General features: G+C 40.5%; 1 protein-coding gene and 1 long non-coding RNA gene across 5 annotated transcripts; both read left to right on the forward strand.

The window, feature by feature from the left end:
• Nucleotides 1–5,482: 5,482 nt before the first annotated feature.
• On the forward strand, nucleotides 5,483–7,670 carry LOC132993450 (uncharacterized). 3 transcript variants are annotated; one of them, XR_009676472.1, is made up of 4 exons: nucleotides 5,483–5,902; nucleotides 5,996–6,067; nucleotides 6,158–6,457; nucleotides 7,572–7,670. It is a non-coding gene; the product is annotated as an uncharacterized LOC132993450 (long non-coding RNA). The 3 variants fall into 3 exon arrangements; XR_009676471.1 differs by lacking the exon at nucleotides 7,572–7,670 and having other exon boundaries at nucleotides 5,492–5,902; nucleotides 6,158–7,565; XR_009676473.1 differs by lacking the exon at nucleotides 7,572–7,670 and having other exon boundaries at nucleotides 5,495–5,902; nucleotides 6,329–7,565.
• A 354-nt stretch (nucleotides 7,671–8,024) lies between these two features.
• Nucleotides 8,025–68,797, forward strand: LOC132992834 (protein jagged-2-like). Of its 2 annotated transcripts, XM_061062355.1 has the most exons (26): nucleotides 8,025–8,385; nucleotides 9,313–9,636; nucleotides 28,721–28,778; nucleotides 38,253–38,507; nucleotides 39,292–39,352; nucleotides 45,761–45,891; nucleotides 46,477–46,596; nucleotides 46,754–46,867; nucleotides 47,220–47,333; nucleotides 48,948–49,061; nucleotides 50,094–50,140; nucleotides 50,627–50,800; nucleotides 50,898–51,048; nucleotides 51,177–51,341; nucleotides 51,731–51,844; nucleotides 52,738–52,851; nucleotides 53,248–53,361; nucleotides 53,548–53,664; nucleotides 55,101–55,128; nucleotides 57,627–57,712; nucleotides 58,949–59,062; nucleotides 59,505–59,620; nucleotides 59,773–60,036; nucleotides 61,213–61,344; nucleotides 64,790–64,949; nucleotides 65,678–68,797. In XM_061062355.1, exons 1-26 carry the CDS (start codon nucleotides 8,317–8,319, stop codon nucleotides 66,190–66,192), a joined length of 3,771 nt encoding a protein of 1,256 aa, XP_060918338.1. In that variant the 5' UTR covers nucleotides 8,025–8,316; the 3' UTR covers nucleotides 66,193–68,797. The 2 variants fall into 2 exon arrangements, with proteins under 2 accessions (XP_060918338.1, XP_060918339.1); XM_061062356.1 differs by lacking the exon at nucleotides 48,948–49,061 and having other exon boundaries at nucleotides 8,026–8,385.
• The last annotated feature ends 75,382 nt before the right edge of the window (nucleotides 68,798–144,179 follow it).

Genomic DNA, 144,179 nt, shown 5'->3' on the forward strand with positions numbered 1-144,179 from the left:
TCCATGGTGGCAGAATAGTGCAGCTTGCTTTGTAGACCACTTTTCTGGTGCATCAAAGAAACAATTTCTCATCAAAAGAGTTGCTTTTATTTGGTGCTCATTCTAATAAAAAAATGGGACTGTTGCACTGTGTGGCAAAACCCTCCATGCCCTGCGATTTTTGTGAGTATGAAAAGCATTATCGTGAGAAACAAATAGTGAATTCATTGCCTACTTTTACTGCCTACAGTCCAGATTTGAAGAGATCAGAGGTGCTGGACATGTTTCTAGCAACATCACTGTTATCAGAACGGCTGTCTTCTCGGGTGGAGGGGAAAACATGTCATGTCATCCTCTGTAGTCAATAGTCTGAATCTGGCTTGACGTGAAACTGGAGCCTGTGGATTGGCCCACAGTCGTCAATAAAATGACAGTAATCCAGGTTTATTGCGTAAAAAGGAATGTTTCTTCACAATGAAGATGAAGAGGGAAAATATGTGCGCGTGGGGTGTGTGGTTCAAACACACAGGGGGCAGGAGTGACGAATAATGCTTCATTTGGAATGCTTGTTCCAACACTTCACTCGTAAAGTTGAGATAAGTCTGTGTGTGTGTGTGTGTGTGTGTGTGTGTGTGTGTGTGTGTGTGTGTGTGTGTGTGTGTGTGTGTGTGTGTGTGTGTGTGTGTGTGTGTGTGTGTGTGTGTGTGTGTGTGTGTGTGTGTGTGTGTGTGTGTGTGTGTGTGTGTGTCCTGCTCGGTATGTGCAGAGGTGGAGAGTGGGCCCCCAGCCTGTCAGCGAGCTGTCAGGTGATCAAACAGGGTTTCCTGTGAAGGTGTGAGCCTGTTAAGCTGAGGTGAGAGGAGCCGCAGACTGAGGTCAAACAGGGTTTCTGCTTTCTTGACCTCATCTACCTTCAGGAGGTCAAACCACTCAGAAAGCAGAGAGTCAAAAGGTGTGTAGCGGGGGCTTAGTCATGGCATCATCAGCTTTCTAAAACTTGCATTAAAAGAACCCAATTCAGCCCATTTTTGTGGTGATCTAAAGTCCAGAGAACGCAGCCTATTTCAGTATGTGTGGAGACAGTTCTCAGTCTAAACTCCGTAGCTATGTAACTTTTTGCATTGTGCACAAAGTAGAGTCATCCCTCATGAATCAATATCCCGACACAAAATCATTATTTTTGTCTCACAATTAGATTTTTTTGAGCTGTTTGTTGTAACTCTCTTGCTATCTGGATGCTTCTGTAAAGCACTTCACATTACCTTGCAGCTTAAAGGTGCTATATCATTAAACCTGCCTGGCTTTCTTTTCCCCTCCCTTTATCTGGAGTTCTGCTCTGTGGGAAACTTCCATGCATTAACGAGCTGCTGATAAATTAAGCGGACTGTTTGCTGCCCTCTTTATTACTCCTGAGAATTTCCGATTGTTTCGTTCCTAGCAGTTTCTTTGAGACTGAAGTTTTACAGAGGTGTAGACTAGCACATGAATGCACCACGGGACGAAAACACATGGAAGCAGAGCACATCATGTTTTTGTTTTCATTTTCCTTCACAAAATTCTCACAGTATACTTGAACCTTGCCTCCAGGAGCTGATCCAACATCTGGGAGTGTGACGTGACCGAGCAGCTCGCGGCTCCTGTTTGACCCAGACATTGACCCCACCCCCTTTTGATGAGCAACAGTGATCAGTCAGAGGGGGTGGTCGCTGCTTTGGGAATTGAAAATCACAGGTTTGAATCCTCGTCTGGGAACTCGAGTGTGAATCAGTTGTCTCCACTCCCTAAACAGCATCGTCACCAATTTGTCTCTATTGCTGGCTCTGACTGTGTGAATTCATGTAATCCTCTTCTTCTTTTTTTTTCACATGCTGTTCCTGTAAACGAGAATGCATTCTCACTCCAGTCGCTGGGGTTTACAAGGATTGAAAAACGAAGACAATCATCCATTCTGTGAAAATGATGCACATGAAAGACCACACAGGCAAGCCACAACAAGACTGTCTAAAGTTTACTCCTTTGTCAGATAAGAGCTCGATCCAGTTCTGTTTGCATTCTTCAGGACGGGACCTGTAAACGTTTCCATGGCAGCTCTCTCAGCCCTCAGCCTGTTTGTGTGCAGAAGCTGTGGGTGAAGGTGAAAGCGATTGTGTTTTTAGCCCTATCCCTCTCGGAAAACACATCGGTGTTTGATTTCAACAAGATCCCTGGAAAACAGAAGCCCATGAGTCATTAAGGAGGAAGAGAAGGAGATGAAGAAAATGAAATGAGGGGGTGTCACTTTGACACAAATGTAAAGTTTAAATATCTGTAAAGCTAGAAAATTTAGATTTTTTTAATGGATACCACAGCTTTAAGCAAAATTCTGCCCACAATATCTTTTCTAAGACAAATCTAAACGTTGCAACAAGTATGCCCTTCCAGCAGGTGGTGGAATGAAGTCCAGGTCAGTGAAAGATCTAACATTTTGTCATGTATCAGCTCTGTCTCTTTTCAGAGGTTGTATCCTTTGGAAGGCAGACTGTTCCATTTTGAGGGCTCATTCAAATGCAGCTGACGAATGCGTCCTCTTCCCAGCTAATGAAGGATCCATCCAGTGTATCCTCTGTGGCCCAGCATATCAGAAGATGCATTGCACAACAACAAAAAGCGGCAAAGCAATACAAAGGGACAAATAAATTGACATTTGTTAGATACGCTAGTTCTGGTGCTAACAGATGTACCTTTTGGTAGATTCAACGCAGAAGTATTAATCAGGCTTAACGGCTGCTATTACATTATAGATGTGATCAGGTGATGAGAACAACTGGGCACATCCACACAGCAGTCAGAGGTTTTAACCATTATCTGTCTCTTTAGCAAAATATGTTTGCTGGTATTTGTGAAGCTGATGTTTTTTGCGAACTCAGCTTTTTTAAACATTCATTCGCTTTTGGAAATATGTCCTTATGAATGTGTGTTCTCACATCCCAACAAACAATGCAGTGAGAAGAAAATACATCAACAAATAGTAGAATACAAAGTATATTTTGACTTTTTAAAAAGGCTGCCAAGGAGAACTTGAGAGGGCTCCAAACAGTACAGCATTAAATAAAACGTAAAGTTCAGAGATTTCAGAGTTAAGAAATGAAAGTCTCTGGGCGTAGAGGGTGTAAATCCAGAAAAAAAAAAAAGTATCCAGAGTCACAGCAGAGTGAGTGCTGCTCTTTAAATTATAAGCCATCAGATTAACATAACGGGTCAATCAAAAGTGAAAGGGAGTTAAAAATCACCGCCCCGTCCTGTGCAGGTAGGCACATGCTGAGCAGAACTCACCTGCAGGGCTGACTCCAGATTTCTTACAATGACCGAGGGAGAAGTCTGAATAGTTCACGTCCACTCACAGAGTAAAGTACAGTAATCAGAGAGACAATTACTTTAATCACCAGGTGTGATTAATGTGCAGGAATTTGTACCATCGCAGAGACAGACCCGAGCTTGTTAAGAAGAGGTCATACACGCAATGGACGTGTTGACAGTATACATTCATATTCTTTCATTCATACTTGATTTATTTGCTCATTTCAGTGTTTGATTCCAACACAATGACACGACACGCAAAATGAATTATTTTCTCATAATACTGTCCACGAACAAACAGGGGCAGGATGAAGAAAACGTATAATAACCGGCCCTTTCTTTATTACATAAGTCAACACACAGCAAAAAAAAAATCATGCGTAGCTTTATATAGACTAAATGCTTTGTTGGTGTTATCAAATCTTCAGAAACCCAACATTTTTCAGGTCTAAACGAGATCTCTTCTGCGTCAAATTTAACGCTCCTGTGAGCAACTTTCAGTTTTGCGTTGATCTTGGCGCCCCCTGTGGACTACGCGGTAGCTCCTACGTCTTCCCTGATCTTGTACCGTACATGTGAAAGTCTTCTTCCGCTTTCTACAAAGTCAAATGTATCACTGTGAATATTTACTGTGAAAAATGTAAACGAAGACCGTTTCTTCAATGTGCAGACATCTACACTGCGGCTAAAAATAACAATCTTTCTTCTTCTGAATGGTCTTGTTTGCTTTTTGTAGATCATATAGAGACATCAATGCAAATTTCAGTTTGATCCACAACCAGTTAGAATCTCCTCAGAGGAGCTTTAAAGTCTTGAATCTACCATATAAATGAGAATGAGTCTTCATATTATAAGTGCTGTGGATGGTGTCTGTAGTTATTTTTGACTTTGTGCTGGTAAACAGCATGCAGCTTCATATCTGCCCTGAACTGCATATCAGATCAGTGTGGGCAGTCTTCAGCTGGCCTCATGTTTAGTCTTTGTTCCGCATTAGAGGCCCCAGCAATGTGAGGTGGGACTTTATCTCCTGCTGAATTTCTTAATCCTTCAAACATTCAGCTGCAGAATATGAAAACAAGTTTTTTTTTTGGTTTTACTCTTCCACCTCAGTACTGATAGGACTGTGGGCCTTCTTTTTGTAGCCATGTTTATCTTTTAGATGTTGTAAACTCAGACAGAGCCTTTGAGTTTATCTGTTTCTTTTGTGTTTTTGTTCATTTATGTAAAATGTCTTCATTATTCTTTAGTTATTGTAGATATGATACATGATGTGGAATGTTTGCATAGTGTGAAAACAATATATATCATTTGAATGTGTAAAATGTATTGTCACAGTGCAAACTGCGGACCCCAGGAAGAATAGCTTCTCGCTTGATGAAGCTAATGGGGATCCAAATAAACAAAAAAACAAACATCTCCAAACCAAACGACAACAGCGGGCCGACACTGACAGCGTACTTTACACAGTGTGATAGTTGTTTCTCAGTGAAGCAATTTCACTTTGGCTACTTAAAGATTACAGAATGATTTTTAGGGTATCTGGCTGTTTGTTCACTTAAAATGTAGGTTTAATAATAATGCCATAATGGTCAAATCAATTGGAAACACAAGAAGACTACAGGGCTCTAAAGACACTAATGAAATATCTGATAGTTTTTTTTTTTTAGAGTATTTCAAAAACTTTTACTAAAGCAACCGAGCAGGTGAACATTTTCTGTAAAGTACGTCACCATCTTATGGATGTCTTGTACTATCAATATGAAACGTTTTCCAGGGGTCCCTTAAGGAGGTTGAAACTGCAGTTTTGGTGGAAATATGTAAGAAACTAATAAATGGATTGCCACAAACTTTGGTTCACGTATCAATGTTCTGCTCATTCATTTATTCTTGAAGTTTTCGTAATACTCAATTTTTTTAGATGCGTCCAACATATAAAATGTTTCTGTTACCAGACCTCCGTGTTAGCAGAGAGATGGCACCGTGTAGAAGAAGGAGGAGGCTTGCAAAGACTTAATCTTCCAACACAAAGGTGCTATGACCATTTTTGATTGTAACAGTTTTCAAAGCATTTAGCTTGATAGCAACTCCTACATGCTAAAGGATCATTTTAACCTGTCATGTACTGTAGGGCTGTTTTTCTGTTCTCTCTCTCTCTCTCTCTCTCTCTCTCTCTCTCATGTGTGCTCTCCCGATGCTGCTTCTCAGCATCCCTGCAGCCATCCACTCCTGTAGCAACATAGCAATCAGGGTCTGGAGTATCAAGGCTGGAGAGAGGTGGCAGCCTGTTGTCAGTGGGCCATTCGGCTGTGTGTGTTCAGAGGTCTTGAAGTTGTGTGACTTAAGTGCACTCCTCTTAAATAAATATATTTTTGAATGTGCTTGTACTTAGTCCCTCCTACTTTCCCCTGTGTTTTATTTTATTGTTACTCCCCTAATCTCCTAGCCGTCTTGGAGAATGTAACCAATCATCAACACACGAGAACATTTACAAGCAAGCTCTCAAGCCATGGAAGTCGACCATCGTGATGAACACAGTTCACCTTCCGGATGAGAGACGACCGATTCTACCTCTGGGCCATGAGTTTCTGTAAGTGACAAATAAGTACAAACACACAAAGTGTTCATATGAAACTTTGGTTAATTACGAAATGTTTTAATTTGAAATGTTTTGTAAAACTAGGAGTCTTTGAATAGAGAAGTCACATCTGAAAATGAAACTTAAGAAAAGGACTGCCACAGACCTTTTTTACAGGTTTGTCGTACTGATCTATAACATTGTGTTGTGACCACTGACACTCCAGTACGTTTTTTTTGTAGCTAATTAACCCCATTACTTCCCCAGTTTGTCTGTGTAGCGGTGTTTCCCATACTTCCTTATCACTGCTGATAAGCCCGGTCATAAAGGGATGAACACAAGACGTTTGTGTCTGTGTGCAGGCATGTGAATAACTCGTATGTACACAAGTATGTGCAAATGACAAAATGTGTGTGTCTGCACCTGCTTCCCTGGAAGGAAACATCTGCTGCAGGGTGTCAGAGGCCACCTGTCCACCTCCGTCCTGCAGGGAAACAGCAGCCGCTGAACGACCACTACAGAACTGATCCACTGTCTGAACCAGCGAAATCTGCAGCAGGAAGATCTGTAAGGGGAGAAACAGCTGTCTTATTAGATCCTCCCATGGCCCGCTATCTGAGACAGTGTGAGCTTGCATCATCCACCCAAATATGTGTTGAATAGCATAGCAATAGGAAATAATCCCTGCACACTGGAAGTAACACATTTGCAGGGTTTGCCTGCATGCTGGGACGCTTGAAATTGTAATCGAAATGGTTTAGAAACGTGTAAACTTGCCAAAAATACAAAAAATTTAAAAATACACACAACTTCCTTGATTAAACAAATTCTGACAATGTGCCAATATGATTTAAAAAAATTAAACGTCTTTAGTCTTGACTTAACTATTTTGACATCCAGAGGTCACATTAGCCCTCAATTATTTTACGTACATGCATGTTGGCCAGTGGATGAATCCTGCAGACTCCTCTAATGGCCTGGCTCTTTGCTCTGGTGCTACCGTGAGATAAACATTTGAGGTTTTGTTGAAATGCTTCGACAGAAATGGGATGAATCAGAATATATTCACTCATCCTTCAAGAATTTCTTCGGTGATCCGACATTTCGTCTTGCTCAAAAGTCAAAGTCACTCAGAGGCTGTTTGAACCTGTTTTTACCGATATTTCCCGTTAGATCCGATCAAAAGCTTCCTGTAAAAACCACTATTAAGAGGATCTCACTTTTTACACTCTGAAACGTCTTCTGTCTTCACACTTGTCTCTTCCCAGTGAGCAATAATTGTGATGTTCATGAAGAAAGTTGGTTAAAAATATGTTGCAATTGGGTAAGTCCGAGTCACTTTTCACACAGAAGAAACAATATAGACTATTGATCTTTTCAACTCAAAATCAAAATGTTCCATTAAAAGCAAATCTCTAATATCCAAAGTATAATCAAACTCAAAATATAAAGGTTAAGCTCTGGCTTCAGTCGAAAAAAAGGGGGACATTTGTGGGATATAAAATTGTGAAGAAGTTCAAAGTTTCTCCTCTGACCTGGATTGAAAATGTGTTTTAAAGTGCCAAATATGTTGAAAACTACTTATTTGATGAATGTGCACTCCTTCCACCACTTCATTGTAAGTGGGTGTTTTTGAGTGGCCAGTAGAGGGCGCTAACTGCCATGTTTCCTCTGTCTGCAGGTCAGTAAAGAGCAGCTCAGGTGTCCTTCTCAGAAAACATCATGTACTTAATGTTTTTGTAATGATTGTAGGTTTAATAATTAAAGTTTTATATATGTGCTTTATAGCCTAAATTCTGTTTTTTTGTATCATTGTGTAAATATTAAGCATTTTAAATATAAAAATACAAGAAACTTGAAAAAACACATGTTGATTTTTAATCATGGAAAACTCTGGAGACCACTTAAGTGTGACACATTCTCAGTCAAATTTTACACAAATACAAGCTCCTGTGTGAGTAAACTTCTACTAGAAATCCATCATCGACCCTTGTCCTGCCCCCTCTTCCTGATTTGCTCTCTGCTGACAAACGTCCCACCCAGGTGAGCCTGTGATTGGCTCACGCAGCTGTCCGTCACCGGGGGGCGGGGGGGGGAGCGCCCGGCTCTAGCTCTGTCAAACAGAGACGCACCGCTGCTCTCCTTCTCTGCTGTTTAGTGCGTCGAGCGGCGGAGGAAAGTGGAGTTCGCGCGTCTTGTTGTGCGTCCGTGGACCAAACAGCAGCAGCAGCGGTGCGCTTTTTTTTTTTCCTCCTCCAGATCCGCAGGCATCCCGGAGAGCAGCCACACCGTGCATTCAGCGGACACCAGGAGGAGGAGGGGGTGGATAACCGAGTTCTACTTCTTGTTCATGATCATTTTGACTCATTGAGACATTCATATTTTTGCATTTCCCTCATGGTAACCAACACTGTGCAGCCGGAGACATGTGGAATATTCCGGGGAAACTGCACCGCTTCTTACTAGTGTGTCTCCTTCTGACGCTGTGGGCTCAGGTGAGAACTCATTTTTATTCATATTGTAGACGTGAGTTTAACTTATACATCGACAGGAGTTATTTTGGAAAGGGTTAAATTCCTGCCTTAATTGAATTGCGTGTTCAAAAGTCGAATCATGTGATATAGGAATTTCTAAATTTGTGCTTCCTCCGGGGGATAAATTAAGTTTGAAGTTTACATGCAAATAATTGACAGTTGATGCTTTTTTTTTTGTTAAAAGACAAGTAGTAACAGTTTAAATAAGGCAAAGATGTGCATTCCTCCTTAAAGTTTCAACACCAAAGGTTTAATACCAATATCGAGTGCGTTAATGAGCCTGTATGCGGACTCTTAGCACCTTAATTACGCAAAACAGTTTCTTGGCTTAACATGTTTGCAGTGCAGCTTCACCTGTGTGGGGGAAACGTCGTGTTACTGTCTTTAACAGGTCTTGTAAGTTCAATTGCAAAAAAATTACGAGTTGCTTGTCTTCGCGTCTGTCAGATAGTTTCACTTCTCCGGAGTCTTTTCATCAAATTCATTCTGCAGTGTTTTGTTAAGGTGGGCTTTTCTGCAGTGCTCGGCTGCAGCCTGATATGCAGAGTGAGCTGAATTGGAGTGCTAGTATGTCGCGTTATTCAGCCCTGAAGTGCAACTGTGCCAAAATGTACAGTAGTGTGGGCTGCAGGGTGACTGAACACTGCAAAAAAAAAAAAAAAAAAAAAGTAACTTATTGTGGAATTGTCCTCTTAAATACGATTATAAAGTGTTATAATTTGACTTAAAATGTAAGTGGCATTGCTTTTACCATTACACCTGACCCTGAAATAGAAAATACAACACAAATGCGAATAGTTAACCAACAAATAGCATTAAACCACCTTTAAAATAAAATTTTAAAAAATTCCCTTTCAGTTTTTTTAAACCCTCTTCCGTCCTCCTCAGGTGTCACAGTCCACCGGTTACTTCGAGCTGCAGTTGATTTCAGTGGAAAACCCCAAAGGTCAGCTACTCAACGGCGACTGCTGCGACGTGGAAAAGAGCGCCGCGGAGGGCCAATGTGGCGTGGACGAGTGCGACACCTACTTCAGAGTGTGTTTAAAGGAATACCAAACGGAGGTCACGACCAATGGCCCGTGCACATACGGCTCGGAAACTACTAAGGTTATCGGTGGGAATACTTTTCAGTTCAAAGGCGGCCAGAAAACCGGACAGAACCGGAACAACGACGCCGGGAAGATCATCATCCCCTTCCAGTTCGCGTGGCCGGTAAGTGGCTCATTGACTCTCCAGTTCTGCTTTGAAAAGAAGTCCAAAAATGTCGGTGGTTATTGTTGTGGAAAGTTGCTCGGAAGTTTCAAAAGTTTCGCTTGATGCATCATCAGCAACCATTGTGGTGATCCTAGTTTATCGTTTCACCACAAAATAATCATCATTTCATGCTTTTAATAATCGATGTTGAGTCCAATAAAAGAGATAAATCATATGAGGAAGTTTTTATGTGTTGTTGGTGAATCATAGCACAGCCTAAAGTCGCTCAACCCCTCTCGTGCAAAGAGAAATTTGGCAGATTTTGGCACAGTTTTCTGTCTCTCCTTGCTGTCTTAAGTGTCTGCCTGCTATTCATTCTCCACTTCGCGTGCCCATTTAACAATTGGTGGCCTCTTTGTGTCACCAACCATCTCGCCAGGGACATCACATTCCTATGTTTGAGCTTTTGAGTGTATATTTTTGTGTTTCCAACCAAGCGACAGGCCTGTGCGCGCATTACGCACGACTTTTACGCACAGCGGCGGTACAGTGCGGTTTGATAGGTTACCAAACAAGCTACTGTTTATGTGGCTTCAGTTACAGAGTGTGAGAGGAGGGAGGAGGAGGGGGAGGACGGGGTGTAGTATGAGTGTTTGAAGGGTAAAAAAAAGCAGTTGTGTTGATAAAGAAGTGGCAGGTAACTTATTATCTAATCCAAACAGAGCAGCAGCCAATCAAAACCTGCCCAGGCTCCTTATTTGGAGAAACAGCGTGGGAAACAGGAACCGTGTTTTATGAAAGCTAAGGTTTAAGGAGCTGCTGTTCCAGTCAGAGATCTGTATCAGGGAGGTTTTCTGGTTAGGGTGACGTCCTGTGGAGGGAACGTCACAGGTTTGATTCCCACAACAGCTGAGTGAGCTGTCAAAAGAAGAGTCCTCAGTCATTCTGAGTCATTCAAACATATAATGAAACAACTTGTCAATCATGAGATGATAACTTTTTAACTTTTAAGATGATCAATTAGTTTCAAATATGCTACACCAACAGAAGTAATGTCTTACTAAACTTTTTTTTTGCCTATAAGCAGTTGTAAAGTCCTATTTTCTCTAAAACTATAAGCTTGCTGTCTTCAATTTTGTGTCATTGTCTTGACCATAGTGCTGTTTGCTTTGCAGTCTTTGTTTCTAGATACTGACCTAACACTGAAAATCTTAAATGTTATTTGTTTTTATGGAGAAAGGTTGACTGATCTCCTCAGAGTGGCGGCTTTTTCACGTGCTTTTCTGAAAACAAGATTGTTAGCTTAGACAGCCTCGTCGTACTTTTAGAGTGCAGTAAGAAAATGAAGCCTTTTCTGTCTTGCTGTCCTTGTTTGGCTTCTTACATTTATTGCATTTTTTCCTTATTGCTTACTTTTGATGTTGAAGATTTTTTTTTTATGGGTGTCAAGGTGAAATAAGTAGTGGGAAGTCTTGGATTTGGCTTTGGACCAAGATTGGACTTTTTCTAAAACTAAGAAGTTAATTGATGAATCAAAAAAAAAACCAGAAATATATGAAAGAATCATTAGCTGGCAGCCTCATTTTTTATTTATTTTGAAACCCCAGAGTTGATAATCAGTGATATGATGGATATGAAACTCTCCAAGCATCCTAAAATAATGGAAGATAATCCATCTTGAAAACTCATTCCAGACATAGTGGCAGTAAAAAGCAGAAACCCGCCTGTGTGTTCATGTCTGATACATACATATCGGACATATCGGGTGCTTTGTGTGCTCGACCAGCTATGTGACCTCTCCATTCATCACTCCCCATGGTCAGCTGTCAGCGGAGGGGAAGATGGAAGTAGTAAGTTGGGGCCCTGCGGGTGGATACGGTTACCACTAAGTTGTGTGTGACACAGGCCGAGGGTATCAGTGTCACCAACTACTCAAACAAGTGAAGATCCCCGCTCAATCTGGGCCGGGGGATGCCTTTACATCGCCGCCTCTCAGGTTCACGCTCTCTCCGTTATTGGGTCATTGTCTCACTCGCCGTGTGTGTGTGGGGTCAGTATTTTCCACTATCCATCCGGAAGGGGGTGGAAGAGTGTGTGTGTGTGTGTGTGAGTGTGTGTGTGTGTGTGTGTGTGTGTGTGTGTGTGTGTGTGTGTGTGTGTGTGTGTGTGTGTGTGTGTGTGTGTGTGTGTGTGTGTGTGTTAGGGGGCACAAAAGAAGGAGGGTATCAGTGTTCAGCAGCTTCTTCTGATGAGTCTGTCAAGGTTGAAGCAGTTAAAATGTCATTACAGCCAACACACTTCTTCAAATCAGTTTGACATCTCATGTAGTTTTCTTATTTGAAATCGGCAGTGCATATGACATCAACACATCTGCATGGAAGAAGATAATGTTTTGGTCAATTCATTTGTCCTTAAAATAGCCAAAAATAGTATGTCACTAGTTAAAAATTTTTTTTTTTTTAAATCCCGAATTGCAGGGCGAACGATCACAAACCCAAAGATGTTCAGGTTAGAAAGTTGAAAACCACTGAAGAGCAACACAATTTGAAAATTAAATAGCTGGAAAAATTTACTTTTTAGGCATTCAATTTAATCAGCGAGTTACCTCTGTTGTGTAGACTGTGTATAGATAAAAAAAAATGTTGTTGGTGCGATGTGTAAAGATCCTTATTTAGAACTTGGACAGAATGTTTGGCAATATGGAGGCATGTGCTCTTGTTTCCCTTTGATCAAAGGACCAGGGTGTATCAGTTCTGGCCCATCCTGTAGCAGCAGACGACCGTCCACCTACAGCCCCTTCACAAATTGCAAATCCCCAACAGCGCCTTAAGAAAGCTCCGCTGTCATTACGCCTGTGTTCTTACACATTGCATCCACAGTGGCGTAATATTGGCATCCCAGTGTGTGATTTCACGTTTCATTACAGTGCCGCAGCAGCACAAGAGCCACGGTGCGTAAACACACACTCATAGACACTCATCACTGTTGCGAAATCGTCTGTTTTGGGCTGATTTTCCAGGTTTATGTAAGGAGAGTCGCGAGTTTCTTTTTATCGGAAAGTGTGGTGATTCCTTCATTTCTTCATCAACTTCCATAAGCTGCTGTTGGATCAAATACATTTTCCATCCTCAGATTGAAAGTGAGAGAACATGTCTAGTGGGCGACTATTGAATCCGATTAATGTAGATGCCCTCTTTTTCACCATTTTTGAAGCCTCAAGTTTGAGTTCTCAGGCCGTAAAACGACAGATGTCTCACTCTGCTCATTCTTTACAAAGACCTTCTCAGACTGTAGTTTGCACTCTGGCACGCTGACAGACAGCTCTGACAGTCACTTACAGAGTGTGTGTGTGTGTGTGTGTGTGTGAGTGTGTGTGTTTGTGTGTGAGAGGCCGTGGCCTGTAGCCTCTGGTGCTGCTATAGTGGACTCCTTCAGTGGGTCTAACAGTATCTGGGCCACTGGTCCTGACATGAATTAACTGCTGAGGAACATAAAAAAGAAGGACATTGTTCTGCCGCCTCCTTCACTGATCATTTCCTCTTCATGCTAACCCCTCCGGCTGTTTGGGTCTTTAGTGACATCTTTTTCATGAAAGAGGCTGAGGGGGGGGGGGGGGGAGGAGAAGGGGAGGTGATGGGGAAGAGAGAGGAAGATGGAGGAGGCAGCCCCCCCCCCCATTCAAGTATTTGTATATTAAAAAAAAAAATCTACACAGCTTTCTTGTGAGGTTTCAGTCACGAGGGAGGTGTATTTTTAGGATGCTGAAACTTAAGATGTTGCCCTTTTTTTACAGTAGTGAGCAGAGCAAAAACAAGCATTTTCTTCTTCTACCCTTCCTCCTCTGCACCCCCCCCCCCTCCAACAAAAAAAAAAACCCAAATCTCCTCCTGTCTCCTTTTCTCTCTCTCTCTCTCCTTATGGGGTATTTTTAGAGCTGCTGTCCTCCCCTCACCCCTCTGTGAGTAAATCAAGGATCAAGGGTGCGTACTCCTTCAGTTTCATGGCCCGTTTCCCCCCCCCCCCCCCCCCCCCCCCCGCCTCTGCCCCCCTCTTTTGCCAGAACACCCCCCTACCCCGCCGTCTCCTCCCCCTCAGCCTGGCAGATCTGAGAGGACAGAGGTGGAACAGCTGTTGTTTCGAGACTCACTCCTCCTCCTCCTCCCAGAATAAATGTTTTAGTGAAATAGCATTAGGAAAAGCGGCTTTGATTACAGATCAGCTCCTCGGAGGAGTATCAGTGAGCAATCACAAAGTGCAATGTTGGATGACGGCGAGTCGTCGCCCTTCTTCTTCGGTTTGTTCGGCTCATTTTGCCGAGTGCGGCCCTGGCACCACAGCCCGCTTTTCCATCAGGATCCCAGCTCAGTTTGGTGATGCCTTTACGCTTGATTAGTTTTGTTACAGGAGGACAAGGGTGTGATAGTGAGTGGAGGTGTAGGGTTGACGGAGCAGGTTCCGTGTAAGAGAGGGGTGATGTTGGTTAATTCTAGCAAGAGGCCCACATGTGCTTAACAGTTGTGCAACAAAAACAAAAGATGGGACACACTTGCAAGACTTTAATTGTTGAGGTCCGTGTCGAATGCCAAGTCTAAAAGTAAGCATAAAACGTAGCTTATAAACTGAGGAAAGTGACGCAGTCATCTCAACATGCGGATGCTGTGAGCGTGTCCGTTGAATGCGCCGAAACGATGCCCGGTTACGGTAAAAACACACTTTGTAAAACTGGGATTCAATTTCTTTTTTGTATTATTGTAGCACGAGGGTGGCAGGATTATGCACACGACACCCTGGTGAGTCATTGAGCCCCCCAATTTGGCCCCTTCCTTAAAAAAAACCCCTTCCTTAAAGTGTTGAAAGGCTTTCCAATGGTTTAAATCAACAATTCAATCAAACAAAGCTTATTCCCCCCCCCCCCCCCCCCAACATATCTAATGTGTTAAGAAATCGATTTCTGATTTTGCTTTGCACAGACTTTTAAGTGCTAACAGAGAGCATTGACTAACACAATTTTGGCCCTAATTGCGTCACTTACTATAACAATTTTGGAGATTCCAAACAAAAAGCTCGACAGCGGAGGCATTGATGTGCAGAGATCCGCTCATGTCAGGAGTGAATATACCCGGGAGACATTTAGCAGGTTAAATATAAGAACCTCTTTCGATGTCCAGAACCCAAAGGTTGAAATGAGTTTTGATCCGGCAGCAGCAGCCGATTATAGCCACTGAGATGGCAGGATGAAGGCTGAGGTAATCATCAGGAGGACGAGCCATGACAACTGTGGCGTCGAGATGACCTTGTTCAACATAGACGAACTGTTGCACGTTGTTTTGCATTGAAGTGTTTCCTCCTCTTCTTGGTAGGAAACCTTTAAACTGCTAATCATTTTTGATAGAATCCTCACCATTCTGCATGTTATTGCTGAGAAATGTTTGAATTGACATGTGATTTAATCCCTAAATTGATTGTGAGATGCAGTGCATAGTTTTCTTTTTTTTTTACCATTGAGTCAGACTTTGGAAACATCAAAACTCTCAAAGTGACACATGCTTCTCTGAGAAGAACAACAAACTGAGGCCACACTCGGCTCCCTCTGCGTGCCCTCTCTGTCCTGTGTCTTTAATAAGCCTGAAAGCCCGCAGGACGCCCTCAGCATGGGCTCCGTTACGTGTTGTGTGTCGGCCAGGCGAGGCGGTTGAACGCTCTCTGCTCGGTTAACTGCGGTCAGGACGAGGCTGCTCGTCTTTCCCACGGTGCCGCTGGCTGGGTCCAAGTCAGCTGACCTGGACCCGAGGCGTAGAAATGTGTGATTAGCTGCTCAGTCTGTCCCGCCGATCGATTGTTGATGCTGCTGGTGGATTGTGTCCGAGGTGTGACCGGTGTGTGTATATAGTGGCAGCTTTGTGTATTTGTATTTGTCACGCTGTGGGGAAGCAAATCAGTTCTCACAGTTGCAAAATGGGGGAAAACCGGAGTTCTCCACACATGTAAGCTAGTTTGAGTGTTAAAACTTGGTTTGAATTGAAGTTTAAAGTCTAGGAGATGAATGGAAGTTTGGATTATCATGCGAGAAAGAGATCTCAAGTTATGTAAAAATGGAAATCTGACTCTTAATCTGTATCAGCGTTACACTTAGCAACTATTTCACTATTAGTCTTAAGGACTATACACACTGAGTCTGTTTTTTTTTTTCTTACAAAATCGCCGCATGTTTAAATAGAAATATGATCTAATGTTGTGTCAATCATGTTCGACACTTTCGGCTGTCATTATTTTATTTGAAACATGTTTTCGATTTTGTGCGGGGTTTTTTTGCATCCGTCCAAATGTGTGTGTCCCTGCCTCCCCCCGTCTTTATCAGAAAAAGTAGGGTTTTCCTTCACACACTATTTTCTTCTATGATGTGTAACCTGAGTCTCATTTATCACACAAATATCACAACCTCTATACTCATTATGTAGTGTGAAACATTTGCATTGTTGCTATAGTTACCTTTAGTTTATTCTACACTGAGCTGTGGTTAACTTACACTGTGTTTGTCATGTGCTGAGATCTTGTTTCAATGGACACCTGCCAGCCAATCAGAAAGAAGACATAGACATGATATGATATTGAACTACATACAAGCCCTATACATTTGTGTGTGTGTGTGTGTGTGTGTGCAGTATGTACAGGACAGTATGTACAGGACAGTTTTATATCTTTGCACATGGAGGCATCTTTTTAGGACCTCATTTACTTTTATAATAACAAACATTTTAAGACCTTAAGTTTCAATTTCAGTCCAAATTATTATTATTTTTTTTTAATTTCAACCTGTAAATCAGGCAGGTTTGGCCGTAAAGAAGTGAAGGTGCTGTTCTTAAAGACGGCCGACCTCTCCCAATGTCTTTCCCCACCTGCTGAGACCTGATCGCGACTCGGTCCACCTCCGGATATGATTTCGCTGATCCCATATAGCATTCCTACCGCAATGCATTCATCATGCATTTACGCCTGGTATTAACACGTTTCCTCTATCTCGATAAAATATCTCCTTACAGACAACATGCCTCTGCCAGGCGTCATAGTTGTCGATGTGTGTGTAGACATAGTATATGTACTTTGTATGTATTTTTAGGTGAGGTAATGAAATGCATGTGTTGTGAGCAGTGAAAGGAGCAGCGTCGATTAAAGCATCACACACACACATACAGCTTGATTTCCCACTTGATTCCCTGTACTGTAGATGAGAAGCAGGGAAGGATGGGAAATTTGGAACGAGAGAGGTTGAGGTTCAAATTGACCAAACCCTTCATTGTTGCTTTATTTGTTTATCCCCCAAAAATCTCTCCCATATCCTTTGTTTATCTTGTCCATCTCTCCCAGTCTCTGGTGAACTAAGAGAAAACCCCGTAGCTACATATTTTGTCCGTTAGAAACCATTTGGCTCCTGTGCTTCACTTTTGTTAGCTTGCTTTGAGGGTGTGATCACACCTAAAGTTTGCTTTCTTTGGTCTGAGACAGAGTGGGAAAAGACGCTTGTGTTGTCTTTTTTGTATTTTGCTCGTTCGGGCTCACATTGTGAAGCAGCTCATGGACCAAAGTTTCATGGAGTCGGAAGGTTTTGATTCCCATCATGCATGAGGGTCTGTAAGAAATGGCCTGATTTTTTTTTTATGGTAGTTTGAATCATGTCTGTTTTCCAACTTGCACAACTTTTTTTGAAGTGTGCTTTCAGCATCTCATGACAGATTTCTTAGTAATTTTGCCTCACTTCTTCCGGAGTAAAAAGCAACAGAAGTAGAAGCTGCTGGCAAACATCTCCCTAACTTTTCTGCCTCATTTTATGGGCCATTAAACTGAATTAAAGCACTTAAACCTCAATCATTCAAGTAAACTGCTTGGTATGAACACACCCTGACACATCCCTTGACTGTGTGTAAGAGTAAGTTAATCAAACTGGGCGAATCATTCCCTGGCCAGTTTTCTACAATCCTCGTTTCTCTGCACGTTTCCGAACATGGACGTGGTGCAGCCTGTTGTAAGCGTTCTCTCCAGAGGGATTGGGTGAAGGTTCAGCAGGGTTTCTCAACACATCTGGGGCCAAAACCCAACCTCCCACTCAATGGAGAAAGCCATGTAACACTCTCACACACTTCGGAATCCACAATGTGTAGAAAGCGATGTTTCGCTGCTTATTCAGAGGAAGTTAGGCAAACCCAATTGATAAATACATCGACGTGCACTGATTTGCCCCGTAGACGTACTGCTGTTGTGTGCAGGCACTTTTTCTCTGCAGTCTGAGATAATAAGCCACTAGGGGTGTGCAGAGATGTCATTATTAAATCATTAATGAATCCTCCCCCAATACGAGATGTTGAGAGACGAGGGTGCAGCCCGCTGCCTTCAAGTAGAGAGACTAGATCTATACTATCTAACAAATAGCTTCTGTAATGTGGTCTAAATGAAACAATCTTGACAGGGGCTTTTTGAAATGGAGGATATCAACACATCCCACTAAAACAACATTTTATTTGCTTTATTTTGATGTACAGTACGTTAAGGAGGTTTGAATGAAGTGAAGCCACAGACTCAGTGAAATGAACGCAGAGGGAGGGGCAGAGGAATATGGCTGGGGGACCGGGACTCAGGCGTCGCATGTGTATATAACAAAAAATTACTTATTTTAAATGCTAGACAATTATTAAACTATTCGGATATTAAAAAAAAATCTTTAACCCATCTCACTATTCAGCTCTATAAGCCACTGTTCAAGTGCAGTTTAACCTCCGATTAAAGAGATTTCAATAACCTGGAAAGCAGTCGGTAACAAGCTGTGTGAATGTCCAGGTGATCGTGTTTCTTGCATTACCAACTTCTGTTTCCACCTTTCCAAAACGGATAGATATGATGAACTTGGGTAATTTGGTGGCCTAAAGGTTTTAGGTGCCAATCACTGACACTAATTTCATTGCTTTTGGTCTACAGGAGACCCTTTGTCCATCACAACTATTGCATTATGAAAATGCTATTCTTATCTACAGGTCTATTTTAGGTCTTAGTACAGGAAGTTATAATCTTTGGCCCCAGGAACTTTTTTTACGCTCTTTTCCAAAGGTCAGAACTGAACTCGGGAAGAGACATAAATGTTTGTAAGAGACTTTTGTAACTTTTGTGTCTGCATGAGAAGCCAAAAGAACGTTTGAAATGTCACTATTAGCCATTGTTTGACTTTGAATAGATTGTCACCGCTCTCTCCTGTTTGAGGCAGCTTTGGGTTAAAATATGTCCGGTGATCAGTGTTTTTCTTTTAACGTTTTGTTTCTTTTCTTTATTATCGATCATTGGGGAGAAAACTGCTGTGATATTGTTTCAAAACTTGTGGTGTCAAAAAGTATGGAAATAGTGACAGAAGAAATCAGAACACAATCAAAGTCGAAGTTTGTAACAGTTATTTATTCAACCATCTCTGTTCTTTTTTATTTTTCACTACGTGTCCTTGACAGCTGTACAATCCGTCACCTGAACTGCCCTCGCGGTACTTGAAGTTTTTCCTCCTGCTGAAGACTTGAGGTTAAAACAACATTTGGAGCTTGAGCTGCATACAGCAGATTTAGTCTCTCTCTTATCGTCCTATCCTGACATTTCAAATGTTTTGGGTTTTTTTCTTCACTTTTTATTTGCCACATCCGCGCTCAGGTGGATCAATAATAAAGGAGCCCCTCTTTTGGATTTTCCAGCAGCCTATCTACCACTTTTATGTCCACACTGTGCAAAGGAGGCATGCTTTAACCTTTATGTCACTGCACCTTCCAGAGGGAACAACGACTTTGTGCCTCAGCTTTTGTGCGCTGATATGGAGTTATCAAGACGAGTGGAGGGAGGGGAAACCGAAAGCTGGAAGAGAGAGATGGAAACATAAAGAAGCAGAGATAGAGGAGGGCAGCTGTGTTGGGCAAAATGTCAGGAGTGGATTTGAGAGCGTTTACATAAGGCCTCTCTTGTGCTGCTCTCTGGAGTGTAACATGCTGAATCTGGTATTCACGCCTGCCTCAGGTGACGCTCTCTTTATATAGAGCGGAGTCCTGTTGTTGGTAGATGATGATAAGAAGCCATATTTAGGTTTTCTCAGGTTTTGGGGTCTTGAAGTGTCCGCTAGAACTCTTTGTTGGTCCTATCCACCTGATTTGTGAGATTTTTCAAAAGCAAGAGAATAAAGAGGAAGGCGTCATAAAACATTAAGTATGGCATCAGGGATTGAATACCAGTCCCACTTTCTTAGTGTTGATGTTTCATTCATCTTCTTTGGGGCTAATATGTCATCTACCAATCACTTTGTGTGACCTTCAGAGAAATATCCTAAAGGGATTTAGTTAATTTGATATTTGATAAGATATGTGCTGCAGAAAAGCTTCACATCCTCACATCTTAGAGGCTGAAATCTACAAACGTTTGACATTTTTTAATTCCATAAATTACCAAAAACAGTTAATAAGTTACCTCAAACTGTGACTCAATCCAAAATGAACCCCCAATCTATGCACCACTGTAGTAACTTTACACGAGTGATGCCGATGCTACAAGAATCTGTTAAGAAAATGCATCCTGCTGCTTTTTCTCTCTTTGCCAGTACTTGTTTGAATAAACATTGACTTAAGAAAGACCATGCTTCCTACTTAAATGTTTGTCACATTTCAATAATGCAAAATGAAAAGTAGCTCAGATACGAAATCTGTCTCAGCCATGTTGTTAAAAGCTGCAAAAGTTCTTCAGTGAGTCACTGCGGACGTGTTTGGTATAAATGTCTCTCTTTCCCTCTCTCTGGTCTTGTCTTCCACTTCACTCTGTTTACAGCCCGTTATCCAATCAGCAGCTCCAGCCAACAAGCATCTGAACTGGTCACAGACGCACTCCCAGTATTACTCGTGCATATGAGTTAGCAGAAAATCTGTCAGACGGTCCACATTCTGACAAATGCTGCTGGATATAAAAGCTTTGAATTTCTAATAGACATTCCTCACAGCTAGGGATTATGGGGATTGTGGTGTGTGTTGGTGGGTGGGTGGTGTAAACAGTCTTTTGCAACAATCAAGACAAATAAGTGACATTTTGATTTGGTTTCATGCAGAAGAGCAGCCCTTTTTTGATTACATTTGACTAAATAGTTCCTAATGGTTTTGATTGTGAAATCGATGCTCAGATGGTAACATGTCATTTTCAGATTAATATGCCTCTGTTTTACTGTCATCTTTCTTTGCAGCCTTCCTTTGCAAATATTGTCTTTGCTGACACCTCTTAGAAAAGCATAGATGTCTGAATGAAGTGCATGAAAGTACCGGATCTGAATCGCTGTAAGAACCTTTTGTGCATCATTAAAAAAGATTATAACATAAGGGGTATCAATTGTGCTTTTGACACAAGGCAGCATATTCACCTACCCTGTGGCTGCATTGCACAGTATACAGTAGTGTGTATGCACAGCGGCCTAGAGGGTGTAATAGTGGGAGTGTGGGTAGAGTCTGTGCAGCTAGTTTCTCAGTTGCAGCATCTGATTACAGACAGAATAAAAAAGAGAGCACAATGTTGTACTCAGATTTTGATCTCTGTACATGCTGTGACTTACTGAAATCATCGCTTCCAGGCTTTGGCACCTTAAGTTGACGAAGAACAAACCAAAAGTGTTGGAAAAGGTATGTTATGCAATGGAAATACTCCCCTGAGTACTTCCATTTGTATACAAAGCTAATGCAGTCCCTTTTTTTTTTTTAAGCACGTCACGGAATCTGAAGATTAATTGATGGATTTAAGATGATGGATTTAAGGTGGTGTTTTCTCCCCGTGCTCCCTTCTCAGAGCATGTAAAGCATCGATTCACCATAAAAGACGAGTTCACAGGATTCTTCTGGAGGAGCCTGTATAACCTGGTGCGACAGAAATAGCTCCTCATGCGTTTGGTGTGGGAAAAGTGAATTGGGTCATTTTTCCATTCTCTAGCTCAGTATAAAGACCTGATTAGATTAGCTTTGATTAGATTTGCTGTCTGTACGGGGCCTCCTGGGAGGGGGCTGGGGGGGGTACGCTGAGGCCTTCTTAGAGGGAGGAGGTGGTGTTTGGTGGAGGTGGGGGGCTCGTTCTGTTAATAATGTGCTAAATTAACCATCCCGGCTTCTCTCTGCCGGGAGCGAAATGTTTTATTCATGTCAGTAGACTAACAGGTGTGACGTGACAGGTGTTACTGCTGCTTTTTTTTTTTTTTTTTTTTGTCTTTCTCTGATCACAACTCGAGTAAAGTTGTTAATTGGGTCTCAGGCTTTTCTTTTATCTATTAACAATTCCCTGCTGCTGTGAATTTCTATTAAAGGAACAATTCTCTTGATTTTAGCCCACCTTTAAACGTCAAACTTTGATCTGAGGTGATGACGTGACAGATATTTATGTAACGAAGCACACACTGAGGTATTAAACATAGATATTTTCATTGAAAGTTTGTTTAAAAGTAGAACTTCTTTCTGTTAAACTTCTTTAGTCCTTTAGTTTAATATCATTGACATCAAAGGGCTATTAAGACCTGAGGCTAGAGGCTGTAGAAATATTAAGTTGGCTAAATCATCCTGACAAATGTATACTTTAATGCTTGGTATGAGTTTGTGTTTATGAATGTTGATAAGAAGTGGTTCGTATAGAGGGAGTTGTCTAGCACAGTGTCTACTGAGTGTTGCTACAGTGGGGATTTGGTTTAGCTAACACTGAAGAAGTTCAGAGCACTAGCAGACTAGCCGGGCTAACAAGTTTAGCATGTCGGGTTTTTTTTAGCTAATTTCACCCTTGAGACATGCTGGCGAATTAAAAGTCACCATTTCTTGATGCATTCATCACTTGAGGAGATTCTCTAATGGAAACTAAAATACAGTGTTCCATTTTCAGATGAGGAAAGCTCATTCATTTTTTTTTTAGAACTTTGCCAAAATTACAACATTGTGCAGAATATGTCAGACAGAAAAAAAGTCATGCTTTGTTTGGTAAATCTGCAAGGGTTTAATAAAACTTTAGAAAATGCTTGTTTCTTTTAATGGAGGTTGAAACGATCCATTCTGATGCTGCCTAGGAAGTCAGGTAAATCTGATCGTTGACTGACTTTTGCGACACAGGGTCAATCAGATTTTTTCACTCGAGGCCCACATTTTTTTGTTAATTCAAATGACAATCAGGAGGCTGTTGTTGGAGAAGAGGGCTCTAAAAACATCTTTACTTAACCTGCCTAGAGTAACAAAGAGCAGACTGCTAAAGTTAGCAAGTAGCTGGTGAGCACAGTGCAGCATTTAGCAGCTAAAGAGTGAGATATGACCTGTAGGACTTTGTGGAGACCAACAACAGAGCTAAAAGATAAAAAAAAAAAATACTTTTATTTTTTTTTATTATTATTATTTTTTAAATTATTTTATATAATTTATTTGCTTTCTACTTACCTATGACGGTCTGAATAGGATTAGGATTGTGCTGTTTTTTTTTCTTCTAGAGGCTGTTTGATTTGTGTCTTAGCATGTTTAGCTAGCTTTTTGTGGTTTCATTTGCCGCATCAGCTTGATGTTGCAGGCATTAAAGAAATTAAGTTAAAATTTTCATAGCACATGCACAAACATCATGAACCTTATCGTCATGGTAGAATCCACCAATGGTACTATAAGTTAAACAACTACTGCACGTTCTAGGCTGGAATCAAGGCTCCACAAACTTGTAAATGACAAAAGAAGCTTGCACAAAGAATGAATCTTATTCATAATACATAAACCTTGTATGCATGAAACAAAATTCTGTGTGTGTGTGTGTAGCTGCTCCAGACTGTACAGTATAGTCTCAGTAGAGCTGTGTGTAGCCGGCGGCTGTTCCTGCCGTGCTGAAGCAGTAATTTATTCATTGAACAGGTGAAGGCGGTGCGGAGTGGGCTGGTTTCTCCTCGCCTAATGAAAACCCAAATCCCTCTGACTCCTGTAAATTGGTTAGGAGGTGTCAAGTGTCTCCTAACACGTCCCCACCCCCACCCCCACCACCAGCCCATACCCCTCACACACACACAGATTCGACTCATAAGGTCGTCTCACGGCAGACAGCAGGGACGTGACACTTTGATCCTCCAGCTCCTCTCCTTCAAGGACACAAACTGCACACTTGAGTTTAGTCACACACTCTGATATGTTTAACACACACACTAACAAACACACACACTCATGTCAGGCTCCTCTGAGGCCGTGGGACAGACCCATCTGTCTGGGAGCCGGTGGCTGTGACATTTAAAATGGATTACAAAGGGAAAGATTGATTATGATAATGTCCACTTATTTTCACTCATTACAGAGTTATGGCTGCTCGCTGAGCTCATAAATCACTGCTGTGTCATCTCCAGCTGATAGAGAAAGAGCCTCAGTCTGATCAAGCGGCTGCTGTTGATGTTTGTGCCAAAGCTGTAGACAAGATCATCCTCATGATGTCTTCATGATTTCTGATTTAAGAATGTTTGGAGCAAATACTTTTTTTCAATTGCGGTTTTATGCCTGGTGACTTTAAGTTTCGTGGTAGTAAGGCTTAAACATACTTTTAACACTGACTCTCACTTTATGAATTGACTAATCATAGGTCCCTCACCTTCTTTCTGTGCCAACCAATTGCTATTCTTCTGTACTCTGAATACAGTATAGGACTTCAGACTCTGATTCTGGGACATGCTAAATCTAAAAAAAGGTTTTCTTCATTTCTAGGTTGAAAGATCGGTTTTACCCCTAAAAATTGTGAATGTAGGCTGCTGTCCTCCCCCGTTTGTCTAATGGCAGAGTGTGGAAGTCAGTCGAGAACTCATTTCTGTATGTCCATTTCTGATTCTGATTATTTAGACAACGTGGGTGCTGGGTGAGAAAAAGACAACTGAGTCAGGTGGAAAAATAGTTAAAACACCTGCGCTGCGTGAAGACTCTTTGAGCCTTTATTTGCAGGATAGTGTGCAGTAATATATGATTGCATTTCCACTTCTGTATGCTTTATTTGTATTCAAATCAGTGCTACATGTCCAATGTAAGATAGCTGTGGCTGTGGATCATAGCACAAGTCTGTGTTCATGACTAAACAATGTTATTGTATCCAGTAAAGATGCCAAATTCTTTATACCTGCATTGATGTTAAAAAAAGAAGGTCACTCCTTTATAATTGTTCACACATTGTTGGTTGACTTATCAAGATCGATGCTGGCATTGTTTGGAGGTGCCTCAAACTAGCATCAGTATCAGCTCCTGAGCTCCAGCTGAAAATATGGAAATCATTGAAAGAAGCCATGAAAGAAGAAACAGAGGCAACGCATTATGGCCCACCTCTGGAGTTCTGTTCCTCAGATGTTGCCAGAACCACGTGAATTGAACTGCTTCAGTTTATAGTCTTAGGATGTAAAAAGAAGGAAGCTCTGCCACCAGACGGTTTAGTTACGTGCAGTTCAGTTTGAAGAGGAAAAGTTTGAAGCTGTCACTGCAGACCAAAGTGTTCTTATGTTCTTGTTTTTGGTGATGTAACTGCTCAGATTTGGCCGACTCTCACTTGTTCATGGTGTAATATGTTCTTACTGTCAGAGGGAAGAGGATGGTTAAAACATGAGATTGCATTTCTGTCCTTCTGGAAGCAGACTCCAGCTAAAAAAAAAAAAAAAACAATCTGAAAAGAATCTTACTGGATACAGTGTCCCACATTTTGTTGCCATTGTAACAGACTGTGTGACCATTAGAGTGTCTCCTCACATTGTAACTAACAGGGGATATAGAACAGACACTTCAGCTTGCACAAGTTCATGAAGATCCAATTTGTTTTCAGAATCATGAAGTCTTATTGGGAGATCTTGTCCTGCTGCTTGTTCCCTCTTTTGTAACATATCAGCTGCGTAATCTCCTTCCGAACCAAAACAGCCAAGTAAATATCACAGGGAATAACTCAAACCTCCTAAAAAGTAAAGTCTACACTCTATAATGAAAGGTTTTACCAAGAGCTTATTAGATTTGTAACATCCAAATTTCAGTTGTACATGTTTGAAATGGTTTTTCGGCTTATCTGATTGGTTCAAATCTCAGTAAAGAAATGTGATTATGTGCACTTTGATTCATGTTTGTTCACACACAGTACCAAACTACAAGGAAACTATGGTTTGGGAATAAAAGTAACACGAGCAAAACTGAAAAATAGCTCAAAATTTAGATTTTTTTCCCCCAGATTAAACAATAATATAAAATGTATTTGCAAACAAAATTAACAACAAAAGGCCTTCCAATGATGTCAATTAAGTCCTGCATTTTTCATGCATCTGTCCCAATAGTTTTATTTGTTTGTCATTTTTCCTAACTGATCAAAGACAAAGTTAAAGAAGTAAATGTTGCCAAATGTGGATACAAAAGCCCTAAACCTGCTTGTTGTGAACACACCCTGAAGCAACCACCAAATACTTGTAGCTACATGGTCTCATATCTGTGTCATGGGATTTTCTCTCATTTATCACTTTTCATGGCCGTCCAAACTGTGAACTCCTCAACCCCAAAATTTGAACGCCACAAAATGACCTGCGCAGTGCCATAAAGGACTTTAACTCTCTACCTTTTCGTTTCGTGTTTCTGTGTTCTCTCTGCCTCTAATCTCTCCCAGCACCACTTTGTAACGTCCCCTGTAATCTTCCCTGCAGCCCTCAGTCACTCTGAGTCACACTTGGGTCATGGGAACTCACAGCTGCTCGTCCGGCCCCATGCAGTTGACAGACAGCGAGCACCATTTTGGTTTGTTTGCTGATGCCCGTGAAAAAATGCCTTGCACCTGAAACAATTTCAGAGTTGGAGCTTGTTGGCGGAGTCTGTCTCCTCTTGAAACTAGGGCATAGTGTGCAGACATGCTGGGCTTTTCCACACAATAACCACTTAACACTCAAAGCACTGAATATTGTACAATAATTAAAATGTTTGTATTGTTATCAAGATTAGAGTTTGACATCAGTGTTCTAGTTTCTGCTGGTTGCTAGTTCGTAGTCTGAGTGATATTGAACAGGCTAATTTGAATGTGATAAGATTTTATGGAGGACAAGAGTCTGTGTGCAGCGTGAAGGAGACAGAGCTCTTTGAATTGGCAATCACCAAACAACAGTTTAGCTTTTTATGAATTCATATGTACAAGGAGGTGGGACAAAACAGATAGTGTATCGTAGTCTTTGGTTGTGTAATGCCATTATTATTTTGACTCACCACTTCATGACTTCACATGGTGATGCTTATGACATGAATGAGGGTAACCTGAATGGAATTAATTGGCCAAAAAATTAGTTGATAGACGAAGCAGTCAGTGAGATAGTATCCACAGTGATAAGAGGTGAAACTGGAGCCAAATTGCAGTAAACATATACACTTTACCTTTTTAGGGGCATTTTGTATTCTTCAGTTAATCAGATATTACGTGATTGTCATGCAATGGATTGTTATCATAGAACAGGTGTAGTGTAGTGTTATTGTTGTCATGTGCCATGAATTATAACTCGTATTGTGAGTTACCCACCAATTCCAATGCCTAATTTATACAAGTGTCTGCATACGAGTGGAGATAACAATCACGTTGTTGATTCATCTCTGAACTCCAACACAATTTCGTCAGTCTCAGGTTGCTATCTAGACTATGCAATGAGCAGCTCAGAGATTTGGAAAGGGCCTTAATGTCACTTGTTTTTATTTTTATGACAACTGCTGGGCATTCGGGTAAACTGCAAAATTTCGGCCGTAACTCAAAATGCTTAATCCTTGTCAGATGATAGCAGATGGGATTATCTGATGACTAGAAATATGCACAACAGCCTGGGTAGGAATCTCAGGGTAATTCATGATACGAAACGATACAACATGCGACATGTGGCCCATGATAAGACAACAATTCTATCACAGTATAGCGATTCTGGAATAATTGATGTATTGCAAGACAGTATTACAATAATGCATCACGATTTCTGATGAACTGAGGAATACAAATGCCCCTTTATTCACTGTAATTCTTGTGTTTTTCACACTTCTTGTCACTGCTGTGGACCATAATCCTGCTGTCTTCTTTTTCTTTTCTTTTATATAATGTTTCCCTCATTCCTAGCATACATGACTCATGAAGTGGTAATGTGGTGAGTCAAAATGCCAAGTTTAGGTCAACAATTCGATTATTGTACCACAGAGGTCAGAAATGACAATATCTATTACTCTATATATATTTAGTCCTGTTCCTACAAAATGGCCCTTAATATGTATATACAAAAAGCAAGTATTCCAAGACACTTATTAGGATTTTAAAACGTTTTATAATTCCTTTCGTAGCTACCTGATACAGGCTTTATTTGGGCCATTATACTCTTCAAGAAACACTTAACAGTATTGCTTCCATCCTCGCAAATGTCTCCCCTGCCATTTGACTCAAAAGCCACTCTGAGTCCTTAAGAAATCCCTGCGGAAAAGGCAGGAAAAATGAATTCCCACATTGGAAATCAATACATTACCCACACAAAGTGCCCTTAAGCAAGTCATCAAGTCATCAAATCCCTGCTAGATCCAGGGGTTCTGACCTCCCTGTGGAGTCAAGAAAGGATGAACCTCCTCGTCCTTTGGGATCAATAAAGTGTCACGGAAAAGGTGGTTGAGGGAATAATTCTCTTCCTGATCTAGGGGTGACAGAGGAAAGCTGGATTTGGTATCTCTGAACCATGTTATCATAAAGAATCAGGCCAGGCTGGTGAAATATGAAAAATGTGTTCTGTTGGTTTTCAGGTGAATGTTTGGTTCTTTGATAGAACATTTGTTAACCAGCCTCGGGCAGATTGAAGCTAATCAGTGACAGCAGCGTGGGAACGAGACTTATTTTCCCATCGTTACTCACCTTTTGTGCAAAATGTGAGTGTATGTGTTGTGAAAGCAGCCGTGTGTCTGTTTATGAGTGATTGCAGGTCAGATCTGAGTCTCTATGTAAATGCCAAATAATGTGCATTTCCATGCCTTGATGTGGGCACATCTGAGTTTCTCTGTGTGCTGTCTACTGTATAAGTGTGCACCATGGTAACCTCTGCCCTCTTTCTGTGTCTCTGTTTCAGAGAGCTTACACTGTGATAGTGGAGGCGTGGGACAGGGACAACGGAACACACAGCAATGGTAAGGATCACCCCTCTGTAATGTATAAAACACAGTGTAACAAATAAAAAACTTTATTTTTTATCACATTCTATCTGATTTGCACTCAGTCCCCTCCTGCTTTCAAAAGCTAAACGTGCTCTTAACACATCAAAGTACAGTTGTATGTGATAATAATAATAATAATAAGTCTAGGTTTTGTCTTACATTTTGGCTTGTCTGGAAGGTTACGCTGCCATCAGTTTGTGCACTGTGCCAAGTTCAGAGTAATTGCTGGCCAATATCAGTGTTTCAGGTTTCACCCATATCTTACGGGTCACACTGCAAGTTTTGGTTCATCACTTAATTCTGTTATATACATTGTCAACGCCTGGAAAGGACTAAACTACGGCAGCTACGTTGGTTGTGTTAGTTTATCAAGAAAGAATCTCTGAAGAGCATTAATGTCTTCAGCAACCATGACGGCAACTGGTTATGCCAAAGCTAGAACTAGTTGTGCCAAAGGAAAGATCAGAAGGTAACTCAAATTTGGAAATTTATATTTTTACCAGAAAATGTCAATACGGCCAATATATAGGCAGATGGGTTGTGGAAAGTATGTGAGTGATAGATGGATGGACCAAACAAGTAACATCATCATGAGGCCAGATGAGCTGAAGTGAGCAAAAATGACAATTAAGTAACTTAATTTAAAACAATAAAACACCAATCAATAAAGCAATGGAATGCTTGTCACTTTTCTTCCAGGACTTTTGGGGAACTAGGAAGCTATGAATTGCTATAACCAAAACCACTGAACATTCAATTAGAAGCCATCATGAAAGGGGCAGTTATATACTTATGAAGTTCAGCAAGACAGTTGGCTGTCCTGTAATCTAGTCTCCAGCCATCCAATTTGCTCAAGAGGAACTCAGTAGCCCTTGTAGATTGTAGGTGTGCATACATGACCATTATAAAATCAGAATGAGAGATGAATATAAGCTATTGCACAGGTGGTATTTCGGTTGGCTTGGCATGGAAACCTGTCATAACATTTGAGAACATTTCTTGTGTCATAGCTAGTGTTAAATGAGTGAATTAGGGTGTAAGATTAACCAGCCGTGCCAACAAATTTGGTTATAACCTGCCTGCACACTGACATCTTTTGTTGCAGCTGTATCCTGTTTATACACGCTGTTCTGGCCACTTTCCCCCAATACCGCTGGGAGGATGAAAGGTTAATTGAGGGATGTAATCTGTGTGATAGGACGCCACATTTGCTTTGTTAGTTGTTGACTCACTTTTCATACAAGCTGAGTTAGGGCTCACCTCCCCGCCGTTGACATCTCTTTTGTTGTCTTTTTACCACAAGCGAAGAAATATATGCCTCTATAAAGGCAAATCCTGAAGCCTCCTTTTGCACCTAACTTTCCCTTTCACGTAAATACCTCCAGATTCGTTCAGGATCAGCCTGGCTTGAAAGCGAGAAAGATTGATAATGGCTTGAGTCACATCTGATGGCTGATATGATACTGTCATGCTTTGCACCTGATCTCCCTTTGCGTCAGAGCTGTGTGGCAATAAATCAATGTCAGAGTTTGTGTTTTGAACTCATGTGGCATAGGTTTGATGTGTAAATTTAGTCAGTTAACTAGTAGAAGCTGCATACTGGGAATGGGGTTGGATAAACTTAGGTTTTTCCAACCATAAGAGAATTGCTTGTTAGACGTTATAACAGCATATTTTTTTCACTTTTTGTGTTCTAGCTCATGTTTATAAAAGGATGTCGTCTCCTGTTTCAAATATGAAGTCAATGCAACAGAGCCCTTCATTTTTATTCTTTCAAATCCATCAGTCAGTTTTATTAAAAAACAAATATTATCCAACAACACTTCAAGGACCGGGCAGGTGTAGACTGTACTCTCTGCTTCATTGGTTACAGAGACCCAACAATAATCCACCATGCGCAAGTTCTTGGCATAAGTTGCGGTGAAAATTTAATTTTAACAGACAGAAACCTGGAACAGAACCAGCCTCCTTGGTGAACAGCCATCTGCCAAAGCAGGCCAGCAAGAGTTGACTGGTTTCCACAAGAAGTTTAATTGAATATACACATTTGAGTAACCTTATATTCATTTGACCTATAACTTAAGTCAACATTTTCCTAATCACTAGTTTCAAGTCATATTCAATACAACATGTAGGTTTTGTAGAATGTGGCCCTGTTCAAAGTAAGTAGTTGATATAGCAGGGTAACGCTGCAGGGCGTGGCTACCTGTCATTGACAAGTTGCTATCACCGATACATCTCAACCAGGATAGAGGCATAGCAATGCTTATCAACCCTCTTGTCCAAATATTTTCATATCCTGTTCCAGAAAAAGTTGGCCATGGCAAAAATGTTCAACGCAATGTTGGCTTTTTTCCCTCTCTTTATACAATCCATGGTGATACCCCAATAATACTTTGTATGAAGGTTTGCAATGCTACCCCTATTCTAAGGTTCGACACTTGCAAGTGTGGCTGTTGGGAACAACTAAACTTTTGCCTTCACTTTTTGTGCAAAAGGTTGCAGATTAACAGCTGCAGCAGATTTGGAACCAGAAGGAATGGAAAGCCAGGCAGTAAACCTTACCCATGATACCGAACACCTGCAATGCTTTGACTAAAATGAAAGGAATGGTAGATGGCACACATCTACCATTCCATTCTTTAGATTTTTTATGATCATTGCCCTGAGCTACCGTGTCACTCTCACATTGACGTCTTAGAACCTGAACAACCATAAAAAAATAAACTATGAGCTGAGGCTTGGACTGAACATTAGAGTGAGCTGACTTATGAATGACAGGTAGCTTATTTGTGCTCCTCCTCATTACCCCTCCTTTCACCCTCTGCTGCACCCTTCTCTATATCAAGGCTGTGAGAACATTGCATCTTTAAGCCATTAATTATGGGCCATGGCACTCTTTTTTTACCCCCTCTTCTTTCCTCTGATGTCCATCTCCTAATTAGCATCATGGCAGCTGTCCGGCTACCGCACGCCACTTCATTATCCTGAAACGCTGTGACAGGTTGGCATTCAGGCTGCCGTGCCTCGGCCTGGACAACAGCTCTGGTGGTGGGACACTTAAGTCATTGCCTCCTTGACCACCTGTACATGTGTCAGTGTGAGGGCTTTGAGGGGACGCTTTTATGACGCCTCTAAGGGGTGAGGCTGGGTGGTACTGACAGGAAGTGCTGACAACTCGACCGCCATGTCCCGTCTTGTAGACTTGGACTGAGTATTTCTCTCATTGCGTGATTACAAGTATGATCCCTTGATCTGTCAGTGGGTCTGTCTGCAGCCAAGTGTCTTATCAAAGTGAAACCTTACCTGCTTGCTTCATTGTAAGACATGCAGGATAAGTTTAAAAACATGAATGTAGTTTCATAATGAGCTAAACTCCTCTGTGGATTATCTGCTGTCATGGTCAGTAGATATTTGGGGTTAAGTGTTAGTTTGATTCTCCTTATATCTACTTTTACCTGTCTACTTATGCATGACTATGGGATTTCCTACATTTCCAAATATCAGAGAGCAGGCATGAACCTGTTGCATCCAGCTGTGTTGTGTGTGTTACATGCAATGGGAGCGAGCATTAGTGATACTGTTATGTAATTAGAGAGAGTTGTCATCTGTTCAAGGCCAGGTGTGCATAGGGAAATAAGTTTTGGGGATGTCCCAATCAAACTTGGTTTTGCCCCTTGGCCCATTTTCAGTTATCTGATTGTATGCCAACCCAAGTCCTCAGTCAACTTTACTGTGTTTTCATGCATAATACAGCAGCAATGTGTGAAGTACACATTTAATGCACCTAAGCTCTACATTAAATACAAGTATGCAAAGATACTCTAAGTTTACCAGCTCTGCATACCGAAAAATTGTTTCCTAAAGTATCATATGTGGTGCCCACAGGGAGCAGGGCTGCAGTGCGCATGAACTGTGGCCGAAAGGTTTGAAAGAGACTTTTGCTGAACGATCAACCTATGTCAGATAGGAGTAAACGATTAAGTATTTTTAATTCTTCTTCCTCTCATCTGTTTCATATCTGCACACTTTATCACTTTAACTGAAATATGTCAACGGTGCAGACCGCCACATAAAAATAAGCTATTGGAAGACATCACCTTGGGTTCGTGGCACAATTTTGTGATGAAAGGTATTGATAATGGTCAAAAAACTTTTAAGTGCTTTAACTCTCTGACTGTACGACTTTTTAAAACTATGGTATCCTACTTACAGATGATTCCTGTCTTTTCACAGTATTGCAATTAATCATGTTCTTAAACTGTAAACTGATGCATTTTTAAGAAGCCCTGACGGTAGCACAGGACTGCCCTTTAAGTATTACAGTGCCAAAAAAGTGAAAACATGGTGTCATGATAACGACTACTGTAATTATGGGATTACAGCAAAATGGCTCAAAGTGAAGCCGGTTGTTCTTTTCCCTCCAAGTATCTGCTGAATGTTTTGAGACGCCATGATTGGAGTTTCCTGCCCTGAGTTACAGTCTGGGCTGCAGGAGCTTTGTGTGAACAGGTCTGGGCAGCAGGTTGGAGAGGCCTCAGGAAAAAGAAGGCTTTGTGAAGGTTGTTTATGCTTCAGGAAGCCCCCGCCTGTTTAAAAAACAAAACAGAAATGGCAGAAGAAAAGAGGACAGAGCTGTTGTTGACTCTGTGGGTTGGTGGATTTTTGGCTCGTATGAAGATTCACTGGAGGGTAAAGATTTACCGATACTGGTCTTGTGCCAGACAGTGTGAGGTGAAGCAGCAGTGATAGCAGTGAAACATCTGCATCTGAGAATCCTGAGAGAATCAGACAACAATGGTAAAAGGAAAAGTCAGGCGATTTTATACAACGTTCCTTTCTGCATTCCTGAGGAAAAGATTAAATGTAAGATTTTATTGATTTTACCAACAAGTACTGTATTGTATTTCTATTTAAGGCCTGATACTATATGTGTTATATCACTGTGTCTTTGAGCTCCATTTTATCCCCAAAAAATTGAAAACAATGACCATATACCCTGTAGTTTATTTATCTCACAGACAATGAACTTGTGCCAGAAATTATGTAATTGTTTAACAAATTCATCAAATTCTTTCCCAAGAAATACACAGATTAAACTGATTTGAGTTAAGATGCTGAAGTGAATGGGTTCTGAAGGAAATGATTAAGCAACATTGAGTAGTAGAATCTTTGAGATTCGATTCTTGAGGTCACGATTCCATTCGGAATCTATTTTCGATACAAAGTGATTCCGGATTCATGATTGAATCTAGGTTCTACTCCAGTCATCTGTGAGACTGGCTGAATTTCTTCCTGCTCCATTTGGCATTCTGCTGAGTTAAAGAGCTAGCCTTAGCACTTAGCACTTAGCAGGGAGTGATTAGCTCAGAAGATAAGAATCTCGATTTTTACATTAATCACTCCCCCCCCCCTTATACCTTTAGCAGCAAAGGGGCGAAGGAAAGCCAGAAAGTATTCATACTTGTACTCTTCCACTAATGGAAATCTTCTCATGGGACTTGTTGAAAATATTGGTAGCCTTTTTTACTTTAGCTATGACAGTTTGGTGTGGTTATAGGCTACGTGAAATGTCAGATAAAATAAATATTCTAGTATTGGTACTGAAACTCTGATAATGTATAGGAATTCAAATAACCATGCAGCCCTATGTCAAATAATGATTAATATCTTTTTAAGACAAACTAACAACTCTAATCTGCAGGGTATTGAAAAAGTAAAGTGGTACCCTGTATAATGACGAAGGTTGATGTGAGCCAAGAAAATTAAGTAATTTGCTTTACTGAAGGGCAACAGTGTGCCAAACTATGAAGCAATAAAATTACTTATTATAAAGTTTTGGCAATCACAAGATAGCCTTTGAACGTTAATTAAGTGCAATTTTTGTTCCTTACAATTTCCATGACGCTTTTCTAAGTGTTTGATGCACTTAACTCCACCGACTTTCTTTTATGAAAAAAAAGCTTGAAAATGCGTTGAGTGTATGCAGTTATGTATTGCTGAGCCCCTGAAGGAAGATGATTTCCAAAACATGATAGCTCCTTGACAACCATGTTATCATCCGTGTTTATGTGAGACCTATTTTCTGGGAGTGCCTCCCATTCCAGGTGTGCTTTTCTTGGTTATTTTACACAGCCAGCCATTATGTAACCAAAACAATTCAGTCAATTAAAATAAATCACTTTTGGTTGAACAGCTCAAAGCTCCAAGCCGCACTTAATTGAATTGCCAATTAAAGAAAAGTTAAATAATGGCCTTTGTACCAGATGCAAATAGTTCTTAAAGTAAGGGGCAGCTGTGACTCAGTGGAAGAGTTGGTCGTCTCTCAACCAGAGGGTAAGGGGTTTGATCCCCAGCTCCTGCAGCCTCATGTCCAACAAGTAAGACACAAGGCAAGAACAACCTCCACATGCTTTGTCTGCAGCGTGTGAATGTGTATGAATGAGGTAATACTGATGGACTCTTTACATAGCAGCCTCTGCTCTAGGTGTGTTAATGGGTAGGTTTGATCTGCACTATACAAGCTCAAGTCCAGTTACCATTTACAAGTATGAAGATGCTTAACTTGAATTTTTCTAACAGACCTGTTGCAGATTGAGAAAGCACCCATTACGTCTAGATGGAATCTAAAATGTGACTGTGCATCTTTTTGATAACCATCATATAATGTAAAGCAAATTGAACTGGAATATTTTAACCTGCAGAGCAAATATGGCCTTGACTTCAGTTAAAAGATCACCACTGTTACAAGCAACAAGCTGTAAGAAGGTCAAAGATCAGAGCAGAAGTGTCAGAGCCCTCTAACAAAACACTCCAGCCTCGAACTATAAACTAAGAAACGGTCACACTTTGTTTGAAAAAATAAATCTTCTTTTCACACGGACAATCATGCAGCTCTTGACACGATCAGCTGCTCAGATCTGAAGCCCCTCGTTGTTTATATAAGCCAGTTTTATATGGCCCACTCGCTCCTGCTCTCCCTAGTAACAACGGCCTCTCTTCGCATTTCTCTTCCAGTACAGAGAGAGCTCATGATTGGTCTATATTTTTATATCTAATTGCTGGAGATGAACAGCAGTGAGTGAGTGCCTGGGTGTTTCAGGTGGTGGGTGTGGGACTGAAATCTGTGGCACTGTGTTAGCTCGCAGAGAGACTTGGTAAATCAGGACAGAGTGAAAATGGATTCTCATTCTGCATTCTGTGCAAAAGTTTAGTAACTATTGTATGAGAATATTAAAATATGCAAGAGGGTTTAGGTAGTTAGCTTTACTGATTGATACAGAGACAATTTTGAACATTTTAGATATCAGGGAAAAAAAGAAACTCACTCAAAACAAAGAAATAAAGATGTTGAAATGGATGTAAAAATGCTACAAATATTAGCTGCAAGTAGCCTAATATGAAAAGGAAAGTACGAACTGATAAGATAAAAGGCTTGAGCATTTAACCAGAATTAAATTATAACGCAAACAGTCTTATGCATATTCAGCTCAAGATATAGACTTTTCATTTCTAAACCAAAAAACAAATCCTCTGTCAAACATATAAAGTTAAACCAATACAAGCCCGACTTTGTTTGCTATGTTCAGTAGCTTTCTGTTGGCTGTTGTAAGATAACATTAGCAAACTTCAAACCGATATCACTCTGAAGCTAGCTTAATTGCTAAGTTTTACAAATAACAATTGTCTGCCTGAGACAGTTTTTTCAACCAACTTATGGAGCTTATGTCAGCTAACTTTGACAAAAACTCTTGATGGATATCAGCTAATGTAAACCATTTCTGTGCTAGTGCAAGGACGTTTTCGCATAGCTAACTTTAGCCAACTTTAGATAGATACAGCTATGTAACTGTCAATACCAAGTCAAGCTAGTTCTCATAGGCTTAGATGTATCACCTTATGCTAATGTTTGCGCTAATTTAAGTATTAACCTCTATTAGAAATGTTTTGCTGTCACTGCTCACCAAAGGCTCACTTCTAAATATTTATCATGACAGAAAGGTAGGCAAAGCTGTCCGGCATCATGAAGATAAAGAACAGTAGAGGAGAATTGAAAGAGACAAGAGTAGGAAGAGTTGAAAGGACATCCACAATGTGTGAGGTACTTTTTCTTTTTTACAGAAGCAACATATTATTTGTAGTATAAAACCTCATTGTAGCATTTTAGAATTTACTGGCCACAGTGTTTCTCTTGCATTATCCTGATTGGATTTAAACTTAGAACTCTGGCTGTGTTGGGGCTTTGCTCAACCCACTGAAGACAACAACGCTTTGAGCGATGACGATGAGCACTTCCTTCCAGCTCTGTCATGTCCAGGTCACACTTTAGCTCTCCAAAGCCACAGCAGCAAAGCCTGCTCGGTCACGGTTCTTCTGTTCCTTGAGAACAAGCTAAAGGGTCTTTCCTATGTCGCCCTTCCTTGTCTGTTCCCCGTCTCTTATTATTTCCGGCCTGGCTCCGATGGAGTCGAGGCTGGATATCCTGAGAAGGGGGTGGCAAAAAGGAGGGGGAGTGAAGGACAGAAAAGAATTTCAACAAGCAGGAAAACTGAAAAAGCATTTCGGTTATCAAGCCCTCACAGACCTCACATCTACAACCTCTGTTTGGTCTAATTTTCCTATTCTTTCCCATCTTTTTTCCTCTTCTTTTTTTCTTCTTCCACATTCTTGGAAGGTGTGTGCAGCAGATGGATGTTTGACCGGAGGTTACACCTTCCCTCTGATGTGCGTTAACAACAGGCATAGACTGTCTTATCTCGCTAAACACGGGGTTGTTGGGTCAAATCCCGTAATCACACTCAGCCCTGCTCCATGGAATGTCATTCAGAGATGTTTTTTTTTTTTTACAATTTACTATCAACCTGACCCAAATACTTGACCCGTCGAGTGTTGTGTTCTTTCTTTAAATTATTTATTTTGTGCTGAAAAAGTAGCAGTTAAGTCAGTTGACTGTTTGACTAACCCCTCTCCTGAAAGATTTTCCAATTATAGATTAGCATCTGTAACTAGCATTAGCACGGCATGTCTATCAAGCTTGGAACAGTTGCACAAAAAGTCATATAAAACCCTTCATAAGTCATCAACAGAGATCTCTTAAATCATGCTGCAAATGATCGCAAAATTAGCTAATTAGCTAACGTGGGTCAACAAGTGTCATTTTTAGCAGGTGAATTTGGTCAAAGAGTAAATTAGAATGAAACTGCTTCTTCTATCTTCCTCTGATGGAACACAAAGACCCACTGTATCATTGAAAACGATTTTCACTTCCGAGCATATGACATTATATGTGCTATGCTAGTCTACAAAGCTATTAGGTGTAACATTTGTGACTAAGCAAACCATTTTAAAACTTTTTTTCAAATTTCCAAAACTTGCTACAGTCATAAGTTGATAAATAAATCAATCAATCACTTTTTTTTAAACACATTTGTTTCCTTTCATGTCCAGATGATGAGCTGCTAATTGAGCGAAGCATCCACAAAGGGATGATCAACCCCGGAGAGGAGAAGCAGCCGGTGGAGTACAAAAGCTTGATAGCCAGCCTTGAGTACACCATCCGTGTACGCTGCAACGAACACTACTACGGCAGCAAGTGCAACAAAGTTTGCCGTCCCCGAGACGACTACTTCGGCCACTATGTGTGTGACCAGTCTGGGAACAGAGAGTGCATGGAGGGCTGGACGGGGCCCGACTGCAATACAGGTACTAGGAAGACTTCAGTCACTCTGTAAACATGTGCAGCAATGCAAAGACCAAAAATGTGAATAAGGATCCATCATTTACACATTAACTGTTTGTAAGCGACAAACTGAAGATGTTTGAAATATTATATTTCAAATCTACAAATTATTCCTATGTATGTATCCTAATAAACTTACAAAAATGCTGATAAGTTAAAATTATAAATCATTAAAAAAAAAACAATAGCTTCATATGAGTGAAATAAAAAAAAGCCTAACTTAACTTCCAAAACATATTCTTCCCTTGTTCTTTCAAGACCTGTACTTTGACATTTCTTAATATGAAAACTATGATCCATAAGATTAAGAAAAGCATAAATAAATCATACAAAATGAACACAACACTTTTCTTATGTGTGGGATCACATTGATGTAGCTTTTGTGTTTTTACCTCCTTGATGCCATTTACTGGAAAAGTTGAAGAGTTCATTGACGTGCATGTCAAATGTCACCTCGCAACAATTCAAAGAATGTTTGGAAACTCTCGTCACCTTTAATTTGTCAGCTATAACTTTACCATCCATTGTTACCACTGCAGAGATTCTCTGCCGCTCAACAAACAAGGAAAAAAAAACAGGAAATGAGTCTTTAACGATATCAACACCTGCAACACAACGTGCCAGACAACAACTTGTAAAATATTTGATGTTATTGTTTAGAAAAAGCTGATGAAATGATGATGAATTTTGGACAGGAACTAACACAAACTTGTTACTTTTTCTTTTTTTTTTTGCTTCTCCACAAAGCCATCTGCAAACTAGGATGCAGCCTCCAGCATGGGACGTGTAGCGTGCCAGGAGAATGCAAGTAAGTCACTTCCCTTCAATGTTTTAATTATTGTAAGTTTCTTTCTTTGTGTTCGCAGTACAATGTGGCTGTCGAGTGATGTATGTGAGGTAAAATGCGCTTTTTTGTATGGAAACCCCCTTTAAGAGTTTCAGAAGGGTAACAGTGGTGACACAACCAAGTGATGAGGCATTGTGGGAGGCGGAGGGCATTGTTGATAACATACCAAGCATGCTAACCCCCTACATCCCCCACCATCCCTCCTCCTCCATCCCTCAGCTCTACTCTGATCCAGAAGCTATTGTTCTGCTTCCTGTTCTAAAGCTGGCCTGCTCTTGCCCGCACACACACACACCGAAAACATACACACAGAGATAGAGAGGCCTGTTTTTGTTGCTATATGTTTCCTCCTCTTCCTCCACCACCAGCAGTAGAGAGGCACTATGTACCCCCCCTGTCCCCCGTCCCCTCCAAACAGCCCCTCATGTCTGCAGCCCACATCACCTCTTCCTATCCAGAGCCTTGTTATGGCTGCAACTCTTGTGTAGATTCCATCCAACAAGCTGCAGACAACAGGCAGGAAGGGATGCAGAACATGCTCCATGAACCTCTTCGCGCGAGCTGCAGGTTCGACTCAGGATCCTGACACTATTCAATAAATGGACTTGAGCTTGCTTAGCGCTTTTCTGGTCTTCTGACTACTCAAGGTGCTTTTACACTGCATGTCACACCTACCCATTCACAAACTGATGGCAGTGGTTGCTATGTAGTGAGACCATCAGAAGAAACAAATCTGCATTCATCCCCCACTCTCTCTCCACATTAAGTGTCAGTCTTCAGCTGTCCCAACCATTTAAAGCCCCCAATAATGCAGCCTGTTCCCCCACAAACAGGCTGCTAAAAAAGACAGCCAACACAGATCTGTAATATTTCTGCACAGTGAACTGTGAGCATTTAAAAAAACAGGCTGAGCAGACATTTGTTGTATAGCAGTTATGTGAACAGGCGAGGAGACAGCAGAGAGAAATTTTGATTAGATTATATGTGGAAATCATCTGTACATTTAGACACAGTGCAGCATGAAAGCTTTAAAAAAAGGAAACCACTCACACACACACACACACAAATACACACAGTAACAAGTATTAGGAAAGAGGAGGTGGCAGAGGGGAGGGTTTAAAACTGAGGTTTAATACTTTGATTTAGTAAAGATCTCGTAAAAAAGGAGAAACATTTTTCATTGGTAATGGCCGGAGGAATGGAAGAAAGAGGAACACCCTGGAATGTGCCTCAACATGTGATTTGAAGCTTCATCGCAATCAAGGGCACACACGCACACGCACACACACTCTCTCGCACATATATACAGTACACATACTGTTGAGAAAGAGGAAGATGATGGATAACATCCATTCAATAGGAGGGAATAAAAGCCTTTTGTTGTTGATTTAAAGGGGGCAGTCCACATAAATCAAAGCTGCAACATAAAATGTCAGCGTTTCAGCAAGTCAACTCCTACTAAAACAACTTTAAGATCATTTCACACAATCAAATTGCACCATCAATAAGAGAAAACATTGCAACTGTATTGCAATCCCTTTTCCTAATAATCCAATGGGGGAGAGGAAGAAGTAGCAAATTATCTGGGTCCATGGGGGGTCATGTGTAGCAAGCGAAAACACAAGTCGCAGCCAATGTGATGAAAATTTAGCAGCAGAGGTCGCAGTGGGTCTGAATGATTTAGGTACAAAGGGGATAGGGGAGGTCGCAGTCAGATCTAAAAAAAAAAAAGTAGATATTTAGCAATTTCTATCTACACCAAATATTAAATTTTCTAGACCTGATAGAAATTTTGGCCACAAATATAAAATTGGGACATGAAAAACAATCAAATCAAAGTGATATCTTAAACTTAATAATAATGGTTGGAATTAATATATATATTACATATACATAATATATATATAAGTGCACAAGAGAAGTAAACTTGGTAAAAAACAAACCGAGAATGAAGGATTTAAGGAATCACTGAGAAAAAGAGAGGGAGAGAGAGAAAAAAAATCATCTGAGGCTGGCACAGGAAAGTAAAAAAATGTGTGTTTGGTATCTTGTTTCTTACACATAGCGCATTCACAACCTACGCTCCCTCATGTGACACTACTAAACATGTAGCTAGGCAACAGCGGGCTAAGTCCGTCCACTGGATTTGGGTGCGAGGCTTGCCTGTAAATAATTCAGTGGTCCAACTCAAACAAAAACACACACACACACACAAACTGAGCCCCCTCTACCTCTGCCCCTGCCCACTGCTCCGTCCCCTGGGTGTGGTTTGTCTGAGCGGGGGTTGTGGGCAGGCGGGATATTTTCAGCTCCGTATGGCCCCTTCCATTGATGGGACGGCAGCGGGCCCGGCGACGGGGCTTGTGGGTAATGCCACCCTTTGCCTGTGGCTGCCTGAAACCATTTCCCCCGCTCTCCCACACTGCAGCCAGACAGACTGTCCACGCTGTCACCACGGCTGCACGGCTGACAGTGTGCAGGGCACCGCTGGCAACCGCAGTGCTGGACAACAACACATACTGTAGTAAACAATACACAGCACTGTCGCGCGCACACAAAATCCCTCACACTCACACACTCACATTTCTGGGCTTCACTCACCAAATCAGATTAAAGTTATTGAGGCCGTGCCTGCAGTTAAAGCTTTCCTAGCTTAGAAATTGTGCGTAAACTATAAATTGTTGTGCACGTTCTAACACCACTGGAACTCGGGCCTGGCTGCATTTTTCTTATGCAAGTCTTCTCATCAGTATCTGCCCTTTAATGAATTTCAAAGCTTGGGAGGAATGTTTTAAAGGTTCAGAGGCATATTTATAAAATAAGACGAGTTTACATGGATCACCCCCTTAAAATAGTCAGTTAAAGATAAAGTATTTAATCAGGATTCTAATCTGTATCTTTAAACTTTAAAAGCAATGCATCAATAAACCTTTTGCGTCGCTAATATGAGTAGAAAGTGTGTAGTGCTGGGACTATCACTTCACTGTTTTGCAATCAAATTAAGCCACAAACATTCATGGACCCCGGAGGTTAAATTTTTTGGATTGTTTGATCCCCTGACATTACATCCAGTGCCAACATGAGGTCAGAGTTTCAATTTGTACAGTACTTTGTTGCAAAACTTTATGACATTCTGGTTATCTTCAGCTGCATCCTGTCCTTAAAGCAAAAGTTCAAACCTTAGCATATCAACAGGCTAGAACAAGATAGTGAAAGATAAAGAGTTTCTTGTAGCATCAGCACTTTGACAAATTTAGCAAGCAGATGTTAGCGGTTAGCTCACAGAGCCTCTAGCTAGCATGTTCTGTAGACTCTGAGTCTTGATTTTAACGCTACAAGGAGTTTTTAGTGGGGATGTTTCCAGGCAACTCATGTCCTACTTGGTTAAACGGAAAATTAATTACCGACTAACTGACTAGTCTAAAGGTAAGAAAACGTTCAGAAAAAAAGTCAAAATTGAGCACAATGTTTTTAAAGTTGTCTGCAGGTAAACAATGCAGTTTGAACAGCCGAGTGTGGCTAACGTTAGCAGTGCTAGCATCACCAGCCTTAGGTCCTCCCTGTAGGTTAACACCCACATAATTTGTGCTAAACGTGGTCAAACATTGCTCGGTTCAATTTCCTGGATCAAAATACTGCCGAACGACACTGCTTCTACGAGATGATATTCATCCCTCATCCCTTGTTTTCTTTTTTTTTTTGCTGGTTACAAAGCAGACTGATATTAACGCTGATGCCTCTTGAAGACATACAAACGCAAATACAACCATCAGCAAGAGGAATGATACTTTCTCGTGTGGTTATTTTTTAAATGTGTTGGTGTCACACGAGTGGATTTAAGGCAACCTGAAGAAATATATATATTTTTTTTAATTCCCATTACAATTAATATGTTTGACTGATGTGATTTTTCATCAGAAACACATGCAAAGGACAACATCAGCTTATGTACCAATTTGTCCACAGGGGTGCCAAAATCTACACACAGGAGCTTTAAGTGTATACTTATTACACCTGACTACTTAAATACACCAAAATAATACATTTAACAATGAACTATAAGAAAAGTATCTGCCTTGATAAACTGCTAAAATCTTGTAGTGAATGAGGAACTGGTCAGATAATAGATTTATATGATTGCAAGTCTGATCAGTCACCTTATTTTAACTGTTTGTGTTTGAAAGTTTATAGTTCTTAGTGCCACAGTCACACATGGTTCCAAGAAACCTCTGAGGTTGAATGCACAATCGCACCAGCCTGAAATCATCAGTTTGTCACTGTCCTCAGCTACCAGAGTAACTTTACCACAGCACATTACTGCTCACTACACAGAAGTAAATCACTGCTGGTAAGAGTTTGGTTGGCATCCATTTTGAAGTGTTTGTGGGTCGTAGAGGAAGGGGGAAGATGGTCTTAGTGGTGGCGAGGAGGGGGGGGGGGGGGCCTGTTCTCCCTAAAAATAGCGGCCCGACGGAGAAATGACAGGACAGGTGGGGCAAGGTTACCGCTGGCCTTGGAATAACAGAGTGCTGCCATAAACCAACAGATTAGCTAACCCTTCTCTGGCCTCCCCTTCGAGACGACTAACCCTCGTTCCAGAAACCCGCCGCTCATTCCAAGTGTGACCTCGAGAGAGAGCTCACTGCACGGGAAGAGGGCTGGGAGAGGACACGCAACACATGACATGATGAGAAGAAAAGAAACGGCAAAATATTCAGAATGCTAACCTGAGATCTTGGACATGAAGATGGACATAGGTCTATCTTATGTTAAGAGAGATATTTTTGACTAGAAATTCGACAAATACACTTGCTAAGATTTGTGTTTTTGCAATGTGGGTGAATTGTTAATGACAGTTGTCATCTGCTGCAGCCCTGTTTCAAGTGATGGAGGTCGATTTGCCACTGCAGCATGTATCCATTCCTAAGTAGTTTGTTTCATGCACTTCTCAAATTCTCCTTCATCCTAACACAGACTTTGTTGCAGCAAGATGATTTCTACCAGACATGTGTCGATGCATTTTTTTGGGAATGGTAGACTTTGTCTTTTTTAAATGCAAAGAAAAACTCTTCAGGGTTCATATGTCTTTGGAGTCAGTTAAGCTAAAAATGACTTCATGTGTTGTTGTTTTTTTTATGCATAGTCAATGACGATGGAGAGGAGAAGATATGCTTCCACACTTGCTCGAATGCTACAAAAAACTTTTTATTAATCACAACGTTTTGACCAGAATGTATCCCTTTAAGAAGAATTCAGGTCAAAAACGTTTGGATGAATCAAACCTTTTTGTGTAATTTGAGAAAGTGTGCGGGCATATCTCCTTCCTCTCTGCTGTTTCTTTTTATTGCTCTGCACCTACCTGACGAGTGTAAAACTAGCCCTTTTCAAAGTCTCTGACAGTGACACTTGTACATGACAAATGAACACAAATGCTTGCATGTGTTGTAAGCTGCATGATGAGACGCACACAGGCACGCACACACAACAAAAACACACTCTCAGGAATGTCACCTTTGCTCTGTGTCCTAACATAATCTTAATGAAGACGTTGAACTGCAACTCTATCAACGTTTTGTTGTGTTTTTGGACTTTGTTTGTGAACATTTGCATTAAAAAGTCCTCTATTATTTTTTGAACTGGTGTTACAGTAGATACAGTATTTCCTTTTTTTTGCACTTCAGGCATTCTTCATCTTTACCAGGGGGCATTTAATTGGCACGTGCTCCTCTGTGTGTTCACAAATCGTACACGTATTAAATCACTTGTTTGTTAACACTATGTAACTATCACCGTTTTCCATTGCTGACTCCCACGGAGTGAGAAGGTAAGTGCATCTGTATCCCTGACAGTCCCTCAGGCTGAAGCTGTAAATAAAGAACACATCCACTTGTGCTTGTGAAATAAGAGGTATTTATTTTACAATCAAACCTCGTCAGCCCCCGGATGCACCCGCTGAACTGTGCTCTCTGTGTGCAGTTTTTGGATTATCATAGCTGGCACAAATTCTTGAGGTATTTAACTGCCACGGAAGCAATGACGATGCTAGCAAACAATCCCATTGGAGTGTATTAAACATGTTTTAGTAAACGCAAAATACTGTCATAGGGATGAGATCACTTTTGCTTTTGTTTGTGCGCAACTCCTGTATCTATCTGTAGTACAAGGTGCTAGACTTCCTTAACCAGTAAGAAAACATTTAGGCATAAAGAACGGGAATACAGCAGGATAGAAGAAAGGAAGCTAATGAAGATTAGAAAGAAGAATGCAAATGAAGTACAGAGGTGGTAGAAAAGGAAACGCACACCGTGGAAAGGAAAGAAGAAGACAAATACACATGAAGCTAACAGTCTTGTCCACTGTGTGTTACAGGTGTAACTATGGCTGGCAGGGTCCGCTCTGTGACGAATGTCTGCCGTATCCCGGCTGTGTTCACGGCACCTGCAGCGAGCCCTGGCTTTGCACCTGTGAGAAGAACTGGGGAGGCCTCCTGTGCGACAAAGGTCAGATGCCTTAAAGTGATGTTTGAATCTCTCATTATGCGTCACAAAAAGCAAAAAATAAATAAAACACTGTAGATATCAATGTTGCTTTAGAAATGTGATGCATCGCTCAACTTGAAAAGAGTGAAAAAAGGTTGGCCTCGAAGGACACTACTGTATGATTTGCAAAGCAGTTGAGTAATTGTTTCAGAATTCCGGTATAGGGGGCTTACGAAATCACTGGATGAAGACACACTGTCATTGTTCAACATGCAGGGAACCAGAGTCAAAATTAAACTTTCTGTAAATATGTTCTTACATTGTTTTCTTTGTAACCCACAATCAAAGCTTTTGTAAGAAAATCAAAGGAAACAGAGCCTTTTAGAAAATGTTATTGTGTACGGCTGTTATATTTTTAACGGCAAACAGTATTGAGCTGCAATGAGAAGCATTTGTATTCAGGGATGTTTTTGTACAAAAAAAAAAAAAACCTTCAAACTCACCTTCCCTGAGATGTCCTTGGCTCAAGTTGTGCATCATTAAATAACCGTGTGATATACAGCCACAAACACAGAGTAGGTCATATCAGTATTCTTTGCTCTGCAGATCTGAACTATTGCGGGACCAACCGGCCCTGTAAGAACGGAGGAACGTGTATGAACCCAGAGCCAGACGAGTATAACTGTGCCTGTCCAGACGGGTACTCTGGCAAGAACTGTGAGATAGGTGAGTCTTAAAATCAAAAACACTGGAAAAACCAGGTTTAACATCTGGCTTTGTGTGCCAGGTCAGGTCTCAGGCAAAGTTCTAAGGAATAGGATAAATTTACCGGATAGATCAGATTTGTTACTCCTACTTTTCTCTTCTTTATTTCTCTCTCTAGCTGAGCATGCCTGCGTGTCCAACCCCTGTGCCAATGGGGGGACCTGCCATGAAGTCCCATCTGGCTTTGAGTGTCACTGTCCTGCTGGCTGGTCTGGGCCGACCTGTGCTCAAGGTGACTACTTATCGGGAAAAGAGGTGTAAACTGATGCTAGTTATGACGTAATGAGGGGGGAAAAAATTATCGCTGCAAGCCTCATTGGTGTGGCTCAGTATCCCGGCGTATTTTGCACAGTGAAGCAACCACATGAATCCACAATAAATAAGGGCACATTTTCAACCAATTAGGTAGTATGCAGTGTGTGAGGGTGGCGGCTGCACTTCGTTGATAACGGCACATGTCACAGCATTTAATAGATTAGTTAGTATATAAGTCATAGCCCACTTGATACAGTGTGATACATACATCTGACTGCACAAGTTTCCGAGTGAAAATGGTCTAAATAATCCTCTTACTTGTATCTCAGACACAGATGAATGTGCATCCAACCCTTGTGCTCAGGGCGGGACTTGCATTGACATGGAGAACGGCTTTGAATGCCTCTGCCCTCCACAGTGGACTGGCAAGACCTGCCAGATAGGTAAGGGTCACTTGTGCATGCTCGCTGATATCACAGTGTTGTAAGTCCTTTTTTTTTTAATTTTGAACATTTTTGAGGGAATCTTCTAAATGTGTTGATCAAGTTAAATTTTTGTTTTTTATTTTTTGCCCTGATGCGAAACATTGATGCATGCTGGATGATACTTTGCAGTGATAAAGCTGGTGTGTTTTGGGTGTGGCTGTATGTGTCTACTGCGTATGCCATTTGTATGAATACGTTCCAGGAATCCCATTTGCTTGCAGCGTAACAGCATACCTGTCTGTTTGTTTATCCTGCCGTGTCGTTTAACTAGTAGTATTTCTGCAGGAGGGCCACTAATTTCAACTCAGTGTGTGTGTGTGTATTTGTGTATATGCACACCCAACGGAGACACTCGTTCGGGTATCATCTGCAACTCGAGCCAGGTGACTTGAGTAAAGCTAAAAATAACCTCCCGCCTGGCAACTGCTAGCCTTGAGAGCACATATACTCTGTTGGGGGGCTATCTTTGGCTCCAGACTGGGCGTAACCAGGGAGTATGTACACTACGTTGAGGCGGTGTCCCGGCTTAGCGGAGCCCTCGCCACCTTCAACTACAGCCAGGAAACTCTTTATAACCTGTAAACATGCTACCAAAAAGCTTTGGTTTGTGTAACAGATACTCAGAGAGCCCCCCCACCCCCACCCCCACCCCCCTTTCATGGAGCAGGGTGGTACCTGGAAGAGAGTGAGATGAAGGGGTGTGATGGTGGTTGTCGGGGAAGCTTGAGCTTTTGGGGAAGGGGTGGGGGTGTTCAGTTTCAGCAGTCCAACAGGTGCCACCTACCTCCTGGGAGTAGTACTAATGCACTGTGTCGGTTTAAAGTGAGCGAGGCGGCATGACAGGGGTGGGGATAGCTGCCTCTGAAACTGACCACTCGGAATTCTGCAGGTTGGACTTTAGGGAATGCAATAGAGAGACATTAACCCGTATGGAGGAGGGTGGGGATAAAGCATTTTGCCAATGGAAAGCAGTGCAAGAAATTAAACCCTGTCTGACGTGGATTTTAGTCTGTAAATGTTCTGGCACAGTTTCACATAGAGAGGACCCCTATTCGTGTACCCATAAAATTCATAAAAGCAATCCAACCAGTAATGTAATTAAACCCAGTCACATTAACTGAGAAAGGCTTCACTTCACTGCAGTGATATTGGAGACTTCAAATGTTCTGCACAATAAATTCCTCATTTAATGATGATTTCAAAATTATGAGGAAATGAATCTAATAACCCATGAAATGTTTTTATTATAATATCATTTTAATATATTCTCCTTGTGTTAGATGAGATATCCCCCCAGGATTAAGCATGATTATAAATTGAGTCATGGATCAAGCCATGGTTCTCTTCTCAGTCTGTAACAGTCACCATTGAACACTTCTGTAATAGGGACCATTGTTTGAAAAACCCCAAACAATAATGGTGACAGGTGAAGGGAAAATAAACAACAAATCATCTTCAAACTTCTTTTTTTTTTTTTTTTTTCTGATATAAAGCTATGCTTGGTGATGGGGCTTCTGAGCAGGCTCTCAGCTTTCTCATTTATTGTCTTTGTGTCTCGTCTCCATTTTGCAGACGTTAATGAGTGCTCGGGGAAGCCTTGCCTCAATGCTTACTCTTGCAAAAACTTGATTGGTGGATATCTTTGTGCCTGCTTTCATGGATGGGTGGGCCAGAACTGTGACATAAGTTAGTATCAACGCAGCAAATCGTTAGACTTTAGCCTCTCCAACCTGCCTTTAGATCTGGTAGAACCTGAGTCATCTTTGCTAGCTAGCTTCTGTTCCACTAGCTTCTTTACCGTGGGATCTTTTTTATGGGCTTAAAGGCTATTACAGGAGCTCCTTTCTATGGGGCTTTGCTAACATGCTAATAGCTAAGATCCATGTGGTGCACAGGACTAGCAAAACATTTAAGCTTTATTTGCTGAAAATGCTAATATGCTCAAATGTGCTCTGCAGTACAGTCACACATTCATTGATACAGCTTCCATGGGTTGCTGGTAATATACTAATGATTTAAACCCAATTATAGGCCAATATATGGTTAAATGCTACCAAATTTGTTGTTTTATTCTAATAAAACATTTAGCAACAGTTTCATTCTTTAATCCTATGAAATGCACCGAGACTAAGTAAGCCACAGTCCTATGAAACGATTTAAATTTTGTTTTGTTGAAAGCTATCAACAAAGTTTTTGGACTTTTTTGGTTTTGCAAATTACAATTTTTAATTTTTTTTTCCCATGCAGGGTTTTCACCTGCGTATCTGAAAATATATCACAAACCACAGAAACATTTTGGCTTCCAACAAGAATGATGTTAGCAACTGGAAGAGGAAAATTAATTATATTAGTTTACTTGTGGAACAGAGGCTAGCTAGCGAAAAGATTCAGGCTTTTAGCTCTTCATTCCTTCTCCTTTCCCTTGTTCCTGAGATGACTGTTAGAAGCTTCCACACCCTGGCCTCACTCTTCTAAGCTAGTAGACTAAAACTGACTTCTTCCTTTCTGTTGTATGCCTTTAAGAGAATATCTTAAGGGTTAGTTCCGACTTCTGCCGGTTTTTTTTCATTCAACTGCACCTTTAACCATCTATCATGGATCTCTTTTGTTGTATCCGCCACTTTCCTGTAGCTGCTGCATGTTCCGGCACCAATGCATGTTCCAATCCCCAATTTGTCAAACTCAAACCTGAGTCATTTTTATTTGCTTTTTTCTCAGATATGAACAGCTGCCACGGACAGTGTCTGAACGGAGGGACCTGCAAGGTAAGATTAAGAAAATCTCACATGAATGTGTGTTGTTGTTTTTTTAAAGCTTTTCAAAAACACTGAGGTCTTTGTTAAGTTTAAATTTTTTTTTTGCTTATATGACACTTTAATAGAGAGGGAGCAAAGTTAGTGCTGATCCTCCAAGTATCTGTCAGGACATAAAAGAATAAGCTTAAGGGTATTATGGTTGTGAAACATTACCAACATGTATTGTCTGATTGTGTTTTTTCCCTTCTTAATATAAGTGAGCAAGTACAAATTAAACTGAGATACTTTATCTGAGATGTTAAGGACTTTTATTTAACATTTTGAACAAAATGTGGATAAAACCACCTCAATTAGTTTGGAAAATCATCATAAATACAAAGTGCATAAGAGAGCGTTTGAAAATACGACTGTATTGAGGATGTATTGTTGTTTCCTAAAATAAAATCCGCCACTCAGATCTTGAAGAGTTTTCATTAACTTCCCATTTTGTTCCAGGAGGTGACAAGAGGCTACCAGTGTGTTTGCCAGGCAGGCTTCGTTGGTCGTCACTGTGAGCTTCAGAGAAACCGCTGTGCGAGCAGTCCATGCAGGAACGGTGGCCGCTGCCACGCCCTGCTGGATGGGTTCATGTGTGAATGCCTGCAGGGCTTCGCTGGCACAACCTGTGAGGTGAGATCAGATGAATAAAGCTATTCAAAATTCGCATCAGCTATTTTTTAATATTGGCAAGAATAACATGTCTTAACATCCCTGTTCCCATATATAGGTGCAGAATGACCCATGCAGCCCGAACCCCTGTCACAATAAGGCTCAGTGCCACAGCCTCATGGGGGATTTCTACTGCAGCTGCCCAGATGATTACGAGGGCAAAACCTGTTCAGAGCTCAAAGACCACTGCAAAACCAACAAGTGTCAAGGTAACACAACACTTTTTTTTATTTCTATAAATATATATTTTAAAAGAAATCTGTTGATAAATAATATATATATTTTAAATCCAAAGTTTCTGCCCTGCTGATGTTGCTGTCTCTTCTTTCTACCATAGTGATTGACAGTTGCACTGTTGCCGTGGCAACCAATGATACCCAGAAACGGGTGTGGCACATCTCGTCCAATGTGTGCGGCCCCCACGGACGTTGCATCAGCCTTCCTGCCGGGAACTTCAGCTGCTCCTGCGAGCCGGGATTCACTGGCACCTACTGCCACGAGAGTGAGTTGTTATTAGCTCTACAAACAACACACAGACTATATTTATCATCAGTTACCCTCACTGGGAAGCACATGATTCTTACGGTAAGGCAGACTCCAGTTCCACTAATCATCACTGTCTTAGTTCAGTCTAGTCGAAGCAGAAAGGGAAATATATCAAAAAGGAAATCCTGGGAAAGATATGAGCAGGAAAAATCCTTAAGAGAGCTTGTTTTTTGTGCAGAGAAATTCTTTCACTTCCAAGTAGACTGTGGTTTTGGTTTTGAATGTCCACATGACTTTATTTTATTTCTCTGATTCTCAGAAGCCTCTTTAAAAGTTGAATGTTTAAGTAAAAAAATAAGGGAGTTAATAGCTAAACATTTATCTTTCTCCCCTCTCTGCCTGCAGATATTAATGACTGTGCGTCATCCCCCTGTAAGAACGGAGGCACATGCATCGATGGTATCAACTCCTTCCAGTGTTTCTGCCCAGACGGCTGGGAGGGCAGTCTTTGTGATGTTGGTGAGTATGTGTTTAACCATCTTAGTGTGTTCGTGTAACTGAGAAAACTGGCTAAATGTGAGCGACAACAAAGATATGCTATCTTAGCCATGCAAAGTCATACTGTCTGTGAGTCAGATATAGTGTTGAGAGAATCCATGAAAAGCCAACAGCAGCAGAGGAACGGTCATCAGTCTGAAAATCTCTTGGAAGATAAAACAATGGGGGGTTTGTTTTTGAGATAAAAGCAGGCGGAAATGTGGTAACTCAAACAGCTGACTGATTCTAAAACTGTTCCTCAACTACCATATTCTTAAAGTTACTTAGATTGGTCGGTGTGCAAATTTGCAGATGATACTCTTACTTATATTACTATTAAGAGAAAGAACAGAATACACATGAACCATTCTTTTCAGTTTAAATTAACAAATGGACTATTTTCAAATTCTTAATTTAGAATAATTGATGTTTTTTTTACTATCAACGAGGGGTAGTCTAATCTTGAAAAGAATGGTTTCTTGACAAAGAAAACAGCTGATATTTTTTATAGCTTATAGCTTTTCTTAGCTTATAGCTGTTTTTTGTTAATACATTTTTGCTTTTTTCCCCTTCAAAGTTTTAAGACTTAAGTCAAAATGTAGAGTTCTTCTTGAAATAAATGTGTACTTTTTTGTCTCCTTCCCATGCCTCTTCAAATGTATTTATTTTTTTACTTTTTTACTTATGTATGAGTATGTATTTGTATGAGCAATCACATGTGAGGTGATTTATATTTCAGGGCATCATCAATAAACAGTTTTGGTAATTTTTATGCTTCCTGGAATTTGTAGAATTGAGCAATACGTGTTATCAGCGATGAATAAAAATCAGTATCTAAAGTAACAGCGCTGACTAATCGTTTGATTGTGTTCCAGATGTGAATGAGTGCAACAGAAACCCTTGTCAGAATGGAGGCCAATGTGTCGATCTATTTAACGACTTCTACTGCAACTGTGTCGACAACTGGAAAGGGAAGACCTGCCACTCACGTAAGTAAAACGTCTCTGTGTGTAAGACATCTGTGACTTTAAGTTGGGCTTAGATTAATAAAGATTAATTCGAACAATTCTTCAACAGCTTGAAAAAAGATTATTCAAATTGTTTTGGTGTCCCAAATAATAAATAAATTCAAGTAGGGCTTACAGAACCCTTATGAATGGCGTATTTGTCTTCAGTTTCCTCGTTCTCCAACATGTTAGGTCTTATATTCTTTGACTACCTCTTAATCTTATTGAAGTATGGTCCCCTCACCGGCTGCTGTGCTGGCTTGTTTTACCCTCTGACGGCTTCTCTGAACTCACTTTTTGCAGCTTAAGTAATCGCTACAAAACACTGGCACGGAGTCAAAAGTTTGAAATCTTTCTTCCCATGCTTCCTCTGTGCAGGTGAGAGCCAGTGCGACTCCACTACCTGTAGTAATGGCGGGACATGTTACGACCACGGAGACTCTTTCCTGTGCAGTTGCCCCTCAGGCTGGGGTGGCAGCACCTGCAACACAGGTCAGGCACTCTAATTATGCTATTACGGCTCTGATAATGACAGTGTGATAAAACAATGTGGCAGTACATTGTTACGACCTGTCAGATTGGGACCACAGGCCAAAGAGCAGCTATCCCACTGAGGGCTGGTTGGAGAAAAAAACTGTTTCATAAAAGGGAACCTTCCTTTTGTTTGTTTGTTTTTAGCCAAAAACAGCACATGCGACTTGGGCCCGTGCGAGAACAGTGGGACGTGTGTCGGAGGAGGTGACGCCTTCACCTGCATCTGCAAGGACGGCTGGGAGGGTCCCACCTGTGCACAGAGTATGTAATTGTTCTTATCAAAAAGGATGTTAGAGGAAAAAAATCAGATATCTACATCTTAAGAGCAATAAACAGGGGTGTAACGAGTATCCATTCTGAATCAGTAAACAATCTTATTGATAAAGATTTGAGTGCATTGGCACTCTGATCGGTAAAATAGTAATACAAACCGATGAATGGTTTGATTTTAACACCATTAATAGGTTTACGGAGGCCTTGCTGCTTTATTATTATACCTTGTTTCCGCTTACTTTGCTCAGCGTCTTCGTTCTTACAAGATGTTGGCCTTTTACCGTTTCATGAGAATAACATGCTAGTTAGCAACAAGGCCTGAAACTTCCAGATCAATTGACAGTTCTCCACCTCAGAAATCAAGTCATGTGGACTTAATGTGAAGGAAACCTTTGAAATGTCTGCCCGTCCGTATGATTTGGAGAAAATTAATTGAAAACAGTACATCAACAGCGGGACAAATCTCACCTAGTAAGACAGCATGTCCATTATCGAGGGAAGCAGAAGTGAAGTTTTGGATCATAGCACCAATGAGCGCTGCTGAGAAGGCCTCTGAAACAGAAAAAACTCTGACTGTGGACAAAGGCCTTTACTCTTCTTTCTAAACAGACACTCAGTGCTCGGGCATACAAGCATTGCTTTCCATCTCTTTAAATGTTAAAGCTACTATGCAGACATTTTAGCTGGTTATGAAACTACTGTCTTTATATGACACACAAAAGGAAAAAAAAATAGCCACAAGATTGATTACATCTACATAGTAATTTTTTTAAGCCAGAAACAGCTAGCAGGGGGTAGGTGTCATGCTGCTGAAACAGACATGTCTTAACATTCTCCACAGCAAATATTCTTGATGAGTCATACATTGGAGTGTTAAAAAAAGCAGGGTGAGACTTGTTTAAATAAAGACAAAGACAAAATTAGCTAAGAGAGAAGACACACCACCTTATCCACAGTGGAAATGAAAGTTCCCCACAGGAGCTTTAAAATGGCTTTAATTTGTGCCTCTTGGGGGAAGTAAATCTTTAGTTTGGAGTGTTAGCAGGATTTTGCCTGTAATACATTTTTATGTCGCCCCTAATCCAAAACAGAGGACTTATCGTGACTTCAGCTCCTTATTCTTTCGTGTTGGAGGGAGATATATCAGTAGCCTGCGAAGAAGACAAACCTGTAAGCTTGTGTTCTTATTCTCCAGGCGATGGGTCTCATCTCCAGTTCAGTCAGATTTTCATCAATGTTGGCTTTGTCCAACCAATCACAACCATTTATACACATGGGGCAGATTTACCATGACTGTACACTGCTGAGCCCTATCAGTAACCAACAAAATAAGATGGCTGCCAACCTGGTTTCAGTAAAGCAGGAAGTGAAATTTGATATATTCTGATATGCATTATCTCTCTCTCTCTCTCTCTCTCTTGCAGATGTGGACGACTGCAACCCACATCCCTGGTAAGAAAGATTTATTGTCCTTGTCATACTGAAAGATTTTTAAAAAAAGGAATGTTTTTCGTCTTTTATGGCCACTATTGGTTGTAGACAGTTCAGTGCTTGTTCAAAAGAAGCCCAACAGTTTGAAGATGATGTTTTGTGGCATGGTTGAAACAATCTCTAGATACTTTCAACATGCCTTTTGAATGATAGTGTTTGGGATTCACCATTTATAGCCTGCATATTGGCCATCTTTGATTGATCTTTTGGATGTTGAGGCCTTCAGTAAAGCATCTCCACAGATGAAACCATTTCCCTTCCCTTCATTTTTCATGAAGTTCGTTGTCTGTTTTGGTGCTGAAATGGACTTTTTTCTCTGTTATGTAATTGTTAGTGAAACATGACCTCACTTGATCTTAAAATTGACTCAGCTGAACAGCCTTCAATTCTAAAGCCTCTTGCTGCTGGGGGCGGCAGCTTTGATCCTCACCTTCCTTATTGAACTCGAAACATTAGCTCGGTTGACATTTGCATATTTTCTGAGTAACTCGGGACAAACTCCAGCAACTTGTGCTGCATTGTTTCGATCTGAGTGTTAGACAAGCTACAGGGTTTCCCAGCTACTCCCACACTTTGCTGTCATCCTGCGAATCTGATTTGATGCTTCGGAGTTAGGAGTGAATCTTTGTTATTGTGTGTGCTGATCTTTTATTTGTTAAGTTTTGTATTGGAACATTTATGGATTTTGGACTGTTGTTCAGACAGAACAAGATATTTAAATGCATCATTTTGAGTTATTGTGACCTTTTTTTTTGTTTAGTTTTCTTCATGACACAAGTAACTCAGTTGAATAAATCCACGGTGTCCTGACAGCTTCTCTAGATCACAGAAGCTACCCTGGACAAAAGGGTCCCCCCCCCCCCCCCCCCCCCCCTTCTGTCCTCCTCACCCTCCTCACCCTCCTCTACAATGACTGACAGGTGGATTAGCGGTGGTTTAGGTTTTAGGAGAGGGGGGCAGGAGAGTGTGAAGAGATGCCCCTCTCACTATTCACCGGCCTCGACCTGGGGGTTGTTGTGAGAAGTGGAGGTGTTTGGGGTGGGGGGCGACGGCTCAGTATGTGGTCAGCAGGGATTTACATATGAAGTCTGGACATTGATCTGGGATCAGCCTCAGCCTGCTGACACTCACAGACTCTGGAAACTCTGCGGGAATAAAAGTCTCAGAGTTTGTACCTCAGAGGAAAGAAGTTGAGACCGACACCAAAGATGTCAATGAAATGGCCTCACAGCTATTTGTACAGCAGTGTAGTAATATGTCTGTAGTGAGTTGTAGTTGGGAGGGTTGCGGAAAAACCTGAAAGTCATGTTGACTTTTGGGTCTGTGTGAAGAAAAATACTGTAAAGTTACAAACTAAGACAGAACCTGCAAAAGTCACCAAAAATGGGATTTCTTCACTTTTCAATAAAAATACAACAAGCTGATACGACCACACAATACCAGAATATTGAACGTATATACAATACTAATAAAAATCAAAGGATACCTCTAACTGCTTTTATACCGGGCAACAAAAATAGTCCTAGGCATCCAGTTTTAGGACATTTAAAAGCTAACTCCTGCACACTGAATTGCACAAATCCTGGGGCGCCAGTGGGTAGTGGTTTGTGGGGACCCGTGTGAAGAGACTGTCACAGTGGTCCTTTTGGATTTTTTTTCTTCCAATGATATTTTACGTCACCACGTACACTCTTATTACCACATACACTCGTATTAAAGAAATTACAAAAATGTGGCTGTATGTTCAAGTTTAATGTAGCTTAGTGGAGAAGGTGAGACACGGTTAAGGGTTTTGATTTTTAATGAATTTCTGCAGGATTTTGGGTTGACAATTCAGACATATGGTAGCCATTTTTACACAGTGAAACTTTTTTGAACCTTTATAGTGGAGCCTATGGGACAAATAACTGAAATCAGAATGAAATATATACTCAAACTGAGACAGATTCAGGGCTGAAGAATCTAACAGCCACCAATATGCATATAAGACAACAGTTATGCTTTAAACAAAACTCCCATGAGCTGCATTTTAGTCAGAAGAAAATAAATGATGTAGCTGGAACTACATTTGAGTGTGTTGAGTTGTTCCTCCCAGCAGAGGTGGTGCAATGATGATGTAATAACTACTTTATTGTTGCATTACATGCACAATCATTCTGATCATGTTTACCATACATTGTGACATTCCGTGATTGTTTTGATGACATTGAGATGACGTGTTTTCACTTGTAGTCAATACACAGATTAACATTGTTGATACAGTTCACCGCTAGTCCTTTCATACTTTCATTGATTTATCGTTGTGTACGAGACCACCTGCATACAGACACAGAATGTTTTCCCCTCAGGAAAGAAATTTGAAGAAACATCAAAAGGCACTCTTGTTTGCAGCCTCTCCCTGATCCTCTCTCAGCTCTGCAGTGAATTCATGTTTTTTTCTTTCTTTCTCCTTTCTGCAGCTACAACGGCGGCCTCTGTGTCGACGGTGTGAACTGGTTTCGCTGCGAGTGCGCTCCAGGATTCGCCGGACCGGACTGCCGCATCAGTGAGTCCCTGGGAACCGGAGGGGGAGGCGTGTGGAGGGGTCAGGTGGGCGGGGGATCAGAGGTGAAAGGCCGTGGCAGGGGGAGCGTGAGCCGATTGTTTCAGGGCGACAGATTAGGAAGCCTTTTAGGAAGACGGTCTTAACCTCTCCCCTCCACGCTGAGCCCCGGGTCAGAGCTGGGGTCCGTCAGACGGGTCAGCGGGCTCTCCCGTGGCCTTCTGGGAGAAATCTCTTCAGAAAGGCCTTTTCAGAAGCGGAGTGTTATCCGATTGAAGCGTTTCGGACCAAACTGCTAAAAACGCCATTGTGCAGAAATCGATTCTCAGAGTTCCATCACTTGTTGAAGATGTTTGAATGTAACGCTCAAATCTCTCAAGGCTCAGTTTTTTTTCTCAGCTTAAGTGAAGCTTAAGAAAGAGAAACACTTAAAGACCTGTGAAATGTTTAAATTAGGAGGAATCCAGATAGTTCTGTCTCTTGAATGGTACAGAAAGTCAGTTTATTCACTCAAAATACGAAATTATTATTTTTTTAAAAGTAGGGGTTCAATGATGTATCAGTTTACACAAAGGGGTCCTGTTGACCACCACAGCCCATCGGCTATAATGTGCCTTGTTGACATCAGCAGTTGTCAGTAGCTGAAAGCTAATGTACCAAACTGCTGATTCTGCTGAAGTCTTTTTCATTTGTAAGAAGATGCCCCCTCCCCTCCCCCTCTCTTGTCTGACAGGGATAGTCTCCTGCTGTGAGGTGCATGTGTAAACAGCCAGCTAAGCAGGATTTCAGGAACAGTCCTCCTGATATTCTCTAGAAATTTTCAGGAGCTTGATATGTGAAAAATGACTCAAACGTGAAAGAAAAGGTCAGCAGTGTGGGAGTCTTACACCGTCTCTGGGATATAGCAGAGATATGCAGTTTGTGAGACATGTTCCAGCGACATTACAAGAAGAGGGACTACTCACAACGATTTACATACATACAAGCTCACAGCTCATTTGAAAAAACAAACACAAAGACGTTATGAAAGAAAGATCAGGATCAGCAGTCGACTAAATAGTTATTTTAAACGTGTATTGGTGTCGGCCATGAGTTTCCCAGTTACCCTAGCAACGAGTTTCCTGGAAACTTGTTACTAGTTTTCTGGAAACTCGTTGCTAGTTTTCTGGAAACTCGTTGCTAGTTTTCTGGAAACTCGTTTGCAGGTGTGACACATAATAACTTGTTGTTCTTTTACAGACATAGACGAGTGCCAGTCATCTCCTTGTGCCGAGGGTTCCACCTGCATGGATGAAATCAACGGCTACCGCTGTGTTTGTCCTCCAGGATACGCCGGAGCTCGCTGCCACGAGTGTGAGTGCCATTAAACCGAATGCTTGGTTTGGCCGCCGTTGTTGTGTTATTCACTTGACTCGAGTAAAAACAATGTTACCTTGCAAGATGTAAATTAATGGCAGAAGGTTTGCTGCTTGTATTTCTGTAAACCTGCACTTGATGCAGCCTTCCAGTGGCTGGTGTGATTTTTTATTTTCAGAATATCCGTCATAAGTTACGAGATCAGATTAGCCATTTAAGCAGATGTCGGCTTGTTTTAAGATCCTTTCAGCACCTTAAATTAGTTGACAACAGAACTTGTGGTGTGGTCACAGTTAATGTGAGCACAGAACAACTACTTAAAGGCACTATTAAATATCTATAATAAACATTGAAGTCATATTGTAGGAAGTGTTGTGGTTTTTAAGGCGTATTAGATGGAAAGACTGACAACTGAAAACCTAATTTGTATCCTTTCCAGTCATCGGTCTTGGAAAGTCGTGTCGTCATGCCGGGTTGCAGTTTCCTCACGGCAGTCGTTGGGAGGAGGATTGCAACGCCTGCCAGTGTGTCAACGGATACGTTCGCTGCTCCAAGGTCAGACTCACATAAAAGTCCTTAATTTGACCAAATGTACAACGATGACCCATCACCTGCTAATCTGTAACTCTCAGTAGGAGTTTGTGCATCTCCTGTTTTTTCCTGATGGCATCAATGTTTCACTAATCACTAAAGCCGTGTCCCTCCAGGTGCGCTGTGGTCGTCGACCCTGCCTCCTCCCCAAAGCTCTGCCTCCTCCTGCGGACGCAAACCCTTCGTCCTGCCCCGGAGGTCACGAGTGCGTGGAGCATCAGTTCCTCACCTGCTTCTCGCCGCCCTGCCACCAGTGGGGTGTGTGTTCGACGCCGGACCCCCCCACACCTCTGCACACTCAGTGTGAGCCCAACAGTGGTTACCTTGACAACAACTGCGCTCGCATTACGCTGATCTTCAAAAAAGACAAAGTGCCGCAGGTGAGGGCCTTTCTATGGTTGCATCATGTTAAAAATATTTGGGTATTTTGGATTTTCTTAACACAAAATATTTTACAAAATGAAACAAAAGAAGAAAAATGTTTGAGCACTTCAACCTGAGTTTTGCACAGAGGGAAACTCTGATTGACAGAGTCACAGTTTCTGACTGTTTTAATTCTTCCACCTCCTCGGGTAATAAAAAGGAAATGCTGGATAATTAGAAGAGGAAAAAATGAGCCTAGCTATAGAGGAAATGATGGGTGGCACACTCTGCTTTAACACTTACAGCTATATTTAAAGTGTGACACTGGAGACGTGACTCTTTGTGGTCTTCATATCACATATCAAAGCATGACTTTTAATGCACAGGGTGGGGGGACTGTTTTGAATTTCCAGACAGACATTTTATCAGCCCTGAAGGAGCTGCTGCTGAGAAGACCGTTAAGAACACCAGCAAGCCGTCTTTATGTCATCCTCAACTTTTCCCTCTTTGTGGAGAAGTGAAGTCAGAAACAATACGTTTGAACTGATATCCCCCCCCCCCCCACCGCGATTTGATGAACATTAAACACTCCAGAAAATGTCTGATTTCTAATTTGGATATCTTAAAAATCTCAAGTAAACACTTTTGTACCAAGAGTACCTAAAGAATGAATATCGATTATAGACTGTAAGGGCGCATACCATGGGAATGGACAAGGAGTTTTACTCTGCAAAAAGTGTCAATCTTAAGGAGACATTAAAACAGAATCTTTTCATATATGGAAACAGTAAAAAGAAAATAATTCCAGACTTCCAAAGAGAGACAAAGTCAGTAAACTTTCTCTCAGCCTGACAGACACGCTCTGTCCTAAAACAAGCCTGGATTTGACCCATCAAATTGTCCTTGTTTACTACTGTCTAATGAAACCTGAAACCAACCCTCTGCAGCGGATCTGGATCAAGTTTTATGAATGGAAATGAATCTATTACCCTGACAAGATACTGATCTGAGATCTGAGCCTGAACCCTCTCCTGCGGGGCAAAGCTCTCCGATTGTCTGAATCTGAAACAGACTTCAGGAGGAATTAGAAGCTGATTGTTCCTCGCCAGCAGTGCAGATACTAATCTGTTTCATCCACGCTTCTGTGTTTTCATGTGTGTGTTTTCATGTGTGTGTGTGTGTGTGTGTCACAGGGCACCACTGTGGAGAACATCTGCTCAGAGCTGAGGTACCTCCCCGTGACTCAGACGCTGGCCGAGGAGCGAGGGCTGCTTATCCTCTGTGACTTGTCCTACACCAACGGTGATGCTGTGGAGGTTGCCATGGTGATTATTGCATCCAAACACACACTCATACCTGTTAACCTACAAACAAACACTATAGTGTATTATTTGTAAAAAAAAAAAAAGAAAGAAACAAGAGCGAGCAAAAGAAGAGGGAGGGGCGTTTGAAGCTTTTAACAACATCTGGATGAGATTTAGTTTTTTCTGCTGGGACACCTTGATGATCTTTGTCTATGCTCTCCCTCCTTCTTCTTCTTCTTCTTCCTCTGACATCTTCTTTCCCCTTTTCTTTTTCTTCTCCTGCCCTATACACTTTACGTTTCCTGCTCTTATTTGCTGTCTAGTCTCTTCCTCTTTACTCTTTTATCTATCTTTGTCTTTTTCAGCCATCTCAATCATCTCTCTGTTTTTTTCATCTTTCTCTCTCCTTCTGTGTCTCTCGGCCACCCAGGCTCGGGGTATGGGGGGGAGGGGGTGAATCAGTCACTTCAGGGCTCTAAGCTCTTAATGGAAGGGGATTACTTCATGCTACTCTGATGTTTGCAGGCTTGTTTTGAGCGACAGATACAGGAAAAGGAGTGGCAAACGTGACATCCACCCAAACCCTACAAACAACATTTTAATTCAAACATAAACTACACTCCCACTAGCTGTCATCGCGTTTTCCTGAAAAATGCCAGTATTTGTTTCCCAGTGTGGGTAAAATCTTTATAATGTCGTTAAGTGTAGCCACTTTCCAGTCCGCTGTGTCGTGCCTGTTTATTCTCTCTGAAAAGCTCGGGGTGTGTTTTTAAATCCCTGAAGCTGATCATCGGGCTGCTCTGCTGCGAGGTCGCCAACCTGAGCGGGAAACAAGTGGTTCAATATGTCTGTGTGTGTGTGTGTTTGTGTGTGTGTGTGTGTGTGTGTGTGTGTGTCTGTGTGTGTGTGTGTGTGTCTGTGTGGGAGAGATAGAGGAGGGTTTTGTTCGTCTGATTGAAGAGTGTTCTTTAAATATGTAACTTAAATATGAGCGTGTGTCTCTATTAGGGATGTAAGCATCAACGCGTAAATCGCAATGGTCCAAAACGCATTCATTATTTTAAATTGTATTAATCACGTGACACTTTTGTCCCTTATTGCTCACCGTATAGTTAATTCTCCGGATTGTCTTCCTGCAGCAAGAGAACAGAAATTAACGTCACCGCTGCGAATTTGAATGGATCATTTTACTTTGAAAATCTCCCAGACAGCTCAGTTATAATCACCTTGGGACATCAAACATTTCACCGTTCCTTTGAGCTATTTTCATTAACTTTTCGATCCAAAGCGATTGCCTTTTCCCCCGGTTAATCTGAAATTCCTTATTTTCTTTCAAAATAAAAGCATGTTTTTTTTCCAAACAGTAAATAAAGCAAACTTTGCTTGAAACGGTACAAAATACAAAATAAACGCATAACAGAAAATAGCTTTGTATGCAGGTTTAATAGAATAATAATAGCTGATGCTGATGTTTTTTCTATATTTTCCCAAAGCTTGCTTAAAAGTTTGATTGAGTTACTTAATATAATTCAGCTGTTTCAACATGTGATGAACGAATTCATTCAGAACTTGACAGTCAATGTAGACTAGTGTGGAACAGCCACACCTAAAGAAAGGATGGGCTCAACTGAACCATCAATCACAAGCGGATGATAGTGCACCATTTTGAACTGTTAGTAAGTTGTTTTTTAAATAGTTATGGAATAAATTCTATCAAGAATGAGAAGTGAAAGTTAGAGAGTTCAATCCTTCATACTTTCCGATGTCCAGTCTGACCAAGTCAAAGAGAGATGAAACTAACAAAACAAAACAAAATGTTTGGAGAGACACCAAATTCTGATGTCAGAAAGGTGTGGGAGGAAAAGTTTTCAGATGCCAAACACTGAGTTTTAAGAAAACTGAACTCTTAGGGAGTCATCATGGGATTCTTTGTTCACTCTCTGCTTGTGTCCTGTAAATCCATAGATTATCAGCTATCAAAAAACAACAACAAAACAAATATGAAATACTCCTAAAAACACGAATGAGTGAACACAACAAAGCAAATGCAGAGCATGTGAGAATACGTTTGAATGCTATAGTTCAGAGGTGGATACTCAGCCTTGTGTTGCTGTGATGCGGTCTGTCAATCACCTCGGGGGCGGGGTTAGAGGTGTGTGAATGAGCTGCTGATTTCCTCAGGAGAAGAAAAGAGGAGTGTTTGTCTCGGGCTGAGCAGGGAGCACAGCTGGCCTGTTCTCTATTGTTTGTCCTAATTGAACTGCACAGCACACTGCTAATCCCCCTCTGCTCCCCCCGCATCACCTCCCTGCTCTCACCCTCAGCACCTTATTAGGCAATTAACTCCACCCTCTGTGGTCTCAGCAGGAGGGTCCGCAGCCTGCCAGATGTTAGGATGAGAATCTCTTTTATTCAGACTCATGAATGTGTGGTTTTTTTTCTCTCTCTCTTTTTGTTATCCTGAATCGCCTCGAGCACGGCTCTGACCATTTGGCAAATGGGGACTTATTTTCTTTCTCTACTGTACTGGTTAAATCCGGTTTGTCTTTTTTCTTCACTGATCTTTAAGCCTCCACAGGTTGCACCAATTTCAAACAAATCAGCTGCTCTTTACATTTTTGATTTCCATTTCTCAAATGGTCAAAGAATTTAGTCAAATTAAAGTAAAAAAATAAAAATAATAATAATCTTGGCTTTCATTGAACCATTGACTTGAATGTCACATTTTTTCTGTAGTTGTAGCTGGGAATTCAGTCTTGAATCATTTAACTAACAGCGGTTGTCTGATTATCCTTGAACTACTCAAAAAAGGTTCCCATTGGATGATGGTGTCAACTGATAATAAATGCAAAGTTGTCTCTGAAGTCAACCAATCACAGCCCGGCAACAAATATAAACTGATTATCCAGATTTGAAGGGAGTCATTTTATATCCTCATAATAGTTAAAGCTCCTGTGAGGGACTTTTGGTTTGTGTGAACTTTGGCGCCCCCTGTGGTCAAAATGATACCTCTTATCTCTTTTTGTTTTTATTTCTTTAAGTGGTGTTTTCTGCTGATAATTGTCATCCTTCGTTTTTTAACCATTGAACAAATCATTCATTGTGAAACTGTGCTGTGGAAAAATGGAACAAAAAGTCTGTTTCTGAAGCGTATAGTTCCATCACTGTGTCCCACACCTACCCTGCAGCAGTGGTTACTAGAATAAAAAAAATACTGAGCATGAATAATCAATGTTCCCTCTGGTGGTTAATCTCAGTCTGTTTCATAACCAGCTAAAAACATAAGTCCTGTTTTTGAGGGTGAGCGTACCAGGTCCAGACCGTTATGACCCACAGCTTTCATAAATATCAAAAGTGGATTCGCTAAAGTTGATTTTTAGCAACATGTTAAATGCATTGTTTGGGTAAAACAAACTGACATCTGACCTCCATCTTTGTTTCCCCTCTTCTCTCTTCATCTGTGCAGTCCTTCGAGCAGGATGGGCGGTCCAAGGACAGCGATCGCGGTCAGATCCAGAAAGCAGCCAGCACCATCATTGGCGCCTTGTCCAAACGTCACAACAGCACCGTCATGCTGGCCGTGGTGGAGGTCAAAGTAGAGACGCAGGTGGAGTCGCCGCCTGTTGGTAAGTCGAATGTTGCATGTTTGTTTAATGGGGAAAAGACAAAGTGGCTAAAAGGAGTAGCAGTTTAAGTCACATTTTTGGCTTCTAATTTTCACATTCAGTAGGAAATCTCTTAAATATGTCATATATATAATATCAAGAAAAAACAAGAAACAGGAATGCCTCTCTAAAGCGGGGTGCACACCTCAACATAATGAGCTGATTGTGAGCTGGGTTAAGATTGTTCCAATCTGCTCGGGCAAATCAATTTCAAATCCAATATCCAGTTATGTTGGAGGAACCCTGACAGAGAGCCAAGCAGCCACTCAGTGGATTGTCATGTGAACAAAGCGATAGCCAATTGGGAAGCGAGCTGACAAAAGAGGGAAGCACTAACAACTTCAGCAAATCTATTTTTTACTCACCTCAAAGTGTACAGCCCATGTTCAAGTAATCTCCACATCTTCATCCATAGTTTTACTTTTTTTCCTTGTGAATTCTCCGTAAAAAGTAGTCCAAAAAATATCACCAAGTAGTCCATGTTTGTTTACTTTATCTAGATCGATATATCCAGATTTTAGAGTTGTGGGTCATGTTGTTTCTCTTCACAGACTATAGGATCAAAAGTGTTATATCCTTTATTATTTTTGTCAGGTGTAGGGTCTCTCAAGTTTTGAACTTCTGTATTTGTTTTTAAAAATCTTCAAGTTTGTGCCAGGCTTAACATGTCCTTTGGCTTTCCCCTTAAGGTTACTTGGTCCCCGTCCTGTGTGTGGTCTTCAGCATCCTCTGGATCTTCTGCATCGTCATCTGCGTCTGGTGGAACCGTAAGAGAAAGAAAGAGCGCGAGAGAGCGAACCGATCCGAGGACACCACGGTCAACAACCAGCTGGAGCCGCTGCGGAGCAACGCCCTCAAGGACAACCGCGACAAAGACATTCAGTATGAATGCAAGAAACTGATGGGCCCCTCGGACAGGACGTGCGACGGGGCGGAGGGCGAGGAGGATGGGGAGCAGGAGGGGGAGCAGGAGGAAGACGAGGAGAGGGCGCTGGGCATGGGGGAGAAGTGCCCGCCGCAGAAGTGCTCCATAGCTGGGGCAGTGCAGGACAGGGGGATGATGGGTAAGGTAGGGGTGATCTGCACGTCACGCAGCGGACCAGTCAAGGCGCCGCACCGGACGGCGTACAGCCCCAAAGACAACCGGTGTAAAAATCTGAACGCCGCCAAGCTCAGTGAGGACGTTAAAGACCAATATGTATGAGCTCCCGAGATAAAGAAAATAAACTTCAATGTCTTCAACGTCACTGACTTTTGAATCTTAAAAGCACCAAAAGTGAAGATTACAGATGCTTTAATTTTCTATTTTAATTTGTCACACTTTTATTTAACTTTTTCATCTTCAGCATGGAGGCTTCTTTTACCAAAAAACATTATAAAACAAAGAAAACTACAGAAAAAAACAACAACAATAAACACTGCTGGATTTCTGGATTTCAGTTTCACACGTTCGGAATCAAGAAGATCTTTTTTTTTTCTCTCCCGTCGCTCTTGATTATTTTTCTGTTTACGGACTGATTTTCAGCTTTCCCCTTTTAAAAGAACAAACACTAACCTTTTTAGTTTCTCTTTGGACCTTGGAGATCTGACTGACCGTCATTGGCTGGCAGCTGTTAACATTGTTTCTACTGTTTGGTGCATTCAGTTCCTGTCTGCCTTAGCCCGAACCTGCGGGCCTTTTCTACACTGTCTTCACATTTTGTCTTTTTATAAACAAAAAACCTTAACAAAAAAGAAAAAAAAAATGTATATCCATTCAAGTCCTTGAAAGTTAGAACAGAGAATCCACTGTTTGATAGCTGGCATGAGCATCTTTTGTTTACATTCACAAAGATCTTTTCCATTTTGTGTTCAGGCTTAAAGGTTACGTAAATCCTTTTCAGAGAACTCTTCCTACATGTCTACAGGATCATTTTTCACTATTTTGTTTGGTAGGAAAGTGCCTTCAGCCCTTATTTTTCTCCTTTTCTCTCCTCCTTAAGAATTTATGCAGATTCAAATCACATATAAAGGGAAAGATGTCCTCGTACTAACTCTTCATACCCCTGGAAAGGTTATTTTCTTTGCGATGTACATTTGTAAATATGAAAAAAATGGCTGTTTATATTTGAATTTAGTAACTTAAGTGATGCTTTGTATCATAGTTATTCTAAAGAATAAGACTGTTTTTGAGCTTGTTGCTTTTTTTTTTAATGATGTCATTCCGTTTATTTGTGTCTGTTTGACACTCTGACAAGTTTTTTACAGATTTTCAGACTGTTTCTAAGGTTTCACTGAATCATGAACATCGGTTTCAACAGCAAACAGATCATGATTGTTTGTCTTTATGTGTTATGACCATTTGTTCAGGCTGTAAGAATCCAAACACAGAGATATTAAGAATTTCAACACTGTGGGTGGTTGTTAGGAACCTCCTGTCCAATGGCCTTGTTCATTTGATTGTAGGCTTAGGAATACAATTTGATGCTTTTGGGGATTCTGCCCCACCTCTAAGAATTCCCATTTAATTAATAATTATTAATTTAAGTTCTCTAAGGGTTCAACTATCTCAAAAATTCACCTACAAATCCATATCTAACATGTGTCGTACTGCTTGCAAAAAGAACACCTCTATAATACCTTGGTTGTTAATCATTTCACTTTAGTTGTGTTTCCCGTGTGTTAAAATGTCTCAAGAGCTCCTCTACACCAACAAATTCAATTTATGTGGGCTTTTATGTTCAACAGTTCTATGGGAGATTACTTTAGCTTTGTTCGAGAATTTATTTCTTTTTTTACTTTGATCATTAAACACACAGTTAGTTACGCTACAGTGAGCCACATATTAAGATTTATGAGGGGTTAATTCATATTTGCCACTTCTGATAGTCGCAGTGTTGCTTAAATAAAGATGCCTGTCCTTATTTTTGTTTGTTTTACCATTTTCTATCCCTCCTCATTTGTTGGGACTCTTAACTGTTAAAATCAGAAGTTCTGTGGGGCTCTTGCTAATGTGCCTTATCCACTACTTGCTCTTAATTAGGGACTCCAAATGGCACACAATAATGTATCCCTGGACTGCGTTGGCGAGTCAGGTCTTAAAACCATTTTATAAACACAGATCACAGGGTTCAAACCACCTGAAAGCACTGTTGCACGTCCCTCTTTAGCTTACTTGTACTTCAGTTATAAATTAAAAATTTTACAGTCTGTTGACAGTGGAGGTGCCTCACAGGGCAGCACAGTGTTTAGCGAGTATGAAAACCCTGTCATGACACCCCCCACTTGATTGCAATACACTGACCCCGTCATAAAAGAAACAATCAAAAGTGTGTGTTTTGAATGAGAATCTAACCGCAGTGGATGAGTGTGTATCCTAAGTTTTCTTGTTAGCCCCGCCTCTCCTTGTGTTTCTATTCTGGTCTAATGAAGGGAACAAGTTGTGTTATTGTTGATGTTGTTGACTGTTGTGGTTGTTGTTCAGTGTTTGTTAAGAGTCTGTTTCTGCACTAAGAACACACAGGAAGAAAGAAAAGTTCAGCATTACCTGCACAGTGGTAGTGAGGAAATTAGGTCAGATATTGTCACTATATGTGGATGACATTGTGTTTTCAATATGTTATGCTTTTGTTTAAAATACTGATGCAAATCATGTTAAGCCCAAAATTCATCTTTTACGTTGTGTTAGTCCCACAGGAGGGGCTGAATGTGCAGAACATTGTAATTATTTTGTACAAACTTTGGTAAAAGTCTTGGTTTGTTAGTGGAATTTTTTTTTGTTTGTTCTTAGAACAATCCTATTATTTATTAAAGTATTTTATACCAAAGTTTATTTTGTTTTGTCCTTTTCATGTTCATAATTATGAGACAAAAGTTGTTTTGGGGCTGTTAGCATTGACCCCTGTAAGGCCCCCTTAAATAAGCCCCGCCCCTCTTAGCGGGGCTAATGTTGCTATGCCTGTCAAGCTTTCATTAGACCTTCGAAAATGTAAAGTGACAATAAAAACGTGTCAATTCTTCAACAGAATTTTTTAATACTTTGAAGATAATGGGTGCTTGGTTTCAGACAGAGGCTCAAACTCATTTACACAGTGACAGTGACTTATAGTTGCTGCCACATATTATTTTACTTGCTGCTGGCTAGCTAATCTCTAGTCGGCTTTGTGTTCAATTGGTTGACAATTCTAGCTTCCTTTTTTAGGTTTACAGCTGTCATAATGACAATCAGACACCTGAGAACGGTTCTAAATACTGATTACATACAGGAAACAACATCCACCACAGTGTTATATAGCAGGTCAAGCTAACAGATAAAAGGTGAACCCAAACTTCATCTCTGTCCAGTTTGATTACTTAGTGGTAGCTTCAAACGATGTGTTATTTTTAGTTTATGAAACAATTTAAAAATGAGGACAAATAACTGACTTGGAAACATCATAACAGGTAAACTTTACAGGAAACTTAATTGGAAATGATCTAGTATAGAGAAGGACAGAACGTCTAGCTAGCCTAAATCTGATATTAGCATCCTGGGCTTGGGTTTTACTGCATTTTAAGTAAGAAAATGTCAGTTCTGACCAGTGTTTTATTCAATGTGAACTGTCCCGATGTCTGATAATGATAATGTGTAGCTTTCAATGCAAACTCTTGGCCTTAGCAGAAATGCTAATGCCTGGTTAATGCTAATGTGGTTAGCAACAAATATATTTGCACATTTCATGGGTTCGTACATTAGTGTGTCGCCCCTTTACTGGGCAAACCTGAGGAAGCAACGGGCAAAATGCTTAGTTCACTTGCAAATAAGTCCCAGTAAAGTAATTTTCAACAAATTATTTAATAGTTTTCCAGTTGTGCTGTATATTCCTGCAACGAACTGGCACCTGAGATTACACAGGTTGGCTGTGCATGGGGTACAATGTTGGTCATACATATAGGCTATTAGCTGTTTCACTTCAGCAGTCAACAACTCTGTTTGTATTGTGTTTGATTAGAAAAATAAAATAGAGAAAAAATACATACATTTTTTAACTAAATATAATGCTTCAATTTGAAAATAATTTCTGAATATCTTGTGTAGTCTGCAGGTAGCCTATCAGCCTACTCTCTGCCTCCCGCCTAATTTAGCGCCAGTCCAATGAGGTGAATCCTTGGCGTGCCTCCATCTGCCCCTTTAATGACACTGTTGGAAATGATTAACATTAGCCCGCTCTGCATGAAAGCCTTCCAGCAGCTGTGTTGTATATCCATAATGCTTGGTGGGACGTTATGTGCCCGGCTGTGTGTTCATTAACCCGGCAGTTGTTTCGGGAAGAATGGGAAACGTGTCTGGAATCCTGGATGGCGAGGCACTCAGGTCACATATGCGTGTACAGTGCATGATGACTGACCTACTTGGAGAGAGGAACAATGAAGGAGAAGGAGATGTTAGAGTAGTAGAAGGAGGAAGGGCCAGTGGCAGCGTTGGGGTCGCGTGTCATTCTACAATGCAATGTGTAAGCTGATACCAGATTCCTACAGGAGCTGGTTATAGTGAAGGCTGTCCACACAGGTTCTTTTTCCTGCTGCATGTTGGGCATCACAGAGCGTTACAATGAAACAATGAAATAGTAGCAGGAAAAAGCGTTGAGCATTTGAGCACACAACTCATATTCAGGAATAAATATCATATTAAGGTAAATTAAGCAGACTTTTTTGATGCTACTAAGTTGAGCCTGATTATATATCTAAACATATGTTATTGTAGGCCAATTTAAGGTGTTCTCATTCATATTGGGACATTGCATTACATCTCATGACCTCTCGGCACAGCCACATTTGTTGTAAAGATTAAAAGATATTACTAAGCTGATGTCCAGAACTTATACATGTTCTTTGGAAATCTTTCAAATCGAAATTTTGACAAAATGATTTTGTTGGTATAAAAGTTAGTATTTTTAAAGTTCAGACGAGGCTAACCAGAAACTAAAGTCGTCTAAGCATGTCAAGTCATGTGTGTATTCCTGTTTGCCTGTTGTAAGGAAAAGATTGTTTTAAAAATCTTTAAGTACACCAAACGAATTATGTTCATTTGATAAGGAGTGGTGAATTAAGACAGATTTTTACATTTTTCACCTATCCTCAATGCTAAGAATACCAAAAATACTAAGCGTTTCACCCATAAAGGTTGTTGGTTTGATGGCCTACAACTGACAAACTTTGGTTTTCTGGTCTTTTCATTTTGTATAATATTCATTATGTTGAAGGGCCAAGCTTGAAAGTATCTTTTTAATTGTGTTTCTCACTAACAGGATTTTTTTTGCATTAGGCCAAAGACTCCTTTCAAAAATACAACCTCATCAGTTACATTTTAATGCAGTACAGCTCATGTTTGAAATGGCAGACAGTCATTCATTGGTTGTCTGTGGATCACGTGGCTTCAGTTCAGCCAATAAACATCAAAAGTCTAAACAAAAAGATGAAACAAATCAGGAAGTATGTTCTTTGGAGTTATTTCAGCAAAAAATAAAAAATAAATGTACGTGGAGCTGAGCTGTGCATTTCACTGAAAACCTGCGATGTAACAGAGGTTGAGAAACAATTTGCTCACTTAGGTGAGTTTCAATATTAACATTGTTGCTTTTGGTTTTATCGCTACCAAATTTAGAAACATCGGTGTCTATGAACAATTGAAGTGGTCAAACATTTATCCAACATGTGTTCATCCACTGAAGGTACTTGTCAGGTGAAAGATACATTTAGCCCTCTTCTGATTTTGACAAATGTCCAAGTTTGATGCTGTTGGCTAAATCTCTGTTTATTCTCTAAAAGTGAAAACAAAAAATCAGGCTAAACTTCACTGATGTGCCTGGCTAAATAAACACATGTATAGCAATTAAGCTAATACTGGGTGTTTAAAGTGGTTTTATTGGATTTATGAATCGCCAGTCTTGTTATTGTGTCAAACTATATTACTATTTACTGGTGCTTGTATTTACTACCAAACACATGATGATTGATTTTATTGATGTAAAGTGATAAAATGCTGTAATTAATGCATGGGTGGATGCAGAGAGTGGCCTCGGCCATCCTTGAAATCTGGTTGGCCACCCAGGAGCTACCCCAAAATCCTTTAATATGATTGGTTATTGCTTTGCCAGGGTGTTACTTTCATTTTATTTCAATGTGGTTCATTTCCCCTTGTCAGTACTTTAAATTGTGACTATGGAAATTCATATTTTGTGTCCTTGAAGAATTAAGCTTAGAAGATTAATATGATTCCTGCGCTCTTGCTTAACTTGTTAGTGTGAATAGAAAACTTTAGGATTATATAATGTTAGAAGCGAAAGTGTGTCTATGTGTACACAAACTGCACAAGTCAGTTTCCCAGTTGGGCCATTAAAAAGAAGTCTGGATCTGCTCTTGAATCAATAGTCTTCAAAAGTAAACAGTATTTTAAGATCATTTGCCATATTATTTTTCATTACCTTTCAAGATCGCTCTATATGGGTTAATCCACCAATTGTATAAATGTTACATTATCTATTTCTGTAAATTTACATGTATAGATTCTGTAGGAGACCTCTGGAGTGGAACAGTTAACACGTGACAGAAGCTTAGAATTGATATCTTTTGAAATATTACTTTTTTAGCATTTTGCCTTAATTGGACATGACAGCTGAAGATAGACAGGACATAATGTGAGCAGAGTGTTGGTGGTAGACATGTATCAATTGGATGGGCTGAGAGTCAAACCTGCAACCGATGTGTGGAAGACTGCAGCCTCTGTATATGGGGCAACTGAGCTCAACCAGCACCCCATCCCCTTCATCCTTAAATCCACCTACATGCCTGAACAACACCAACTGCAGTGTAAAGCGTCATGACAGAACATTATGGTTTTCACGCTCCATTGATGCTTGTTCTCTTGGGAAATTTAAACGACTGAAACAAAGCCGTCTCCACAGTGACATACATGCTTAGCTTGATGATTAACTTAGAATCTCACTTCTTCTGCATCCAGACAGACAGACGACTCACTGCAGCGGATAATCTCCCCAGAAGATGGATGGATGCCATGCCTCAATCACCGAGACTGCATGGATCAGTGGAGCCACCTGGTCTCAGGTAAGACTTGTTCCCCACCAGAGAAAAGAATAGTAGCTTCACTGTTAGTAACACACCTTTTGAACCTTTAAACAATCAGGTTGCAGCATTTATAAAGCTCAAATTGTTTTCAGTAATAATTCATAGAAAAATCTCTATGAATTATAAATTGATTACCATGGGTAAATTTTGCTCCATGAAAGTTTCTGCTAAAGAAAACTACAAGGCTGGAAACAGTGGATATGCTTTTGCCTTATCTTTATCCTGGCACTGAATATAGCAGGAGCGTCTTCTCACAGGTCCAAAAAGACCAAAGATATCAAGAAAATTCCTCCAAACAGCTATAACTGATAATCTTGTCATTTTTGTTCCTCAACTCGAGACAAAGTTAGAACGCAACACTGAAATCGGAAAAACTTTACTTACCAGTAGCATGCAAGAACTTGGATCTCTTAACCGACAAACAGGTCTGTTGGGGGCGGCAGTAGCTCAGTCCATAGGGACTTTGGTTGGGAACTGGAGGGTCGCTGGTTCAACTCCTGATGCAGACCATAAAATGGAAGTTGGTCTGGTAGCTGGAGAGTACTGCCGAGGTGCCCTTGAGCAAGGTACCAAACCCCCAACCGCTCTGGTGCGCTCCCTGCTTAGCAGTGTGTAGCAGCCCCATTCTGACATCGCCCCACTAATGCATGTTCACAGGTTCTATTTGTGCATGTGTGAGAAGCTTGTCTCTCAATAACAGAGTGTAAACCAGAATTTTCAGGGATAAAAAAGTATTCAACAAAAAAATAGGAAACTGCCATTGTCAAATAAAACACAAATATTCTACCCCAACAGAATTGTGTACAAAGCATTACCAAGAGAAAGCATGTACTGTCACTATGGGATAAAAGGGAATACAAGTACTAATACTTCATGTTTAATAATGCTTTCTTGTGTCTGTCCATGGGTTATCACACCCCAACATTTTCAGTTGTATAAAATGCTAACACCTCATCATAACACCTCAAACAGTACGCTGAAATAGCAGCAGTGGGTGAGGTTAGGTCACCCTCACACGGGTATCCGTGCGGTGCCAGCCTTGTCGGGGTATCGCAGTAAAATCCGAGGTATTCCCTGACCTGCTGCTCTGGCGCCACTCAGCTTCTAAACACAATGAGCCAGATATAATGAAGGCGGGGAGGCTCAATGACTTTCCCCTGCCTCCTCCTGCTTCTCACACACACACCCCGTCTCGACACTCGCACAGACCTCACACACACACACACACACACACACACACACACCTGTTTTCAGCAGATCGCCATCGGCGTGCTTTAGTCTCACACACTCGTGAGTGATGATGAAATACTGCGTCAACCACTGCAGCTGGACCGGGTCCCTGTGAGTGTCTGTGTCAGTATCCTGCTCACGTCCAGACACTGCTCCAGACCACATCGTCTATAAATAAACACACAGACTGTTATGGTTCCATTTAAAAGTGATGCCATTTTCTCATGGAATGTACAAATAATCAAAACTTTTTGATATACCACCACAGTCTTCAAGTGACTTCATGTAGGTCAAGCAGCATTTCACAATAAAAGCACCCGAGGCATTTTTGACCAGTTATTTAATGAGCCCTCGAAGGTAGAGGAGACGGTTTGCCCTCGCTCAATATGTCTGTGATCCATGTCACCATGTGAGAGCAGGGTTTGATGTCAACCAAAACCTAATTGACCTGAAGTTAAAGATTTCGATAATCGTTTTTCAAATCTTTTCCACGTTCCAAAATGTATTTAAAAAAATCAACGCTGATCTTAACGATTGACGGCGCATGTTTACATCACTGACAGAGAGCAGCCGTGCACACAACTCTTGAATGAAAAGTGCTGTATGGATCATTTAAAATAAGGTTGTAGGACCGGGAAAATCATTGGGGTTTGGCCTTTAAGCACAATTTAAGTACGACTTCTTACATCTTCTAACTCCCATGTTGTTTACTTTGTGATAGCTTTGGTTGCTAGTGTCTTCATGAACACAGTACCAAATTATTGGTGGATGAACTAAGTACTTTGCCACTTTTGCAGGTTTTGACTTTGGTATTTGGCTTCAAAAAATGGGACATTTTACAGAACAACATACCTGCTGGGCTCCCGAGCTCATCACATCTAAGTGTTCTACATTCATTTTAAGTCAACTAGCCTCAAGGAGCTGCTAACCCTCAAAGAATTTAATTTGTGTAGGCGTCTGACGTTGAAAGATGATTTGTGACCATGACAGCCGTATGAGTTTTTGTAAATGTCCTTCAACATCTGACACCGAATATACCAATCGGATGTGTTCAGATAGAGCCCCGGTTGGACAGCATGTGAGGAGGAGGGGAGAGAAACTTGCACATGGATACAGAGACAGGGAGTGAAGCAGGAATGCTCAGTGGAGCTCGTGAGGACAGCAGGAGAGCCGGATTCCTCCTCGGAGCAACCACGCCTTAGACTCTCTGCTGGCGGTGAGCCCTCCGACTCCTCCCAGGGTTAGGGCCATGTCCACATGTTCAAACGGAGATGAAAGGCCCCCGGTAGGAAGGTTGTCGATGCCAACACCAACCGCCTGCCAAGTAAGCCCTGCTTAGCAGCGCTCTCCCAGATGTTCCTGACACTGAATATTCTGCTGTTCGCCTCTCCCTGAGGACGAGGAGGGAGCCTCCGCTTGACCCCTTTACATCAAAGTGTGGAGGAGGACTCAAAACAACCAGCCCTTACAGAGAGGGAAGACTCAAACTTCTGTGTTTGTGTTTGTGTGTGCGTGTGTGTGCGTGTGTGTGTTTGTGTGCAGATTGAATTGATGATTTAGGAAGGTAAGGGGTGGGTTGGGCCCCTCATCAGAATAGCTGATGTCCCGTGGGTATGAATACAGAAAAGTCCAACAAATACTCTGAGCCCAACCCGCATCGCTTTTCTCAATAATCTCATCCATTCTGGATTGTACGTACATGCAGGGGACAGTTTGACTCATTTTTACAGAATTTGCTTCACAGCATGCCAGTGGTGTCAAGAAATACATGATGAGATGAGATAACCTTTATCGGGGGAAATTAGGTTGTTACAGCAGCTTACAACAGAGGGCAAAGGCAATCAGCATTAAATAGCAAAATGTAAAAGACAAAAGTATGATGAGAAGGTTTTAAGATGAAGAACTGAAGTTAAGTTGAATGTCACAGCTGATTTTTGAAAGTGGTGCGTCCAGCGAGCCTTCTCTTCAAATGCTTGAGCATTACTGACGCGCTCACATGAAGCGCAAAGTCAGCTTCACAAATCTTGCTCAAGCAATCCTTCACGTTGCAGTTTTGAGGATGAAATCCTCCCAAACTTGAGAAGTTTTATGGATGGGAAGGTATTGCATCGACCACCGCCACTAGGCTATGTTTTGTGTAGCAGTCATTTCCTGGTGACAGTTTCGCTCATACAACTCTCAGCAGAGATGGACAGGATGTGAGACGGCTCACTCCTCAGCAACTCCACTCCTCTAGAAGAACGTTATGTCCGCGACAGCTTGAAAACACGCACAATGACATAACTGACCAGATATTGACAATCAAATTTGAGAGACAGGACAGTGGATAGAGTACAAAATCAGGGAGAGAGAGAGAGTGGGGGAGTAAATGTTTGGTTGGAGTCCAACCCGGGCCCCCCAGCTTCTAGGACTTTATCCTTAATACGTGGGCCGTTGGCTTACCACTAGGCCAACCGCGGCCCCTAACTCATTTTTATGAAATGAGTTGAATGATTAGCAAATCATACTTTGGTCCAAATCATTTAAAAATACATATATATATATATAACAGGCTCTCAACACTTGTACAGGAAGGGCAGACTGTTAAAGAAGGGAGTTGATCAGGCTGGAACTGGACAGCTCGGATGCTGTGGCAGAGACAAAGACAAGGGAGGAAATCGAAGCTATGTTTAACAATCTTTCCCACCTTTTCTATAACCAGCTGTGGTTACATCTGATGACTCTTATTTTCACTTCCGTTTCAAACTGCTCCGTTTAAATCTAATTCATTTTAAAAGTAGGCTTTTAACATCAGCGTGTGCGAGGGCAGAAAGTGAGACGCTGACTTTTTTGAGCATCCAGCTAATCAACTGTAGCTGAACCCTTTCACCCCAGGGATGTTTTTGTTGCTTTATCACATTATTTGTCAAATGAACTGTGTGCACTACAGATAACCGTGTCAGCACATCCAGATAATGTGTTTTACAGTAACACAATAGGATCCACTTTCCCCCTTCCTGTTTGAGCGTCTCCTCGGCTTTCATTGAAGCGTGAGCAGCAAAACTCAAACAGATCCAGTCCATTTGTTGTGATGAATAGGTGGATGAAATTTGGAATCACGGCGTTCCTTTCTGAGTCGAGGCTTGTCTTTAAAATGTGTAGCCTTGGGTGGTGTGCATGTAAGCTAGGCGTGTCGCATCCAACTCTTCACATTTCAAAAGACATTGAAGCGATTCAAACTCCAGGACTGAAATACTGAGGTGATCTGATTTTTTTTTCTTATTCTTACTGCAAACTTAAATCATTAGATCAGGCTGTTTTAATGGTTTCATAAAATTAAGAAATTTGTTATCAAGGTAAAACTCTACTTTCTGAAAATAGTTACTGAAAACCTACTCATTCTTTTAATGAGGCAACGTGCAGAGATGTATTGTGACAGCCAAAGTTATGTAGTTATTAAGTGAAGGTAATTATTTCAAGCTTGCTTGTAATAGTGCTTTCACACTTGCACAAAACTCCTGAAATAAGAAAAAAATCCAGTTATTTCCTATTCTCTTCTCTTTTCTCTCTCTTTCCTCATGAAAATGGGAGAGTGGGCCGAGGTGAACTCTGGCTTCTCACCCCCTAGCTCTTCCTTCTCTACCCTCTTTCTCACAGCTTTTCCTCCCTCCTCTCTTCACTGATGAAAGTGGGAGGTCAGAGTGTGTGTGTGTATGGGAACTCCCATCATTCTTATTAGGGCACAAGTATCTAAAAAAAAGTATTTATCTTAATAATTAATACAAGTCAGTTAGAAAAAGTGAAAATTAAAATATAACTATCTTCTAATGCAATGATTCCCAAAGTGGGGCATTATGGAGGCCTGGATGTATGACAGGGTGTCCTTCAAGGACAACAATGCACACCGTCTTTCACTGCTAGCAAAGCATGGAGCATTTAGTGGGAGGACTTCCAGGTAAATGTAAGGCTGAAAAATGAAAGTACACCAGACGTCATGAATGTGGACATTTCATGTTACAGTATCACTTTGAACTGCCTCCTCTTTAAAAGTGCCTGGTTAGTTTCTTTCAGTTTGCTGTCACACTAAAGTTGCTATTCTGTTTCTTGCAGCCAAGGATTGAGATAAGCTCCAAAATATCGGAATTCGTAAGCAAAGAGCCCGACTGACGGTGTGTAGTGCATGTGTTGAAAATATTTTTACCTGCCCGGCAGTTTGGGAACGACTGATCTAAGGTTTAAGTTAGTTGGACTTAGAGTGTTTCTTAGATCCACAAACAGCTTTCATTAAAGTTATCTTCTAACTTGTTATGCCTTAATTGTCAGAACCCTAATATAAAGCTTCACCCTAAATAATATGTGATTTCTAATTAGATATACTGTTTATACTGTTGGGTCTTCTCTACAGCACAGAGAACCAGACTACTGACTGACTTTCTGACCTCTCTTTCCCCTCTCTCTTTTGGTCCGTATAACTCACACTTCCTCACTCACTGTTCCACACACACACCCGAACACACACAGACATGACACGGACCTGACATCATGCCATTTGCACGCTGTGAGGTCGAGCCCCGGGGCGGCTCGGTTGAGACAGCGTGCTGGTCGGAATACTGTGTCATCAGTCGGCCGGAGGTGCAACAATAAGGCTTAATGCGTGATTAAGTCCCAAATCAGCTCTCATTATGAGTGAGCACGTCAACCGTGAGTGCAGCGTGGCTCCCTTTCAGAAAACTGAAGCCTGCATCCAAATCTGCCCTCACAGCCACCCCTCCCCCCTTCTGAACTCGTACTGTGAATCCACAAGTTTCAGCGGTTCTGCAGTAATTAACCAGCTTCTGTATTTTTGAATTATTCGATGCTGCAACATGCGACAATTCAACGTGAGTCAGCAGATTCTGTCGGTGCTGCCTCCAAATACTTGCTGTCATTCAACTTGACTAACTGTCTAAAAAAACAGAGCCTGAGGGGGAGGTTTCCACCATCCCACAATCCTTCAGATACTCTTCAGATTGTAAAAGTGCCAAAATGCTTTTTTGAAAAATCAACCCTGCAGTCACATTTTGAAATGGATCTGCTGCTTGTTTATTATTTCAGCTTTTTTGTAATTTGACTCTGACTTTTTCAATTTGTACAAGTAAAGAAACTAGAGGATGGTTTATGAAAAGTAAAAATGACTTTTGAGATCATAATTGAATGACTGTTCCTTCTTTAGGAAAGCATGCCTTGGATTGCACCACTGCCTTGTTCATTAGAGGCTGAATATGTTAAGTTCTGAACCTTTTTTTCGTGGTGGTAAACGTTGGAGATCACCGACATAAGGACAGTTTTAATAGATTTTTAACATTTTAATTCTCTGAACATATACATTAGTCCAGTGGTTCTCAACTGGTCTAGCCTCAGGACCCACCAACAACTGATTCATGAAAAATTGTGCAGGTTGGACCTCAGACGGTACAAAACGTGATATATTGAAATTTGGAGCAAAAATTTTTTTTTCAAAAAGCGCTAAATCAAAAAAAAATTCCCAGACACATAATTGTGACCCACAGAAAACAGCCCTGCGACCCACTTTTGGGTCCCGACCCACCAGTTCAGAACCGCTGCATTAGACAATATAGCCCGACTGCGAGACCACACACCTGCAGGTTGTAGTCAAGATTCCACAGACACGAGATCCCAAACTTGTGTGATCAACCATGACTTCAGAGGAAAAGCAGACATGTAGGACGATGGGCATCTTCAGCTGCATAAGACAGTATAAAGGCACTCTCATTGTCGCCATATTTCCATAAGCTGGTCTTATTTCTTAGTATTCCACTTTGCTCGGGGAACAGTTGTGGTTATGTTTGCTGCCATGTTGTTAAATTGGGCAGAAAGTCGTCTGATCAACTGATCCATGTAAGAGTAAATAATTCAGCTCCCACGGTGTTCAGTGACCTGTTGTAACCTTTTACAGTATCCGGTTCAGTCACTGAAGGCCTGTTCATGGGGAATTTTGTGTTTTCACACTGTATGGCTTTTTGGTCAATTTCATGGCATTGTTCTCAGACATTTTTGTCCTTTACTATTTTTTTTTTTTTTTACGCATGTCTGTTGAGTCATGTGCATTTGTTTAAAAGCTTATAAGGTTACAAAAGGAGCTTTAAGATTTTATTACTGGTATGAAGGCTTGTAACTATGTAGTTAGTGAAGATAATGTTGATATTGTTTATTCATATTGTAAAGCTTAGATTGATGCGTAGTTTATTCAGTCTTGGGAAAAATCTGTCAATAAGGCCATCTGCTTTAGATGAATTACCGGTACTGATAAAAATTAGTAAAATATGTGTCTGAACCTTTAGGTAACAGCTGTTATATGGGGAGTAAAGTTCTCTGTCGTTACGACTCATTTCTGTCAGTTTCATAATTGGGATGATATTTAAAGGAAGTGTCAAACCAGCTGGATTCAAACTCAGCTTTGTATTTTATGTGTATAATGTAATACAAGGGTAGTATTGCCATTGTGTGGCAGTTTGATGTAATGTCTGGTTCAGAGGTTCCACTGTAGGTGTAAAATACACTTTTATTTTGGTAGTGAACATCATGTCAAGACCTTTTATGATTTTAGACATCAAGAGGACTTCTTCAGGTTTTGCCTTCTATATATTTATTCATATAACATCATCTGAGTAACCTTGGCTGTAAGTTTGAAGGTGAAAGCCTTCTCTGTCTTTAGGCACAATTTGTTCCAGTTTGAGGTTTTTTGCTGCGATCTCCTCCCTCTGCTCCCATTAGAATCACTTTAACAAAGCAAAGGCTGAATTTACAGCAACCAATCTTCATGTTCCAATTTTTATGACATAGACAGTAGCAGCAGCTCACAGAACATTTCTTTGGACATGGACTTTGACTATTGATTCATTATTTAGAGTAAAAACCAGGCACAAGGCCTTTGGCACAAAGGTTTACAACTATAAGATGCTAACAACTATAATGCAAAAATCTTCTTTGAATAGACTCCTACAAAGACACACGCATAGACACACAATTAGTGCCAATTAATCTCAGGGATACAAAAAGGCTGTAATGATCCACAAATCAACTTGAAATAAAAGCATTTCTTTATAAGTAGGTCTCTGGCTGCTGGAGGATGTGTGGTAGGTTTTTTCAATGTCTGTGCCCAGAGGCCAGATGTCTGATACTCTATCTATGAGTTTGAACATGTTCCATGTGATTTGTAATTATTTGCATACAGCGATTGAAAAGTTAATTGCCGGTAAATATTGAATAATTATTCAAACAATATAATTTCATTTAGTAGAAGGGCCATATCAAGCAATTGTCAGTCAAATTATAACCCAGTATTCTTAAAAGTTGTAAATCTTTTGATCTGCCACTACTTTCAGTCTTTGAGTTCAGATCAAACAAGCACTCCACAAGGTGAATTCACTTACCAACATACCACCATTTCCTTACAAATGCATGGTTATGACCTAATGAGGGAGAAAAGTAGTTAAAGGAAGAACGTGCAACTTTTTGATCCAGTAGACGTCGTCCTTGAGCACCAGCATCAAAACAAAACAAAACAAGAAACTGCTGTTTGGCGACAACTCCAACATTATGAAACCTCCGCTCTGCTCCAACCCCTCTCCCCTCACTTTCGCACAAAGGAGTTATCAATTAGAACCCACAATAGTTGAGCACCATTAAGCGCAAGTGGCGGACACAAGTGTCCTTTGCTCGAGCTGCAATTGCCTGTGTCTATTCAAAGTTTGTCTTGCACACCAGATTTTACGTTTTCTTTTTCAATTAGGAGAACATTGGGTTATTTGTCGAATATTCAAAAGATTTGTGGTGTTTGGACAAGGTCTGAGCTTGGAATTTTGGACTGGTGACTCCCTTGATGGACCGGCTCGTCTCCACCTCTCCATAAAAGTGTTTACTTCCTCTCCAATATTCATTAAATCCCAACTTACCTGAAACATCCCTCTGTATTTCTGCATGACATAGCACCAGTTCACTCTTGCCTTGATCATGCTTTCATCAGACTCCAACCTTCCTTCTCCCACTGCTAGATTTGGTTTGTGCCAGGCCACACTCAATAAATCTGCCTTCCTTCTTTCTTTCTTTCTTTCTGTTTAATGCCATCCTTGGTGAACCAAAGCATTGTCTTGGACTCTTGTGCACATTTCAATCATACCTGCATATCAGGGCCACACCACAAGCGCTAGTTGCAGTGCAACGCGATATGATCAAAGATTGATTAAATGATAAACTAAGTTATTTTCTCTAACTTGAGCTACTCATTAGAAGTCCTCCTCTGCTGCCCTTAGGATTTTGGAGGAGCTGAATTGGCATTTTGAATGAAACACGTTGAGATCTGCCTGCTTCAGAGTACAGAGAAACATGAAAGGCAATATTTAAGAAGTGAGGAAACTTACTTTAAAGCAGCTGTCAGAGGGAAACATGACAAGGGCAATTTTAGAGATGTTTTTTTGTACATGCTTGTGCTTGAAATGAAGAATTAATTTGTCTTTGGGTTCAATAAATTGTTGACCCTCTGGCTGATCAACTTGTTTGAATGCTCTGTACAAATTCATGGCTGTCAATCCAATTTTTACAAAGTCCTGATTTTGCAGATACAGAAAGAGGCCTATAGCCCAACAGCAGGGACGATAGTTGTTCTGATTTGAAACAGCAGGGTATATATTTGCAGATATTGTACGTACTGTCACCCACCAGCAGGTCAAAGTTACACAACAGGCATGAGGACCTTGCCCGGATTACTGTAAGAAGCCTTGTCTGATCACCAGCACATGTTTATTTCTATTTACGTTCATACCCTGATCCTATTGGACTCAGTCCTTGGAGCGTCGTAACACTGGCCAAATCCATATTCATGCATGATGTGACTTTTCTGCACACATACACAACCACGCAGGGTTATGATAAACAGGAGGTTTCTGATGATTAACATGTGAAACACTGTGTCTATGCCTCTGGTGCCCATCTGGGACATGCTGCAAAGACACAGACAGCTCTGCCAAAGAACAAACTGTACTACACAAGTACTACAAGTAAAGTACTACAACATGTACAGATCAGTACAAGATCAGGAGGTAGTGAGACAAGAAGTGAATCAAAAGCTGGTGACACTCAGACTTATGGTGTTTAAATGCCCTTAGTACTGTATGTTCCTGTTCCATTTCATTTTCCTCATGTAGGGGTGACATGATACTCAGATGAAAAATTATCAACAATACTGATAAAAATCTGAATTCATTGATACCTGTTTATATGCCATGGCATCAATTTTTTTTCTCCAAAGAATCCAATTCTGAAATAACTTTGCTAATGTAGCTGTGTGATTTAGAGGCTGTGCAGGTGCTTCCTTGGAATCATTCCTCTCCTACACACACACATGACATTTTCTAAAATATTTGGTCCTTTTCGATACTATAGATCATTAAAATGACTGAGATTTTTAATATTGAGTATCAAAGTTTTTTTAACTTACCGAAAAGTGTCCAGGTATCTTAAATTGTGACAACCTTACCCTCACATTTATCGATCATTCAAAAGTGGTCAAAAGGTAGATTCCCTTTTTAAAGTTTGGTTGAGATGCACAAGGTTGACACTCAAAACTGCTTGTAGGTTTGGATGTGAACATCAATGTTCAGTCCTGTCAATGACTGGCGACCAGTACAGAGTGAACCTCGTCTCTTGCCTAAAGACATCTGGGATTGGCTCGAGCCGCCTGTGACTCCGAGCAGGTCAAGCTGTATACATATATGACAAGTAGATGGATGGATGATAGCATCTCCAATATTGCGATCCCGTCATTCAGCTTCAAAACGCCTCTTCAGAAACCAATGGTCAACGTCACTGAAACTCTGTCCATTTAGCCAGACAATGAAAAACACTATTAGGGGTTTAGGGTTAGGGTTAAAGAAATTCCAAGGGTTTTTCCCCATAATTTTACAGCATTTCAAACTGTTTCACTCAATCCAGTGGTGTGTACAGTTCAGAAGCTCAAGGGTGCATTATACCTCTCAATGATGCATCATAGGTTGTGACAAATGGAAGGTATAGGACATCTTGGGAATGAGAACATACTGGAGAAAAACATTTTCTTTAAGACTCTTGTGAATCTACCCGCTGTTCCATTTTGGCAACAGTCAATAATGTGGAGAGCCCAGGCACCAAGACATTTCTGTTACTGCTCTCTGGACTTGTCATACAGTATGTAGCATGTGTTAGTTCATGCAACACCCTCTGAAGTCGTTTGTTATTCTGATCCTTTACTATATCACAGTTTAATAAGAAATGTATTTAAAGGACTTAAACTATACTTCAAATTCAGATCTCTTGAAATTATTTCAAATATTTCAGGCTGCATACTAGAGATACATATGATGCAACCTTTCGTGTATCATACTTGATGATTCACTCGGGTATGAGCGAGGTGTCATAGGTGATCAGTTTGGCAAGCCCTTGAATGTTCTGTGATTTTCTTACTGTGGTATGAACACGTAATCATGAAGACTGGCTTTGCCAGACTCCTCTCAGGAGGACAGGATCAAGCATCATGATTGTTTTCATGAGGAATCACATAAAAACGATGAGTCATTGGGTACCAACTCTGACTGGTAGCTTTTAAGGTGAGGTTCATACATTTGCTGTTTCTTTTCACTAACATGGCATCTGGACTCATACTGTAGGTTTGCCAAGCTTTTGTATAATCTATAACTCTGACCACAGCAGCTGTCAAAGTAGGGAAAAAGTCATGTATAAACATGGATTAACCTGACAGGGGAACACCACCAGCATATTAATCTGCTCCTCTGAGGGCCTGGGCTTTGATGTCCCACAACAGAACAGATCTGTGTTTTTCCATCCTGCAAGTGAAACCAAAGACTTCAGTGGATTTTCAGGAGGTCATTGCGGACTTGTTTTTTGCTGACCTACACTTCCAAAAAGCCTTTGAACTGAACACCTCTTAGCAGGCCTGTTGTCCTCTTCACCACTCCTGGTCATGGACAGATAGATGGATGGATGGATGAAGGGTGGGATGGATGACTTCTCTTGAAAAGAGAGAGTCACTGCTCCTCAGAGGTAGCTGAGCTGAGACGACAGCAGCAATGCTAAGTGGCTCCTGTGAAGAGGCCTCCAGACATCCAGACGGAGGTTAATGGGCCACTTCACCCCTGAGTTCCCAGGTCAGATCTCAAGATACACATCAGGTCTGTAACAGAGACAAACCACCATCCTCCAGACCACCACGGCTCAGACAGAAGGGCGGGTAGACCCCTCTCTTTCTGTTGAAGGCAGGAATGTCAAACCTTCTAACATATGATCTTCCTCTTGATGCATTTCATCAGCAGAAGAATATTGGAGAAAGTTTTATCCAGCAATTGTTTCAGCATGTTCTCCCCAAATGGAATATGAATAACGAGCAATTATTATAAGTCATTTGCATGTTGTCTTGTTTTTGCCTGTTGCTTCAGAATAGAAAAAAACCTTCACACATTAATTTTATAAGACAGGTGCGTAGGAGAGCAATGTGTCAATCAGAACATAAAGGTATAAACTCCCACACACTGTCTAACTTGCAAAAAACATTTAATGGCAATTCTGGCACTAGACCTACACCAGGCATACAAATATTATATCACAGGTTTTTTTGTTTCCAGTTCCAGACAGTCTTTAATACATATAAGGCATGCACATTGATAATCAGGTTTCATTTAAGATAGCCTGCCCATTTTAACAAACTTTTTCCCTGATTTAGGTCTAGTACGGACATGTTGGCAATAAATGTTTGTTTGCAGGTTAGACTGTGTGGGGGAGTTTATTTTTACAGTAAGTAAATGTTACTTTATGATCCAGTACTTACATGAAAGAAATGTTAACAAATGTTTGGGTTGGATGAAAGGGTAAAAACAGAGATAGGACTTTCACTTGGGAGACATTGTTTGTTTCCAGTGTGAAAAAAACCCATACTGTTTTTAACCATATTTCACTGCTGCTATGCACATAAATAACTTTCCTCCTCCAACTGCAATGGTATTTTAATGCCTCCTGTGAATGGATCCATGTGACATAAATCATCAGACCGTAATCGTTCAACATGTGGAGGCTGAACATCCCAGTTTTCACAGAGCAGTGGAGCGTTACAGAACATAAACAGGCAGTATGTAAATCAGAGCATATTTCTGTACTTCCTTTCTTTCTCCCCCCCCCCCCCCCCCCCCCCCTGCAGCCATCCTACACCTCAGTCTGGCCAGTGCAGGCAGGTTGGTGCGTTGGCTCATGCTTCAAAGTACCTCAACTTTAATATTAACCACAGTCTGACAAAGACAGAGTTAGAGTCCCAGATGCTTCTTGTGGAAGTCCAGCAGAGAGCCAGGAGGTGGATCTGAATATCTGACAAGCTAGAAAACAGAGAGACAGACAGCTCACATACTTCTCAACTCAGTCAATCATAATTCTTATTGCAATACCAGGATAGTAAAGCTCTTAACATAGAGATGAAAATCTCACTGCAGGTATATGCGGATGGAAAATATTGCCCCAACATTTAATTTTTGGTTGCTTTCCAAACCAAGCATACATTTTCATTGCCTGTATCACTTTTAATGCCTTTGCTGGAACAAAAGTGAACTTTAGATGTGTGTAACCAATTAGTCCGTTAAAGTTTTGGGCGGCAGTAGCTATGTCTGCAGGGACTTGGGTTGGGATTATACATATTTTCACCTTTTATGTTGTCAGTCTATGAAACCTGTAGAGTAGCTCTGCCAGATTTGCAGAAGAGGAAATTCGGCTGATAAGCAGGAATACACACACCTTTATTAATCTTATAAAAACAATCCAAATACATGTTTTTTTTAATCTTTCTGTGTACATCACATTTGACTGTTGGCCACCAATCATTGCCAGTCGAACTGTAAGTGCACATTCTTGGTAGAGATCAGGGGTGTGTCCAGACTTTTCTGATTGGAGTGGCCCAACCAGGGCACTGACTTATGGAGGGGTGGCCTAAAGTGTGATGTGCGCACAAATACAAACAAATTCTAGCTTCACCAATCATGTCTACTCAATAACACAAGATAGTGGCAACATTAGCTTAATTTTTTAAGTCACAAAAAGGTTTATGTTCAAAGTCACAATTTAAGTAGATTGCAAACTCCTTCACAGTCTAACTTGCAATGTTTTGCCAGTTAGTTAATTGCAAGTTAGACAGGGTGCAATACTTTCCCATGCACCTGTCTTATGAAATAGAGATTGTTATAAGAAGAAAAATACTAGCAGCCTTTGCAAAAAAAGACCCAATAGTTGTTTTTTACTCAAGTTCCGCCTCTGAGGGGGCAAAAAGGCAATCACAGTTTAGGATTTTTGGGGTGGCCAATCAGATTTCTCTTTCTCCCCCCTCCATGAAGTAGTAGAGGTTTGAGAATCATTCTAATAGAGGTTAAATGATTGTCTTTGTGATGACAAAGTTAAGTCAAGGCTTAAGGCAACAAACCATTTTTGGCCATTTTACCATCTGATCTATCAAACTGCCTTTCTTCAATGTATTTAATACCTAATAAATAACCGTTTTCATTATGCCTATTGTATTATTTATGCAGTATATTTTAGAACTAAAACACATACCGCAGGTGGTTCATTTTGGTTTAAATAACACAATCGTATTATGGCCCCTTTAATATTAAACTGCACTTCAGTACTTACATTATTTAGTGTGTTTGATCTTTGGTAAAATGTACATAAATGTGATCTAAATGATGCATTTAAATGACTGTGTGTCCTTTAAAGCTCCTGTGGCATGTTAATAGCTGGTTATGAATTGTACTGAAATCATTACTGGTGCCTCTGTATGACATTGAAAAGCAAATAAGATTCCAACTGTCAAAATCCATTATTTCTGTATCGTAATTTCCTTTGCCTTAACTCACTGCTGCGGGGTAAGTGTCAGGAGGAGTGATTAACAGCACACTGCAAAAACTGCCTTATTTTCTTTAATTTTCTGCTGCAAAGATTCACAGTGAGTGATATGTCTTACTTCCCAAAGAGAGCAGGAGGGTTTTCTTTGGTGAAAGTCTGGACTTTTTAAATGGTCTTGACATGAAAAAGCAATTTATCCTCTACCTAGAAATCCTGCAACACTTAATGACACTTTAATGAGCTATTGTTGGTTCTGCTGATTCGTTTCTATAATTTGTTTGTCTGATTAAATAACTGAGCTTAAAGGAACAACCACTTAAACCATTGTTCTTAAAAGACAACCTTCTTGGGTTTCATGGCTAGTATAAACAGCTGCCTCCGTTTTTCCAGTCCAAGGGATTGCCATCAATACTCTGGGTGATTAGCGCCTTAATAATGCTGCCTACACTAGTTTCAATGACACCTTTTAGCAACCAAGAAAACCTGTGGAGCACCATCCGATATGAGCACATTGTTCGGCAGCATCTCAGGTGTCCACACCAGTCACCTTTCAGATAGAGGCGGACACGAGCTCTGCAGTGTTTCCACCAGGCGAACACACACGCCTGCTTCTGATTCACACACACATGCTGCATCAGCGATCCTTCAGAGAAACGTGCACAACAGAGGAAGGCTGGATCCACTCATGAGAGAAAATGAAAAAGCTTTTATTTCAAAGCCTGATCTGTTTTCAGGAATTTGTCTGGTCAAAACTTCAAAGATGCCGATGATCTAATGCTCCAAAAATGTTTGAGGATTTGGTTGGCAAATGGCAACTCTCATGACTTTTATGCCCTGGAACGAGTGTGATATTCATTTTCACAACTAAGTTTCCCACCATGCAAACTGAATGTCTTTTTTAAGAACACAATACACTCGCACAACATTAGCGCAGCATTTCTTCTCCCTACAAATAGCAGTTTACTTTTCTATGTAAATGTAATGAGCAGATGTGATCGGCTTTACACCCCTGCATAATCCATCTTGTGTGCCAACACATCAACATGCATGCCCCCTCTTTACTCCTGCAGGACCAGTCCATGAGAGTGTTTGGAAGAGGAACACAGCCATTGGAGTCATAACTGGAAACCCGAATCCACATAAAGATTCCAACTATGGCATTTATGATCTTATGTACATAATATCAACTTTCTAAACGTATTAGAAGTTACCTTCCAACTGTTTTTGAGATTTTGTCATTTAAGTTTTTGAACATTTTCAGAAGTTGGGTGTTAAGTGGGCGGTGTTAGCTCAGAGATCTATTACGCAATAAATACCAGTACCAATAACCAATAATAAAAACATAAACGCATGTCCCGTCCATTCCAGTGCAACAAAACTACTGCCCCCCTACCGCTCAGTCCTCTTGCTAGTTTGTGCCGTTCCTGGCTGCACATCCATTGGTGAGGGTGACAGCTTGTCTTGCGTTGGATTTGGAGAAACGGTGGGCTCACTGGGCTGCGTTTGTTGAGCTGTGCCGGAAGTCGTGCAAAAGCACTCCTGCATTATGCTGTGCTCATCACCCCAAAGACCGGTGATCCAACCTGCCCACTGAAAGCCAACAGTTCGACTTGAGTCTCTCTGCCCACCTCTGCTGCTGGTCACAAGTTGTCTTGTATATACATTTCTATTCAAACTAACTAACACTCAACAGAAGTTTATTTTCAAAACAGTACCTCACAGTTTTCTTTGTTTGGATTATTTTGACATAACGAGGGAGAAAAGCTGTTAAAGAGCGGCGCTGGTAGCTCCATTAGCGTGGCTAGCTATCCCAGGACACTTTGAGCAGTTAGTCGACAGTGAAATGACCTGAGCTGCAAAATTAGCAGTTTTTGGATTATGTTTTCTAATAGTTACGAATATCTATTTTCACTGAGATTTTTGTGAATACAACTAGCCTGCTCGACCGGACCATCTCATTTCAGATTGGATTGAACTGCAGTTCCATGAGTGTCCACTTAAGTAAAAAATTAACAGGTTTATAGCCTGGTATAAAAAAAAAAGTTTTGGTCTTTAAAGCTCATTCCTTTATTGGTAATATCTATTCTATTTTGATCTTATAAAGACTTAGATATATGCATAAAGAGGGGCGTGGCTGATTTGATTGACACCTGTCTAAACTCCCCCTCTTTGTCTGTTTCTAGATTGAAAGAAATTGAGGGAGAATCAGTATTTCCAATTTGTCAACTGTTTTTGTTGGGCTTTAATAACCATTGGCTGATGTACCTGAGACTTTGTCGATGTTTCATTTAGTCTATGTGTGGTATGCTAAATCTTTTCAAAGGCGTGTTGGTTAAATGAGAGGCAAAGCAAGACATTGTTTGCCTTATAATAAGCTTTAAAAAACAAAACTGCATTCTGTATCAGGCTATAAACCTGCTTGAATTTGGGCGTAACTTCAAACTTTGAGCATCCTCCTTGTTAATGCTAGACGCCTCTGATCTCACAGATTTAACATCATAGCGTTTTATTGTTCCATGTGTGAATCCTGTCAAACAGGAAATAGCTACCAGATCCATGTGGTGAGGAGTGAAAACATTACAAGCCGTGATGGCTGCATACCTTCTCTGATGCTGAGAGCAGGAACAGCTGGAGGCCCGAGCGTTAGCATCAAGTGTCATCATTTGTCTTTTTCTTTTTAGGTCATTTAATGTGCTGCACTTTGACCTCAGAGTTCCCTGAGCTATTTTTCAGCTCCACTTACACACACACACACACACACACACACACCCCTGTTTTCTTACAGTGGTGAGCCGTGGCAGCTGATTTCAGCAGACTTGGAGTGTCACACTCCTTTTGTCAGTACACGCTTATGTGTCTGTCAAGTTGAAAAGGGCTCAGGTGAATGTCTGGTATTTTCTTCTTTTACACATTATTTTTCACATTAGAAATTGTAGTCTCAGATCCTTGATGTAAAGTTTAAACCTCGGAAGATTTTCAGTTAAGTAAAAGTCTATTGAATCACTTTCTTTTGCTATATCACTTTGGGAACTGAGCCACAAGCAAACTGATAAAGGCTCTTCACATGTTTTCTATTCTTTGGTAAAACTGAGGGTCACAAGTCTACACTCCACAAAAAAAATCACAAGAGGCCCAGCATTGGTTGGTCAACAAGAGAGGGAAGTTGCACTCTTTTCTCCAGTCCCTGCTGAGTTGCAAGTAAATGGCAACATTGGCCACCAAACCACACAATAAACGATGACTTAAGTGGAGACACAAATATTAAGAAAGGGACAAAAATCAGATGTACAGATGATAACAAAAAAGGTAAATTCATCATCAAAGGCTAGGGTCCATTTCAAAATGATAAATGATAAAGAACATTCTAATGAATAGAGGATATGCCAAAATCCAACACTTTAACGGTACAAAAAATATTAATTATATAAAGTTGACAATTAATTTTCATAAAATAGCAGAATTTAGTTAATATGGTTACTCTTCAAAACTGCTTTATTCAAATATTTTGGCCATTTAGTCGTGTGATAACTCATAAATACCAAGCTGAGAGAAAGAAACCTCTCAATACCAGTTAAAAAGGAGTGTGTGTGTGTGTGTTCAGGGCATACCATGCCTGATTATTCATGCTGTTAAGACTTGAGGTCTGCAGCAGCTGTTCTCTGGTGTGTGTGTGTGTGTGTGTGTGTGTGTGTGTGTGTGTGTGTGTGTGTGTGTGTGTGTGTGTGTGTGTGTGTGTGTGTGTGTGTGCGTGTGTGTGTAATCATTCCAGTTTGTCTGTGGTGATGTTTAAAAACCTACTGTACTGAATATGACCTGACTCACACACACTGACTAGACACAACTCATCTAAACATTGCACACGTCTGCCCAAAAAAGACAAGTGCAAAGAACACATACAGACTTGTGATTATGATGTTTTAAAAAAAAATGAATGTGCAGATGTGTAAAACTCCTGTGCGGGAAGTAAAGTGAACACTGCTACACATTTTAGTCAACCCAACTCTATTGTTGCATGGTGCATTCAAGGACGGCAGGACAAAAAGATAAAAGGAAAGTCTAAATGTGTCTTATTCTTGCAACAGAAGCTGATGTAAAGTAACCTAGTTGTGCTTAATTTTCAGGATATAAATGCAATATGTATCCAATATTGTACGAGTGAAAATCCTCTCTATTGCAGCCTGAGATGTTTCCTTGGTTTTGTGACCTCTGTGCACCAAACAGTAAACCAAGACCTGAGTGTGAGAGGCCGTATCACCACTAATCCCTTCTCACATCACACTTCCCAGAGAGCAGATTAGTTGGTTCTGTTTGGATCTGTGTCTTGGAAACATTACAGGGCTAATATATCCATTGACTCCGTCTCTGCAAATCAGCTTTATAAAATTGAAAAACTGATATGTCAGAGAATAATAACAGACAGTAAACGTTTCCTCTGTTCTACATATAGCACCGCTTCCTGAATTCCTGAAAGTGATTATTTTTTAAAACAGTCCTGATGTGGTTTGCATGCATAAACTCTAATATTACCATCCCCACGTCCAACAATTAAGTCACCATGTTTAACTGCGGTTAGGACAAAGGTACAGAGTCCCTTGTTCAAAGAGAAAAATATTGATCACAAGTTTTTTCCCCTAGTTGCCATTAAACATCTTTTTTTTTCAAGATTTATTTTTGGGCTTTTTGTGCCTCTGTTGGAGGTGGACACTGGATACAGTCGTAAATCAGGGAAAGAGAGAGAGAGAGTGGGAAATGAAATGCGGGAAAGGAGAAACAGGCCAGACCTGAACCCGTTCCACTCTCTTGGAGGACCATAGCCTACATAAATGGGGGCACCAACCACTGCACCACCAGTGCCCCAACAGTTATACATCTTGATCAGTTAGGGCACTTTTATTTCAGCCTGCTACCTCATGCTGCACTTTATATTATTATTAAACACCTCTCCAATGTACACTATTCATAACCTTGAGCTCTCCTTCAGTGTAGCTCTCTTCTTTTTAATGGCATTTGTTTACATTCTATAATGTTAGTGCAATTGTCATGTTTTAATGAATTTTGGATTTATCAAACGCTGCTTTTAAATCTCTTTTTGTATATAATTGTCTTGTCTTTAGTTCATAGAAGTCCAAAAATAAATATGCATTATTGTCTTTTACATTATTTTGCTAAATATCACAAGTTAAAAAATATTACATTTAAAATGACTTTGATAGTTAATTTTAATGTTATGCTTATATTGTGTTTTTTAAACAGTGGTTGCCCAGTTCCCAAACACTTCATTTTAATATCTGTGTCTTGATGTAATAATTTATCATGGGAACTATATTACATTAATCCAGTAATTGCTCTTTTAAGCCCTTATTTATTTATCTACTAATTACTGCTCAGGCTTGCCAAAACAAATCTGCGTCATGATACATCTAACCCAAGTGACATAAGCATAGTTTGGCAATCTGCAATGTGGGAACCAGCTTTTTAATTTATGTATTCTTTTCACCAGATTTCCCACATTAAACTTTCCCAAGGAATTCACCAAAAGCCCCATAATCACCCTTCTTGGTTTTGCAAAACCTCATTAACCAGGTTTAATCTTTAGACGAGAGAACATGATTTTGTTGTTTCCTAAATGGCTCTTTGCATCCACTTATTTTTCCTTCTTAATAAATGGCCTTAGACCAGAACACTAACATTTCAGATTGGTAGAGATGATACTCAACGCAGGATCCTTGTATTCTCTTTCTTTATCTAATGATTATCCTTTCCCGAGCTGGTGGACTTCCAAATCAAACTTGAGAATTTGGTTTGAACCATCATCACTGAAATAAGGGTAAAGAGAGGAGATTTATGTTTTGTTTTTGCCATATTTATGATTATAAGCAGGAGAAGGTGCTGTGTGCCATTCTGTCAATTGATCATAACTATGTTTTTATGAGTTTTGGCTGAATTGTTTTAGTCAAAGCATGCTCTGGAACATGTTTTCATAAGATGGATGTTGAGATGGTTGAGGGAGCTGGAGCAGCAGTTGATGTTGGCAGCAATAAATAAATACTTTCTGGTCAGGCTGTCCTACAAATACTTGAATATGATCAGGCATTACTAATCAGCTGTTGGCCAACTTATTGGTTATTAAACTTGTGATGGTGAACTTTGAATGGAGTAACTGATGAAGTTGCTAAATATGTTAAATTGACTAATTTCTTGTTCCAATTTCATTGACCAATTGAGAGTACAAAAATTAGAAACAATCTGATTAAACTTTTATGATTTACTAAGTATAAATCCAAGAAGAACATCTAGAAATTAGGCTCCTCCTAGCCAACAATTTCAAAGGCCATAATAAATACATGAAAACAGGGGAGATAAATGTGCCTTTTTTTGTGTACATTTGAAATCTCCATGTAAAAGAAAAGGGCAATCCAAAAATTCAACCAGTCCTCCAACCCACTAGACTGCAATGATTGTTACTTCCCATTAATATGACTCACAGAAACATTCTGGAATGTGCGGCTTGCCTACACCTTAAGCCTGGTACACACTACACGATTTTGAAAATCTTAAACGATTTTCATAATGTGAGAGACCCCACACATGACAACAATCCTGACCGATTAACGGTTCAGATCGCATAGTGTGTGGTGTGCAACGAGACGATCAACTCGGCACACCACACACTAACCGATTCATTCGCCGACGACCAGAGTCTCGACTATCACAAAGTGTAATCTCGCGCGGTCAGACGCGATTTAAGAGTAAACGAACATGACGGGCAAGCTAAATGTGGCTAGCTGTTAGCTGGTACATCCATAAACACAGTAAACTTCCCTGCCTGAATATAGTTGGTAAACTTACTAAGGAGTTGTTATGTTAGTAAATAATTCTACATTTGAACTCAAATATACGTTGTTCAGCTGTGCTTTCAAAAGTCAATTGTTTGATTGATACACCTGGCATAACAGGCATAAAGCAGTGTGCACCAATGACATCCCTGCGCCAATCAGTTGTAATCTGACGCTGATATATTGATCTCTATGAACAGGAATCTGCATTAAAAACGCAGCTAACAATCAAATACAGATAGAATATTTCAACTTTAGACAAATCTTCTTAATGCTGTCATGTCAGCCAAACAGTGTTTTGATTCCTTGACTGCCTGATATGCATCAGAAATGATCAATCCAACCTCCATTCACCAAATAAACATATTAAAAGTTGCTTCTTTCACACAATGAAGAACTTAACAAAGCTCACATTTTTACTTTTCACAAATCTACATCATGGTGTTATTTTTTGCAAACTTAAGACCTGTTAATAGCAAGTCAATAACAAGATAATTTGTTTCTTTTTCAGGCTCATACAGCTGAGGTGAGCCAGAGTGAAGCCCATGTATAACCATCATCTATTGTTAAACTGAAACCTACAAGACACAGATGAATGCACAGCACCCTTGGGAATGTAATGGAGAAAGACATTACTTGGCATTACTGGTTTACGTCACAGACATACTTTGCATGGAACAGGAAGTGTCGGCTGGAAGTTTTTTAATGCCAACCTCTGGCTAAATTACTGAGAAATTGGCATCTATTCCCAGAGACACATCTTGTCTATCAGACATTGATAGACGTTAATTGCTAATTAATTTTGAACACATAACTGCAACTAAGTCAAACTTTTCCTTTTGGATCTAAACATAGAAAGTGGACAGTGAGCGTTTTGAAGGGAGAGTCCTAGAGAAAAAAACAGACGTCCTGCGGCTATGAAGAATTGTTGGAGATCCACCGCTTACATATTTTCTGTCAGCATCCATAGAGCAGGATGTCAACAACTGAAGCGCGCGTGGGAGGTGGAGCATATTTTCATATTTCAATGGAGTCAGTATTAATCTGGTGATTACCCTCATGAATACCTGCCAACACAAAACCGCTGCAGCCAATGGACTCCTGCAGTGATTCAAATGAAAACCACTTGCTCTCTTGGTAGCTGATCCCCAATGAAAGAGAAGGACAAATCAGTGTGACAGATACTTAGAGTGATTAATAATCTGAGGTGTGCTGCTTTGTTCCTCTTTTGAACATTACTGTCAGCGAGCTTAACCCTCTTCCCTGCCTAAACACGTCGCCTTCGTCGTGCCTACCTGTGCTTGTCTGGGCAAACAGCAGGCGAGCACGTTGAGACCGAGTGTGTTACAGTGATAGGTGAAATACCTTGGCACAGAATAAACATCTTTTATACATAGCCGCAGGGGCCCTTGCACTGTTTGGTGTGACTCAACAAGAGAACCTGCATGAGTGGGTGCTTTGGCTTTTCTCTCTGCCTTTGAAGGAAAGGAGAGGCTACTGGTGGCACGCCCCTCTGAAAGTTTCACTGGCAACTTCCTGTAACGATCCTACAAGGAATGAGATGCCAAAGAAGAGAATAAAAGCAAAGTGCTTTTAAATGGTCTGACCTTTCATTTGCCTTGACATAAGTCTAAGCTGCATAAAGGTCACATAATCCTTTTATTCATTCTTCAGCTATTATCTTGCTGTATGATGAATGGTGGAAAAAAAAAAAATCTTCAAATACCCATGGCATTTAGAGATGTTAAAATGAAACGATCGGCATATTCCCTGTTCGAGGGTGTTATCATCTGTGAAGAGTCACAAGATTATCTGATGGTACAGATAAAGTCTTTTGGTTTGGTGGATTCTTCAAAGAATTCTGAGTTTTAACTCTGTTGAGATTTGGACAAAGACAACAAAGGAAGGCTTAAAGAGCTATGTCTCCCCAATGGACCAACCCTAAGCACTGTGCCCTGACGTTTTTTGTTTATGTATTTTGAGCTATATTAAATATTAGATACTGCTAGATTTTCAAATAGAAACCAATTAAGTTGCCTTTGTATGAACAAATATGTCCATTGTTATATTAAGGATGTAGAAAAGACTTATGACCTATTTAGCTTTATTTGAGACTTTTTCTTTGTAAAGTTAAGTTCATTTTCTGGATGCATATAGTTCTTTCTCAGCTTGATCTGCTTGGTTCCTGTCACATCGTCCTTGTGGGGAGAGCTTTTAGAGGTTTTTACAGATCACTCCACCAAATGAACAAATAAGTGATGTTAATTAAGAGGTATAAAGTTTGCTTCTTGAGGTTGTTTGAGTGATTGGATTTTAACCTGTTTGTAACAGTTGTTGGTTGCATTTGCACATACCTTCTTTGATATCAGATGCCTAACAGATAACGTTCCAATCCGTCAAACAAGCAAATAGTGAGGAAGTATTAATTGCCCATATGCCCAAGGGACATCTTTTGACTACCATGTCTTTGTTTTCTGTGACACAACATAATCGTATAGGCTCCAATTCTAGCCTGATAAGCTCACCTTTCAATGTTCTATTAATTTTGGAAACAGTCATTCAATCACAGTTTAAACCTTTTGTCTTCCATGTATTTATCCTGTTTCCACTGGAAGATCTTTGTATCTAAAGTGTTAAATAAATAATGGCAAGCTAAGATAAACATGCATTGCAGAGACGCCCAGGTGGGCAAAGACATGCAGTCTGAAATCTCAATAAATTTAATTAATTGCGCAACCCTGGTGTAATTACAGTAAACAAAAGAAACAATTGTTGTTACTTATAAAAGCCCTTATCTTATATCTGCGGTAACGGTAATAATGTTTCTCAGAATTAAGAAAGAACTCCTTCCAAACCCTTTTCTTTGATTGAGCTTTCTCATGATTTCCTTTATCTGTGGTTTTAGTGGACAAAAGAGAGAGATGGAATTGTGGAATCCATTTCTGCCATTTATCTTCATCAATGAGATTAGAGATTAGAAAAAAATGTCTTTCAGTGTATGGTCATTCTGATAAAACAGTGCCCCCTTCAGTTTGTAGTAATTGAAGAGATTTCCCAGGATGTCTTTTGTGAGATCAATTATAAAGTCATGGTAAATTTGTTATTGATATGAGGAGGACTACTGAAGTTAAAATGTTAAATATCACATCTTCTTTACCACTATTGTTCCTCAGTCTCTGTCATTCAGTCCAGACTAGAAGTTCCAAGAGGAAGTGGATTTGTTTCTGGGGATAAAGTAAGTCAGCCGTGTGGTTCAGTGGAAAAGTTCCCACCTTTGTGCAGGCGGGATTCAGAGAGCTGTCTCTGCTCTGTAATGGTCTCCTCCACTCTTGTTCTCACATGTTCTCTTTGGTTTGGCTCAGAAAATGAAAAGGCACTTCCTTCAACATAAAGTGTTGAGCATGCTGTGTCTGCATTTTCTGGTGGTTTGGTTGGTAATCATCACCTCTCAGTTTCTGAAGATTTGCTAAGCGTTGTGTTTGATAACCACTTACTGCATAATTTGTTCAAACTCTCTGTGAGTCTTAATTCTAGTAAAGATGGGTAGCTGGCACAGAGCCAGAGGGAGGGGATACAAGTTTTTGTGTGTCTCTGTGTATGTTAGTGTATTTGTGCATTTTGGCAAAAGTGTGGAAGTGGTAAATTGGTCCTATGTCATCCAGATTACAGTAGCTGTCCTTTAAAAGGCCTAAAATGACTCACTTTGCGTGCATGTGTGCATTGCGCTTATGTACTGTACTCACCTTCTTGTCTTTATAGGAACACACAAGTTGGGACACACAAGTGTGGACAACAGGTGTGGAAGTGGTAAATTGTTCCTAAGTCATCCAGATTATTATACAGTAGCTCTCCTTGGAAAAGCCCAAAATGACTCAGGTTGCAAGCATGTGTGTGCTCCCGTACTGTACTCGCTTACTCATCCTTGTGGGGACACATGTTAATTAAACATCTTCAAAATGAGGACCTTTTGAATTTAAGAGGCATTTTGAAAGTTTGTTTTATTTGACAGTGAGGACTTTTTAAAAACAAACTAACAGCATAGCCATTGATCAGTCCGTTGTAAGCATTTTTTCATGGATATACAGTATATGGAAATAATCCCAGCAAATAGGTTAGAACACTTTGGTGTGTAAATATTCAGACAAAACAGGGATAGCATGAAGTGTAGAATTTGCATGCAAGAGATAAAACGAATACTCAATTTGGGTGGTCCCTCCCAATCTGTAATGTAAGTTATGCAAGTTTATGACCAAAATGATGCAAACTAACTTACTATTTAAATACATACTTTCACAAGCTAACCTTATTATTATTTTTATTTTTTTTATGTGTGTATAACAACAATATAATTGGCCAATATAGGTTGCAAGTGTTGAGGGAAAAAGACTGACCATGTTGTCTAGCTGAAATGTCAAAGGAATTATAATTATGTGGTAAATTGTACTCAACATCTGGCACAGTGCCTTCACCACAGAATAGACTGCAATTTAGCGTACAGATGACACAGGAATCACTTCCAATCACTCACCACTCCAACTAAACAGTTTCAATTATGTTGCGGACCCCAGGAAGAGTAGCTGCGGCAATGTGACAAGGAACATAATGAACAATAAGCAATTTGGGAATGTATTGTGATGCAGACTTTTTATCAGAAGCTGCAACCTCTGTCATGAACAGGTAGGTTGGGAGTTTGGTGAAGTGTTGGAATTCCAATAAGTGGTTAGATTTTATTCCAAAACAAACCAATTAATGTTTGATCAACATTCCTGCAATGCCCTGCAGACAAATTGCGGTAGGCAGTAAAAACTCATATAAAATCATTACCTTTTGATTTTTTTTTTTTAAGCGTGCCAACAAAACTCCTCTTGTGCCTAACAGCTCCAGACTGTCTCTGAAGAGCAGACTGAACACTGGCTCCTAATGCTAGACATGCCCATCCCTTACTCACACATACACACTATATGCATACACAGGTATGCACATGAACCTTAACACATCACCTCACCAGTCTGCACCAAACTGCACCACTGCCTCACATGCAGACACAAACACACATGAAAACACAACTCTCTTTCATTAGAGCACCTATTCACACTCACACACCCTTTCCTCCCTCTCATTATCAATGTTCTCTGGCACCAAACTCTAGGTGAGAAAAGACCAAAGCACAGCATACTCATTATCTGAGGCTAATACAATAACTACCACATATGTCCCCTTTGTCTCTTAAAGTCTCTGTCCTGACCTCTGCAAATAATTACCACATACTGATTCCACCCTTGATAGTAAACTTGATGCAGTTTTTATTCCTATTTTTATCTTTTAGCTTTTTACTTGCTGCATCAATATTAGAACAGACTATAGAAAGACATAAAATGAATGAGCGTCCATCATCAACCTGCATGTGTGGAAGAAGTTTCTGAATGTTGAAGGGAGCAAAGTGAAATAAACAAACGCTCTAATGATCAGATGATGTTGAGTATTAATTTACTTAATTCTATTTGCTTCAGTTCTTAGGAAAGCTGTTAACCTTCTCAAAGGCCCGTGACTGCTGATATAGGCTTCAGTGCCCCTTGGCCAAAAATGAGACAAGGCCTAATCAAAATGTCTTGCATGAATAAAAAGCTGTATTTCTAGATAGATTAAGTCATCTTTGATGTTGTTGACAAAGCAATCCCATCATAAGGTCTATGTGAAAACTCTTCGAAAGAGTCGGATTGAATCACATTGTCATGTTGGAGTTATTATGGAGTTGTTGAATTTTAAAATTCCATTAATTTGCCTTTTTAAGACTTCTTAGGTTCAAAGTTGATATTTGAATGATTGCTTGATTTTAACATCCTAACTGATAATCTGATTCTCAATGAAGAAATTGAGATTTCAATTATATAATCTGTTAAATTATAGTCTTTTTTTTTTTTTTTTTTACAGAGGTTTGGTAAGAGATTACAGTAAGATTTTTAATGTTTTTATTTGCTGGTCCTTGTATCACCATATATCTAATGGATCTTGTAAACCAAATAATATATTTTCTGATTTTATTTTAAATAAGGCAATTGGGTAAGGGGGTAAAATTGTTTATATAAAATCATAAACCCAAACATATTATTCTCTGGAGTCGCACTTTATATAAAAATGTCAGAGATGAATATAGTATGCCTGCCCTCATCATTATGAGGTCAAAGGGCTGTCGTTTACATAATTGTGTCTCAGAAGCTAATAATGAAATATTATTTCCAAAGAGCTTTCTATTGAAATTGAATTAACTATATGGCGAAAACTCTTTTTTCTTAACAACCAGGCCTACCAGCCCCTGGACAAATCATCAAAGTTCCCCCGGAGTGCTCATTCTCATGCAGACTCTGACTGAACTCGATTATGTTCAGGCACATAGTGTACTTATGAACTTGATGTAAATATCAATGATATCTCTGAATGAATATCTTGTAGATATATATCATTATCATATATATGTAAGAAAAACTCAAAGTAAGAAGGTCCTATACATTCATTTGTTACAACGCTGCTGCGTTCAGACAAGTTCAATTCAAATCAAATTTTCTTTTCTTTTTTTATACAAATGTAAATTCAAGGTGCTTTACAGAAGACAAAAATAAAAGCTATACAGGTAGTCGTTAGCTGCTAAGTTAGCATGTTAACACACACATCAACTGAAATAAAGTAGCATAAACACTCCTAATAACTGTTAGCTGCTATGTGCATGATTACACAGAAGGCATCGAACCCATTATATGGCAAACTACTTCCAGATACTGCAACACACGGAGTAACTGAAATAAATGATTGAACACATTAGGCACATTAGCTATAGTGTTAGCTGCTATTAATCCAATCGTTTAGTATACTATTAGGCTATCGGTGACTTTTTTTTAAGTTCTCAAATTCTTTCTTGGACAGTAAGCTATTCTGCTAAATGAACTTGAGGCTAAATATAGACCAATATACAACCTTTTTATTTTTTTGCCTTTTGAGTTTGAAACTACAAAGCGTGAGAACCTAGAGGTTATCATTTACTACTGCAGATTGTCGCATTGCTTCTTTCCATATTCTGACATTCGTGAACTACTTGGTGGAGGTCACACAGTGTAAACGCCAACAGTGATATATGGTTGTGTGTGTATCTGATTTACTGTGTGTGAGAACGTGGAGCCTGTCATTTCACAAAACCACATGACTGGTGCTAAAAGGAGGAGGAGGGGGGGTGGGGGTGTAGAGATGGGGGAGGGGTAGAGACCACATTTAGATACGTTAAGAAGTCCTTGAAGAGTGGTTATAATTGTTAGATATACCAGTCGGATTCATTGTTTATGGCTCGCGACAAAAGGCCTGTTTGTACTGTAGCCTTCCATTCATCAAGCTAGCATTACTGATTAGGCCCGTGCTGAGTTATGGTGGGAACCAGTAACACTTCCTCCCTCATGTAGACCCGGGTTCCTGCTGATAACAAACACAAGCACAAAGCTCTTGCGTGTGTACGTGCAACACAGGCTGTGTTGAGTTGCATTGCGTGGGGGAATGGTGCATTTGAAGGCCCTGGTTGCATTCAAATTGGTGGTGGTGTATTAATAGATTTATGACACATGGAGGACCCTTATATAAACCAGGAAATACACTTCAGAAGGAGGTTTCCGCCCAGTGCCACTTGTTCTATTTTCTTTTTCAATCTCAGTCTTTTTCAACACGTGGGCGGACTTTGATTGTGTACCAGTTGTGGGTTTGATGCATAGAGCCTTCAATTGTTAAACACAGTATTTCAGTCTGTAATGATGAATATAAAGGAAGGAAATCTCCCTTCATATATTCAATGTTTCCCACACGTCCTACTCTCTCTAGGCAATAAATCAATGATGAAGGACGTATATACTTTTGGAAGTTTTCATGAAGTCATTCTGAACAAAGAATGATCGAAGAACGGAGAATGAGAATGAAAAAATGCAATAAAGGAATGAATGCCAGAAAAGTGTATGTTGATGAAACTTACGATTGTTAAAACCTGTAAATAATGATGATCAAATAACTCCCTTAACCAAAATTGTCACTTAATCTGCCAGTTACCCTTTAGGTAATTTTTTTTAACACTTTTTTACAGGCAGTTCGCCTTTTTTGGGTAGCAACTGTGTAAAGTGACAGGAAAAAGAAAAACATGTTTGTGGTGTGTTGAAGTAGTGCTAAAACAAAGGGGCTTGCTAGCAGAAAAGTAAAGCGCTGTTAATGTGTTCAATGTAGCACACAATAACCCAGAAGTTGTTTTTTAAATTTAGCCAATTTACGTGGAACAAGCGTACACGTCTGCTACAATATATAGCCTAGCTTCTGTGCCCGTTTCCATAATAGAGGAGCTGAGCTGACCAACATCTCTGGTATAATATACATACTTTTACCCTTTACTATTGACAAGAAGATCCAACAACCCAACTTAAAAAATACCTACCTATCCCTTTAACACACTTAACAGCACAGGGAATTCTGGAAAGATAATCTTGAGAACCTTCATAAAATCTTGAATTAATTTTGTTGATTGTGGAGAATCGGTCACAAAATCAGCCTGATTATCTTGTAGTGTGCACCCTGTTTTATTTAAAATAATGTATACAATATAGTTTGAGTAGCCGTGCAAATTATTTCTACTGGTTATAAACCCCTACATCTTAACATTTATTGTCTTGTTTATATGTTCTTAATTGCTGCACTGCATCAAAGCTTATCTAATGTGGTTGCTGCATTGACTTGTTTTCTCTCCAGGGACCAATCATGTTTCACCTCCTGCCTCTACTCTTACTCCTACGGCCATAACTGGAAGTGAGGATATGTTCTTTCTCTGTCTGCCAACTTAAATAACCCTTTAAACTGTATCATGCATTAATGAAGACACATGGAAGGCTCCTCTCTCTCTCCCTCTGTTCCTCTCTAAATCTGCAGTGTTTGGTTTGGTCTCCAGGCACCAGGATCATGTTTGACAGCGGCTTAGACAGAAACAAAAAATATCTTTGCACTCAAGTTGCTTTGGAGAGGTTGAGCCCTGTTTGTTCACCTGTGTTTTGTTGTGCCTGTTGGGTACAACAATAACTGCAGTGTCTGACTGGAACATTAGCTAAGATCTTTTGTAAGCCAGACTAATTAAAATGAAAGATGATGTTCTGCTGCACTGCAGTGGTACATGTTCAGCTTCTTTTTTTATGAGGGACTGCTTCATTACTTGTGCCTTTCTGTAGGTGCAATATTATCTTGTAATGAACAACATTATATGGTACAGATAGAAGTGAAAAATAATAATAAGTTGTCATATGTCAGGAATGATGTTATGTAGATGACAGGATGTTATTTTATATGCAATAGTTGAAACTAGTAACTTAAACGTGTAGGTCAGAAATGCAAGTGCCCTCATACCCCCTCACTTTATACAGCATTACTTGTTTTAAAAACACATTTTTTTCAAAATGCTGCTCTACTATCATTGATGGTGTTTTTTTTTTCTTTCGCTGGTCTTCTCACTGTTTTGAGGTTGATGATGTCACATTATTAAATCAAGTAAGTCAGTTGTCTCCAAACCTTTTTTTGTTTTTTCTAAGCAGATGTTTTTGTTACCAGTGGCAACATTCACACTTCTACATTTTTCATCTTAAACTGGAACACTTTGCTAGTTCACTAATCTGCCGTATAAACAAAGCAAAGCAAAGCACTACGACTTTTTCTGTCCAATCCAAAAGATGATCTGAGAGCAAGAACCAAAGCTACAATATGTTATATGATCCAATATGTTCAATCCCATCTGGGGAGGGCCCACTAACTGGGCCCTTCGCGGGCTCAGCCATTTCCGTGGCTTGCCGATAAGACTCCCTAAAACTGAGACTTTTGGGTACAATGCTCATCATGTTTGAATTATATGACTCCGGATTGCATTGAAGTGTGTTAAGGTAGAAACCGTAACATGGCGAAGACACCCACAAACCTTTGCTGGTTGGATTCTTATCACTTGTAATGCTTTGTGTAAAAGAATGGCCATGTTGTGGTTCTCTCAGGTATAAAGGTGTTGGTGGAAAATCCTTTTGAAACTTCCTCTTATTAAGAAAATAAATCTTGACATGGAAATATGCAAGAGAACAAATAAGCAAAGGGCGTAATATTAAAACAGCACTTGCACAAAAAAAGGGTCATATTCCTTTGTGATAGTGTATGTGCATGACATTAGACTTTCTTGTACCAAAGCTTCGTGAGAGAATCAAAGCGGCTCTGACTGGTAGCAGCTAACAACAGGACAGGCCTGATTAGGGAGACACAGAGGAGCGCTGGCTCTGCATTCCCAGCTGCCTTTTTCCTGAACACACTGTCAACAGAACATCAGCAGACCCCCCCCCCCCCGATCCCCGCCCTTTCCAAAACCACCCTCCAGAGAGGTGGCACACATCCACTGTCCTCCAGACCTTGGTAACTGCATGGTGGTGGGGACAGCATGTTCGTTCTCTGCAGAAGCAAAACTGAGCTAGATTGGTGCTCTGAAGAGAAATCTTACGGACTGTGAGGATTACTCAAACATCCCCTCACAGAATAAACCTTGGCATGCACCTTCTTGTCCTTTATCTTAAGTTCATTGTTGTTTTATGGGGGTTGTCCATCATGAAGACATAGTATCCTTGGTGATGCTTATTTCAGGCAATTCAAACTCTTGGTGATGAAAGCTGTTGGCTCATTTTGTTCATGTCATGCAATCAGACATCTTGAATGCACAATTTGTCTGTGTATTCTGTCAGGATTAAATGAAGCAGAAGGTTTTGATGGATTTTTGGCAGGAATGTAAAAGTTTGCCTCGTCACTTAAGGGTGTAACACCTTCACCATGTCGGCTAAACAATGGGCCTTTCACCAGCTATTCTTTTTTCATCCATGACGTGTGATTTGTTGAGCCTTTATTGAGTTAAAGGCTTTATATTCGATTTTTTGATCCAGCAGATGTTTAGGCCATTCCTATAGCATTCAAAGGGAATACTTGACATCTTTGACTTGGTAGTCAAAATACATTAAAACAAATGAAATGATTAGACTTTAATTAAGAGGGCCAGATTTGGGAGCTGTTCAGCATTGAAGAGGGTAAAGTTTGTAATCTTGGAGTTCTCCGTTAACTAATCCTATCATGATGCATTGCGGCGTCAGTCAGGGTTGGATTTGGAAGATTGTACAAGTGTTTAAATGTCAAATCTTATTAAGGAAATATGTAAGATCAGTAGCCTATTAGGTGCTGATATTCAAAAGAAATGTGGGAGCAAACATGGTGTGAAAGCAACGTAGAAAGGATTATTGGGTGGGGGGGTGTGCATTTTTTTTTAATAACCTTCAAAAGTTAACTTCAAAGCATCAAAATCCTTAACTCTTTGAAGAAGTCCATCATTTGTACAGTTCTTTAGTAACCCTCACAAGTGAAGTAAAAATCTAGTTTTCTAACCACGTTTTCTGTCTCTTCTCCATCATTCATCCACCAATGGTTGCAGAGTTGACAGCTTTATTGTCCATTACATTGACAACATATGGAAATGTGTCTCTGACATAACAGCATGTGGCTTATTAATAGATTCAAAAGCAGGGAGTGACAGATTTACAGTATATCACATGCATAACATTAGACCCTAACACACCACCAGACACCATATGAATGAACAGGTGTCCACCCCAGTATTGTTCAGAGTGTAAACTCTACTACACTCTTTTGCTGCTATATTCATGTTCGGGGGCTGAGTGTACAATAAGTACTTGATTACAAGCTATAACATATCAACTGATGAATCAATTCATCTATATCTGTATAGTCCCAATACATAACACATGATAACTCAAGACACCTAACAAAATGAGCCGGTCTAGACTCTTTATTATATTATATACACAATAGGCTAAACATTTACCCACCATGAGCACAGCACTTGGCAACATTTAGCAAAGTTACAGTGGCAAGGAGAGACTGCCAGACTTTTAAAGAGGTAGTTTCAGAAAGAAAGAGATTGATAGACATTGACCCAATAACTCTACACGTGTTGCAATTTCAATCTGATTACAGATATGACCAATTAGGTCATGGCTCAGAAAGACACGCCTAAATTAGGTCTGAAACAGTGTTAAACATTTTTTGGGCGCCCGATAGCCTAAGCGCTATAGGCTATGGTCCTTGCCGAAGCGGCCGTGAGTTTGAATCCGCCCACAGACCTTTGCTGCATCTCGCCCCTGACTTTATTCTTCCAACATTTCCTGTTTCTCATGCGCTGTCCTATTATAAAACTGGCAAGAAAAGCCCAAAACTATATTTGAAAACAAAACAAAACTGTGTTTCTTTCTTCCCATTTCTGTTTACATTTTGAATTATTAGTTCGATCACTGAAACCAGTTCATGAAAATTACGTTTTTCTGAGCCATGATAAACTTGCCTTTGAGATTTTCTTTTGATCTCTTTGCCAGCATTAAGAAAACAATTCCCGCCATTTCATGCTTGTGTTTCTGTTGATCAGTTAACACCATCAAACACTGGAGTCTTTTATTTAGACATTACCCTGTTCTTTGGGAATCAGTTGTATCTGTTTATACCCATCATGCTTCCCTGTCCTTTCTGTTCATGCTTTTCCTTGTACTTGTGTCATCATTATAAAAAGCTGTGAGCATGTCAAACCTTGGCTTGGATAATCTTTTTTTTTTCTTTTTGAACTGCGTAAGGATGTGTTTGGTTTGTGTTCGTCACAACACTTGACGTGGGTAATAATTACACATGGTGGTTAAATTAAGGGTTCACTGTAACTGTGATTTATCAGGTTCAATAAGTCATGAGGACCAAATTTAAGGAGCAGCAAATAGACTGGACATAGCATTTTATTTTGACCCCTTGAGATGTGTCATCTTGTTATTAAATGACCAAACACATTTACAACATGACATCAAAACAGACAACAGCAGAAGAAACACACAAAGAAATCGTTATCAATACACAGTCAAGAAAAGCAGCACACTTGGATAAAACACATTAGCAGACAAAAACATCACAACCACAAGATGGCCAAAGTGGCCATATCGAAAGTTAAGTGTATTCAGTGGAACCAATACAATCAAAAGTAAACAGGGATTGTAACAGCTATAGCAAGATATTTCCATCCATGTGGAACAGGAAACTCAATATAAGTAGAGTTCTGAGTGGTGAGTTGAGGTTTAATTAGAAACCGAATCAAGAATGTTGTCTTCTTCGACTTAGAGATGGCCATTTAAACGTACAATATGTAGAATTTTATGACAATGTTTACATTAAAATATCTAAATTTATTGATAAATGACCAATCCCATGATATATGTTTTTGTAATTCCCTGTAACGGCATCTAAGCTTCTTTTGTCTTTTGGGGCCCTCTCTTGTGTCTCCACCTCCACCGCTCTCGTCCTGATACACCAATCGGATGTCCTTATATTGAGGTCGTGGTAGTATGCTGATTGCAAGCAGTTGCCTGCCTTGCCTATTGACAAGCAGCGCCTCTGATTGCAGATTCACATCGATTTAGAATGATTCTGATCCGCTACCACACGCACGGTGGTGAGAGCAAAATTGGCGGGAACGCACGTGTCCTGAATCCGGTCGCTGATTTTGCGTATGCACTTATTTTATGCACAGAGAAAGAACATTTCTACGCATATATTAGTGAATGAGGCCCATTGAGAGTAAAACCGTTACAAGATTGATACAAAACCTGGATACCAAGATTGACTTTATGTTTTAGCCGCTTAGAAGTTTGGCTATGGAAATATAACTGTTACCAACTTCCTCTTTTGGTCCAAAATTCAGCTATATTGATTATGTTTTCAAATTGACTTTTTGGATTTCTTTCAGAAGGATTTTACTTGATTGGTAAAATAAACTAAGCAAACTTTCCTTGAGAAGAGTTCTTTGCAGTTTCCTACCACCCTTGTTGGTTTCGTCATCTTTATGTGAAATTTGTCTTACTTTAAAACACGTTATTTAGCCTGACATCGATGGCCACACCAATTTATTGAATGCAAATGAGTCTGAAACCTCTTGATTTGTGGGCCCTAAGCTTCTGAATTTTAAAATGTAGGTACCGCTTTGGCTTAGGCTTCACACCAAGGAAAAGAAAACACCAAAAATGTGTTGAACTATCAAGGCAAAAAACAAATTCAGACAACAAATTGTTTGAAAAATCACACTCACAAGCAGGATATACATGTGTAAAGGTGCATTCACACCTGAGCTGTTTGGTCCATTTGAAACCAACTGTGGTGCGGCTGGTCTAAAAGTTTCTTTGGTTTGGGGCGGTGTGAACGCTAAAATAACCTCTCGTGTAGACCAAAGAACCGAACTCCGTGCCGCTTTGAAAACCAAAGAGACTTGGTTCACTTCCAAGTGCACCAGAGTTGAGTTTGTGGTAGGTGAGAACATGATCAGAACCAAACAAGGGATGTGAACCAAAAAGCAGTGCATTGTGGGCCGAATTTGGCCAGAAATTTCAGAATGAACAGCAAACAAACTAACACAGAAGACATAAAAGAAAGGCTAGTGGACAGATGTGGTTTGTGGAAGTTGTTTGCCGTGGCAGGCAAATGGGTTTGCAGAGTGTTGCTAATTTTAGCAATGCTAACAACACCAGCCTTCAGTCCTACTGGCAGGCATTTAGTCCTACGTCCACATGCCTTGCTCTGGTCGATATGCCAGTTCAACCTGACACAGCCTACATATAACTTTATCTTCATTCCACTGAAATACTAAATACTACCAAACTGGGCCATGTTACGGGATGCCATTCGTCCACTGTCCTGTTGTTTACTTCCTGGTCATAGTGCAGCGTTAGGCCAGATGGAAGAAGCCACCAACCAGCTACAGCCCCAACAAGTTGCGGGTGGCTATGGTACACAACGTTTGACAAGCTTTGGTGCTTTTGACAAAGTGCAATGTGAAAGAAAACTGACCCAAATGAAAAATGCAACAATGTTGCAACTTCATATGTGAAAGGACGTAAGCCAGGATAGTAATTATTTAAATTTGGCCTTAAATGTTGTGTTTTGTAAATGTTTTTTTTTTTTTTTTATGTTTTTATTGTTTAAACCTTCACACATTTATTTGCATCAAAGCAAGCTGCATGCTTGCAGGCTCATGCACAATCGCCACTCATGCATGCATTCACAAAAGTGTACACATTTACAAACGTGCATGCAAGCATAAAAGCACACAAACACATGTGCTCCCCCTAACACACGCACACACACACACACACACACACACACACACACACACACACACACACACAGGTCTAAAACACTGTACACATTTTCGAGAGAGCTCCCCTCTGACGCCCGCTGAAAATAGCTCCCTCTCGACGCTGTGTGAAGTGTCCGGGCTCTCACAGCTGATTGTGTGGCTCGGAGAGAAAACGGTGTGAGGCTGTGGGATGTGACAAGAGCGCCGCCGTGGGTGGAAACTTCTCTTAAAGGAAAATTCCTCCCACTAATCCTCTTAGATATCATCAAGTGTTGGAGTTCACTCTCAGCTGTGGGCTGCACGTGGTTTGGGTTCAGTTTGTGATGACTTTTAGCTGCACTGCAGAACTAGGAATTGAAAGCAGTGCTGCAGCTTTAAAACAGTTATCCATGAGTGTATATTTGCTTTAAAAAATTATGTTAAAGGAACAAAAATGATCCAACAAGTGGCACTTTTTTCTCTTTCACAAGGGTGACCTCATCACAAATTCATGGAGTTTGTTGATTTCTTAATCAGAATTAGAATCCAAAAGTGTTGATGATGATATTTAAGTAGCTTGATTTGAAATGTACCGCTACAGGCTCCAAGGCACGTTGCTGAAAGTATTCACACATAGCAACATGTTGAAAGTCGTCTTCCAAGAAATCACACTTTAACATAATAAATTAACCTAGAAATGTAAAGAATGTTCACAATGCATCACGTTGGGATTTCTTTTTTGCATAGAAATTGTCCTTTAGGCCAGGCAAGTTTATTCATGAATCACAATTCTTCCATAGAGCAATTCAAAGCTTTACCTTGAGTTATACAGAGAACAGCTTTAAAAGTCTGCTTCAGTTACAAATGGGTGACGCAACTTAGAATGTGTCCATGTTTTATAAAGTCTATAATGGAGGATTAGGAGCATAAACACAAATCTTATGTGCTCATTAGTCAAGTGAAGCGTACGTTCTTTGCTCCCTTTGTATGTGCATACAAAAACAGTTTCTGCATACCAGGGGGGGTGTGTGTTTTTGGTTTGTGTATCAACCTTGTATGTGCATTTGATTCATAGGGTTTTGCTTTTTTGGTTTTATTCTCAGCATGTGAACAATGACAACACAGCATGCATCTATTATGAAACCATGTGGGGGTGTAAAGCCTGCAAACACATCTAAAATCACCACAAAGCAGAATTGTCACTTTGTTTTACAGCTATACAGTTAGAAACTGTATGATTAGCATTGCTACTAAATTGTGAGAACTTCCGCTCGGTGTGTTTGTGTGCATGCTGTCCACCATAATCCAAACTTGTCTGCCTTTTTATCTTCCTGTTCTCACGCCTGTCAGGACTTCCTGCTCACACCCAGCCGGCCCCGCCCTCTGCGTGGCTGACAGCCCGCCTGCTCGCTGTCTCTGCAGGGTGCACGTCCTTCCCTTTAATTGTCCCGGCCCCTTTAATTGGTCCGTGTGTTTAAGGATGTTGTCTCACATTATGCACTCTGAAACTGGTTTTATGTTCTCTGTGTGGTGTCTTTATTGTGAAAGGCTGTGCATGTTTGTACACAGTGTGGGAGGTAAAACAAAGGAGAGTTTGACATCTGTGGGTAACCAACACACTGTACTGTGAGTACACATAGTGTGTATAATTAACTACAAACATGCTTCTTGTCCAGGGATTAATTCAGAGCAAAGAAACTTGTGAAGTTGTGTTTAATAAACTTTTAGGTTTATAACAACTCTCATAATCCTTCATTTGGACTTAATCTCATTTCATCTCATTTATTTTGCACTACAATGCAATGAGTAACAGAAAACATGACTTACTTTCTTCAAATACTCATCAATGTGCACTACTTGGCATTTTCCCAAGTGTTCATTTTGATTAGTTTAGTTTCTTCAAGTGTTAGTGGACATGCAAAATCTTAATTAAAACCGCAAAAACGATCAAACCAAACTGACTGGACACCAAAATATTTTCAATGCTGAGTAAAGAGTCTCTTTTGCTTTTCTGTGTGGGTGCACTGAGGTACTAGTATGTTAGCATTTTGGAAATGCTAACATGAGTTTATTTAGTTGTCAATGTTTACAGTGGTTTCTAAAAATCAAAAAGCTACACTTCATTTTACAGCAATTCTGAACAATAGTTGCCAACACATTTCAATCAGCCATAATAACCATCCCTATCCCTAGAGCCAAGTCATATGTATTGAAATAAAATAAATAGACAGTTTTGACTTCTTGCTATCATTTGCACACATTCTTACCATAATAGTGTGTTTGGTACAGTGGTTGTCATTTCTGTAATTTCTAGAGTTTTTTTGTTTTGTTTTAAAGACGATATCTGCTCTTTGAGAATTGTTGGTTCTCCTTCAGTTCAGGAAAAATATTGACCCACATTTTCAGGGCAGGCCGACTGTATGGGAGGAATAACTGTTAAAACAACCGACGCAGTGGCGGCTGGTGCATTGTTCTTGGGGGCAAAGTTTCTCTCAGATGGACAATGATTTATAGCTTGCTTCATTAGCTTGATGCTAACATGTACATGGAAAATGCAATTAGCTGGCTAACAGATTTAGAATCTCATCGTGGTAATTTAATCTCGGGAAACAATCAATTTATCTTAATATCCTTAACAAACAACACCATATGAATTCTTACATGCATACATTTCTTAAACTCTGTGGAGGCAAACTTTAAAAAAAATGCTGATTTCTCATGCTAGTCTTGGTCAGCTTCAGCGAATGACTCATTCTTTATGTCTTGGTTCATGGAAATCATCCCTCTGATGCCTCATTTTGGGACGGTGGTGTGTAATGTGTTCATAGGCGCATTTCTTCCTGCGTCATCCAGTAAAAATCTGTCATTCTCCTTGTTCTCCCTGTGTGAAGTGGTGGGGCAGCCGCTATTAACCAGCCGCCATTATGTGGTACATTCCAAAACTGGACAGTATTACACATTTTATAAAATAACTTCTTAATTATGTCACCTCATATTGTTATTCACATTTGTTGCCCCACTTTTTTTTTTTTAACATGATTGTAATCATCAATGTGCTCTGGCAACAATAGTCTAATGTCACACAGATACCGGTTTAACTTGAACCTATTTGAAACATGTTACGCTAAATAATGTCAACCTTGTTGATATTAAAGCAATGTATGTGGGATTTTGGCACTAGCTACTTACTCAGCTTAATATCCTGTTAAATACAAGTTTCATTGCTCTGATTGGTTGATGCATTCAGTGGCATTTTGATTCACACCTCGCTTTGGAAATTGTAATTAAACCCTGACGTTTAAGATATTTTGCATATGCCAGTTAGTGTGATTAAGAAAGGTCTTCAGGTCACAAAAATGTAACTTCAGTCCGTCTTAAGGTCATAGGGCTCCATAGGGTTTTAGCAGAGTGTCATTGGGTGTGTGTTACAACAACTGATTTATTGCAGCACAAACAGTATCACATTATACGAGACTTCTTCAATTTTTTGCCTCTGTTCTCACCCTTTGTATCACCTCCTTCTCTTTTTTTTCTTTCCTGTGAGAAACTGCCTACATGACTCATTGTTCTTAGGTGAGAAAAAAAGGATACATGACTGTAAGTTCACAAACAGGCCTGCAGCTCCCACATGATCTTCAGTGTGTTTAACGTCTTTATGCATGCTGACTTTGCTTTATTGCCCCTCTGAGTGACCCCGCTGTAGTTTGGAGGGTCCGGGGCTATCATTAGCGGGACCTTTGGCCCTCCCCTTCACTCTGCAGCCAGGCAGCCAGCTGGTCTCACACTCCCTCATTAGCTCCAGTCCACCTCGTCTCCACTTTACCTGCTGGTCATGTTAGTAACCCTCCTCTTATCGCAAACACAGTGTAAGTGGCTCTCTTTAACCTCGCCCCCTCCCCCTGCCTCCCCCAATCTTAATCTGTCTAATGTGTGTGTAAATAACGCTTGCGTGGTCCAGATAGCTTTTGTTTTACCATCAAACAAGCCCCGACCATGGGAACCTGGTCATTAATTACCGTGTGATTCATGGTTATGGCTCTGTGTCTCGTCTCGCCACTAGTCTGTCATTAAGACTTTCCCAGACTTCCCATCCTGGCCTCTCCCAGCTAACAGCTCACCCACACCAACAAGTCACACACAATATCAGCACCTTCTCTTCCACCAGGAACACACACTTGTATTCAAGCCCATGCCAACCACAATGATTTTTCTAAGAAAAAAATGGCAAGTTTGGTCATGTCCACTGCAAAAACAATAACATGTGAAGTATAGTGCACTTGAATAAAAAAAAACTCTTTGACTAAAAAGAGTGCAATGAAAAGGTTCAAGTTAAACATTTTTATAGAAAACCAGCCAACAGGGTCTGAGAGTCTACGCCAGATTGAAAACCTTGGGATGTTTTAAATAGACTAAAAAAAATTAACAAAATTGCAATCTTGGTCCATGCTGTTCAGCTGAGGTGAGCTATATGTGCACTGGAGTCCAAGAAAAATGTCCCTGAGGGGATAATAAAGCGGATCTTATCTGACTTAAAGCTGTTTGTTGGCACTTAATGATGTTGTTTCCTCTTTTCTAGATCATTGCTTTTTTTTGTATCCTCAGATGTATGTTGCTTTGGAAAAGAGCAATACAATGAAGTGTATAAAATGAGATTATACACTGTATTGCATTGTATCACAAATTTCCATTTAGTTCACAAAACATCCCAAAATCTCTTTTTACTAACATAAATCCTTCTATGGCATTTTGTTAAGGGTTTTCATTTGTAATTGTGGTAAAGGAGACTGTGAGATAATGTTTGCTTCCTGTTTGTCCTTCTTGATGTCCTTCAGACTGTCCTATTACCACGACTCCAGATTACATCATACATCATCATTCCTGTTTACCTCCTTACAGTATACTGATGTCAAATATTTAGTGAAAAGTTCTACCTCCTCATTGGTCTAAACTTACAACTCTTCAGTTCTACATTTTTTCAAGGCTGCTTGTTCCATAGTATCTTCTGCAACTGAGGAACTGACAGCAAAGTTTAAAGTTTTCTCCCTGTTAACGTAAGCATGCACATTCAGCGTACTTTTTTAGTTTTGAACACTGTTTTAGAATGGTAAATGGACTCAAGCTTGTGTAGCTCTTTTCTTCGGCTGAGAGACAACCGCCTCTTCCCACAGAGCCATAGCTGTTTTAAGCCATTTATCCATACAAGAATGATCCATATGATAACAGAATTGTTTTTTGTTTGTGTTTTCAAAAACATTTTGGTGTTCAGAAAACACCGTGCACAGGGCACACAGTTCTGCAAATTCTTTAAACCCTGTTGTATACATTACAGACCAATAGTTGGCCTAGACCTTTGGAATGTAACATCACGCATGGGTAAATGCTCTTCCTTCCAAATAACGGTGAGGTGTAAACATACAAAAATGGCTAACACACAAACGTTTGAGTGGACAATAATGAGGGACTGTTATCCTAAGTGACCCTAAACTACATGTTTCAAGAAAATGTCTCAAAAGGGATTAATCAGAACAAACAGAACTTGAGTGTCTGCCATTGTTGTTGGAGTCCACCTACTTACGCATGCCTATAACTGGAACAGTAATGCACATGTGCCTGAAGCCTGTGTTTTCAGAGAAACAGCGTAACGTGTTGTATTTATTTATCTCTGTGAACGCTGATTTCCTGTCTGCATATCAAATTTACCTTTTGGTACTAACAAAGAAACCTTGAACCTTGAACCTTAAACCTTAATACCAGTTTACATGAGTGCCGTTTTTCAAAAGTTTGCACTCTAGAACCCTTCTTTTTTTTTTTTTTTAATTTTCGGTTGTCAGGCACCCAAAACGGTGTTGTCATGCAAATAACAAAAGGATACCATCTTCGGCTAAAATCGTTGTAAAAGTGGCCTTAAAACAACAGTGTTCCAGTGTTGGAGTTAGCTTAGAAACAACAGCTCAGTGGTCTGCAACTCACTGATCAAAATGGGTTTTCAGTGTGATTGACGTGAACAACGATCATCCATAGCCACGACCACCATGACCACCTTTGCTATTTAATGCAATCCAAATGCATGGTCTTTCTGGTATTTTGATCCTCATAATATCATAAATATCATACCCCCCTCCCCCCCCCCCCCCCCCCCATACAACACCACCCAGGATAACTTCAATAGAAAGTAGATGTATCACCTTTCTGACAAAGTCAACAAAAACTGTAGAAGCTCCATAAAAGTAGAATTCATTGAAGAGCTGTTGTATTTGATTGCATTAGAATGAACAGTCGACATAATGTTATGGCTGATAGGAGTACAATTGCCCCCACAATCATATGGTGTGTTTCAAAATGTAAAAACCCATTTGGTGGTTTTGACACCAAACATAAATAAAGCTGTTTTATTTTAGTCACTTAACAGGGGATAATTAGAGATATCAATGTCCAGAGGAGAAAACTGTTTCCAGTTATTGAGTTTTTACTATTGAGAAAATGAGAAAGGACAGTTTACACACTCTTTCTACTGCAGATTGTAATTAAATTAGACGGTTTGTTTTCTCAACACTTCAGTATGTTGCTGTGGGTTTCTGGTGTCTGGTTTCTGGATTGGCTGTAGTCTATGGTGTCAAATATTTACATTTTCTTGGAAGAATGTGTTGATTAGTCCATGATGACAATGCCACCTTCACATGTATAACTTCTGGTGTACAATGTCCCATTTGTTGTGGTTTTATTTCTGTTGTTTTGAAGGCTAGGGCTGTCATTCAAAGAAACAGAGGGCCTGCTGTCAGTCAGTTGCTTCATTCAGTTTGAGCTTTAGCAACAGCCACAGACTGGAAAGGGGTATACGGCCAAGAGGCTGGCAGAAGTAATCCAACCCCCCAACCCCAAACACCACCCCACAGTCTGATCACAGCTTGTCTGCATGTGTCTACAGTCTGTATGTTTATGGAAGCTCAATTATTACAAAACCAGTTGGGAAAAGGAGAGAACATCTTTATTTCATTTAACCTCTGGTAACATTTTGAGGCACTTGTGTTTGAGCACAGGGCATAAATGCTACAAGTTTGAACAGCAGAATGACAGAAAGTATTATTTGAGTCACTCTTTTTTTTTGGCAAAACTTTGCAGGTTCAAGCTCATCATGGGGTGTGTGTCCGTTTCATTTTATTCTATGATGTTACTTTTTGGGGGTTTTGTGGGTTGTGTGGGTTGTTCAGATAAATCATACATTTTAAAACTTTTGCATTGGACAACTGTGATAGACATGTTTTACTTTTTTTCATCTTTAAGCAGGTAACTATATTCAGCAGATTGGTCTGAAATGAAAATAATCAGCAGTTTTCACTCTCGAGGGGTATTTATGTTTATACAGTTTTATTATTCGCCTGTATTGATGTTCAGATGCATACTAACTTGAAATCCGGAATTAATACTTCAACTTTAGTTTTTCAAAAAAAGAGTATTTTATCCAGTCCTGTCAAGATCGATTATGTTTAGAAATGCATGGGGAATTCAGTCCACAATTCAGCATTTGAAAGCAGATTTAAGTGCAAGGGAGATTTGATTGAAGTTTTGAGGATGCAATATGAGTCACTTTAAAGATTCCATATTATACTAATTTTCACCTTTCATATTATCTGCCTGTGATTGGCTTTGAATGATTTGCAGCTCAAAAAACTCCTTTCCATTTTAGTGTCTTCCGGAAATGGTTTGTTTCTTCTGCTGTCTCTTTAAGGCCCCTCTCCCCCACACAATTAGTGTACACTCAGGGGGCAGAACGCTGCAAGGCTGCGCAAGGGGACGGCTGCTCTCCAGTTGTGAGAGCCGATGTGAAGAGGTTTCAGCGAACTACACTGAGGATTGAAATCGTCTCGTAAAAATTCTCAGTTTGATATCCGGGAGCTATCCCGTGATTTGCAGAAAAAGCCGTTTGGCGCACTCTGCGGACTTATCCTGGGATTACGCCAACATATCTTTACCTCATGATCTGAAACTTTTCCCACGTTTAGTTTAGGCATCCTGCATTGTAACATTGTAACACTGTACGTATGTGAGTTATAAAATAGGGATCAGCTCAGCACAACAGGTCTACTTATTTTTTGCAAACGTTAACCTGGTCCCTGGAACTGTGTTTCTAGATCATCCCTCCAGTTGATAAAAATGTGAATTTGCCTCCTGCTCACTTCTGAAGTTTTGGCATTATTTAACCTCCATAGATTCTTCTTTCCCTGTGTGTTTGTATACTGTACGTCTGTGGGTGCTTTGTGTTGTGTGTTGCTCCAGCTGCTCCAGACTGTAACTTACTCCAGCCAAAGTCTGTGTCCACACACACACACACACACACACACCCTACTTGACCCTCTCAGCCCAAACAGTTGCTCACGTCACTTCGGTGGAGGCGAGAGCAGCCAGACTGTAAACGCTCTGCTCAAATGATCAAATGATATTAGCAGATAAATTCCTGGTTTCAGGTGTCTGCACGTCTCACTTTGCACAGTTTTTGAGATCATGACCTCCTTTTACCGTGTGTGTGCATGTAGGCAAACTTTAAACCCCTGGATGAATTTTCCCCATGATTTTGTCATTATCAACAAGTATATATAATGTGTTTTTGTCAGGTAATAGATCTAAACCCTCTAATTCCAGAGGTCTTTATAGGCTGCATTATTGTGTTGGAAAGAGAAATAATGTGGATGGTTTTCATTGGATCAACTGTATAAATCATGGACGTAGTCTCAGTGACGTCACATGCGGGCCCTCACATGTCAGCCAAATCAGCCACACCCCTAATTCTGCCTTATATGCAGCATTTTTAATAATTCATTAAACGATGTAATACATTTTAAATGAGCTCTAAAGGCTGGTACACACCGAAGAATAAGCTGCAACAAAAACTGACTGCTGCATCGTGTTTTGTCCGCAGCTGTCGGAACAAAAAGTCGCACTGTTAACACCAAAGTGATAGCAGCGTACTGCAAATTAGTTTGTGCATACTACACATGCGCGAGAGGCAATAACTTGAAGATGTACAAATAACAGGGTGCGTACACGCTTAATCATTTTTTCTGTTTAACGGGTTCGTAATAATGTGCCCTCTTGACTTGTCGTTTGTTTCCTTACGTCACTTTGATTTCCTCTCCTTGGGCCCTGAGTTCCTGACAGATAGCCAATCAGAGTGATTTCTATCCCTGACTGGTTGCCGCAGATTCTGCATGTCGAATCAGGCAAAAAGCCCTCGACAATCCCCGAGCAGGTCCGATGCTGCTGTTCACACCACACCGTTCAGAGCCACCACCTCTCTCGAACAGCCCCGATAAGCTTCGACGGATGGCTCATGTGTAGTGCACCCTCCTGTGGACACTCAGGAAACTGCAGTTTTTTGCACTGCATCGGATTAATTTTTCAACAACGAAAGGTTGCTGCATGGTCTGAATACATGTCTTTCAAACTGATATGAACAGCCAAACTGAAGTACAACTTTAGGTTTAATCTGTTCTCTCTTTATTTGGTGTTGAAAACAAATGCAAACTATCTTTTGTTTCATCTGGTTTACGTGACACAGCAGCGATTCAGTCTGCAACCCATTCAGGAAATTGTTGAAAGGGTCCTCTTTATGTGTTTATCTGAATGCATCCTGTTGTTGCAAATATGTACTTCCATTTGTATACTGTTTTGGATGAACAGTGCAAAAATAGACCAGCAATGATCAGCTAACAGGGGGCGAAAATAACTTTTCAAAGAATGTATCTGCGAGCAAGTATTGCATGTGTATCCAAAGCTTGACATATCTTTTCCTCTGAGCCATAGAGTCCCATGAATGTCCAAAACCACTAATTATCCCATCAGTGAGCCCCCTCTGTAATTTCACAACTTGCACAAAACTTCTAAAAACTTCCTGAAATTTTTGGGTGAATTTTTCTGAACGTGTGAATACAAACAGAAGAATTTTTCATGACGACTTTTCCCCGGACTTTTTCCCTCCAGCCCCATTGTAGATTTTGACATGTGTGATCACGGTGAACTGATGCGAGAAAACAGCAGGAAATATTCAGTTAAATTCACCCAAGCAAGTGGGAGGGTGGGCCGACATTTTATCCTTCAACCGGCACGCAACCATTTTACTTGTATAGCGCGTGATCTCTGTGCTTGTAATAAAAATGCTTAATTATGTTCGCCAGTTTGTAGATATCACGAATGTGTAAAGACTACACATGTGATACCACTGGTCTGAAAACAAAAATGTGTGAACAACTGCAGTCGCAGATTCACATATAAATGCATGTGTGAACAAGCAACTCAGGAAGCTTTCAGGGGCAGCCTGCCTGATGTGAAAACAGGGGATAATAACGTGTATCATATTTTACTTTATCGTATCGTCTTGTATTGTATTGTGTGGTTTTGTATTGTTATTGTAATGCGCTGTATCGTATCATATTCTATTTTTTACCTGTTGTATCATATTGCATCTATCGTTTCATTATATATTATATCCTTTCTTGTACTATAGTATTGTTTCTTGTTTTATTTTATTGTAGTTTTGTATCTAAATATGAAGTATTTTGCTTCTAAAAAGTCAAAAAAAAATCTGTGATTGTTTTACTATTTGAGTTAGATTTAATTTGCCAAACTATTTAATAAAGTCACTAAAACTTTTTAAAACCAATCCAGATATAAAATTCTGGGCTTTTTTAAAAGGTATGTCATTTTGATAATTGAATGTTGTTTATTGACGATAGCAGATACAGATTAAAGCCAGACTATACAGTATAAGAATGCACTCCACAATAAAATCAGAAAAACATGACTCTGCTGCACAAGTGCCAAGATGTTGAAACTTATCTTAAGAGTTTAACTTTTCAGTGCACACTCGAAAAGGCTTTAGGAGGTACAGGAAGTACAGTACGGACAAACACACTTGTTATGAACAAACAAGAACATGACCCACAGGGGAGAACACACACATCTGTACAAACACACACGCAAACTGAGAAATACACAGGTGCAGGAATACACCGCCACACATGAGCAGCGATGTTGTGAATTTATGCTCACACACACTCAAGAGTGTGAAGTTCTGGCTCCAGCAGGTTCCTCTGATCCTTTATGTGCTTCCTCTATTTTTAGCCATCTCATTAAACTGGTGCTAATCATTCTTAGCCGTGTAAATGGTCTGATAAGATAATTATTGGAGGAGAAAAATCTAGTTCCATCCCACCCACATAAAGGCCTTACTGTATAGCTGCTCTCTTAAAGTCTGTGTGATTAACAACACTTTTTTTTTTACTTAATTTTGAAATCAGAGAAAAATTAGACCATGGTGGCTCATTGCGATCTTAGCACAATTAAATGCTGAAAGCGTGTTGCAGATATTGGGTATCCACCTCATTTCCAGCAAGGGGAAACTGTTTTAAACATGTTAGGAAACCTTTAGGAAATGCTTTCTACCGTCTAAACTTCCAATTATATGAAATTCTTCCATTACTGAAATACATAATTGAGTCTATTTGTCGACCCAGAAGTAAGGCGCTCTCATTCCCGGGGGCGGCCATGTTTGTTCTGATGATGAGGCAGCGCCTGCGCAGGTAGTCAGCGGCTGTGGGAATCCAGGGTTAGCCTGTTTTCTTTCAGAGTTCTCCAGGTAGCAAAATAAGGTTTCTCAAGATCTGAATAAAGCCTTATCCTGGTTTCTAGAATCGGGATACGATGTTTACATATCAAACTCAAAACCAATCAAAATCAAAACCGGGTTACTCATGTCCATGTAAATGCACTCATTGTTCTTCTTCTGTAATAGCTGGGAAGTTTGGATTACTTCCTGATATTGTTTGAATCTGAAAGGGGAGGTTCATATTCCCACTGGGGTTGGCTTTAACTTGAAGAAGACTCCGCTCGGTGCAGAGGCAGAGTGCATGTTAGCAGGTAGACTGGCAAGTTCGCCATCAAATCATTCTGACTTGGTCAAATGATCACATGCCTTCATCAGCCACTGACATCAATATATATATATATATGTTTTTTTTTCAGATGGGCATTTCTTTCATTGGTAACTGTCCTGATAAAAGGAGAATTTCAACAAACATGCCTGAAACACTTCTGAAATAAATATCCTACCCTAACTTCAGTTGTGAAAAAAAGAGGCCTGTGTCACATGAGCATACGGTTCAGTGTTTATGAAGAGCATCATAGTAACAGCAGCCGTGCAGCAGTCACCTCTGCGCAGAAAGTAGCCATGGATGGACATGTCCGGGCATGTGCGCTGACCCTCCCGCAGGTCTAAAGATCCAGAGGAATGTGAGCTGCGTGCACGTGTTGATGGGTGGGGTGACGGCCGCTGCGTAGATAGACGGTGCAGAGGGTCATCTGTGTAACTGTCCATGGGGCACATGTCGATTTACGGAGGGCTGACTGAAGGAAGGAAGAGGAAGAGGCGGGGTTAGGTTACGCCACCTTAAATCATGTGAGCGTGTTTGGTGTTTATATGGATGCTTCTGTGACATCAAGTCTTCATTTTTCATCTGTCTTTACAAACACACACACATATATACACACCATCTGATGTGATATAGTGCAACACAACATAGTAGGGGGAGTAACTGTCGACACTGAGACCTTCAACTGTAGGTCAGGGGGAGGCATCCGTATCACTAGCCCTTTTAGAACAACAGTTATAATCTTAACCCCCTTTTCTTGCTGAAGTAAAGACAACCTGAGTTGTCCATCCTCATCCAAACTTATAATTAAGCTTTCTCAAATAATTCTCATGCAAAGCATTACGTAATACAGCAGGTGAGAAGGTATTGTCATATCATTTATTGTGTGCATGTTTGAGATTAGAGAGGAAAGCATCTGCAAACTTTCTCCATTTTTGAAACCTGTAAGGATTTTCAACTCCTGTCGTCCAAAAAGCAGCCTCAGCTTGTGGCCAAGTGTCATGTGTTCGAACACTCTTGTTAATATGCGCCGATTTGGACCTTTCCTGTCCATGGACACTTCACGCTGCTCCTGTGATGTTTGGTTAAATCCAGGGTTTATAGGCCCAGGCTTAATGCACTCTTGGATCGAAAGGTGTGTCGCACTGCCTGTACCTGCCTGTCTGCCGGCGCTGCCAGCGTTCAACGTCGAGGCCGTCTATCAGGCTGCTTTCACTCTCTCAGGTTACAAGTGTTGCAAACAAAAAAAGTAAGGGTTATCGAAATACTTAATGTTGTTAATCCCCTTGAGTAAATGTCACATGCCAGGACCAAACTATTTCAAGCTGCACGCTGCAATTTCTGCAAGGCTGATTCTAAGGCGGACACAACAGTGTTAATACCAATAACAGTCATTTAAAGGTGTATACCATCAATTTGAGTGCTTCTTCTATGATTAAATGCTTTAATAAGCTGCCTCCACAGCAAGTGTTGACAAAAAAAAAGTGCGTCCTTCCGAACAATTTGTTGCTGATAAAATCCTCAGCAAACACAGTTATTAGCAGCCAGGTAGCTTAGCTCTTATGACAGGAGCCGGACATTTGGATGCTTGTCACCAGACTTGTGTTTTTGGTCATCCTCTCTCCGTCTGCACCTGCTGACTGGGTGACGCCGCTGTCACCGGTAATCATAACCTCTGGAGAACAAGCATAAACAGACATTAAGCCCGGTGCGACTCCAGCCTGCACTTAAAAGATTGAGTCTGGACGAACATTTTGCTCCTGTACAGGTTTTCCCCCCTGACTGTACAGTAATTAAAAAGATCAGCTCACCAACAGTGGAAGTTGCTGTAAGCCCCGTGAATTTGCTGTCTGTAGCACCCCCAGGTGGAAAAGCATTTTAATAAAATCATATTGAAGCCCTGATTATAAAAATGAAGATCATGTTTTTGAGTTAATTGCTGCTGGGGTTGTGTTTGAGAAGCGTTGGTAGGGGGCTGAGGGGGCAGCTGTGAGTGTGGTCTCACAGAGAGTTCAGGGGGGTCGGTGGCCTTTTGACTGAGACGTCAAGCGGCAGACAGCCGGTCTCACCTCTGAGTTCACCTCTTGTGGCTCTCTGCTGATTTATAAAGTGTGAAATGGGGAGAGAACTGCAGCGTCTGAAGAGCATAGGGAGAACAATAAAACACAGGAAAGACCAATAAGGAATCTGCATTTCACAATTTTACACCACTGTTTGCATTTACTGTTGCCACATTATCCTCTTGTTTCCTACGGTATGTTCTGTTGGTGAATTTCTGCTCGGTGTGTGCTGTTTTTTTTTTTTTTTTGATCATGCGCTGTCTCTGAATCACTCGGTTGCTGTATGTTCACATATCCCCCTCACAGCGGGAGACTTTCCTTGTTAGACGGGAGAGTGTGGGGGGGGGGGGGGGGGGTCATGGGAGGCAGTACATGGTGTAAAAAGAATGGCATGGAAGTGGTAGACGAAGCAATAGAGACGCTATGATGACACATTTTGCTTTTACATCAATGCTATATGTATATCTACAAATTAAGGATACCAACAAACGAGCGGAGAACATACTGGCGTCCATAAAAATGTAATGAACCTGTTGCATGTCATGCACGGAGAGCCTATTGGTCATGCGCTATATCACATTAATCAACTTCATGTAAACGCACTGAATCTATTAGAAAATGAAACATATAAGCATAAGATTAACTTTGTAAATCCTCTGTCATTCCCGTTTGTACTGAGCTCCCAGTGTGGCATATATATAATCATCACATAAGCACACAAACTGATCGATACACACTGCAGTGCAGATCTGGACCACTGAGGGGCTTAAGGTGCTCAGGCGGTTGCCCATCTTTTTGTAGACTGTGTGGATGTGGTCACTCCAAGTGGCAACCTCCAGTGATGAAAAATGATGCAGATGTGGAACAAGCCTCTGCTTGAGCTGGCTGTAGAAGCACAGGAAGTCACATACTGTATACACCCCATTCAAAAAAAGTCCGTTTTTTTTACAGCAGAAATGAACATGTTTACAGCCAAAACGCAATAGGACTGATAAGCTCATGTCTCGATCAACACACACTGTACGTGGGCTGATAATTTGCCCGTTTTTATTCGAAGTGTTATTCACAATAAGACACGTAACTGACCTGATTGACAAATGGGCGCGGTGTAACGCTTTGTGAGGGGCTTGAAACCCGCCTCAGCTCCAGCTCGTAGCCTGTCGTTAGGTTGGCTGAAAGTCAGGGTGAGACAGGAACCTTTCATTATAAAAACTTGGACCTAATTTAAAAAATGGAGCTCATGTTTGCTCAAGTTACAAGTCTTTTGACACAGTCGATTAGTGTGCTTAATTTGAAAGGGGTATATGATACTGTAAATCCACAAAAGATAAATGAATAATACAAAGATTTTAAATATATTTATTTATTTGTTTGTTTATTTAACATGGACATACAGTAACATTGGTGCTGTAACATTTAACCATGCACAAGTTCCAGATGCACTGCTCTTAGTGTTTATAGCAAAATGCTAATTTGCAACACCTGTCCACGGGAGGCTTTTAGAAACAACAGAGGTAAAGATAAAAAGGGTAAGAAAAAGAAAACAGTTCAGTTATAAATACAGCGCAGTTATGAATGCATCAGGGATAAAATACAGTTACAGAGGGAAAAATATTCGACAGACATTTGTGAGCTCATGTGCGTTTAGGTGTGAGAACAATGTTGTTTCTCCTTCAGCCATGATTTAATACCTTTGTTAAAAACATTCAAACTGTGTCGCATTTTCAGTTCAGTGGGTAGACCATTCCATAGATTAGCTCCAACAACAGAGAAGGCTGATTGTCCAAATGAGGTTTTTCGCATTGGAATGCAACAGTCACCGCTTACTGAAGCGCGTGTGTTGATTCGACTTGAATCCTGACGTCTTGTTACAAATTCATCAAACAGAGAAGGTGCCAGACCATGCAGACATTTAACCGTTAATTTGAGGTTGCAGTAGCTAATGAAGCTTTCAAAGCTAAACATATTGTGCACCTCTAATACGCAACAATGGTGCCATCTTATCGTTTTTTTGTCCATGATTGGTTATATAGGGATATGATTGGCTTTAAAGTTGTTTGTGAGGTTTGAGACCAGGAACTGATGCAGTATGATAGATGTGATAATATCATAGCATGCACATATAGCTGAGCTGTACTAAGTGAGAGGTATTTTCTAAAGATTCTGAAGCAGTTTATATTAGATCTAGCTTTTTTGCAGGTGTAATCTACGTGTTTTCGAATCGTAGGTGTGAGTCTAGAATGATCCCTATATGATATAACAAATAAATTAAATAACACTTACACAAAGACAACACTTCCCCACCCTTCGTGTCTGTATCATGACGTGCTCACCTGTTTGCTCGGCAGCACACTGCTCCTGTTTGATGTATGGACCCCACCTCACCCCTCCCTGCGGTGTCGCCTGTGATTGAAGATGTGTGTGCATGTCTCCTTTGAACTTCGCCCTAATAGGAGGCCAGGCTGCACGTCGACCCAGCTTCAAACCCAGTTGTGTGGCCCCCCGAGTGTCCGACCTGAGGGCCTGGGTTTGTTTAGCTGCCGCTCAAGTGCTCTTAAATGGAGATGTCTGCTGCGTTGCGTGTGTGTGTGTGTGTGTGTGGTGGGGGGGGAGATGATGGGTGATGAATGGCTTGTCTCCTCCCCCTCCCCCCTCTTCCCTCCCTTACTTCACCCATTTGCAGCTGATCACCTGTTCTCTGGTCACAGGGAGGGGGGTCTGTGGGATTGGAGGGGTGTGTGTGTGTGTGTGTGTGTGTGTGTGTGTGTGTGTGTATGTGTATTCAAGCACAGAAGATGTTATTGATTTCCCCCTGGAGTGTTTGTTGTAGCCAGCTCTGCAGTTGGTCTGTGTGTGTGTTCTTCTAGTTTTGCGAGAATCATTTTGACATTTAGACTTAAGGAAGTTGTGGTGGCTCCTTTTTTCTGAGGATTAAGACTTGGTTTGAGGCTTTAGTTAGTCCTGGATTTAAGCTTAAAAAATCTTAAAGATGCGTCCTTGGGTTACAGACTCAAGAATCTGTTATAATGTCCTAATGTAACATGGAACCTCATATAGATAGTGTACATGTGAAAAGCTGACACATTGAAAGGGATACAGTCAAATCTATGCTGAGACTTTATCTGTAAGGGTCAACACACGTCTGCCGACCCTCCTCCCCACCAGGGTTAGTCATTGGGTCTTTTCCCGTGTTTGTGTGTGCGTGTTTAAGTGACTACACATTCTTGCCTGCTGGCATTTTTTTTCTGGTTGCAGGAATGACAACTGTGCTCACTGGAATCAATTAGAGTGTGTGAGGGTTACTGAGTTACAACAAATGGCATGTGAAAACAGTAACTGGTGTATTTTGATTCACTTTAAAAGAAAATAACGACCTTAAAAGCTGAATTAATAGTTATTTTCTATAAACAAGAAGAATGTTGTTGTTTTGTAACAAACCCACGGCGTCATCAGACGGAGTCAAAAACCGATTTAATTCCAGACTTACTGTACATTCATGTGTAAACAGGAATATTGGCTTACATTTTCACTAGGGGATGTTCTGTGCAAGTTTTCCGCAGTATTGCATTGCTCCCTCGATGCTAAAAAAAAATGACTGCAGGTTTAAAAGTCATTCAGGAACAACCTAAAATACTGTAAACTGTATTTTCCAATCCTTATATATACAGTGATTCAAAGTGTTTGTATCTTGGTTGATAAACACCTTAACCAAACTTCACATGGGAGGAAGGAAAGTATAACATGTAAGAATTGCAGAAAAATAATTACTGATATGTTCATCCCAATGAAAGCCCTAAGCAGACATGAATCCAATTCTATTGATCTCTGTTTTCTAGTAATGACAAGTTAATTTCCTTTTACTAATTCTGAGTTTTCTTAAGATTTCAAACTTATTTATCCCGTTATCAACACTGCTTTCCATGTGATAACGGGTTAATTCAGTCTGTTATCCCTAGAAAACACGATAACAATGTAATGATCTTAAGGAAACAACTGCAATTTACTTGCTATCATGGGAAAACAGAGTTATATGAAATGTATGGATGTATGTCCACTTAGGGCTTCCATACATACCTACTGTATGTCCTAAAACCTTAAACTTAAAGGACCAGTATGGATTTAGAAGCATCTGGAGGTGAATTTCCAGATTTCAACCAACTGAACCAATAAAAAGTGGTTGCAAAAGTTTCAATGAGAAGGCTCTCTAGAGTCAGGGTTTGATTTGTCTGTTTGGGGCTACCATAGAGACCTTGTGGTTTGGTCTGGTATCCATAACAAGCTGAAATTACCTGAAAGTTCAAAAGTTCTTATTTAAATTATACACCAATAAAAATACTCAAGATAATTACATTCCTTTTCAGATACCCTGAAACCTGACATGCAGTATTAGGCCTTTAAGTACTGTATGTTTAGCATGTAGACGGTATCAAGGTGAAACTGTCAGACAGATATTATTTTTTCACATTATTTAGGGGTTAGTTTGACATTTTTGCTAACTTCATTGCACACAATAGTGATGAAACGAGAAACCCCACTGCACATAACTATGACTTAAGTGTTTGTTTTCGGTGGTGCAGCTGCAGGATTTGTCTGACACCACCACAGACAGCCCTGCTCCTGTTGTAAAACAGCTTCTTGAAGGAGTGTTTATATCGAAAATTCCCAGATCACAGGCAGGAAGATCACCATTATTCTGTAGATCACAGGAGTGAAGTAGGTGACGCATGTTTCAAGTCGGATTTTCCCTTAAGCTTCCTCAGGCCTGCACTTGAGAAACAGCTGTAACTGTGTGATTCATCTGGCTTTTTTTTTTTTGGTGTTAGCCCTCACTTCCAGAAGAAAAATGGAGCAGCTTTTTCGGCGTCGTTTTTGTTCTAGAGCTTCACAAGAAATAGTATCTTGTGTGATGGCAGAGCAGCTCTTTACAAAGACCCAAAAAAAACAGTGCATTACCAAGGATAATGCTGACACACAATACCATATCATCGCAGCCCTCCATTGTCCAGACGAGAGTAAGGCGATTCTGCTTGTCATCTTTGGCAACAAAAGCTAGCAGCTGCCTTTGTGTTGCCAACAAGTGTCTTTATTCAGCCCCACAAACACATCAGTCAGCTTGGACCGCTGTGTGTTGAGAAGTCTCCTTGGGTTGAGTGTAATGATGTTCTCCTGTAGCTGAAGAGGCCCGCGAGGCAAGTTTCCCTCCAGTGTACCTGGGTGTTGTCATACACTTTCGATTCAAAAGAATTGGGGAGTGTTGGTGCTTTCCATCCTATCTGTTCCATCCTTTGGTCATTTGTCTTGTGGAGAATCCAAAGATTTGATTAAATTTGACTTATTCCGAATCTCTCTCTGATACTGAGGCTGGCTTTAAAGGCAAGTCAATCACTGTATACCCCAATTCTACAGCAGAAATAAAGTGCAGTATATTCAGCCTAGTACATTAGATATCTCTTACCACTTACTACAACTGTACTTGAGATGTGTTATGACTCCCTAGTTTAGATTAATTAAAGAACAGATAGAAGGTTTGCTTTGTGTGAAAGTTGCTTTAGGCTTGGAGTCACCCATGTAAGTTGAGACATTCATTTAAGATATTTCCATTATTCATGCTACAATATTGTCTGCAGATGATACATTACGAAACGTATATCTATTTGCACGAACTGACATCCAAGAAGGCCTTCTTCTCTTTTTGTTTTTGTTGAGTATGTTCCTGGTACAGTTTAATGTGTATGCTGACACTCATTGTTGACTTAGCCGTGCAGCTAATGAACAGGCCTGGAGAACATTCTGTTAAAGTTTGATTCTCTCTAGCTCAACTTTCTGCCCATATATATTAACTACCAAGTTAAAAAAAAGGAAGAAAAAAAGATGGGCGGGGCGCTGGATGGCCTAGCGGTTATGTTGCACGCCTCATGTACGGAGACTATAGTAGTTGTTGCATTGGCCGTGCTTTTGAATCCAACCCTGCATGTCACCTCCCACTTTCTCCTACCAACATTAACTGTCTCCCTTCAGCTGTACAATAACAAAGCGGCAAAAAGACCCCCAAAAACACTCTTGAAAAATATGGTTACGGCCAATTAGCCAAACTCCTCCAAGCTTCATATGGCAACCGCAAACCAGGCGATGGTTGGTTTGCACAAAGGCTTTACAGGAACAGCTTGGTGACAAATAAAATAACAGCTTTTAAGTAGTTTTAACTAGGGTTGTCACAATACCAGATTTTTAAATTGAATATGATACTAGTAAAATCAAAGTTTTGATTCCTGTTTCGATAGTGTTGCAACAAAAATACGTGCTTGGCACCTAATATTGGCTTGGTTTTTATTACCAAAAAATGCAGGCAAACTACTGCCCTCTGTTGGCAACGTATTTATGCAATTAAGACAGTGCTCCCTCGCTTTTGCTTGCGCGACTTTTGGTTATGTTTTTCCTTTTTTTAAACAAAAAAAAGCTTCGGTACTTATCAATACTACGATCATCTGCTATTTTATCATTATTAAACATGTGGTATTGGCAAGTTAAGAAAATGTTGACCTCTTTAGTTCAATCTTAGCCTCGACACACCTGAAATTAAGCAGCAGTACAACAAAAAAGTATTCCTGTTTAGTGGCCTTGGCAGTAAGCCTGACCTTCTTTACTGTATCCAGTTCTCTTTGCGTATCCATTTTCCATCCAACAAGTACGCGCAGTCATTGTGACAAACAGGTCTAAGGCAAATCATTGTAGCAATACTGAAATTGTAAACACCCATGGTCTGTGAATGAGCTTTAATTTAAGGGATTTTGTATGTTTAAAGTGGCATCAGGTGTGCCATGAAGCGTCTCTCAGGTCTCATGTTACAGGGGTCTGTCTTCAACACACACTCAGAGAGTTTTGGGATTATCTTGTGATCTGCTGAGCAGCGCTTGGCGGCTTTGTGCTGTACAGGAAGTGTGTAACGATATCCTGAAGCTTCCTTGTATCCTGGGGGCTGTAAACCACATAAAGGAGAGAAAATAAAAGCAGCAGTGCCGGAAATCCTGCCATCTCAGACAGGTGGGGTGACAATGGCTGTCCTCCCTCTCTACCTCTGTCCCTTCCTCTCTCTCTCTCTCTCTCTGTCTGTACGGCATCCATCACTTTCTTTTCACTCCTCGTTCAACCCATATCTGTCTTCAATCACGCTCTTCCCTCATTTATTTTTGGTCCCTGCATGAGCTTTATCCCATTCTCTTCACCTTCTTTGTTCCTTTTTTTCTTTTTTAAAAACTCAAAAGATTTGCAATGACTGGTGCAAATTAAGACAATTGTTTTTCCACTATCAGTCGTTTCTGATCATAAGTATCTTGTTGAGCAACTCTTTTAACAATTGGATCCCATTTGTTGACACTTAGTGGTAAAATGGAAAGAAATGTACCAGTGTTTATATGATGTTAAAGAGATATTTGTGTGCAAATCTTTTTTGTATTAAACACTTACATTGCTATTTTCCAAAGGTGGCTCTACAAGGTTTACAATTTTTGCATTTGCATGCTTTTTAGTATCTTTCTATATCTTATTTCATTGTATCTTATCGTATCATTTTGTGATAAAAGGATCCAATTAATGCTTTACAACCTGTTTGTAAAACACCTTGCCAGTTTAAGCATATTTATAAGTTTAGACTTCACTGTCTCTTTAGTTCTATAGTTGGGATATACCATAAACCGTAATTAATAGTGGTCGAAGCCTGAGTGACGTCACCCATTGGCTGATGGTGACTTTGGAAGCCCGTCAATGGTGGTCGCCGTACTGGAATATCTGTCTCAACCTAACTTTCTGTCAGCATAACGACAGGCAAAGAGGTGGAGCTGAGGCGGGTCTTAAACCTCCTGATAAACAGCTACACCACGCCAGACCATCAGTCAGGTCAGCCATGCGCCTTGCTATGACCTCTTACCCTTCATAAAATAAAATAAAAAAGGGATGAGTTGTCAAACAATTTCACCCCCTTGCAGTGTGTGCCAATGAAGAAATTAGCTGGTCAGACCAATTGTGTGTGTTTGATCCAGGCTGTAAACATGTTTATTTCTGCTGTAAAAAATGCCACACACACAAATGAGTGTGTGTTGGACTTCTGTGGCTTCTGCAACCGGCCTCAAGTGGATACTCAATGAACTGCAGGCTTTTGCACTTCCGCGTTGGCTTCAATTTTCAGCACCAGAGGTTGCCACTTTGGATACACAGACATTTTTTTTATTTTTTTCATTATCTGTACTGTCACCTGAGCAGCGCAAAACTCGCTCCATGTCTGCTATATCGATTTACTTTCTTTAACCATTGTCCTCAGTAAATTCTTCCCTTCCTCTAGTTTCTTTTTTGCTCCTCTTATTTCTCTTTCTTTTCTTTCCCTCAACCCATTACATCTACCTGCCCCCATTTTCTTCTCCTACGCCGTTTCCTTTCTTTTTTTATCACCTCTCTTACTCACATGTCAACTCCCATTTCTTATACCTGGTGTTTCATCCCTCCTTCCTCTTAGCCTCCTCCACTTCCTGACTATCCATTACAGCATCACTTCTATGCTGTATCATCTATGTTCCTGTTGTTGCATAATGTGCTTTGCGTTGGCTTAGTTGATTGATGGTGGGAATAAGAGAGAGGGTGTTTATTTTGACTCCTGGCTTGTCTTATCTGACGTGATATGTAATTATGTCCTCAGAATTAAGGAGATCTGTGGAAGGAAATGGCTTATGTAGTGTTTGGTGTGACAGTGGAGAAGATAAGTGTGTGTTTATTCAAACATAATCTCTAATCATTTTAAAGTGTGTCAACAAATGTGTCACCCTGACAGTCTTCACATCCTACGGCAACAATAGGGAGATTCAAATAATTATAAACGAGAGTGTAAGGTGACATAAATTCTGTGTCACAGCGCAGTGGCTTCTGTTTAACAATTGAGGGGAACATTTGGCTGCTTCCTGAAAGCATTTGTTTCCTCAATACTGATCATTTTAAGGATATACATAGGTATGTTGTGAAAAGATTAAAGAAACTCTTAAGTAGCACTTTTCTGCTTTAAAAAAAAAATGTCATGTCAAATTTTCCATGAGGTCTTTGTGCGAAAATGTTCTATGCCTTTACTGAACTAATTTATAGTGAAAAGAGTGTTACAGCTTGAATAAATTAGGAGATAATAATTGATGAAATTTCCTATAGAAATTCCAGTCAAACAGGATTAACTTCACTTTGTTGAAGTTTTTTTTTACTTGACAACATGTTGCTCTAATACCAATAGTGTTTTTTGCAGAACAAGTTTTTTGTCTTTTTTAAGTGTCTGGTTGCCTTGGACGGCAGACCCGCCTTGCTTTCAGTGACATTTCGACCTGACACACACTCTGCGTTTGTCTGTCTGAGGCTGTGAGGTGTGTGTGAGGGAGCTCAACAGGTGACACTCAACCAACAAGACAAACTGCGACCCTGACAATGTGTGTGTGTTTCCATGTTGTTGTCTGTGGTTGGAGTGTTAAAGTGGGTGTTTTGTGCTATGTCAATGTGAAGCCTGCATGTGTTTGTGATCATATTTTTTGCTGTACGTGTGTATATTCGCTCTTCAAATGTCAGAATGCTCATTTCAGGAAAGGTATTTCTAGTGTGTATCCGTGTGTGGCTGTGTGTTTGGTTTGACTGATGACTTGACAGCCGTGTGAAAGACAGCAGCACAGACTACAGGGAGAGTTCGGAGGGGCCGCAGATGCCTCTGAAAGTTGATCCCATTGTCTCATCCTCCGTCGTCTCTACGGCATTTTCAGTTGTTCAGAGAGGGGAGAGAGGGAAGGGGGTGTACAGTTTAACATGACTGTTTTCACAGTTGCTCTTCTTCTCCTGGAGAGTTCTTGATAACACCGACCTCGCCGTCATCCCCGGACTGCAGGGTCAAGGCATAATGAAGACAGGGCTGATGTTTATGGTTTGCTCAAATGATCCGTTAAAATATCACAAATATCACAGTTTAAGATTCTTCTGCCTTTGAAGATTACATTTTTAATTATTGAAGAAGCTGTGCAAGAGTGTCTTTTTTCTATGATTTACCCGTCAAAAGCCAGCAAGTTTGAGATCTCAGGGTCAATAGCTGTCTTGCCAAATAAATCCTCTGATAGACATCAAGTCGACAGTAATGTCTTTGGCAATGTGTTCAATTTATAACAGTGAATATTTGTTTTTCTTTGTGACTAACTGAAAAGGAGGAAATCATTAAGATGTATATGTTTTTTTCATAGCCTAAGACCCTTCACATTTGAAAAAAAAGATAAACATATTTTTTACCATTTACCATGAGTTAAATATACATCATTATATTTTAGAAATATAAAAAGAAAAATTAAAACAATCCTCCAAATATATAGAATCGAATGGTTTTGATTAGTACCCATTTATTCTGGGAGATGTAGGTGTGATGTAAAATAGATCGTGCCCTGAATTTTCCCTTTGCTATGTTAAGGGACCACAAAATTCTAACTAAGAGAGAATTTGGATACCGGTAAAAGATTTAGATGCTAGAGTCCCTGCTGATGGCCTACAGTAGTTAGGTCCCGTCCCATATATGGCTGTAGTCCTCCAAGCAGGCGGGCCAGGGTTCAAGTCTGACTTGCTGCTTTTTTCCCCCCTCATGTCATTCCCCACTCTCTCTTCTGATTTCCTGCTCTGTCCTATCAAATAGAGGCAAAAAGCCCAAAAAGACATACAAAATAAAGATTCTAATGCTTCCCAAAATAGAAGGATCTAAAAAGGTAAATGGCATTATGGGTAGTGTAGTATTTTTACATTGTCTATGTTCTATCTCAACCTATGTTGTTTTTGTTTCGACTCTTCAAAAACTGTTTCCTGAATTCAACCAATATCCGGTAGAGGAATCCCACATCTCTAGTGTCCTTATAACACTGAACAACGTAAAAACATTTTTTTTTTTTTTTTAAAGTTACCAAATTCATGAACAGCATCCTTTTTTTTCCCTTTTTTTATTTTGAAGAAATCTACATTTGATAAAATACAACTAAACTTTATGTTAACCACATGCACCTTAAATCCAAACAGACTGGTGCTTCAACTCTGATTTTAAGAACCTCCAAATGTCGTTTTTCCCCCCATCTCTTCAATGAAAGTTAAAATTAGATGCTGATAAATCTCCCTGCTTTGATACCGACACCAGACGGGTGTCACTGTCACTGACATGATGACTGAATGTAATTGAAATGCAGCACACCACACTCTCTACAACCACTTCATTTAACTGCTTCAAATTGCCTTTTAAAATGCATATTCACAAATAACTTCACCACATCTATTGTGCTTTTAAGAGCTGACACTCATTCCAGCTTGATTTATTGATCCAGGCAGTCTTTTTAGGAACGGCTGTAATTTTTTCTGTAATGCGGTAATTACCCTCATGTGGTTATCATTCCACGTCCAAGGAACCTCCACAGAGTTTTTTATCTGCGTGCCAAGACATGATGTAGTCAGTCAGAGAGAGAGAGTGAGTCGGGGACGTGAGATGAGAGAGGAGACACAATGTGGAGACACTCAAACTCTCCAAGCGGCACCAGGCCTGTCAAATCTGCTTTTTCCATCGACCACTACTGTTAATAAACCTCAAATGTTGGGGATTTTTTTTATTGACTTGTGTGTAAATCAGAACTCTCCTGCATCAGTCAGCTTTCACTACTTGGCAGAGATGTTTCTTTAAGGGCGTGACAGTGTGATGCTTTTGAAGTTGAATGACCAGAGAGCTCTTACATGTATGGACCTATAGTGACCCAAATAGCTTATAAGGTCATTGTTCTGTTAAGAGCCACAATGGTTTGATAAATTAGTCTCTGAGTTTCCTCCTAAGAGTAACAGTTTCACAACAACTTGTATTAAAACTTAGGTTTTAATGATCACTTAAAGGGGACATAATATGGATAATTGACTTTTACAGTGTTTTTGAACATATATTTGGGTAACCTGAGTGTCTACCGACAGACAAAACATGAAATAAACCCATTCAGTCCTTTGTTTGTGGTCTGCATAAGTCTAACAACACAAATAAAAGTGCTCCATTTCAAATTTGCTCTCCTTGTGATGTCACAGTGGGATACTGGTGAAAAAAAAAAAAAAATACTGGTATCTCCACCCATGGACTCCACCCCCAGCCGAGAGCAAAACTTTTGCGCACGTCCGCTATTTGTATTCTCGCTGGCGAAGGAGTGATACCTACTGGGAAAACTCAGGGTGGGCTCATTGCATTTAAAGAGACATACACGCCAAAATGGAGTGCTCAGAGAGCTGGTTTATACAGGGTCACAAACCTCCTCTGGTGCTTGATTCATGTTTTATTTTGACCAAAGCACAGCACAGATGTTTCATTTAGACCACAGGGGACTGTTTTAAAAGGTGGAAAGGGGTACAATATGTCCTCTTTAAAATACATATTCTGCACAAGCAAATTTTACTTTAAGCTTCTCATTGTATTAGTAATTGATGACTTGAGAATTTCTGACATCAAAAGATTTGATACGTCGTTTCAAATTAACACCTTCTTCTACTTCTACATTTTCTTCCGCTTATCCAAGGTCGGGTCGCGGTGGTAGCAGACGCAGTAAGTCAACCCAGACTTCCCTCTCCCCAGCAACGTTTTCCAGTTGCCTAGAAAACCTCTAAATGGAGGCGTCCAGGAGGCATCTTTAACAGATGTCCAAACTACCTCAACTGGCTCCTTTCGAAGCATTTCGGCCGCTTGTATCCACGATTTTATTCTTTCGGTCACTACCCATAGCTCATGACCATAGGTGAGGGTTGGAACGTAGATCGATCGGTAAATCGAGAGCTTTGCCTTCAGGCTCAGCTCCCTCTTCGCCACAACGGTCCGGCAACGCCTGCATTACTGCTGACGCCGCGCCAATCCGTCTGTCGATCTCACGCTCCATCCTACCCTCACTCGTGAACAAGACCCCAAGATACTTGAACTCCTCCACTTGGGACAAGGACTCACGCCCCACCCAGAGAGAGCAATCCACCTTTTTCCGGCAGAGAACCATGGCATCGGACTTGGAGATGCTAACCCTCATCCCAGCCGCTTCGCACTCTGCTGCAAACCGCCCTAATGCCTGCTGGAGGTCCCAACTTGAGGAAGCCAACAAAACCACGTCATCTGCAAAAAGCAGAGACTAGATTTTGAGGTCCACAAACTGGAAACCCTCCTCCCCCCGGCTGCTCCTTGAGACAAGGGGCAACCCTGGCGGAGGCCAACACGCACTGGGAACGTGTCTGACTTTGTGCCCGAGGATGCGGACACAGCTCCCACTTTGGTCATACAGGGACCGGATGGCTCGTACCAACGGCCCCGGGGCCCCATTTTCCCGCAGTACCCCCCCACATGATCCCCCGAGGGACACGGTCAAAAGCCTTCTCCAAATCCACAAAACACATGTAGACTGGATGAGCAAATTCCCATGCTCCGCCAAGAAGCCCTGCGAGGGTAAAGAGCTGGTCCACTGTCCCACGGCCAGGACGGAATCCACATTGTTCCTCCTGTATCCGAGGTTCGGGAGCAAATATCCCAATCACTAGAAAAGAACAAAAAACTTTAGAGTTTAGAGTTGCACAAAAAAATAATTTTCTTATATTTGTGTTCCCTGAAGTAAGAAAAATCATACTGACTTATATTTAAACAGAGCAGATTACATGCAGTAGGTGTAAATACATTCCTCTTTAGAAGGAGGATATGTTTGTGCACTAAAGACAGATTTCTGACAGATGAGAGCTGGCTTGTTGTTATACAGAGCAAATGGTAACATTAGCATAGTTAAAGTTTCGTTAGCAAACATGTTGAGTTCAGTGTGAACATTTTGGCTGTCAATAAGACCCTTCTCGTATTTAACACAACCACAACCTAACACTAAGATATAGCTTGATTTCCAGTCAGTAATACTGCGTTAGTTGTGTTAGTTATTACCAGTGACAAGCTAACAACAACAAAAACAAACATGCTAGCTACACTTACGGCCTACCTCTGAATTTTCCCTGGATTTTGGTGCTGATCAACATCTTGTCTGAGCTTGACCAGTGTTTATTCTTCTTCTTTATCTCAGGGACAACAACATTGTTGAACACAATCAAAGCAGAGTCTTTGTACGAAGTTTAAAATGTGTCTAGATTCAGCATTAAGGATGAACATTTTTAATTTGACTCTAGGTACATCCACATTAGACATGATGCTGTAGGTTGGATAAAGGGCGTGGTCAGTGCTCTTTAGGCTTAGAGAAGCGTGACAGTGATGGGCTGACTCACTTTTGGATCAACTTGCTACACTGAATAAGCTGGCAGAGACACGCGACTGTAGCGCTAAAGTGTGAAAACAATCTGCACCTAATCTTTTCATCATCACCTACTCAAAGGCGTAACCAAACTCATCTCTTCAGGCTTGTGGGGGCAGATGATCTTCCCTCGCTCTCTTGTGCCAGAGGAACAAGGGCCTGTTTCCACAAAGCACCAAATATTGATCTTAGCAACCACAACTTATGACAGATTTAATAAAGACAAAATAAACAAAAAATAATAATAATACAGAGTTTGGGGATTCACCCCAATTTAACAGAGAGAACCTAAACATGACCTGTTTACACTGCAGTTTTCATCCCAAAAAGTTACATTTCTGGGGTCTGAACCTTCAATCTTAAATATCTCTGAAACTATGGAAAACTGAATCTCAGAAGGATGTGATATGATCAGAGGCTCTGGAAAAAATCAAGAAAGTTGAGAGGACCTTGTGGTAACATTTCGGTCAACTGCTATTTCCAAGTCAACAATGGACTTCAAACTTCAAATAACCTTTGGACAAATACATAATGGAACATGGATGTTTGTTATATATATTCTAAAAAAACGTATTTTAATTTTTTTTTTTAAATAGTCATAAAGATGAAGCTAAGTTGAACTCTTCTGCTTTACTGTAGAAAGTAGAAAAGAACAGATAACTTTCATGGCGTTTTCACATTTGAGTGAGAATGACAACTGTCAATTTTTGTCTTAAGCAACTACATCATCAAACATTAGATTTGCCACATTACCCCCATTCAATCTACAAACTCCAATCTTACTGCTTAGACATGGGAAGAGTGAAACGATCAAAAGTATTTTGCACTTATGGACAGCCGTAACGCAATGTGAATTTATAGACAGGGACACCAATATCACGCCGTTGTAGAACTGATATGATAGTCTTAAGGTGTAATGACAGCAGAGCTTTGGAATGGCACTGTTGCAGAATTGTACTATAAAAAGTGCTTCTGACTCCCAAGGTTTTTGCAGCCATGTATGTTTAGTTGGACTTTCAAAATCAATGATATTTCCCCCCAGTGTGTCTAATCCGTGTGACGAAATATAAGCAGTAGAGGAAGAGGCGTAATAACCTGCTTGCTTTAAGGAAATCAGTTTAAATGCAAATGTAGAAAAAACCTTTACAAACAATCAACATTCACTTCAAACTAGAGCATTAAAAACACTTTGCACTGGCCCCTCAAGTTGGTTTATTTTAGAAAGAGTAAAAGTAGTTCATCTTTGTACTCTTTTCGGCACTGTGTCTGTTTTGTTTTCATTTTTCTTATGTAAATGCAGTTGTAGTCTCTCTGCTTCCAGAAAAACCACAGAGTTGTCAGAGCTTCAGTTTGTTTTAGGAAATCCACAAGGCCAATGACTCGAGGCCAAGTGTGACCAACAGCCTCATGCAGCTTTCACAATTTTTATGGACATGCAACACACACATTCACACAAACTCACACACAAGTCGGGGAAGCAAAAAGCACACATCCCCCCCCCCCCCCCCCCCCCCCCCCCCCTTACTGTGTTTCCATTGGTCGGTGAAGCCAAAATGACCATAGATTGGATAGCTGTCATTGATGGCTATAATCAACTGCTTCTCTCGCAACTTCAGAGGAAAACTAGTAATCTTTAAAAGAAGAAAGCACACATGCTGAGACACACAAGCACACACAACTTTCTCTGCATTTTACTCTGAAAGTGTTGATGCAACTCGCCAAAGAAACAGCGTGAGCTCTGTTTGACCTCATGTGACTTTCCTACATGTTGAACTCATAGACCTCTCTTTCCTCCGTCTGCCTGGTTTCCACGACAGCGAACAGCGCAGCCACCATAATGACGCCTGCGACTCGCCCACTCAGCTCAGCGAGGTCACAGAGGCATGCGTGTAGCGCTCAGTGGGGCTTGGCAGCGTCAGACCCCATAATAGGCTAATCACTGTAAAACAAACATGCTGGTTTATCCATAAACCCCCCCCCCACCCCAGCCCCCTGCCTTGGTATGATTTAGGAGATTGTGGTGAATGGTGGAGGCAGAATGCAACTGCAGCCGTCATTTTCACCATGGCATGAAATTTGAAGAGGATACATGGTTTCCAGGTAGTGAAACAATATTTATTTTTCAATTACAGTGTTGCTGTGCAGTTTTTTTCTGTCTCCGAGGCTGAACAGACAATCACTACTAAATTTGAGCAGAACGAGGAGATGATATCTGTTTGTTACATGCTGACAGGGCTAAGTTAGAGAAGTAATATGAACTAAATACAAACATAGCCAACAGTTGATCGAGTTTTGTTGCAGTTGGGGATAAGGTTACATGCAAATAGTATTCATACAAAGAATAGTGTTCTCTTCTCTGTCAGGTGGAAGTAGCAGTTAGTCCAACCCAGAGTTATAAATGCTGATCAATCCAAGCACAAACAAACACTCAGGGCCTGATTCACTCAGAATGAATAGCGACTACTTAAAACATTTTGCATTGTTTGCTCCCGCTATCTGCTCCGTCTCAAGGTGTAATTTACAAAGCATTTAGCGTTAATGATACGTGCAAACGCACCCACAAAGTTGTCCTGCTCAGCGCAGTTCGCTCCTGTTTTTCATCTGAATGTGGAGAAAAGCCGGTGCTGTTTTAGTCCACGTAAACATGGTCAGCTAGAGGGGATGGGAGACTTTCTACCTTTTGTTGTTGTTTTATTACCTGTTGAAAATGTAATGAGTTTTATGTAAAACAAACTCCATCCCTCAATGGAGCAATAAAGGGCAATTCGGAAAAAAAAAAACGTGCTCCCTTGTCATGGGTAACCTCTCCAGACCGTCTCCGTACATGTAGATGAAGTGTCCAGCCTCTTACTCCTGGTTATATTAATAATAGTCATGTCAAAGTCATATTTACAGATGGGTTATTTTTAAATCATTCACTGTAAATAATACTACATTGTATAAATCCCAGATCAACACTATTTTTTTTATTATGTCTGGGTATAAAACATTAATGTTATATCACCAAGCTAGGTGTGTCTGTGGCTGAGCCTTGTGGAGAAAAAGGCATTTCAATTTTGGCAATGCAAAAGTACTCTCAAGCAGTTGTCCCCAAACACTGGGCCTCGGACCGGTACCGGGCCTTGGGTGGTTTCAAATCAGGCCGGGAACACTCAGTTGGAATTTAAGTGAGTGGATGTAATTGCCAATGATGTACTGCCATATGTTTTGTTACTTTTCTTTTCTTTTTTTTTTTTTTTTACTGGAAATGGTCTGCGTTTTTTTTATTACATATCACAAGGCGAATATCTTCAAAAAACAATTGTACTTTTCTCAATTTCTCAAGAGAGAACATGAAGAAACAGACGACATTAACACATTCTTTTACAGGGGCCGCTGAAATGAGGCTCACGGACAGTGAGGATAGTGGAGACACTCTGCACTGATCACTGAGTCAGCTCTGACTGCCACTGAACAAGGCTCCTCAGCAGACTGGATGTTAGAAAATACGCTGTGCCTGTCACCCCCCCCCCCCCCCCCCCCCCCCAGAAATATGACAGCTGCTGTCTGGTCCGTGTAGCCGAACAGTTAGGCACCCCTGCATTAAAGTGCTACTTTCCTCAGTATGTAAAGCAGTGACATAAGAAGTTACTCTTTAATAACAGAAATCTTAACAAGTTACTTTCTAAAGTAACGTTACCCAACCCTGGTTTCCAAACACTTCTGACTGACGGTAAAACACACTAGTGTTTGTCTTTTTCTATTCAGGTCAGTTAGCAGTATACACTGGCACACAGCATGGTACTTTTGAAATATGTTATTATGGCTGCATGTAGGCATTTGGGAGAGCCTATGACACCAACAAATAACACAGCAGAGGAGAGGGACTTGTTTTTCCTGCCTTTGGCTACGTTTGCACCCTCCCGCCCCCCACTCCCACTCCTGCCCCGCTGTTGTGTAATCCTACCACTGTCACATGTATATCTCTCTGTGTAACTGAAGTAGTAGAAAAGAGAGAGGAGGGCAAATAAGAATGAGACGCATGGTTACATTTCAGCCCGGCTGGTGCCACGCTCCTGTTGAAGATACATGTGCCCCGGCTTCACCCCAACGTTTCCATGCCTCCCTCCCCTGCCATGGCAACCAAACATGGATTTGTGAAAACAATGTGAGCGTGAGCAGTTTCAGCCACAATAAGACGAGCAATTATGTTTCAACTACAGAGGGGCCACTTGCTGGATTTGAGAGGGGCTGGATTGTCAGTGGGGGCCACTTGAGGGAACTATTGATAACGCTGGTCCAGGATCTGGTCCTGGGTCTGGTGTTCAGTGGGTAAAGTACCAATAGCTTTTGTTTGTTAAGGCAATTAACTTAATGGTGCTCTCAGATGGCTGCACATTTCTGCTTTGGGTGAGGAGTAGGTGTCACATCCCACATTATCAACGCTGTTTTTTTCTCCTACCTCTTGAGTTTATCTTTTCATTTAAAATGTCTGCTGTGTGCATTAAATTAAATTTGTGAATGGCAATTGGAAACGGAAAAAGGAGGTAGTTATACGCACATCACGTAGGTGCAGTGTCAGTGCAAAAATCAGCAGACTTAGGAAGGCCCGCACACTTGCTCAATGACTAATTATCACCTGAAAGAAGACCTCTGGTCGAAACGTTGGTGATCAACTGGAATTCAGAAGGAAATGTTCCTCTAATAAAAGGGGGTTTTTATCACATACATTTTAAAACTAACTCATTTTCATTGCCTCATGACAATCACTTTGAAAGGCACAGCCTGTTTGAGTTGCCAGTGACCTAGTGGTTAGTTTGCACGCCCATGTACAGAGGCTAAAGTCCTCAAAGCAGGCGGCCTGGGTATGACTCCAACCTGTGGCTCCTTTGCCGCACATTATTCCCATACTCTCTCTCTTTCTCTGATTTCTGAGACTCAATCCACTGTCCTGTCCTTCTAATAAAGACATAAAAAACCCCAAACATGAACCTCAATAAATAAAGAAAGGCACACTGTGTGATTGCAAAATACAACACCAAAATTCGGATTAACCACAACCACTTGTGGACAGAGGGACACAAATTGCAAGGTGGTATAACGTTAATGATTTAAAACAGGCATAATGTAAATTAGTGTTATTCAAGGAATTATATAGTTTAGTATAATTATAATGCAGTGGCACCTGCAGGATTACATTTTTATGTGAATCAGAGAGACAAAGCCAGCAAACTAATACAACACCAACATTCGGATTAACCACAAGCAGCCAGACACCTGGCCTTAAAAACAAACGGCGGCTAAACATTGTGAGCACTGTAGTATCATGTAACATTGAAGCTATTCTAGAGGAATGTGAAGTAAAAATGAGTATTGAGCTTAAATCCAACCTGCACATTTAGTCCTTTTGAGCTCATCAGAAGAGAGCCAAAAGAGCCGGCTCTTATCACTGAGCCGAGCCAAAGGAGCCGATCACCAAAAAGAATCTGAATCATCACTTCTTTTCAGACGGGGAGGAGGAGGAGAAAGACAAAAAGGTAGAAGAGGATTTAGCTGATTGACGGCATGATGTCAGAGATAAACATGATTGTAAAAGTGTCACTTCGGTGT

This window comes from Labrus mixtus, chromosome 18 (genome assembly GCF_963584025.1).
Source record: "Labrus mixtus chromosome 18, fLabMix1.1, whole genome shotgun sequence".
Lineage (NCBI taxonomy): Eukaryota > Metazoa > Chordata > Actinopteri > Labriformes > Labridae > Labrus > Labrus mixtus.

Excerpts from the sequence above, each read along its gene's own strand:
- LOC132992834 (XM_061062355.1), top strand. The coding sequence starts at position 8,317 with ATGTGGAATATTCCGGGGAAACTGCACCGCTTCTTACTAGTGTGTCTC. Across the intron at positions 51,845-52,737 it reads GGGCAGTCTTTGTGATGTTG|ATGTGAATGAGTGCAACAGA; the intron begins GTGAGTATGTGT and ends ATTGTGTTCCAG. Across the intron at positions 59,621-59,772 it reads GATACGTTCGCTGCTCCAAG|GTGCGCTGTGGTCGTCGACC; the intron begins GTCAGACTCACA and ends GTGTCCCTCCAG.